This window comes from Panthera leo, chromosome A3 (assembly GCF_018350215.1).
Source record: "Panthera leo isolate Ple1 chromosome A3, P.leo_Ple1_pat1.1, whole genome shotgun sequence".
Classification (NCBI taxonomy): domain Eukaryota; kingdom Metazoa; phylum Chordata; class Mammalia; order Carnivora; family Felidae; genus Panthera; species Panthera leo.
In genome coordinates this window covers 89,420,536-89,556,070 of record NC_056681.1, presented here as the reverse complement: position 1 = coordinate 89,556,070, position 135,535 = coordinate 89,420,536, and the positions used below count along the sequence as shown (strand labels likewise).

Here is a 135,535-nt window from a genome sequence, read left to right as displayed (position 1 = left end):
CTACGGGTCAAAATATTCTGATTATCACTCTAGCCCTGCTGCCTTTTATGGTAGCCATACTCACCTTTCTCTGTTGGGTAAGTGCCATTCCATGGCCTCTACCACTCTGGGATATGATTATCACCATTGAAATCAAGGAGTACATTTCAATAGCGAATATCCACCCCTGCCCCCATCCTCAGTCTACAGAAGACAGTGTCTTGTTCCTTGTGAAAACACAAGCCTCTTCTCACCATTTTATTTTTCTACGCCATAATGAAGGGGAAGTTCTCTGAGCCTTCTCAACTCAGGAAAGGGGTGAGTGAATGATAAATCCACATTTAATAAATCTACTCAAAGCTTTCAAACTACTAAAGTCTTTGGATTTTTCTATATCGTATCAAAGAGTTTCTGGTATCTCAACTTCATACAGCATACGCCACATCAGGTTTCAATCAGCTGATAAGGCAGTTAGATCCTCTAAAACTAAGCAAATTTAGGCCAAAGTAAAATTGTGTCCCTTATCTCTTGAACTTCATGACCACATATATTATCCATGTCTTATTTAAATAAATTAGCAAAATGTTACAATTTTTTTTGCTCAGTGCCATCTGACTTTAATTGGTCCCCTGGGACATGGGACAATATGACTCTTCTCATATGTCCGGATGTAATGAAAGGGGGTAGGAGGGGTATGAGAATTGGCTTCTGCTTGCAAGGAAACTATCTCAGGCGAGGTCATTCATTAGACGGGCTTCAAGTAGAGGAAGAATAAGTACAGCAGACAAAGGCAAGGAGAAGGTATTCTTTTGCTATCAAGATAGGCTCAGTGAGGTTCCAGACACCTGGTATCAACCAGATCCCAAATTTCCCCATTCGGATTTTCATGTTGCCACTGTTTCCTAATCTATGCCCTAACTTGTACCTAAAAGATTAGACAAGGCTATGGGTTCAATTAATGTTAATCCAGCAACCCAGTTAACCTCAGCCACGTGGGACTACAGGAAGAGATTCTTTTAGGGCAGTCACGGGAACTCCCTGGTTCTCTAACCGTGCCTTGAAGCAAGACTTTAAAACCCTAAGACTTTCATTTTCTTTCTTTAAGCACATTTGAAAATAGCCAGACTAAGCCACAGCCTTTGTATTCCGTAGGCCCTTCACATGGCCTATCACAGTAGCCACTTTGATCACTAAGGCATTGTCTTCAATATAGACTTCACTCCAGGTACCACAGATGATATTTAAAGTCATTGCTCACCACTGGGCACCATGTACCCATGACAGCAAACCATCTTCTGATAGTAAACAGATTGTCACAGCTTTCAACTACAACCGGGTCAGGTAACCAATCCCACCTTTTCATTTCATTAAGGTAGTATTGCCTGCAATCACAGCTGGTATTGGTCAGAGTTATTTGTTTTAGCCAACAGAATATATTCTAGCATGTTTCAATGGAGAGAGATCTATTGTAGAATATCATCGATAAGAATAGACAAGGAATTTGGGGTGATAATGCAGCCAGGAGAAACACCCGACCTCATCATGGAAGGTCCCAATGGAAATTCTACAGCTATCGCTACAGCTTTTAGAGACATATATGAGGCTACGGACAAGATAGCAGGAAGAATCTCTAATACAGCTTCTCCCAAAAGAAACAAATGCTTCTACCACCTGCTTTGTATGGCTACTTCCCATATAGCTCACTCCTAGCATCTAATTCTGCACAAGTATGTTTACTTGAATGAACTAACCAAAGCCTGGGGTTTTGTTTTTTTAATTTTCCGTCTTCTCTTTTATGGGAAAGCATGCTGGAAGTGGGATGCAATGAATATTGGATGACCCAATCTTCGTTCCTGCAACAATCAGGAACACTTATTGCCCAGTAAATATATTCCTGGAAGTCCCTCTCACAGACACAAAAGCACTCCTATGTAAAGACCTGTGTAAGAATGTTTATTACAGATGCATTTATAACCAACAAAAATCCATAAACAAGGTGAAGGCCCAACACTAAGAACATGGTAGAGTTCATTACAGTCCATATATATCTCTAAGTATTGTCATTATAATAATATTACATATTATTATAATAATTTATAATACTATAAATTATATTATTATATTATAAATATTGTATTAATATAATAATATATTATTATAAAGAAGAAAATAGAGTTCTATAAGGTGACTAGGAGGGATTTCCTCAGGATGATGTTGACTGAGAAAAGCAAGATAAAGACAAATGTATATTATGTGATCTTGTTTATGTTTAGAAAATTAAAAGAAAAAAGTATATATAATGCATATATGTATATTATTATATGAATATAATAAAAACTATAGAAGAAATATACACTAGGTTTGGAACATGAGTTATCTGAGTAGATATGAAATAACATATGTGTAGGGGAAAGGGAAATGTAGAAGACTACATTTGAAAATTACAGGATGGATTCTGGGAAGGTGGCAACAGCAGCACGAACATGATTATTCAGTCTCTACAAATCTCCAGATAAAATAGAGGATAGCAAAACCAAAGCACATGGAAAATATTCATAACTAAGGTTGCCAGATTTAGCAAATAAATGCAGAATGCCCAGTTAAATTTGAATTTCAGATACACGTTGAATAATTTTTCGGTATAAGTATGTCCCAAATATTGCATAAAAATAGAAAGACGAGACCTAAATGGGGGAGGGTAACCGTGCCAGAAAAAATCCCAGAAAGCAAGCCACCATATTTTTCAACACTACACAAAAACAACAGAAGAGGGAGCTCTATGAAATCAGAAAAGCTTTCCTGAACTCCATCTTTTTTTTTAAGTCCAGGAAAACTAATTTCACACACAAAAAAAGAAACAGAGGGGTATCAAGGTGAAACCCCACACAAAATTACTATAAGAAAAAAGAGAATAAAGAGGACAATAACATCCCCAAAGACAATGAAAGCATGCCAAAAAGACCTGCCCACAAAACAGGTAAAAATCGTAACCTACTACTTCAGAATGGATATCATTAAGAAAATGATAGAAAACACACACACAGAAAGCCTGGTTCAAATCAGAATTAGAAAAACTCAGATATGTTAAGAAAAAAAGAAAAAAAAGGAAAAACTCAGAAATGAGGGTTGCCTGGGTGCTCAGTCGGTTGAGCATCTGACTCTTAATTTCGGCTCAGGTCACGATCCCGGGGTCATGGGATTGAACCCTGCATTGGGCTCCACACTGAGCATGGAGCCTGCTTAAGATTCTCTCTATCGCTCCCTCTGCCCCTCTCCCTTGCTCGCTCGCTCCCTCTAAAAGAAAGAAAGAAAGAAAGAAAGAAAGAAAGAAAGAAAGAAAGAGAGAGAGAAAGGAAAATCTCAGAAGTGAGGTAACAGAGAGGCACCTGGGTGGTTCAGTCTGTTAAGCATCCGACTTCGGCTCAAGTCATGATCTTGAGGTTTGAGAGTTCAAGCCCCCTAAGCCCCCTATTGGGTTCTGTGCTGACAGCTCAAAGCCTGGAGCCTGCTTCAGATTATCTGTTTCCCTCTCTCTCTGCCTTTCCCCCGGCTCACATTCTGTCTCTCTCTCTCTCAAAAATAAATAAGTTTTAGAAAAAAATTTTTTTAAAGAAATGAGGTGACAGAATTCAATAAAGAACATGAATCAAAAGGAAAAATCATTTCAGAAATGAAGGCTGGACTAGAAAGAACACACAAGAAAGTTAATGCTGCTGAAGAAAAATAGCAAATAAAAAAGAAGTAAAAATTTTAAATTAACAAAAAATGAAGAGAAATAAAAAGAACAAAAGAAAGGTAAAGGAGATCAAACACACAGGTAGTAGGAATCCTTAAAGGAGAAAACCAAAGCAAAGACAAAGAACAAATGCTACACCCTGCAGATTAAAAATGAAACAAAACAAACAGCAACAACAAAAATTTTCAATAAAAAAAGATTTAAAACTTCATATTGAAAGAGCATACCACATGGGGCGTCTGGGTGGTTCAGTCAGTTGGGTGTCCGACTTCGGCTCAGGTCATGATCTCGCGGTCCGTGAGTTCAAGCCCCGCGTTGGGCTCTGTGCTGACAGCTCAGAGCCTGGAGCCTGTTTCAGATTCTGTGTCTCCCTCTCTCTCTGACCCTCCCCCGTTCATGCTCTGTCTCTCTCTGTCTCAAAAATAAATAAACGTTTAAAAAAAATTAAAAAAAAAAAAAAAGAAAGAGCATACCACATAGCTGAGATTACTGACCCAGAACAACAAATATTCCAACATATTCTAGTAAAATTATTGGACTTTAAAGAAAAATTAAAATTCTCTGACATCTAGAAAAAAAAAAGAATATGTGACTTTTTTAAGGAAAAGAAAATTAGATTTGCATCAGGATTTTTTACAATAATGCTTTAGGCCAGGAAAAAGAGAGAAAAGGAATAACATAAGAGACACTCAAGGAAAAACAAGTATGAAAGGATTTTTATATCCAGAAAGATAACTTTCATATATAAAGGACACTGACAAACTATTAACAACATATAAAAACTGGGGACTATTGTTCTCATGAGCCCTTACTGAAAAATCTATCAGAGATATATCAGTGTCAGGCCACCAAAATAATTAGAGAGGCATTGATATAAGGACAGAAGTTGAGGATTCAATATATAATTACCTGTAAAACTACAAATAAATGAGAGCTAGGAGATAGAACATTAACATATAACAGATGTGTACTCTGGCAATGTAAACGTGATACAACTATCTTCTTTATTTTTATTTTTCAAAAACAGCTTAGTTGAGATATAATTCACAGGCCATATAGTTCACCCACTTAAAGTGTACAATTCAGTGCCTTTTGGTGTATTTACAGAGCTGTGCGTCTCTCACTACCCTCAATTTTGGAACAGTTTCATTACCCCCAAGGAAAATCCCATACTTTTTAGTTGTCATTTCCAACCTCCCCACCCCCAGCCCTACGTATCCAAGGATCTGCTTTCTGACCCTATAGATTTGCCTATTCTATATTTCACATAAATGGAATTACACAATATGTGATCCCACCAGCATATATGAGGGTTCTGATTTGTCCACTTCCTCTTTGGTAACAGCCATCCTAATGGCACAATCTCACTGTGATTTTCATTTATATTTCTCTGACAGCTAACAATGTTGAACATTTTTCAGGTGCTTATTCTTCATTTATAGATCTTCTATGGAGAAATGTCTATTCATATCTTTTGTCTATCTTTAAATTGGATTATTTGTCTTTTTACCATTGAGTTATAATTGCACTTCATATATTCTAGAATCAAGTCCCTTATCAAATATTTGATTTGCATATATTTTCTCCCATCCTGTGGGTTGTCTTTTTACTTTTTTGATGGTATTCTTTGAAACGCAGACATTTTCAATTTTTATGACCTCCAGTTTATACATTTTTTTCTTTTGTTGCTTGTGCTCTCGATGGCATATCTAAGAAATTATTGCCCAATCCAAGGTCACAAAGATTTGTACCTATATTTCCTTCTAAGAATTTTAGTATTTTAGCTTTTATGCTTTGGTCTTTGATTCATGTTGAGTTCATTTGTATCTATGGTGTCAAGAAAGGGCCCAACTTCATTTTTTTGTATGTGGTATCCAGTTGTCCTGGTACTACAACTCTTTTTTTAGATGGTAAGAGAGAACAGAGAAAACATGGGCAAATTTTTACATGTTCTCAGCAATCATATTGGTGGTAGTATTAGAAGAGCTATTCTGACACTCTTGATGTGTAATATGGGATAAAACAAATGAGTCATTTTCATCCCCTGTATCCTTGAGAATCAGAATTCTCAGCATAAAATAAAGAAGGCAGTCTTAATAGAAAAGAGGTTAAGTAAATGTGCTATAGTCCTGGATTAGAGTTATAAATATTAGTATGAATTCATGAATTAGTTAGCTCTAGCCACTGAGAAAAATCTAAAGACAATGACCAACTACATAGCACTGAGTATCCCTTAACACCCAGAGTGTAGTCTTGAAATATCCTTTCTCGCTGAAAAAAACAAAACAAAACAAAACAAAACAAAAAAAACCACAGTACTTTTGAAGAAATGGCTGATCCCAAATCTGGGGCAAAAAATGTACAAGACGGACCCAGAGCATCTCATAATACCAGATTGCAAGGAAGCTACTGAAGACTGCTAGGATTCTGTCAAAAGGACGAACTTTTGGAGCTAACTTGTGGAGGTTCACCACTGGCCATAGGATGATTTGAGCTTCAATAATAATAGTTATTACAAGGATTTGAAACTCGTCAAATATGTCTAAATCTAGGAGTTCATAATGATACTTTAAAAAAAAAAAAAGAGTCGGTTGGGGCGCCTGGGTGGCTCAGCCGGTTAAGTGTCTGACTTCGGCTCAGGTCATGATCTCACGGTTTGTGAGTTCGAGCCCCACATCGGGCTCTGTGCTGACAGCTCAGAGCCTGGAGCCTGCTTCAGATTCTGTGTCTCCCTCCCTCTCTCTCTGCCTCTCCCCCATTCACACTCTGTCTCTCTCTCTCTCTCTCTCTCAAAAATAAATCAACATTAAAAAAGAATTAAAAAAAAAAAGAATTGGTCACCTTCAGAGGATGATAGGGAACCAATTTATTATCTTGAAATTAATAAATAAAAGAAATAAATATAACATTTATCCTGCTTTTTATATGAACTTCACTACAGGATAACAAAACAGTGGATGAGGGAAAATGTGTTTTTATAAATGCATTCCCACTAAAAAATGAAAGAGGAATGGTAGAATATCAACTTTGGTAGCCCCTCCCAGTGAATAATACAGTGTCAGGCAGCTGTTAAGATCACAAAAAATGACAACCAGACAATGCACACTTCCTGTAGTCTTGCCATGTAATACTTAGAGTTTTGCCAAGGAGATTATACCTGTTATTTATTTTGTTTTGCTTTTTAAGTTTATTTATTTATTTTTTGAGTGAGAGAGACAGAAAGCAAGGGAGGGGCAAGGAGAGGGGGAGAGAGAGAGAGAGAATCCCAGGCAGGCTCTGCACTATGAACACAGAGCCTGACACGGGGCTCAAACTCACAAACTGTGAGAACGTGACCTGAGCCGAAACAAAGAGCCAGACACTTAACCTACTGAGCCTCCCAGGCACCCCTGAACCTGTTATTTGATCCATCACCGGGATCAGCTGTCTGTTTGTAAGAACTACAGAAAAGAGAGGAACACACTGAACTGCACCAATAATATTTAAGTAACAAAATCCAAACTCTGGGTCAAAAAGCCTGCAAGCAAAAGGAAGGTTGGAGGAGGAGTTCACAGATTAAAAGATACTTACATGATATATGTTTAAATGGGCAAGAGTAAACTACAGTGTCTAGGAAAGCATATTTGGGTAATAAAACTATAAAAAAGAAAAATGCAAGGAAGTGGTCACTATCAAAGTCAGGTCTAACAAGTGGTTACTTATGTTGGTTACTTAGGAGAGGAGGGTTGTGTGCCTGTGATGGGGTACATGGAAAGGGCTTCTAGAATGACTGGAAAAGTTCTATTTTTGTTTATCTGGATGGTGCTTACCTTTAAATAATTCATTAAGTTATGCATCTTATTTGTGTGGTGTTCTGCAGTGATGTTTTATTTTACAATAAAAATATATATTTTAAAAGTTTCCTATATCCCAGTCACACCTCAGACCAATTAAATCAAGTTCTCTGGAGGTGAGACCTAGGCATCAGTTTTCTTTAAAGCTCCCTGGTGATTCCAGGGGTGCCTGGGTAGCTCAGGTTGTTAAGCGTCCGACTTTGGCTCAGGTCATGATCACACTGTTTGTGGGTTCGAGACCCCTGTCAGGCTCTGTGCTGACAGCTCAGAGCCTGAAGCCTGCTTCAGATTCTGTATCTCCCTCTCTCTGCCCCTCCCCTGCTAATGCTCTTGCTCTCTCTCTCTCTCTTTCTCAAAAATAAAATAAACGTTTAAAAATTTTTTTTAAAAATAAAGCTCCTTGGTGATTCTAAAGTGCTCCCAAGTTTGAGAACCAGTATGTAAGAGGAATGGCATTTCGCTGTGCTCAGTACCAGGGACCAGGGTTCCAGTCTTCACATAGTCACACTTCATAGCAGTGGAGCAGGCGTTTTAACCTGAAACCACAAGAGCTGACCTATGTGTTACATGGTGAAAACAGTTTACTTACCAGACCTATGTGTTATATGGTGAAAACAGTTTACTTACCAGAAATCAGGATTGGACAGGCTGATTTTTTAAGTCCCTCCGAGTTCTAGAGCCTGATAATCTAAATAAAAAGAAACAAATCGTATATAAACAATATAATTGTATAAAACTTTTAACAGTTGCATACATGATAGGATCTCAGTTATGCATCTATATGAAAAATTTGTGTATGTGTATGCTGTTTAGAGTCCCAGCATGAAAAAGAATTCAATATATATGGTTTAAAGAAGAGATTTAATGAACGAGCGATACACAGAGGTGTGGGCAGGATTACTGTATTCACAGATTTGCAACAGTGAAAAGCTGTTACTCCAACGCTCCAAACCTGAAGAACAAGAAGAATAAATGTTTACTGGAGCCCAGTAAGAGCTGGAGCTGTGGAGGAGCCATCTGACAGGAGCTGTAGTTGTCAGAGGATATAGCCATTTACACTGGATCCATTCTCTTGTACAGCTGTGTAGATGACTAGACCACAATGCATGTGTCCATTCTATTGTTATTGGCAAGTTTTTGTTCTCATAAATAATGTTGCTAAGAATATTCTCAGACACGCTTCTTGATGAACATATACACACATTTCTGTTTGATATATACGTATGAGTGAAATTTCTGGGTCATAACATATATCAATCTTCAGCATGGGCTGCCAAACGGTTTTTCAAAGCACATGTACCAATTTAGATTCTTACTAACAGTACATAAGAATTCCTTTTGTTCATGAATATCTGCTGAAGAAGAAAGACAAAATGGGAGTATCTACACAATCAGATATAAACATTTATTATAAAATTGGTAATTGAGACAGTGTGGTCTGGGTGAATAGAGAGATAAATAAACCAATAAGAAGAATAGAAACTCCAGAAACAGTCCCATACATGTATTAAAGACACTGAATTAATGATTAAGATGGCATCATAGAGCAGTAGAAAAGAGGCCATCTTTTCAGGAGATAATGTTGAACCAGTTGAATATACTTACCCAAGAAAAGAAACTTTACCCTACCTCTCACCATACCCGGAGAGAATCATTTCCGGGTGGATTGCAGATGGAAATGTGAAAGGTGAAACAATAAAGATTGAGAAGACAGCCTGGGAGAATATCTTCATGACCTTGGGCAAATTCTTAAATAGAATACAAAAAGCACTTTAGCTAAGAAGGAAAAGATTAATAAATTGGATCCCATTAAAATTAAGACTATTGTTCATTAAAAGACATCATAAAAATACAATAGTATAAGGCACATATTGGCAACGATATTTGTAACACATTTTCTTAGTTCAGACTGCTAGAACAAAAGTACCATAGCCCGGATGGCATAAATAATAAACACTTATTTCTCACAGTTTTGGAGAATGGGGAGTCCAAGATCAAGGTACCTGCAGATCTGCTGTCTGGGGAGACTCTGCTTCCTGCTTAACACACGGTGCTGAGGGAAACAAACGCAAGAGAAATGAAGCTTAAATTAAATCTCCTTACAGCTAGCAGCCCACTGATAAACACCTGGAACATGCAGACTGTGACTCACGGCTCAAGCAACTCATGGCTGCCTTCGTGTTTTTGTTTTATTGAAGACTAAAAGTAACCTTATCTTAACAGGAGTTAGCCCCTCAAGGTCCTGAAAGCCTTGCTTTAAAATTCCTTAGAGACTTATACTATCCCTAACCCCCACTAACTTAAAAGTGTATAATCAGTTACTCCTCACAACCTCAGTCCACTCCTCTGCCCACAGGTCCTGTTCCCGTGCCTTAATAAAATCATCTTTTTTGCACCAAAGACGTCCCAAGAATTCTTTCTTAGCCATTTGCTAAGAATCCCATCACACGGCATGTCTTCTTGCTGTGTCCTCACGTGCATGGCAGAAATGTGGAGAGAGCTCCCTGGGGCCTCTTTCATAAGTAGTTTACTCCTATTCATGACAGCTCCCCACTCATGACCTAATCACCTCCAGAGGCCCCACGATCACATTGGCGATCACATGGGCGGTTAGGATTTCAACATACAAAGGACACAAACCTTCAGGCCATAACACACATTAAACTGACAAAGGACACTTATCCAGATTACAGAAAGAACTCTTAGAATGGAAAAGATAGCAACCTAGAGGGACATTGATCAAGAGACTTGAATAAGCACTTCACAAAAGAAAACATCCAAATGTTAAAAAGGGCACAATCTCATGCAAAATATAACAATGAGATACTACCTCACACCCACTAACATGGATAAAATTAAAATGACTGACAATATAGTGTTGGAGAGAATATGGAGCAATGAGAACTCTCATGCATATAAATTGATACAATCCCTTTGGAAGTGAAAATAAATCGAAAATCGAAAATACACCATGACTCAACAATTTTACTCCTATGCCTGTATTCCAGAAATGTATACATATGTGCTCCAAAAGACATGTAGAAGAATGTTCATGAGCAATGATATTTTTCTTAATAGACAAGAATGGAAACAGCTATATGACCACTAATAAAGTCAATAAATAAGTTATGGTATACTCATACAATGGAATAGTACACTGCAATTAATATGAGCAAACCAATGCTACAACAACATGAATCAGTCTCATAATGTTGAATGAAAGAAGTCATACACAAAATAATACATACTGTAGGATTCCATGTATATAAAGTGCAAAAACAGGCAATAATAATCTATGGTGCCAGATATTAGAACAGCTGTTAAGAAAGGGGAAGGGGGGAGGGGCGCCTGGGTGGCTCAGTCAGTTAAGTGTCTGACTTCGGCTCAAGTCATGATCTCGCAGTTCGTGGGTTCGAGCCCCACATCGGGCTCTGTGCTGACAGCTCAGAGCCTGCAGCCTGCTTCGGATTCTGTGTCTCCCTCTCTCTCTGCCCTCCCCTCTCATGCTCTGTCTATCTCTCTCTCAAAAATGAATAAATATTAATTTTTTTTTTTAAAAAAGAATGGGGAAGAGGGAAAGGGTAGTGATTGGAGGGACAAAAAGGGCTTCTGGGATGCTAGTTTTGTTCTATTTCTTGAGGTAGGAGATATTTCCTGGGTATGTCAATTTTTTGATGTTTTATCAAGCTACACATTTATAATTTCTGCATTTTGTATCTATGTTATACCTCAATTACAATTTTATTAATGAAAAATATGTAAGTACAACAATGTTAATCATTGCATTGTCAATAACGTTATTGGATTAATCAGTTATGGCATTAGTTAAATACATTGTGGTACATCCATGAAATAAAATACTTTGTTGTCATTTAAAATAATTTCTATGGGCGGGGCGCCTGGGTGGCTCAGTCGGTTGAGCATCCGACTTCGCTCAGGTCATCATCTCGTGGTTTGTGAGTTTAAGCCCCGCATTGGGCTCTGTGCTGACAGCTCAAAGCCTGGAGCCTGCTTCAGATTCTGTGCCCCTCCCTCTCTCCGCCCCACCCCTGCTTGTGCTCTGTCTCTCTCTGTCTTTCAAAAATGAATAAACATAAAAAAAAGAAATTTTAAAAAACAATAATAATTTCTATGGGCGTGTCTGAATGGCTCAGTCAGTTAAGCATCCAACTCTTGATTTTGGCTCAGGTCATGGTCTCATGGTTCGTGCGTTCAAGCCCTGAGTCCTGCTCTGTGCTAACAGTGTAGAGCCTGCTTGGGATTCTCATTCTCTCCTTCTCTCTGCCCCTCCTGCTCTCTCTCTCCCTCAAAAATAAATAAACTTTAAAAAATTAATAAAGTAATGTCTATGGAAAACTTGCAGAACATTTTGCCAAGTGGAAAAAGCAGTTTACAAAAAAAGTATATTAAGTACATATCTATTTGTTTTTTAAAAAACGTATGTGTATGTGTTTCTGGTGTGTGTGTGTGTGTGTGTGTGTGTGTGTGTGTATGCACTCACATAAACCAGATCCTGAAAGGATTCACTCCAAAATATTAATAACAGTTGTTTCTGAGTGGTATTATAGGTTGTTTTTTTTAACTTTCTGAATTCTTTGACTTTTCTACAATAAACATGCTCTACTTATGTTTTAAAAATGCTTTTTTAAAAAAGAAAAAATCTATTCAGAGCTTTGTTTGCATTTCATTAAATATTCTTTTATACATTCCCTGATTCTATCAAAGTAATCTTTTATTCTCCCCATGGTATCTGAATCAGGCAGAATGGCAAAATCAATCTGCTATGTAAAACATTAAACTAAAAATCTGAAATGGCTTTGGTTAGAGCCTTCCTGTTGTGTGGTCCTGTTTCTCCCACCTAATCTTTCTGAACTTGATATTCTCTTCCCCCATGTACTGCTGAAACTTGGATTTAAAATTGTTCTGTTTCTCCATATATTTTCTCGGTGCTTGGATTTTTGCTTTTATTTTTCTGTCTACTAAAGACACAGCCACAAAATCTCCAGACATAAACCAAGGTAGGTGGCCTATTTTTAAAAGGTAACAATAGGGGTGCCTGGATGGCTCAGTCAGTTAAGCATCCGACTTCAGCTCAGGTCATGATCTCATGGTTTGTGAGTTCAAGCCCCACCCCAGGCTCTGTGCTCAGAGCCTGGAGCCTGCTTTGGATTCTGTGTCTCCCTCTCTCTCTCCCTACCCCTCCCCCACTCATGCTCTGTCTCTCTCTCAAAAATAAATAAACATTAAAAAAAATTTTTTTAAGGTAACAATAATCATACTAGACCTCATATATGAAGTACCTACTATTTGTCAGACACAGTGCTGAATGCTTAACATTAATGAATCAATGACTCCTCACAACCCTAAGAAGTGGGTGTCTTTACATCTGTTTTACAGACAAAGAAACTGAAGCTCAAAAACGTTAGGTAATTTGGCCAAGGTCACCTGTTTAGCAAGGGGCAAAGCCAAGATCCAAAAGGGTAAGGGGCCATGGAGAAGGGTCGACCTGTAAAACTATCCAGGATAGAGACTCATATAGTGAGGACCTTGGCTGTACAAATCTTTTGCACCTACCTGATTGTCCCTTCCCATGGAAATCCAACATTGGGACAATGAGGCTAAAAATGTCACGAAAGAATCATGGGGACAATCTGGAATCTCCAGGAGTCTTTGGTTGTCTTTGACACCAGAGGCCTCACTCCACATCAAAGGCCTCTTTTTTTGTAAGTGTGCCCACCTCTTGGTTGGACAGAATGAGACCTGGAAAACTCTGCCTTGAACTACCAGATCTCCCCCTCCCCCCCCACTCTGTGTTGGTCCAGAGGAAGCATTTAGCAGGCAGTGAGGGCTGCCTGAAATATACGACTATTGAGATGTCAGTTTAGATGACTGCATTGGGCTATCATCCAGAGTAGCAAGGACATTGAAGATCCTGACCAGTAAGTGCCAGGAACTTTCCAAGACTTTGCTGAAACATTTAGGCACCATGGCAGAGTCATCCAAATATGAGTTGGAAGTACCCTCAGAGATGTAACCACATATTAACTGGTTACTGTAATTGGAAAGCTAGAAGTCAGAGGCCTAAGGTAATGGTTCTCAAACTCGAGCTTGCACCAGAAGCATCTGGAGAACTTGTTAGAACACAGTTTGCTGAACTCCATCCCCACAGTTTCTGATTCAGTAGGTCTGAGGTGGGACCCAGTGTTGTGCTTTTTAAATAAGTTCCCAGCTTATACCAAGGCAGCCAGTCCAGGACCTCGCTTTGAGAACCATTGGCCTAAGGAATTAGTACAATAGTCACAGCTGTATGGATTTCTTAGACTGTACTGGCAGCCCTTTCCTTCATGGCCAGAGTGAAGAGGGAGATTTTAGGAGTGCTAAACTGGTTCAGACAGGGCAGAGGAAAGCCAGGACAGTTCTACCAGGAGGTGGACATCATGGGAGCCACCTTACAGTCTGTCCACCACACAGAGTAGGTGATAGCTATTCCTTTCCATCTTCCTGATGTCCAACAGATAACTACTGATCAAACACACACACACACACACACACACACACACACACACACACACACACATTTACCAAGGATAAATGCTAATTTCTTAGAAATAGCACAGTCTGAATTTATATTGCAGAAGGAAAAATTTTTCCATACTGCCACATACATTTAATGACAGCCATTTGCTTGAGAGTACCTGAAATTACACAGAACAGTGTGAGTTTCCCTTATTCATCTTACTCCCTCAACCTTTCCTCACTCCCTGCAAACTGCTGGTGTTCTGGGCCCAGGATTAGGGCCCATTATTAAACTATACGCCTCCTCCTAACCACTGATTAGCTACACAAAGAACTGTCTTTGGACTTGCCCTTTCTCTTAACCTTCAACCAAATCAAATTATTAGCCAAAGCCTATCTTCCCTCTCTCTCTGACAGTGAAAGACGGTGAGAGAGTGTGTTTTCTCTTCACATTACATAACCAATTTCTTCTTGATTGACGTTTTAAATAATTTTTGTTTCCTTTACTAAATCTGTACCCTGTTCTGTGATAAGTGTTTTGCTATTTCAATCCATCTCAAACTGGTTTTGAAGTAGGTGAACTGTTAGGAAACAATTAAAAATAAATAAACATCTAGATGCATAACCTCCTGTGTCTTATATGCTTATAGACTGGGTAAGAACTACAGTGAGGTCATGAAGGGGATGATCAATAGTAAGACTCACTGGATTCAGTCTCAGTGTGGTTAAGAAGTGCGGCAATGGGTTACTAGAGAGGACACACTGGAAGGATAAGAGGCAGTAGTCAAAGAAAGGGGTGCTTGAAATCGAGATATTGGAGGGACACAGAAGCCAACGATAACTGGTATTTAGACCTTTGTACTTCAACCTGCCATTGGTTACTGACCTTGATCATTCTTGTAACAAAGGAAGTTTCCCAAGGCCTGCTCAGTTCACCTTTGATTTTACTGATTACCAGTCCTCTTTATGGATACTCTGGTGACTAAGGCAAACGTTCTCCAGGATGGGCGCTTCAAAGGAAAATGTCTTCGAAGAAAGTGTTCCTGGGTGATCTGTGGGTCTCCCCAGCTAACCTTTCCAAGAGGGGAGAATTTGGATGCAAGCCTTATGGTCATGCAGTTACTTTTCTACTATAGCATAATGCAACTCCCAACTTCCCACGCATCGGCTCTGTAGTGGTGCGGGCACCGAAAATGTTTAGAACCATTATCATACTTTCATAGGCACCTCTCCTTGGGTCCATTGGACAATTCAGGAGAAAGTGCCTGGTGGAAAATTAGAGCTCTAATTACGGATTGGCCTGCTGAGATAATGTTTGTAGGCACACTTTTCCATGCTTAAATCAGAGGCACTCCGTGGAAAGGATATATTTCTGTTCTTGCCTCTTTGAAAGTGCCTTTTCTGTCTGTAAATTATCTGTCCCAAGAGATTCTCTGTGAGTTCAGTAAAATTGTATCATGAGGAGTTGTTGTGTTTTTTTTATCTGAAAATTACTCAGCTTAAGAGAACATAAAAGTGAAGTCGTGTTAGTAATTGTAATCACGCTAAGGAAGTTTGCATTTCTGCAGCAAGCGTAGGCACAGCAGATAAGAGCCACTGGAAACAAGATTTTTCCAAAACTGCTCCTCTTACTGCTGAACTTCCATTAGTTTTGAGATCGCTACAGTCTGGATTCATTTATCCCATAATTTCTTTGAAAGCAATGATTTATTTTTATAAAAATGAATTAATGTTCCTTATTTCTAAATCCAATATGTAAAAGCAACAAATCACCCTAAATTGCACACATTTGGTGAACACCATTTGATGCATTTCTATGCATATATGCAGGTTTCATATTTAATTCACAGGCCATACAAGTCAATTCACCCTTTCAAAGTGCACACATTGTTATTTTTAGTATTTTGACAGAATTGTGCACTCATCACTGTTATCTAATTTGAGAACATTTTCATCACCCCAAAAAGAAACCTAATACCCATTAGCAGTCACTCCCCATTTCCTTCCACCTCCACCCCCTGGAAACCATAAATCTACTTTCTGTCTCTATGAATTTGCTTCTTCTGGACATATATACATGGAATCAATTGTTAGATTCTTACACCACCACTTACTAGCTATGAGACCTTGGCCAAATTACTTGGTTTATCTGAACCTTAGTTTCTCCATCTGTAAAATGGGATTATACTGCCTACTTTAAAGACTTGTAAGGATTACTTGAAATAACACATATATATTGAACACTGGGTGAAGTATAGAATTGTTGAACCCCTATATTGTACACCTGGAACTAATATAACACTGTATGTTAAGTGTACTTAAAATAAAAACTTTAAAAACAAAGGACTTGTATAGGACTTATCTTATGGTATTTGCCCTATAAACATGATATCCCTTCCCTGAGACTGGAATAGCTAGTAAGTTCAACTCTCGAGCCAAACCTATTTTTAAAGAATTCTCAAGAACAATTTTATTTGCTACAAATGGATTTCAAGGTCTTTAATAGGAGCTTATGTATTTTTAGTCATCAAGTACATCAAAAGCAAACAAGTACAATAAGTTTTAAAAGTAGAATTCAAGAGGGGCACCTGGGTGGCTTAGTCAGTTAAGTGTCCGACTTCAGCTCAGGTCATGATCTCACACTCTATGAGTTCAAGCCCTGCATCAGGCTCTGTGCTGACAGCTCAGAGCCTGGATTCTGCTTTGGATTCTGTGTCTCCCTCTCTCTGCCCCTCCCCTGCTCATGCTCTGCCTCTCTCTGCCTCAAAAATAAAAAATAAAAATAAAAATAAAGAATTCAAGATTGATGATAAGACTTTATCAAGTCTTTTTTTTCAGATTTATTGAGGTATATTTGACAAAATTTTAACATATTTAAAGTGTGAATCCAAGTTTTAAAATTTGAACATTTTTGTGTCATATTGTTCATTGGGTTTATGCGTATTTGGGCAAAATTTTCTTGATTGCAATGTAACATGAGCAGCCATTCACTTAGATCAACTGATTATGTAGTTCTACCCAGATACCATTCCTAGACAAAAAACTAGCTATACCAAAAAATTATCAAAAGATAAATCACAATATTAGAAACTGTTTAAACTGTGATGATCAAACTATAATTGGTGAATGGGCAGAGAGTGAAACATCAATGTACTCATAAAGACATGAGTTCCTGTATACACTCTACAGGAACTGGTCTGCAACATCCTGGACCTCAGATGCAGAATTAATCGTTTTCATCACTTCATGTCTATTTGCTTGTCCAGACAAGGCTTTTCTCTAGTTTGTTCTTTTTTATCTTCATTCCCCAAAGCCTATCTATCCCCTACACCCCAGACACACACATATAGAGGCAATTATTCTAATGAATTTGTATCATATCCTTTATATATATATAGGAATATACATACATATCATACATATATGTATTATAGCACATGTATAACATGTTTAATATATACATATATAACATATATATGTCTCGCAAAACATGTATTTTTTTGCGTGTTTTAAAAATTATTACTATTATGCTTTAGACCTTATCCTATTTCTCATGTTTTATCATATTTCTCAATATTACTCAGCATATTGATAACTAATAATAATAATATTTGTATTGCTTGGGCACATCTAGTTTCTTGCTTCTATATGCTCCATAGTCTTCCCTGGCATTTATCCAGTGCATTTTACTATACAATCCCCAGAGATCAACACGTAGATTGCCCCCCAAATCCCTCAAGAGCATTGAAATCTTATTCTTGTCAAGGAATTTATTTCATCAGATAGAAAGATTGCTACTCAACTTTCTTTTTGTTCATATCTTTTTCTATTGTTTAATGTTCAACCTATGATTTTACTTTGCTTTCAGTGTGTCTCATGTACTTACACATTGTTGGATCTTGTTTTATTTTGTTTTTTTATCCTAGTTGAGAGCTTCTAGATTTTATTTTTTATTTTTTTAATTTATTTGGGAGGGTAAGAGTGGGGGAGAGGGGCTTAGGGAGAGAGAGAGAGAGAGAGAGAGAGAGAGAGAGAGTATCCCAAGTAGGCTCCACACTCAGCAGACAGCCAGATGCAGGGCTTGATCCCACAACCCTGGGATCATGACCTGAGCTGACATCAAGAGTTGTGTGTTCAAGTGACTGAGCCACCCAGGTGACCCAAGAGCTTCTAGATTTTAATTGATAAATTTTACTCATTTATATTTATTGAACTTTCTGGGGCTTTTCTTATATTTTCTTTTTAAACATTTTTTTCTTTATTTTTTATTTAATTATCTTTTATTTTCTTTGTACTACATTTTAATCCTTTGCTCATTTCTAATGGAGGGATAAAATTTAATGCTTTTTTTTGTTATATGATTACCCTTAAGTTTGATATATTTATTTACTCCTATTTATTTAACTTATTAACACATTATCCTCCAAATAAAACAATGACTTTAACATACTCCTTTAAAAAAAAAAAAGTTTATTCGTTTTTGAGAGAGAGAGAGAGAGCACACAAGTCAAGGAGGGGCAGAGAGAGAGGGAGACAGAGGATCTGAAGCAGGCTCTGCATTGACAGCAGACAGCCCAACGTGGGGCTCAAACTCAGAAACTGTGAGATCATGACCTGAGCCAAAGTCAGACACTTTACCAACTGAGCCACAAGGTGCCCTGGCTTTAACATACTTTTATGTCCCTTAGGACCATGAGCAATTTGATATTGTCCAGAAAATTTGTTCCAGGTTGTTATAGATATACTTTTTCTCTTTTTTTCCTTTGGTCATTTAGGTTTCAGACAAAGATAACACTTGCTAAGTTATTTAACTGCCCTTGTATGTCCCATACACCTGGTAGCATTCTCTTGGTTTATTTCTCTTATTTTAAAACTTCTCCTAAGAGCATTTCCAGTGGTCTTTATGTGTAACCTCTAAGGCCTTTTGTGCCAGAGAATATCTTATTATAGTCTCACACTTAGATTATAACATGGATCCATAAAAAATTCTGGAATTGAAGTTCTTTTTATTTAATACTCTAAAATTATTATCCCATTGACTTGGATCCACTTTTTCTGTGGGAAAAAATGATGTCAATATTATTCTTCTTCCTTTGTAGCTCATTTACTCTGGAGATTCTTTGTCTTTATTTTTTTATGTTTATTTATTTATTGGGGGTGGGGGGCAGGAAGAGAGGGAGAGAGAGAATCCCAACCAGGTTTGGAGCCTGATGGGGGGGGGGGGGGGGGTTGATCTCACAAATGCTGAGATCATGACCTGAGCTGAAATCATGTGATCATGAACTGAAATCAAGAATCAGATGCTTAACCGATTGAGCCACCCAGGCACCCCTGGATATTGTTTGTCTTTCATGTTTTGGGGAAGATTTTAGAATTTTGTCTTTTTCTTTGATGTTCTTATATTTCACTATAAAGTGTATAAATGTGATTTTGTTTTTCTCACCTACCCAGCTTGATATATAATAAAACTTTTCAATCCCAGGAACTTTATCATCATTATTATTTCAAACATAACTTAACAATAATGTTATTCTTCTATGGGGCTCCTGGGTGGCTCAGTTGGTTGGGCGTCCGACTTCGGCCCAGGTCATGATCTCACGGTTTGTGGTTTTGAGCCTCATGTTGGGCTCTGTGCTGAACAGCTCAGAGCCTGGAGCCTGCTTTGAATTCTGTGTCTCCCTCTCTCTCTGCCCCTTCCCTACTCACGCTCTGTCTCTCTCTGTCTCTCAAAAATAAATAAACATTGAAAAAATTTTTAAAAAAACAATAATTTTATTCTTCTCTTATTCTGGGACTCCCGCGATCTGGATGTTAACATTTCTACTTCAATGCTTCACATCTTTTTAGCTTGCATTTTATATGTTACATTTTCTGCTACCTCCTGGGAGTTTTTAATGTGATCTTCTGACTCACTAATTTGTTCTTTGGGTGAATCCATCTATTTTAATATATAAATATGCACATATAAAATCCAACTATAAATTATATACATTATATCCCATCTGTTATATCAACTATGCTTTTATAGTTTTTTCATTGTATTCTTTTTAATGAATCTTTTTTCTTTATTCATATTATTAAATAATCTCTTCTATTTTTCTTAGTCTTTCTTTCCTCATCTCTTCTCCCTCTCTCCTTGAAAATAATAACTTTATTGCCATCAAAAAATAATTACTTCACAGCAACTTTATAAGTGCTCTAGGATACTGAAGAAAGAATCACAAAAACCTCCAGGAAAATAAACGTGACATTTTATTCCAAGCCAAACTGTCACTCAAATCCATAGCCAACAGACAAGCAGCTTTGAACATAAAATATTTCTGAGAGTTCCTGTGAGTTCAAACGGAGGATTCTATTAGAAGATAAATTTAGGTCTACCTGAAGAATTGGCAAGAGAGTATTGGATGTATGTTACTGTGGACCAGGACGGGACACATGCAGCGACTATGGTGGAAGAACAGATTAGAAATGATCTAGAAATGATATAACTGACAAAACTTCAGAGGGGAAGGGGGCACAAAGATAGGATAAGGTATAAACACATTGTGGCATAAATGTGTTTCTTCATCTTTAATAGCTTGGACTACATAGCTGCCAAATCAAGTGAAAGAAGTATACTTAATAATACCAAGGTTAGGGGCGCCCTAGCGGCTCAGTCGGTTAAAAGTCTGACTCTTGGTTTCAGCTCAGGCCATGATCTCACGGTTTGTGAGTTTGAGCCCCTTGTCGGGCTCTGCGTTGACACTGAGGAACAGGCTTAGGATTCTCTCTCTCCCTCTCTCTCTGCCCTTCCTTCCCTCTCTCTCTCCTAAAATAAATAAATAAACCGTTTTCAAAAAAAGTACAAAGTTTAACTCTAAGAAAATGAAAGTATCAATTAAAATTAAGTGGGGGTAAAGGAAAGGGGAAAGAAGTAGAAATATTCCAATTTTACCATTGCTCATAGTGGAAAATTAATAGACTCTACCTAAAGAAATACAAGATTAAGATAGTTACATAAATATAAAAAAAGACAAGAAATAACAACTGTTAGCCTGGATATGGAGAAAAGGAAACCCTTTTGTGTTGTCGGTGGCAATGTAAACTGATATAATCATTACGGAAAACAGTATGAGAGACAGAGTGTGAGCAGGGGAGGGCAGAGAGAGAAGGAGACACAGAATCTGAAGCAGGCTCTGAGCTCTCAGTTATCAGCGCAGAGCCCAATGCAGGGCTCAAACTCATAAACCGTGAACTGTGAGATCATGACCTGAGCCCAAGTCGGAGGCTTAACCGACTGAGCTACCCAGGTCCCCCAGTGCAAAAATATTTTAAAGCTAAAAAACAATAAAAAAACAAAATATTACAGGGGCGTTCGTGAGTTTGAGCCCCACATTGGGCTCTGTGCTAACAACTCAGAGCCTGGAGCTTGCTTGGGATTCTGTGTCTCCCTCTCTCTCTGCCCCTCCTTCCCGCCCCTCTCTTTCAAAAATAAATAAACATTAAAAAATTATTAAAAAACAAAAACAAAATATTATAAAAACAGAGCTAAAGCCTCCTATTAATTAATGTAAATGAGCCAGATTTCAATTTTCAGACAAAAAGACTTTCAGATTGGCTCACAAAACAAAAGCCAACTGTGTTATAGTCTTGAGACAAACCTAAAACAAATTAGCACTGTTATACTTCCTCCAATTTCCTGACTTTTTAGTAGATGCTATTTTATTTTCCATTGTGAAGGTTTATAACATAGACATTTCATTCTATAACCTGAGTTTCTTTAGTGTTTATTCCTAGCTCTATGTTTAAATTGGTATTGCAAAAAACTTCCAAACATCATTTCTAGTTCTTTATTTTGATTCTCTTCTTGATTCTATTTCTATCATTAAAATATTTTTTTCAAGAAAGGCTTATATAACAACAGCAACAACAACAACAAAAATGACAGCAGTACAAAACATTTTAACATTGGTTCAGCCCTCGCTATGTGCTGAGAACTGTGCCCAGGTACTTTACATTATCTCGTTTAGCCCTCAAAACAACCCTGTCTTGAAACTATTATTATCTCTATTTTATGGTTACTCACTCCTTAAACACAGTAATTTTGCTCTCTTCTAGCTTCTGTATCTAAAACTGCTTATCAGTCACCCCTCCCCCCCCCCCATTTCAATTTTATCTTCAAGAATGTAGAAGGTTTGGGACACCTGGGGGGCTCAGTCAGTTAAGCGTCTGACTTTGGCTCAGGTCATGATCTCGCGGTTTGTGGAGTCGAGCCCCACGTCAGGCTCCGTGCTGACAGCTCAGAGCCTGGAGCCTGCTTCGAATTCTGTATCTCTCTCTCTCTCTCTCTCTCTCTCTCTCTCTCTCTGCTCCTCCCCTGCTCATGCTCGGTCTGTCTTTCTCTCAAAAAATAAATAATAAGACATTTAAAAAATTTAAAAAAAGAATGTAGAAGCCTATTGTATGAAGGGCAATGTCTTCATTTGAACTTAGCCAACAAAAGGTCCCACCATCCTTAGAGGGCAGTGGGAGATTAAAGATAATAGCAATTTTTTTTCATAACAGCAAAATTTTGTTCTAGCACATTTGAGAGTTGCACCAAATAAGCCTTGAAAAATTGACTTTAGAGACCCTCCATTTACTGAAGCATGAAAGAGGGCTGAAAGCAAGGTGTTTTCTTTCATGGGTAGGATATAAGTGTAGCGAAAGGAAGATCATACCAGAACTTTAAAGTACTCAAGTCTGTGTGAGCCATGAACAAGGAATGCTTTATCTGAAGTCACAATTCTGAAGGCAAATGCTGAAAACATATTGCTTTACAAATTATCGGTAATTGGAATCATCCCCCAATCCTGGAGCTTACATACTTCCCGAGTTGTGGTAGTAAAGAAAAAGGCACAAAATTCATTTGTATGGATTACCATATTCTTAACTGTATCTTTCTCTACTGCTCCTGGGGTATATGAAGAGTGAATCATTACTTCTCCTTTTTACTTTTCTTTAAAATACTAGTTACGGCAAAGTTCTTCCTCCTACTCATTCCTGCCTCTCACTATTGTAAGTGGGTGTGGAGGTGGTAGTTAAATTTATCATTCACTCCATAGGTCAAAGAATACTGGAATTATGATAGACTAGATGAGGAATGGCCAATCTCCAGGATTAACGATTCTAAAATGAAAACAGCAGAGAATAAGAACAATGGATTTGGGAGCCACAAGCTTGGGTTCAAATGCCGTCTCTGCCATACAACCTATGCGCCCCTGTGAGGATGAAAGTACTTAGAAAAATGCCTGCCACACAGTAGGTGCTAAAGAAAAAACATAATGGTCCCAAGATTTTATCTCAAGGGGCTGAAGATGACTTTATATTGGTTCCTGGGAAGCATTTCGTGTTTTCCAGTTAGTGGCATGGAGCAGACCCTCAAATAGAAGCATTGTAAGACTGCCTCCAACATTCACAGGTGTCCTTGAAACATTGGTTTTCTTCTTAGTGATGAGGCACCAGGTGAAACAACTTGCCTTTCATTCTGGATGGAGTATCCCAACATATCCCAGATCTTTTCACACTCCATCCATCCAAGAATTTCTGTAAAGTGGCAGACTCCTGTATTTCACAGGACAACCTCTTTGCTTTGCTCCCTTCCCATGAAATTTCACAAAGTACCCTATGTACTTGTGGCTTTTAGTTCTCCAGAGCCTTTGGTATGATGCCACCATTCTTGCAAAGTAGCATGCTGTCCTTTGGAATGGAGATAGAGTCAGGGACACTGCAGAGTTCCGGAGCCCCATTTGGTGGTGGGGGCTCCCAGGCTCTGTTCCTGATTCATCAGTCACCTGACTTACTAGCCTCTGGTTTAGTTTTTTTCTGTTCGTGAAGTTGCTCAAGTCTGGTTTGTGGAAGGGGCCAGGAAAAAGGTGGGGAAAAGACCCAGAATGGGATATCCAGTGGTGGCAAAGAATGACAAAAGTCTTGGGTGACAGGTGCAGCACAATCAGGGTCCACGCTGTACATAAAACCCGGCGTTCCTGGAAGATTGGATCTGCTTATATTCAGTTTTAAAAAGTGGCAATGGGGGTGGGGGTGGTAAGGAACAAGCAAACAGACGAGAAACAAAACCATCTTATTCCCTTTTTTATGCAGCTTCTGGAACCCACTTAAGTGGTAAGACATCCTATTCCGAGGAAGAGAAATGCTTTTCATTACTTGGCAATAAGCTGGATTGGCGATTTATTAGCATCTATTTCAACATCCCAGGCATCTCATGTAATGAGAGGAGAGGTTGATCAACATTTATGGAAAAACATTTAGGAACTTCCATAAATTTGTGTTTCCTGTACAGAGCACTGACAATCCGGAGATGTAATGACGATTTTGAAATCTGGGTTTAGGAATTCCTTTGAAATCGGTCCAGGCTTGTCAGTGCCTTTGAAAAGCATATGGCTAAAGGCAGCAATGATAATAAAAACCCAAGGAGGCACAGCTCAATCACTCGGTTGCTTTTTCCCCCCCAGCTGCCTTTGCAATCCGTCCATTATATGCTCTCCGGGCCATTGGCAGGAAATCTGTAAATGTCAATGTGAGGAGTTTCTGGTGCATTATTATAGCAGGCAACATTATTGTTTTTTTCTCCTTTAAAAAATATTTTGGCAAGATACCTGAGACTCTGGAATGGGCCGCCAAATCACAGTAGGATTCCAGATGGTTGAGATTCCGGCTCCTGATGCCCTGATGTCTCCCCCTCCCTCCCCTCTTAGATATTTTCATTTGTGTTCTCCTCAGAGATAAATATTTTTATGTCAAGCAGCCTCAATAGTGGTCATTATTGAACATTTCTGGGTTAACCTGGAGGTGAATGAGTTCAATCATGTACACTCGTGAGGTTCAGCTTTCATCTCTCCCCTTTCCAGGCTCCTCTTGCCCCTTTCAGCAGCCTCCCCCACTCTCTCTCCCACTGAGGTGTCCTGTGAGGACCTGACCTACTAATGCTCCCTCTTTCTTCCCCCATTTATCTGGCTGGCCCCTAATATGTGCTCAAGCATTGGCAGAGTGGTGTGTGAGCTTCTTTGTGATCCTGCCCTGACCTCTACAGTGTGGGTGACTGCCCTTCTCGAGGCTTGTGTGGCAAACCATGCTGTACTCCACTGCAGGAATAGAATGTAGTGATCACTTATGGAGGCTTCAGTCAGACTTGGTGCAGCTCCGGGCTCTGCCTCTTGCTCTGTGTGACCTTGGGCCAGGCACTTAACCTCTCTAAGCCTCAGTCCCCTCATCTGAAAACTAATAATACTAAAGTTATCTTAGATTGGCTGTTGGAAGGACTAAAGATAAAACTTGTAACATGGTTGGGATAACACCTGTGCACAGTAATTGTTCTGTGGACATTTAGCCATTGTCATTGCTATTCTGACAGAACTTTATTTCAACCATCGGGTGGATGTCTGACTCCCATTCTGGATGGTAAGCTCCTTGAAAGCAGGGACTACAGCTTTGACATCTCTGACTCCCAGTTCCTAACTCAGTAGGTATTAATACATCCTGCTCAAAGGGTATTTGTATGTTTCAGTGAGGCTGTTGGAAGGACTGTGCCCTAAACAAAAGGTATGACTTAAATCAGGGATACCTCAGTTATATGGAAGGCAGGGATATTTCCACTACTTTGCTCCTATGTCCATTTTTGCCCCCAAGGAAGGAAATACCACATTATTAGTCCTTTCTGAGAGTGTACGAGTTGCTCAAAGCCTAGGACATTCCTGAGCCATGTTTCACTGGTGGACAAAACTTGCAACAGGTGAGAGTTTGAGTTCCACTCTGTTACTCCCTGCCTCCATGCAGTGAGCAGAGCAGGCTTGGCTGTCCTTCTGGTCAACCCCCCTGTCCTATATTCTCTACCCGGACCTGTGGGAGGGAGGGGTGTGTGTAGACTCTGCAGTGTAGACTCTCAGTTATCCTCACTTCAGAAGAGACAGTATAGGAAGCACCTCCCAGGCTTTCAGAACTAAGCCACACACTCCAGCCCAGAGAAGCCCTGCTTTTGGTAGGTGACTTCTATTCGTGCACTATTAATAATGTGATGCTCTATTAACATAGATGCCCACCTCTATGTATAGCTGAGGGAACCCCAAAATAGATAAGAGACACATGGTATAATCCAGACACCAAAATCCCACCCCAAATTGAAATAGGGGATATGTGGGACAGAACTTGTTATGCTCATGAGAATTTTAAGAGTACATGACCCCTCCCAGGGACTACAGAAAGGATGGCAACACTAATCCAGGCACTTCTGAGACATTCAGAGAAAGTTTTGAGATGGGCCAGAGCAGGGGAGTTTTGCATGTAACTATCCTTCTGTTCCGATTAAATCATTCATGATGAGCCTATGTGGCTTCGACAGTAAAAAGGAGGTGATTGAAAGAAAGGAGGCATTTTCTGGTTGGGCAGCAGTGAATAGGAGCCAGCACAGGGAAATCACCTCTTCTCTCCTTCTGAGTTGTACTTCAAAAGTCCTTCCTTCCACATTCTGCTTCTTTCTTTGAATCACACTACCTTCTCTCCCAAAACCCTCTCCGTTTGTAAATAAATAGCCCTTGACTGGAAGTCAAGTGCCTGGACTCTTGCCCAGCTCTGCTACTAATTCACCAGCCAGGGGGCCTTGAATCATTAACTTCTTTCAGAGTCAATTTCTCATCTGGAAATCAGATATAAATACTTAGCTCTCCGGGCGCCTGGGTGGCTCAGTCAGTTAAGCATCTGACTTTCGATTTCAGCTCAGGTCATGATCTCACGTTTCTCACATTGGGCTCTGTGCTGACGGCATGGAGCCTGCTCGGGATTCTCTCTCACCCTCTCTCTCTACTGCTCCCCTGCTCACTCGCTCTCTCTCTCTCTTTTTTTTTTTTTAATTTTTTTTAATGTTTATTTATTTTTTGCAAGACAAAGTGTGAGAGGGGAAGGGGCAGAGGGAGAGGGAGACACAGAATCCGAAGCAGGCTCCAGGCTCTGAGCTGTCAGCACAGAGCCCGACGCGGGGCTCGAACCCACAAACTGCGAGATCGTGACCTGGGCCGAAGTTGGACGCTCAACCGACTAAGCCACCCAGGCGCCCCTCGCTCTCTCTCTTAAATTAAATAAACATATATAAAAAAATACTTAGCTCTTAGGAGACTGTCAGGTCATCAGTGTGAGCCTTAATCCAATTTGACTGTTGTCCTTATAAAAAGGGAAAATTTGGACAGACACATGTACAGAGGTAAGACAATATGAAGAGACACAGGGAGAATACAGCCACCTACAAGCCAAGGGATGCCTGAGGCTACCAGAAGCGAGGAGAGACACCTGGACAGATTCTTCCCTACTTCCTTCAGAAGGAGCATGGCCCTGCTGACACCTTGTTTTCAGACTCTGGCTTTTGTTATGGCAGCTCTAGGAAGCTAATATGGCATTAAATGTCCTCAAGATTTGCCACTGTGGCCGGGTGTTCTGTTACTGCCAGACACATTGCTAATTGATACACACGAGATACATATACATTAGGGTAATTTACTGCTGTATAAGAAAAAAAAACTCCCAAAACATGCAACTTAAAACAACAACAAAAAAACATTTATCTCATACAGTTTCTATGGATCAGGAATTCAGGCTCTGGTGAAAATTTCATGAGGTTAAAGTCAAGATGTTGCCCTGAAAGCCTGACTGAGCTTAGAGGATCCACTTCCCTCTAGAACATCATCATTGATTTGACTCCACTCTAGGGACTCCCAGTCCATTGTCTTTTGGTTCCATCTTCTAGATCCTCCTAGAAGACAGGATACAACTGGCCCAACCTGGGCCAGGTCTCCTCCTCTAGACTTAATCAGTCTTAGTTGAAAAGCCCGAAGACCTTCTTCCTCTGGCTCCCTTCTTCTCATCTTTTCTACTCTTCTGCTCACACTTACCCGCCCCCCCCCCCATCCATGCCCTCACCCTACCCCAGGCTTCAGACTCTGGGTTCCATTGTGACAGAGGCCCTGGTGGTCATTATCTTAGAGAATATGTTGTCTTGGCGGCCAGTGGAGCCTTCTTATAGCACCTGAAGTGTAAATAACTTTAGGTCTTCCAGATTCTTCAAAGTAAAATACTTACAAGACAAACAGACCTTTGTTCTACCAATTCATATCACCTCCCACAAGTCATTTTGATTCTAAGGACCCACTCCCCAACAAGGGTAAAGATGTACTAAGGGGTTTCCACAGCACATATCACTCTTTTTATCCCCAAGGCTGGGCGAGTGTCTTATGACTCCGACTTGGTATCTATAACTGGGAAACACAGGTATAAACTCTTCTGAGAGGAGGGACTAATGGCAGCATGTGTCACTCCATGAAGCAGTCTCTAAATTGTGAGCCTAGAAGGAGAATGTCACTCAGCAGCCATTCTGCCCCATGGCAAAGGCTGAGGGAAAAACACTAATCAGTATTGGAGAGGAAGTGGGTCGGGAGTGTGGGGTGGGGATCTCTTAGTCAGCTGCCCTGATCCTATCCTAGAAGAAAGAATTTCTGGAATGTGACAAAGGAAGTTATATCCAAATTGGTGGGTGATGGCTTCAAGATGAATAATATCTCAGCTATATTTGAGCTCCTCTCAAACATAGAAAATTATGCCGCAAGAAATAGCATTTAATCTGAGCTTTAGTCCCTGCCAAGTGAGGCCATTTAAGGATTTTTTAAAAAATGTTAAGCCCGCCAGAGCAGATTTGTCCTATCAGTGACAATGAGGGCAGAGGAGAAAGTGAAATAACACGATGGGCTTCTAACGCCAAACCTGATTTGGGTACAGCATGGAAAGTCACCTTGGGTGTGGCAAGATGAGGAGGTGAGGCGGAGGACCACATAATTAGATTTGGGTTATTGCCAAGGGCCTCGTTTGATTTGAGTTCTGAGTTTGTGGGTGTTTATGACACTACTAAAAGCAACTAAATAAAAGTAAGTTATAAATGAGGATGAGGAATGGGACGGAAGAGTCACTAAGCCCTCAGCAACTCCGTGTCCCTGTCTTTTAAATGGGATTGTCTTTCATGCCTAGAAAATACTAGACTTACAAAAGAGTAAATATCTCCATAATGCCATCATGTTTTGGGCATGGAGATTATAAATGTCTCCCTGCTATCCCTGCAAGTCTGGGAGGTCTCAGTTTGGGACAGGCACTTCCTCAATTATAAAATAGCAATATAACAGGGAAACCTTCAGCTTCCTCAACTCTATTGATCCACTTGGTAAAAATATCCCTTTAAAATCTTTTTTGTTTTTAAGATTTTATTTTTTAAGTAATCCCTGTACCCAACGTGGGGCTCAAACCCTCAACCCTGAGATCAAGAGTTGCACACTCCACTGACTGAGCCAGCCAGGTGCCCTCCCTCTAAAGTCTTCAAAAATGTTTACACATATGTAGTTGCCATGGTATGAGTTTAAGTGATGATCAAAGTGAGGTGAATCTGGAACTCCCATGAGCTTGCAATTTAGGAATGATTGGGAAAGACTGGACCCCAGTTATCAAATAAATACACAAAGAAGTTCACTTTCATTTGGTTCAAGCAAAAAACAAAACAAAACACAAACAGGTAAAGGACATTTAATGGGTGGTGAGTAAACTGTGGAGCCAGACATAATCTGTACCCCACTGGCAGGTCATCTGGACAGACGTGGATTGTGTCTGATGTGCACCGAGCCCCAGACTGGGTGCTGAAATGGCTGCAGAGTGAGTAAGTGTCAGCGCCTGCCCTCAAGGAGATTGAGTCTCATAGGGGAGACAGATGTCTACGCCAATAGCTATTTTATGCAAAAACACAAAATCTGACTTAGACATCAAAAAAGGCAGGGGAAAGGGGTGGGTCAAGAACATAGATTAGAAAGGGAGGATTTGAATAGTTTGAGAATTTGTATCACCTTGTGCTGGGGCCTTGAGGAAGAGCCAGGCAGAGTGTCACTGGAGAAGTCGCTGAGTGACCCGCTTAGAGAAGACACAGGGACCCTGTAGGCTTGAAGGCTTAGGAAGGGTGGGTGAGAAGGAGCAAGGACAAGGGGCATGAGGAAGGGCAGACTCTACATCTGAGTCACACTCCTGGGCTTTCCAGAAAGATGAAGCTCACGTGGCCAAAGTGATAGAAAGACCGGGCATGGACGCTCAGTCAGATGCTCCTAAGGAGAAAAGGAAAGGCTGCAGCAGCCCTGGGACCCGCCACCCGGAGAGGCTGTGTCTGGAGAGGCAGGTCTGGTGTAGGCAGGAGATTCTCTGGTTTGAGAACCAAGTCGGGGGCTGGGTCGGGAAACCGTAGGAAGGCGCTGCACGGGATGTGAGAAAGTATAGACAGTAGTGTGCGGTGCTTAGGGACAAAGATCTGGAACCCAACTTTTGCATTCACGTCCCAGATTTCCCACTTCCTATCTCTCTGATCTTGGATGAAAATGCAAACTCTGTTCCTCAGATTGCTCATCTTTAAAGTGTGCAGAGTAAAATCACCCACCGCTTAGAACTGTGATGGGCAGGAAATGAGCTGACAAGTATAAAAGAATAGCACACAGCTGGTAGTCATCGGTGTTAGCTAGGATTATTCCCTAGTCATTTGATGTGAGTGCCCAGCCTATCTTCTCTATCCCCACTGATATTTTCAAAAATCCATTCCATTTTTTTAAAGTGTTTTTGTTTGTTGTATTTTGAGAGAGCACGTGAGCAGGGAAGGGGCAGAGAGAGGGGGTGGAGAGAGAATCCCAAGCAGGCTCCACGCTGACAGTGTGGAGCCCGATGTGGGGCTAGAACTCACGAAACTGTGAGATCATGACCTGAGCCGGAACCAAGAGTCAGACACTTAACTGATTGAGCCATCTGGGCGCCTCCAAAAATCCATTCCATTTTAATTCAGGGTCAAGTCATTCGATTGGTCAATATGTGGACTCCTGGGATGCCATGGTGGCTCAGTTAAGTGTCTGACTATTGATTTTGGCTCAGGTCATGATCTCACGGTCATGGGATCAAGCTCTGCATTGGGCCCCGTGCTGACAGTGTGAAACTTGCTTGGGATTCTCTCTCTCAACCTCTCTCTCTGCCCCTCCTCCAATTGCGTGTGCATGCTCTCTCTCTCTCTCTCTCTCAAAATAAATAAATAAACATTAAAAAAAAAAAAGTGGACTCCTGAGGCCAGTGGACTGGGGCTCAGTCTCTCCATGGATCCATTACTGCTTCTTTGTTCTACATCAAAGATGAAGCACACCACAGGACAGACCCTTGGGGGGGGGGGGGCGGTCAGCTATTGGAAAGCAGGTGCCACCCTTGGTCACGAGAGGCCCTGTAGGAAAAGCAGGAGCAGGCAGGGACCTTATCGCCCCATTGAACAATCACTTTGGACCCCACCACTCCCACCATTCTTAAGTTCTCTAAAATAGGAAGAGTCATGAAATACGTTCAATCACAGGTTTGAGTCCCTCTTCTTCCCACCCACCTTCCCATCTCCTCCAGCCCCTCCCTCAAAGCTGACACTCCAAAGAAGAGAGTCTTGACACTCCTACTGCTCTGGAGAAGGCTCGGCCTCTGATAACACAAGAGACACGTGGCTCTTTTTGAAGGCAGCAGACCCACCAGGCAGCTCGGGAGCTCCGAGGCGAAGGGGCTGGCAGCAGGCAGCGCACAGCCTATATATGGAGCTGCCAGGGAAGTGACTGTTTCCAGGGTGAACTGACACAGCCGTTCAGGAAACGAGCAACTCAGAACTTAGCAACGTAATTGAAGCCTGCCAGGCTCACCTCTCACACCTCCACCCCCAGCTCCTGCTCTGCGTGGGGCTGCTTTGGAGGATTTGCTGCCGGCACCCAATAGCTGGGTGAATTCTGCTCACATGTGTTTCCCAAACAGCCCTGGGGGAAGCCTGGGTCTTGCACAGGGGTGGGACTTGGGGGCTCAACAAGAGGGCTTCCGTGGTAGAAGTAAAAGCCGCCAAGCGAAGACAGGGACATACGAGCAGAAGGAGACAGCACAAAGGCACCGTCCAGGGAAGGGAATCGGCCCAGACTGTCCCATTTAGAAATGGAAAATGTGTGGTTGGGGTGATGACTGGTTCTTCTCTTAATCACTGTCATTAAAACAAAGCAACCATAAGAGAAATGGCAGATTCAACAAGGGAAATGAAGGAAGAGAAATGAACTAACAGCATACATTTATGAAGATACAGTGGACTCCTGGGTCCTCATGAAAACTTGCCCACATCAATTCCCAGAATACTTTCTACCTTAATCCGCCTGATGGCAAAATGGCCCCCACATGAGGTAGCTCAATGGGGCTCTGTTCTCTTCTCTCCAGGATGATGACCCAGTGGCGATGGCCACAAGAACCAGGAAAGATCTGGATATAGGCAGCCAAGTCGAAAAAGATTTGCTTGGACAGAAGTCTAAAATTAGCATGGAGAAGAAATGGTCAAGAGAGGCCTATCAAGAGAGAAAGAGAGAGAGAGGGAGAGAGAGAGAGAGAGAGAGAGAGAGAGAGAGAGAGAGATTGGCCAAAGAGATGGGACCTCCAAAGCCAGGATGTATGGCAGAGTTCCCAGCACCAGCCCTGAAAGCCAATCCTGGCCACTCAGGGCCTTTGAAGAGAGACCCCTTCTGTCTAGGGCCAGAAGCCACACTGAACTGACCTCTAGTCCACCCCTTTCTTCTCTCCTTGTTGTAACAAAGATATATTTGATTTAGTAGACTTTTGTGTCAGTGCTATTTAAACATTTCGTTGTCTTGATGTGGCCTATTTTAATTCTTCTTTTTCTATCCTTATCCTTAGTTTATTGCTTCTTTTTCTAATTTTCAGTCTTCTCATTCTACCTTCTATTATTTTCCCTCAACTTCACACCTTAGGTATTAATTTTTTTTTAACGTTTATTTATTTTTGAGACAGAGAGAGTCAGAGCATGAACAGGGGAGGGGCAGAGAGAGAGGGAGACACAGAATCTGAAACACGCTCCAGGCTCTGGGCGGTCAGCACAGAGCCCGACGCGGGGCTCGAACTCACGGACCGTGAGATCATGACCTGAGCCGAAGTCAGACGCTTAACCGACCGAGCCACCCAGGCGCCCCAAGTATTAAACTTTATTCTTTAGAAAACTATTTGCTTCTATATGGTAGCCTTTCTATTTACACTTTTAAATCTTTTAAAAATCTGCCTTTTCTTTAATTTTCCTGTACATTCCTTTAAAAGATTACTTGTTTAGATATTTACAGATTTAATTTCTATTGCATTTAGTTTTAGCTCAATGTTTTATTCTTAAAGGGTTTTTTTTTTTTTTTTACAAAAAGTTATTATTAACTGTATCAATTATGTTTCAGAGAAGGAATGTGGCAGATTGTACTTCCTAAAAAAGGCCACAATATTTTCATCCCACATGCTCTTCCAGAACTTTGCTGCTCCTCCATCAAGAGGAGGCATCTAAGTCCCCTTGCCTTGAACCTGGGTGAGTCTTTGTGACTGTCGCAACTACTACAGTATGGTAGAAGTAATGCTATGGCACTCCTGAAGGTAAATGATAAAGATGATCATACACACACACACACACACACACACACACACTCCACCTTGGATCGCAGCCACTATGCAGTGAGGAGAGGCCCACGTGACTAGGAAGCAAGCAACTCAGCTGACAGCCAGCACCACTTTGCCCTCCTGGAAGTAGATGGTCCAGCCTTCAGGAGAGCCCCTTCAATTTACAAGGTATGGAACAGAGCTGAGCTTTCCCCGACAAGCAAGCCCTGCCCAAGTCACAGGTTTGTGAGCAAAAGAAATAATTGTGGCCGTTAAAAAAATTTTTTTTAATGTTTATTTATTTTTGAGAGACAAAGAGAGATAGAGCACGAGTAGGGGAGGGAGACACAGAATCCAAAGCAGGCTCCAGGCTCTGGGATGTCAGCACAGAGCCCAGTGCAGAGCTCAAACTCACAAACCTCGAGATCATGACCTGAGACAAAGTCTAACGCTTAACCAACTGAGCCACTCAGGGGCCTCACTTGTTGCCGTTTTAAATCACTAAGTGTTGGGTGCTGTATTATGTAGCAATAAAATAACCAAAACAAAGAAATAGAAACTACCTTAGGTATTTTAAAGAGGAAGAGGTTTACTAGAGGAGATTGGGTACTTACAAAATGTTTGGAAGGACTGGAATGAACCCCAGAATGTAAATCATTGAGCTCAAAAACACTACAGAAGATATAATCTAGGAGTGAACTAGAAAGTTCCTACTGGCCAACACAACCACCTTTCAATGACTAAGAAGCCAGGGATTGGACACTGGACACTGTTGTGGGAAAACCTTGTGTCTCCTTGACGTGACTTGGCAGCAGAAAAACAACCCAAAGAGGCACGAAGATGACTTCGGCCCCACGCCCGCCTTCCGAATCTCACAACACTACTTGGCATTACCTAATTTGCATTCTGAATTCTAGCTGCAAAGGAGTCTGAGACCCATCGATTTCAGCTTCCTGGCCTCTGCAATACAGGGAAGCCCTTAAAGGCAGGGTGAAATAGAGATTGAGCGATCAGCCGAAAGCAGCCACAAACATAAAAACTATGCTTTTATTTAATTTTACATCTCCTTTTCTTCTCTTCTCCATGTCTATTACTTTGCTCTTCATGATTTGTTTTTATACGGGGCAGCAGCATTAATAGATGTAATCACGATCGCGCTGAGGAGAGTGAATCCTCCACACAGGGGCGATCAGAGTCTTCTGCACCCAGGGGCACCTGTAGGACCCATCTGGTCTCTCCTAATTAATAACATCAATATTTTTATACTCACAAAAATTTAATAGGCTGGACATCCATACCGTTCTGCAATTTTGTTATGATGTATCAAAACACCTTTCTAACAGTATATATGAGATACGTATTACATGTAACAGTATATATATGAGATATACTATCTCATTTTTAACAGCTACAAGTTTCTCAATGCCAAGAATTACTGTAATTATGTAATCTTCTGGTTGATATATAGCTTGCTTCAAATGTTTTTCTGCTACAATCAATGCTATCAGGAATCTTCATTCACATCTACATTGCGGGAAGTTTGGTTTGGAATAGATTCTGGAAGTGTAGCTATGTTTTTCTTTATGTTTAAATGCCCTCTTATTGTTTAAAAATTCTAACAAGGAGTTACATAAAGTGAAATACAGAAATCCCTCCATATATACTTCCCCAGAATTATACACTCAACAGTTTAATGTATGTCCTTCAAGATCTTGGTCTGTACATAGACAAACACACACTCCAGAAACATGTAAATATAATTGTTTGTTTTTCAAAAAATGGGATCATTTTATGTTTATTTCTAGGTTGCCTTTAAACCTAACAATATAATAAAATTAAATGTATAATAATAAATATTATCATAAATAACTTTCTGTTTAGATACACCTCACTCTTTTAATGCCAAATGCTGATTATTATTAACCTTTTCAACTCTTGCTTATCTGAAGGGTAAAAATCTTTATCTTGTATATCTTGTTGTTTGATTTGCATTTATTTTATCAGTAATGAGGTTGAACATCATTTTATCTCTTTATTATTTGTATTTTTCCTTCTTTAAGTTGCCTATCATAACTTCTGGCTATCTCTCTATGATTTGCCTTTTTTTTTTTTAACGTTTATTTATTTTTGAGACAGAGAGAGACAGAGCATGAACAGGGGAGGGGGCAGAGAGAGAGGGAGACACAGAATCTGAAATGGGCTCCAGGCTCTGAGCTGTCAGCACAGAGCCCGATGCGGGGCTCGAACTCACGGACCGTGAGATCATGACCTGAGCCGAAGTCGGACGCTTAACTGACCAAGCCACCCAGGCGCCCCTGATTTGCCTTTTTAAGTTATTTGTAAGCACTCTTTCAATATTAAGCCATGTCTACTATATGCAGAGAGATTTTTTTTCCTCCAAAAGTGTACTTTGTTTTAGATTTTATTATGGCTTTTGTCAAAAAACATTAAAAATTTTCACATAGACAAAGTTGCCAGTCTTTCTAATGTGGCTTCTGAGTCTTATGCTTGCTAAGACCTTCCTCATGCCAAGATTATAAAAATATTCTCCTATACATATTATTACATTTTTATTCTTATTTTATTTTTATTTTTTAAAATGTTTATTTTTGTGAGACAGAAAGCGAGAGAGCGTGTGCACACACAAGCTGGAAAGGGGCAGAGAGAGGGACAGAGGATCCGAAGCGGGCTCCGTGCTGACAGCAGAGAGCCCGATGTGGAGCTTGAACTCATGAACCGGGAGATCATGACCTGAACCGAAGTTGGATGCTTAATCAACTGACCCACCCAGGTGCCCTTATTTTTATTTATTTAATGTTTATTATTTATTTTTGAGATAGAGAGAGGTGGGGAGGGAGGGGCAGAAAGAGAGGGAGACAGAGAATCTGAAGCAGGCTTGGAGCAGTCAGCACAGAGCCCAACACAGGGCATGAACCCACAAACCATGAGATCATGACCTCAGCCAAAGTCAGACAGTCAACCCACCGAGCCACCCAAGTGCACCTGTTGTTACATTTTTAATACATCTTGAATTTACTTTTGAATATCTTACAAAATATGTACTCAACTTTTTCTTACAGGTCTACCCATTCTCTCAATGCCACTCATTCAATAATCAAAATTTTGCCATTCATGTGAAATTCTACTTTTATCACACTCTAAATTCCTTATATATGTGGGTTGGTTTCTTGACTATTCCATTAATCTGAGTATCCCTCGCTCTAGCACTACATTATTTTAATAGATTTTTATGTTTAAAAAGCATTAGTCATAATAATAAAAATTATCTTATTATTCTTTCGTGTTCTTCCAAACATACTTCAGAACTAATTTGTCAAATTGCACCCCAATTCCTAAAAAATCCCACACCTTATTGGTTTTTTTCTTACATTCATGGGTACACTTTCAGACTCCCTGTTCTATTTCTCTAATACTTGTGATAATACACTATTTACCCTACATTTATAAGTTGTCTTGATATTTAACAGCATGATTCCCTCCCCAACCTTATTCTTTTCAAAAAGCATATTAACTGCTCTTTGTTCTTTGCACTTTCATAAATATCTCATAATCAACTTGTCAAGAACCACCATTAATTTGTTTACACTATCAATAAATATGCGTGGGTCAGTTCTCACAATTTCTTAATTTTCAGTACATGAAAATGATAGATCTCTCCATTTAATTAAAGCTTCATATAGTATCTTTCAATAAAATGTTATCAATTTATTTTTTAAAAATATTTTTTTTATTTGAGAGAGAGAGAGAGAGAGTGCTAGTAGAGGAGGGGGCGGAAGGAGAAAGAGAGAAATTCTCAAGCAGACTCCATGCTCAGCACGGAGCCCCATAATGGGGCTTCGATCCCACGACCCAGGGATCATGACCTGAGCCAGAATTAAGAGTTGGATACTCAACCGACTGAGCCACTCAGGCGCCCCAGATATCAATTTCTTTATACAGATATTACATTTTTGTTATGTTATATGTCAGTATTTCATATTTTTGTTGTTCTTATGATAGAATTTTAAAATTCTGCTTCATTTTCTTTTCCTTTTACATTTCAATTTCTGGTTCATTGCTGCTGATATATAGAAAGAATAGATCTAAAAAAATTTTTTTTTAATGTTTATATTTGAAAGAGAGACAGACAGAGCATGAACCGGGGAGGGGCAGAGAGAGAGGGAGACGCAGAATCTGAAGCAGGCTCCGGGCTCTGAGCTATCAGCACAGAGCCTGGCTTGGGGCTCGAACCCACAAACTGTGAGATCATGACCTGAGCCAAAGTCAGATGCTTCACCTACTGAGCCACCCAGATGCCCCAGAAAGAATAGATTTTTGCATGTTGACTTCGCACCAAGAGAGTTATAAACTCTCATATGATTTCTCATAATTCATCTGTTTGTTCCTTTAGATTGTTTGCTGTATATAATCATATCATATGTGTGTTGTTACTGAAGTTGCAGTAAATGTACAGATTACTCTGGAGAAACCTGACTAGCAGCTGTGGAGTCCCCCTTCAGGAAAGGACATGGGACCCAGCTGCAAGGAGCAGAGGTGTAGCTGAGCTCCCAGCTGTTAGCACCTTTCAGGTTCACCTCAGCTTTCAAGCCAAGGCCATGCTTTTTCCAGGAAGGCCCTCCCCACTGACTGAGTACAGAGGGCGAACTACGGGAACAGGCCGATTCTTCTCAGTGCGAGGTTTTACTAACGGGCAAGTTTTGCTCTGAAATTCATCACTCGGTTTCCTGAGACTTTGTCAGATATGCAATGCGGGCTGAGGCTCTCCTCCCTGTGTATCACTCCCAAATAAGCCCCTTGTACTCCTGACTCCATCTCATTGTCTGCTTCACAGAGAACCCACTGACTTTGACACATTGACATATTTATAATGAGTCTTTCCATCCAAGAAAATATATCTCCCCACTTATTCTATTCTTAAATGCCCTTCAGGAAGATTTTATAGTTTTCTTCTTATTCATCTTGCACATTCTTCAGTTCATTACTAAATTTTTAATTTTTTTTTTTTTGCTTAAGTAAATGCTATCTCTCATTCATACCTTTTATTTACGTATTTTACTTTATTTGAAGTTTATTTATTATGAAAGAGCATGCACACATGTGTGAGTGGGGGGAGGAGCAGAGAGAAAGGGAGAGAGAATCCCAAGCAGGCTAGTGTGGGGCTCAACCCCACAAATCATGAGACTATGACCGAAGCCAAAATCAAGAGTCGATTGCTTAACTGACTGAGCCACCCAGGCATCCCTTATTTATATATTTTAAAACTACATTGTAGGTCATAAGGGTTTAAAACTGTTATATCTTTTCATTATCATTCATTTCTAAATCATTTTTCTTTTGGTTTCTTCAAACAAACAAACAAACAAACAAACAAACATAAAGGCCAAAAACAGCAACAACAAAAACCTGCCTCCATCGGTAGGAGAATGGATAAGCAAACTGTGATATATTCAAACAATAGAATATTAGTCTGTGATTTATTTTTTTTTAATTTTTTTACCATTTATTTATTTTTGAGACAGAGAGAGACAGAGCATGAACGGGGGAGGGTCAGAGAGAGGGAGACACAGAATCCGAAACGGGCTCCAGGCTCTGAGCTGTCAGCACAGAGCCCGATGCGGGGCTTGAACTCACGGACCGCGAGATCATGACCTGGGCCGAAGTCGGCCGTTTAACCGACTGAGCCACCCAGGCGCCCAAGTCTGTGATTTAAAAACAAAAACAACAAAGCACAAACTACTGATACATGCAAAACATGGAATGGATAAACTTACAGACTTTGTGTTGCGCAAAAGAAGCCAGATGCAAAACAACACATACTAAATTATTCCATGTATATGAAGTTCAAAAACAGGCAAAACTAATCAATAGGGATAGCATGGAAAAAAGCAGTTACCTCAGAGAGGGATGTCTGTTAACTTGAAAAGGGCACAAGGGAACTTTCTGGGGCAAGTCACTGTTCTGTATCTTGATTTGGGTAAAAGGTCCTCAAACTGTACACTTAAGATTTGCTCCTTTCACTGTATGTAAGTTATAATTCCATAAATAAAACACAGTGCGATTGGTTGGAGGACTCTGCTTTTCCTGTTGGTTCTCCACCTAAATAAATGACTACCCCACTGTCAATTCCAGAACCTGAGACTCCCTCCTCTCCCTTCTGCCCCATGGAGTGGCTAATCACACATGTATGTCCATTATATCCTAGCTCCTAAATGACCATTGACGCTTCTCCTTTCCTGTTACTATCACCATGGCTCAGGTCTCAAGACCTCTGTCACCTGATTTGCTGCAGTGTCCTCTTAAGTGATTTCCCCTCCAGATCACCTTCCATACAGTAGGCAGACTGGTCTTTCTAAAATAAAAACTACATGTCCTACACAGCTTAACCCCCTTCAAAGGCATCTTATTGCCCCAAGGATACAGTCTTGATGCATAAATATGCTTTAAAAGATCCTCCGTGACCCTGAGCTTGCCCCTGTCTCCCACCTGGCCACACTTCTCCTTTCTGGCTTTTTTGACTCCTTGTGGTCCAGCCATTACAGACTTCCTTCAGTTCCCTGAATCCTCTCTCTGTCCTTCAATCCTCTCTCTCTCTCTCTCTCTCTCTCTCTCTCCCTCTCTCTCTCTCACTCACTTTTTGATCTTTTGCTTGGAACATTCTCCCCACTCAACCTGTCCTTTTCCCATGGCTAACTTTTACTCAACCTTCTGGTCTCAAATGAAATGTTGCTTCCTCAAGGGAAGCCTCCCCTGAAAGTCTTAACTAGATTATTATCTCCTGCCTCATGGTATGATCCCAAACCACCTTGTCACATGCATCACACCTGTCTGTAATAGTTTGTTAAAGCAGCTGATACAGTAACTCCTCAATAAGTATTTAGATGAATGAATAAGTGAATGAATGAGAGCAAGGATTGGGTTGGGGGGAAGTTAGTCACAAAATCCTGGTCACGGTGACCAATCCCACCCCCATATGAGATGGTACCCAGGAAACCGGAAGCACATTTGGGGTGAGCAGGGTTATCTACTGTTTCTTAACTGGATATATTGCATCTCATCGCCTCTCAATTTTATAGCATGTGCTTGTCCTTCAACTGCCTGATTGGTTGATTCTTAATCGTCAGACTGTAGGTGAGCAAATAACACATATTCCCATTACGCAGGTGAGAAAAATGCAAGCGCAGAAAGCACTGGTAATTTGTTCAAAGCCACAGAACAAGTTAGCAGTAGAGCTGGTTTGGAATGAGTTCCCTAGGCTCCAAGGCTGGGGGTCACTACTCCATAATGGGGTTCTCTGTGACCCTGTATGCCATGTGTCCCTAGACTGGCCTTTATGGGAACTGGTGTTTAGAAATCCTATTGAAGCTCCTTTCATTCCCTACGTACCCTGTACCAGAAACCCGCTGTACATCATTGACAAAGCCAGTTCTGTTCTGGGCCCCTGCTTGCTGCTGCCCGGGCAGGGGACCCCGGCAGCCCTGCCCCTCATACCCTGACTGAGTATAAGCCTCTGCTGGAGTCTTCACATGGCACCCCGCATGAATGTGTGGGACCCACTGGTTGCCAAGCTGAATATGGCTCCAGATTATTCTAGGAAATAAATACATTGTTTTGCTCTGGATTGCAGGAATTGCTAATTAGGGATTTTTATTTTGGGCAGTGTTCCTTGGAGCTGGCAGACAGAAGGAGTAGGCGACTTGCTCCAGGGGCACTGTTAAAGCAAAAGGAACTATCCATTTCTGCCCCTGTTATGAGAACATGCCAGAGCCATTGCTGCCTAGCTCCTGCCCGCAGAGCCCAAGGCAGAGGCCTCTTGGAAGTTTTCCTGGCTCCCAGTGGTTTCCTTTTCTTTGGGAAGGCCTTGAAACACAAGCACAAGCCCCTCGTGGTCTCATCAGCTGTATATTACCCTCCCCCTAGCCAGATAATTGTCCTCAGGAGGATAGCACAGGTCTTTCTTGGTATTTCCTACCTGGAACTGAGAATGAGAATCCATTTATCACAGCAGGCTGATATGGAGAGCATCAGCCAGGTTTTCAGTCATCAGTGAGAGAAAAGAGGAAGAGCTGAGAGCATTTGAAAAACTCTTAGCCCCTGGTTCCACTAGCTCACGACACGCAGCTGTGTCCCTCCCCTCCCCTGTAGGTTGGTTGACACGCCTTTGGATTCTGTGAGCTGCTAAATTCCGTTTTGGGTGGCGGGGTGTGGGGGGAGGCGTAATTAATTTGTTTGGCCTAAACTAGTTCAGGCTGCATTTCTGCCACTTTCAACCAGAAGCCTAACCTTCTGATGGTTGTCAGGGTTTGAGGACACACAGAGGACTCAGGCTACGGCTCAGTGGCCCATCTGTGGATAAGCTGCCTGGGTATTTTGGAGTTACGCTGTCTGGTTCTAGTACATTGGCCAATCTACTTTAAAGCAGTAGGGCACCTGGACGGCTTGCACTGACTTCTCTGTCTCCCCCTCTCACTGCCCCTCCCCTGCTAGTGCTCTCTCCCTCTCTCAAAAATAAATAAACATTTAAAGCAGTTTAAAGAGAACTATTGTGAGACAGGGCGGGGGAGGAGAGAGGATAGAAGACAGTGAGATGAAGTCAGGTCAGTGGAAGCGGGAGAGGCCGGGGGGGGGGAGAGAAATACACCGGGGAGGAGAGGCGTAGCAGGCTTGTTTCTGATTCTAATTCTGTTCCAAAGCTAAAACCTCTCAGGCCACTCTGTCAGCCTCTTTTTCACCTTCTCAACTCAAGAACTGAAACGCAATGCTCTGAACACCATTACCTAATCAAATAAAAACATCTATCAAGGTTCAAGTCCATTATTGCCCACAAAGGAGGAACCAGACTTAGACACAAAGGGGTGGAAGAAGGTTGATTCCAAATCCCAGGGTGGGTAGCAGTGTGGAGAAGTCACTAAGTCCATCCCCCCAACACTGCCTCTGACCCTTCTGGAACCCATCCCAGTCACAGCTCTCCTGTGATCATCTACCTCTCAGTTCTGTCCAGTGTTGACTTTGCCCACGGGAGTAGAATGGAAGACGGGAGAAGGAATAACCTCCCTCTGTCCTGTGAGAGAACAACTAGAAGCTGCCTTGGAAGAGTCTAGGAAGCTTTTCCTAAATGGTTCACAGCCACCTTGTTCTCTTCTCTGCCTCCCCCATTACCCGGAACTAAAAATCACAAAAGGAAGAAGGGTACAGAAGCCCCCCACACCCCACAACCCACTCTAGTCAATGCCAGAACAGCCTGATCTCCAGTGCCCCTTGTGGGAATGTGAAGAGCATTAGGAAGCTTCCCCTGGATCACAGAAAAGGAAATACTAAGGCCCTGTGGAGAGATTCCTATAATGTTTACAATGCAAATTAACTTTACAATGCAAATTAAAATATCACCAGGATACCTCTTGGTGCTTACCAGTTGACTCTCATATGCTGCTGTCTGGCTCCAAAATTGTAACAATTTTCTTAGAGGAACATTTGACATTATATATTGTAATTCTGAATGTTTGCACCTTTGACCTAGGAATTCTACTCCTTGGACTCTAGCCTATAGTTTTACTGTAGGTTCAGATGCTGGCACCATCGTTTACTAACCCCGTAAGCTTGGGCAAGCTTCTTAACCTCCCCATGCCTCGATTTCCCCTTCTATGAAATAGAGATAATAATAGTACTCAACACATTGTGAGAATTAAATGGTGAGTGTATGTAAAACTCTCAATACCTGGTGAATAGTGCCCATAGTAAGTGGTATACAAATGTTAACTAGCATACTTAGTATTATTACCTCCATCAGTGAACCAAGTACACAAAAAAGACTATGCACAGCCAGATTCATTATATAATACTGAAAAACAGAAAACAATTGAGTTAAAAACTTATGTACATCTGCATGATGGAATACGCTGGAGCAGTTGTTAACAGCACTATCGATTAATCTGTATCACGATGGGGAAAAGAAAAACCATTTAAGGTACCATGTCTTGTAACTGACAAGAGTATGTATAGTGTGACACCATTGGTATAAATAATGATGATGATGGTAGTGTTACAGTTGGATAGAGGAATGTTGAATGAATATGCATGAAGAAAAGGCTATAGGAATCAACTTGAAACTATTTAAATGTATTTATCTGGGTATAGAATTGGGGAAGATATTTTCATTTTAACATGTTTATCTTGGGGTGCCTGGGCGGCTCAGCTGGTTAAGAGTCTCTTGGTTTTGGCTCAGGTCATGATCTCATGGTTTGTGAGTTCGAGTCCCACATCGGCTCTGTGCTGACAATGCAGAGCCTGCTTGGGATTCTCTCTCTCCTTCTCTCTTCCCCTCCCCCACTCACTCCCTCTGTGTCTTTCTTTAAAATAAATAAACTTAAACATAAAAAAATATTTAAAAAAACATGTTTATCATTTTCCAATGAGCATTAAAAATGGTAAAGACAGAAATTATAAACCAATGCCTGGCCATGGCCAGGGGAGGGGACAGAGAAGGACCCTGGCAGTGGGTCCCTTGCCTCGGGACAGATGATCAGACTGCATCCATCACAGTGGTCAGTGCAGCCTAAGGGGCGCTGCAGGGGTCTCCGGGATGGGACTTGTGTTCTGCAGAGGTGGCAGTTGGAGACATACTTCATCCCTGCTGTAGTCTCACTGGCCTTGTTCCTTGTTAGGCTGATGGCTGGATCCTGCCTCTGTCCCTGCTTTTAACTAAATCTTTTAAGAAGGGAAAAGAGAGGAAGTGGAGAGGGAAGGTGAGGAGAGAAGAAAGGAGAGGAAGGAGGGAGAGAGGAGGGGCAGAGAGGAAAGAGAAGGGTGAGAGATGCTGTGTTCCTGCATCTCCATGGCCCCAGGAAGTGGGCCGAGAAGCTGCTCCTCAGCTCTGTCAGGAGTCGCCATGGAGACTGAGTGCTGGCCTCTTCATGATTAATACTCTGAGGCAGCTGTCTTCTTGGAGTCTTTTTAAATATATACACTATTATTTGAACACAATGATATTTAGAGCAGAAAGATCAAGGTGGGGGGTGGAGGAGGGGGCAGTAGCATTACCAGAATGATGACAGGGGCTGGGCCCTTCTTAGAAGAGAGAAGAGGGAGGCTCACTCCTCCCCATTCTCCTCCTCCTCCCTCCTCCCACCCTGGATCCAGAACTTCCAGTCTTATCCACCGCAGCATCAGTAACAGTGTCCCAGGAGCCTGCGCAGTGCCTGGCACAAGGCTGTACTCAATGAACATTTGATGAATGAATTTTTTCATTCATTAATTCATTCAGTAATTGTCTGTTCCATGCTTGTCCAGAAGGTAAACTCTGCTTCCCCAACCTTTTCCCATGGAAATCCCATGGAAATTTCCTCTCACCCTCCCCAAGGCCACACACACACACACACACACACACACACACACACACACACTACCACCAATGACAACTTCCACACTGGTTCCCAAGGACCTTGCGTTGCTTCTCCTCAGCACATGTCTGATGTGACCCACAGTGCTCCTATCCATCCTATCCATGGCAGTCACTCCATGGAAACTTTGCAGGGATGGACACCAGCCAGATCAAGTTTGTACATCATACCCTACTTGAAAAGCTAGAGGGATGTCATCCATCTAGGCAATCCTAGAGTGAATCCTTTTGTAAAATGAATAATCTTTTCCTAAATTATCTTGTGGAGTAGGCTAGCTTGTCCATCCTATCACTGAATAGAAGTGTGGTCTTGAGCAAGTTATTTAACCTTATCTAGTCTGTTCCTTTTTTAAAAAAAAAATGTTTATTTATTTATTTTGAGAGAGAGAGAGAGAAAGAGAAAGCACACCCAGGAGAGAGTGGGGGAGGGGCAGAGAGAAAGAGAGAGAGAGAGAGAGAGAGAGAGAGAGAGAGAGAGAGAGAGGGAGAGAGAATCTCAAGCAGGTTCCGGACTGTCAGTGCAGAGCCCACACAGGGCTCGATCTCATGAACCATGAGATCATGACCTGAGCTGAAATCAAGAGTCAGATGCTTAACCAACTGAGCCACCCAGGCACGCCTAGTCTGTTTCTTCATCTGTGAAATAGGTCTCCAATTCCTTATTCCATAGAGCTTTGGGATGATTAAATGATATAAGATGCTCAAAGTGTGTGATTTCCCTTTTTCCCTTCCAGTTTGTGTTTTTATATTTAAAGTGGTGAATTAAAATAGAACTCATAGGTCTAAGCTCCTCTTTCTTCTCCTCTCAAAGACCTTTATTCTATCTAGGCCCCGAATCTCTTTTAGAGCTGTTAAAATTTAGAGGTAAGAGGGGCTGAGCTGGGAAGGGCTATAAAATGCCCATTCTCTTTATAGTCCCCCCTTCTTCTCCTCAAGGAACCAAATGCAGAGGCAATTACCCTCCAGAGGTAACCATCCCATATGTGAGAGTGTGTGTATGTGTGTCCACTGAAGGTGAGTGGGTCAGAGATGGGTTTGTGGGCCAGCCCACACCCAGAGTGCAAGCTGTGTTCCTCATTTCCTCTCCTATTCAGTCTTCCCTCTGCAGCCCTACTCCCAGGCCTGGCCTGTAACAAGAAGTTGGGGTGACTTGGACCCTTATCAACACAGACCTAGCCCAACAGCCCTTGGCAGAGAGCAGCAAAGGTCTGAAAACTTGCCAAAGGAGTAGGGGAATTATCCATGACTAAGAAGGAGGAGGAATGCTGTGGCAGAGGGAAGAACAACAGAAGGGACGGGGAACCTGGGGCTGGCCAATCTGGCCCGACGGGGCAGCCTGGGGAGCCCTGGACACCGGCCTAGCCAAACCCCTCCATTCCTCCTCCCTCCCAGGCAGTAAGATGCCAGAATGGATTTGAGACATGTGTGCCCTGTGTGTCTGGTGTGGGCTCACCTGGCCTTGGCAATGCATTTGGATTACAATCAATCCCCTGGTCTGAAATAGTGTATAATGGAAGTAGTGATCTGTGTGTTTCATCCTTACAGATATGTGCTGGGTTTCTGCATTTCCGACATGCAAACATGTGTGTAGCTAACACAGAATTATATCTGTGGCATTTGTTAGGACATGCTGCTCATACATGACTCTTGAAAACCTTTGTATGATTTCCAGACATGGGGAGAAGATGAGTGCAAGTGTGTCAGCATAGATTTTGCAAGTGATTATGTGATGACATATTCTGTGACCATACTTGTGGGGTCATAGTAGAGTGGGGTTGGGGCAGTTAGGGATGGAGAAGGGTCTCAGGGTCCTGGTGGACTCAAAACCAAAATCTACCTCTGGCCCTTAGTAAGCACTTAAGGAAGGAATACTGTGTGAATTGAACATTGAGAAAAAATGAACGCATGAATGAATGTTTGGATGATGGACATAGGGTGAAAGGCCTGAGAATTTGGTGAGGTTGGGGCATTTTTGGCATTCTCTCAAAAATGAGAATACCAGTGGGTGCGAGAGGCTGGGAGATACACTGCAAATCATTCTGTAGCCCATCACCCCTGAATGGCTTTGTTCCTATTCCTAGGAAAGCAGAGAAAGAAGAGGGAACCCCAGCCCTGCCCTCCCCACTTCCAACTCCTAGAGTCCCAAGAACAGATGCTCTTTGTAAAGAAAAACATGCTATCCTGTGTATTGATTTAATCTCCTAATTTGGTTCCAGAAAGGAGTTAAGTGAACTATACAACAAAATAAAACCACAACTATTTAAAGAAAATAAGACAGAGGGAAAACCACAGCGGAAGACAGAAGAGATCAGGAGAGTAGGCAGGCTTCTTTGCTGGAACTGACTGACCTTCTGCAGCCAAGATTCACAGCTACCTTAAGATGAGGGTTTTTGGTTTTTTTGTTTGTTTGTTTGTTTGTTTGTTTGTTTTCCCAGAAGAAAAAAATTCTTCTGGGGAAAAAAAAATTTTCCAATTAGTCCAGGTGCTGATTTCAGGGAAATATATCCTGTGGATTATCGGCGTATTGCTGGGAACAGCATCTTAGAGTAAAAGTCAAGGCAGAAAAAAAGTCTACAAAAGCATTTCATACCCCGTAGGTGAAGGAGGAGGGAGCAGGAATAGGCCCTACTTCTTTGGAGGACAATTTGCCAATTGTCTATCAAAATTCCACATACCCTTGACCCAGAATTACATTCATTGGAATTTATCCCACAGATATATTCGCATTTATATAGTCAAGAACGTTGGGTACAACAAGGTTGGTAAAAACCAAAGGTTGTAAGCTTCTACGTGCTCATGGATAGGGGACAAACTGACCTCCCTCATAATGGAGTACTAAGCAGCCCTAAGAATGACGAAGCTCTTTATGTTCAGACATGGAGCAATCTCTCAACTATTATAAATGGAAAAAAATTATATTGCAAGACAGTGAGTATGCCAGCATATGCATATTTTTTTCTGAAAGAATACACAAGACACTTAGATGTTGCTACCTCAGGAGGTATATGGGGAGGGAAGAGACTTTTACTTTTCAATTTAGAATATACCCTTTTGTACTAATTGATTTTTCCTCTCATCGGTAGCAAGCGTTATGGTCCTTTTTAATTGAATTGTTATTTTTCCTAGAACAAACTAAAGGGAAAAAAAACTATTAAGAAAATGAAAAAACACACAGGTGGAAGCAAATAATGAATACTGGCAAGCATCTCTGAAGTTTACTGTGTGCCCATGCGTAGCATTTAATATGCTCTAACCTAATTACTGTTTACAGTAAATTTATGAAGTAGGTACACATAGCTCCATTTCACAGGTGAGGAAACTGACATTCAGGGAGATTAAGTGACACAGGTTGTACGTAGCAGAGAGTGGATTCAAATCCCCAACTGTGGAATCCAAAGCCCACGCAGCTTTTCCTCGCCGACCCCCGGCCTCTGCCTGCAGGCGGGAAGTGCACTAACTGAACGCCGGGCCCCACGTGGCGCAGCGCCCCAGTCAGGCGTACCCGCGGCCCCGGCGCGCACGGGGCTCCACGCTCGGGGAGCGCGCGCGCACGCAGCGGCGCGGGCTCGGCGGCGGCGGCGGCGGCGACGTCACAGCCCGAGCTTTCCTTTTCGGGAGTCCCCGGCACACATCCTGTGTCCATGTTTGGGCATTTACGTCACGGCGGCAGGGCCGGGGCCTCCCGAAATGGCAGTGGCCCGGGGAGTCGGAAGCCCGGAGCCAGCGCGGCCGCTGCTATATAAGTGGGGGGGCCGCGGATCGGGGGAGCCCGGCTGCGCTTTGGAGAGGCGAGGAGCCGCCGCCCGAGGCGGGTCCCGGCGAGCAAGGGAGCCTCGACCCCGGGACCTCTTTCCCAGAGGTGAGCGCCTGGAGCCAGGAGCCCGGCCGCCTGGGTCTGTGAGGCGCAGGGCACCCCAACTACTGGCCTCCCCGTCACCCGCGCGCCAAGCCCAGCGGGCGAGGCCCCCGGCGCCCCGCAGCCGCTGCCGCGCCATGCTCCACCTTAGCGAGTTTTCCGGCCCCGACGCGCTCCTGGTCAAGTCCACCGAGGGCTGTTGCGCGGAACCCAGTACCGACTTGTCCCGGTTGCCCGGCAGAGACGCGCCGGCGGCAGCCGGCTACCCCGGAGGTAAGGAGAACGGCCGAGGGTGCTCAGACGGCGGCGCAGCGCGGGGGCGCATGGTGCCTGAAAACGGGCAGGGACGGAAACGCTAGAGCTGTGGGGGTAGGGGTGCTAGGAGGCTCGGGGGTCCTGGGGTGCTCACCCCCATTCCCTGCCCCACTGTGCCTCCAGCGCCTCCGCAGGAACCTGTGGGTGTATCAAGGCGTCCTTTTGCCCGTGCACGTGTGTTTTGCGTGTGCATGTTTGTGTGTGCGTCTTGGGGCGTATGCGGGCTCAGGCTGGATCACAATGTGGAAAAGGCACCTTTTATGTGTCAGTGCGCCCCAAGGGCCTAGTGGGTGGGGGCTTGCAGACTCCGGAGGCGCACCCTTTGATGTGCCCGGAGCTGATTCCTGCTCCCTCCTCAGCAGGCGACTTCTTGAGCTGGGCTTTGAGCAGCTGCGGCGCCGGGGGGGACTTAGCCGATTCCTGCTTCCTGGAGGGGCCTGCACCCACGCCCCCTCCTGGACTCAGCTACAGCGGTAGCTTCTTCATCCAAGCAGTACCCGAACACCCGCACGACCCGGAGGCACTCTTCAACCTCATGTCGGGCATCCTAGGTCTGGCACCTTTCCCCGGCCCTGAGGCGGCAGCATCTCGGTCTCCGCTGGACGCCTCTTTTCCCGCAGGCCCCGACGCCTTGCTGCCGGGTCCAGCGGACCTTTACTCCCCGGATCTGGGCGCTGCCACCTTCCCAGAGGCGTTCTGGGAGGTCTCTCCCTCAGCAGGCGCCCCCTCACAGTGCCTGTATGAGCCTCAGCTCTCCCCACCCGACGTCAAGCCAGGCCTTCGGGCGCCTCCGGCCTCTCCAGCGCTGGACACTGCCTCGGCCTTCAAAGGCCCCTATGCTCCCTGGGAGCTACTTTCAGCTGGAGCCCCAGGGAGCTGTGGGTCACAAGGAGGTTACCAGGCGGCCCCCGACGCCCGCTTCCCCTCGATGGGGGCCAAGATTGAAGACCTGCTATCGATCAGCTGCCCGGCGGAGCTGCCAGCTGGCCCCGCCAACAGACTCTACCCCACGGGGGCTTACGACGCTTTCCCGCTGGCCCCGGGTGACTTAGGGGAGGTGGCCGAAGGCCTCCCAGGTCTCCTGACCCCTCCTAGCGGGGAGGGAGGGAGTAGCGGTGACAGTGGAGAGTTTCTGACCGCTACTCAGCCTCAGGTTTCCCCCCTAGGCCTCCGCAGCGCCGCGGCGGACTTCCCGAAACCTCTGGTGGCAGACATCCCCGGGAGCAGTGGGGTGCCTGAGCCTCCTGGGCCACCGCCGTCGGTCCCATTCCCCCCTACCAAGGCGCGGCGTAAGGGGCGCAGGGGCGGCAAGTGCAGCGCGCGCTGCTTCTGCCCGCGGCCGCATGCCAAGGCCTTTGCTTGCCCAGTGGAGAGCTGTGTGCGCAGCTTTGCGCGCTCCGACGAGCTCAACCGCCACCTGCGCATCCACACGGGCCACAAGCCCTTCCAGTGCCGCATCTGCCTACGCAACTTCAGCAGAAGCGACCACCTTACCACACACGTGCGCACTCACACGGGTGAGAAGCCTTTCGCCTGCGACGTGTGCGGCCGCCGCTTCGCGCGCAGTGATGAGAAGAAACGGCACAGCAAGGTGCACCTCAAGCAGAAGGCGCGCGCCGAGGAACGGCTCAAGGGCCTTGGCTTTTACTCTTTGGGCCTCTCTTTCGCCGCCCTGTGAGGGAGAAATGGGTTTGTAGATTGGGGCGCCGCCTCCTGGCACGAAAGAGGCGACCTGGTCTGCCCCCCTCCCCTCTCCTCTTTCCGGCACGTCCCGGGGCCGGCCTCTGGTCCCCCTTCCAGTTCCCTTGAAGCGCCAGTCGTTCACGCCTCGTTCAGCACCAGCTCTGTGGACAGCTCCCGCGGTCCGGGCTCCAACTCCCGCGTTAGCCGCGCTAGGAGGGAAGCCCTCTCGTGCACTGAGCGGGCACTTCCTTGGGACTTAAGACAGTGTTTTGTAACTGGCTTGGCGCACGCCCCACGCCCCCTATTAGACACCCCCCCACCAGAGGCAGGCTGGGGCAGCGCCGAGCCGGTCTCGCGCGGGATTTTGTACAGCAATGTCGTTTCCAGCAGCCATTGGATGTAACGTTTTGCTTTGGGGTTATTTCCTTTTGTTGTTGTTAATTTTTGTAAAGCAGACGCTACTCTCGAGCAGTTGACAAAACTGTTTATTTTTGCAATTAAAATTATTGTGCTAAAAGCTTACTGAATCTGCCATCCAAGCTTCTGACCCATTCCCCAACCACTCCCCCAGGAGAATATGTGCCAGAAGAGAAGGGAGATATGACGCCAATGGAATCATTATGCAGCTTCTGTCAGGCACTGTGGAACACAGTAGGCATTCAATAAATATGTACTGAATTAACAGATGGATTTAATTACAACTGACCTAAGGGCTCAAGGTGTTTCTGAAACTTGAGAGTGATTGAGAGGCTTAGGTGTTAAACATTGATCATATATTATCCTTAATCCTCACAATCCTGAAATTCCATTTCAAAGATGAGGCAGGAAAGTAGGTAACTTTCTGGGTAACCCAGCTAGGAACAAACAAGGTCAAACTCAGATCTATCTGGCTCCAGAGCCAGTGCTTTTTTACCAACCCCAGAATGGTGGCACCTCAGCTTAAGAGCACTGTTTGGGAAAGGCTTCCTGCCAAGGAGTGAAATAGGTTCCGCAACTAGAGGGAGCCCCAAGCAGTAGCGACAGCAAGAGAAGACTGCAATATGTCAGTGCTGTTTGTGAACACCCAGAGTCTTGGGTATCACAGAGGCTCCAGCCAGTGCCTGTGCCTCTGTATGAGAAGCACATGCTGTCATGGCCAAAAGGGATTCAGCGTTCAGCTAGACCATGGATGGGCAGAGCCAAGCCCAGCAAGGAGAGGGTGCTTTCCAGATTCTCACAGGCTAGTTGCTCACAAAGGATCTTTTCCAGGTGGCAGCAGCCCATTTACCATCCAGCCATGCACCTGCCACAGTCCCTTTTCCCTAGCTCTTCTTCCAGGTGAATCCTTCATGGCTTGAGGAGGGGGTTTGGAGCAAGAAGAGAGGAAAACATGATTTTGTGATGGAGAAGATGGGGAATGGATGCAACTTGCTCCCCCTTTACTCCTTGAGCTTACAACTCAAAAGCTTTTATACTCTTTCTGGCCACCTTGGGCACAACCTGGAACATTAAAAGCCTGCTCTGCCACCCTATCTCTCCTCCCCAGTAACTCCTCTCTGCTAAGGAAAGGATAGGGCCTGTCTTCAGGCTTTATTCTTTTCTCTTTTGCACTGAGCTATTCCTGAGTCAAGAATGCCTTACAGCCCTCTGATGCCAGATCAAGCCGGCTTCTGATCCTTTGGCTTCTTTGTCTCTTCACTGTCAGACGTGCTCACCCTCCACCCCACAGTCAAGTGGACCAGAGACAAAATGATCAAGTCCGAGAATTCCACCCATTTGTTTCCCCAGGTATTAAGTACTTCCACATGGTTGAATATCTTGTATCTAATAGACCAATTTGTGGTAAAGGACTCCACTCCACATTACCTCTTCTAGAAGAGTTAGCATTTTTAAAAGTAGCCTGCAGAGGGCAATGTTTAACCCTGTAGAGAGGCTCAAATGGTGGACCATCAGGTATTGTAATAGGTAAGTGGCAGATTCGCAAAGACGTAAGATGATGATTTTCATTAGCTTACTATTGAAGTGACCATACCTTTCACTTATAGGTATGGACCACCTGACTTCATTTCCCACGCAATGTAAGGAAGAGCACAGAGGCTCAGATTTCAAGTAACTGATTGCAAACCATACAACCTAAGCAAAGAGAGAAGGGCAGACAGACTGTGGGTGGGTAGTGTCTAACCACCCCACCCTTACCCCCTTCGTAGCATTCTGCCAGGTACTGTCAGCTCTATTGTGCCCCTCTCTTGTCCTCACGCACACCTAGGCCTAAATATCACGGATGAGAAAATTGAACCCCCACAGAAGTGACTTGGTAGTGGTGCTGGTATCAGAGCCCTGCCTGACTCTAGAACTCCCAGCTGAAAAGCCCCTCCTGTCACTCCCAAGAGAAATTGTTCCATTTACTGGACCTTCCTCTAGGGATTCTGAGGGAAGAGAACATTAGGCCAGGCCCACACAGAACTAGGGACTAACAGAGAGCTCTTTCCTTACTTGAGCCTCTTTTTCATCTGGCCCTCAAAATATGGGTGTTTTTCCAGACTTGGTTCCTAGCTCTCACCTTCCCTATTTCAACACTGTTTTTGGAAAGCACATTCACTTCAAGGCCTTTAGCTATCACTGCTGCATAAATGACTTCTAAGCCAGCCAGCCCTGGTCTCTACCCCAGCTGTAGCCACTTGGTTGGACTAATGAACACCTCCATATGGGTGTCCCACTGCCATTTCAAATACTATCTGTCTAAAACCAAATCATTCTTCCATATACCCAATTTCTGCTAATGGTGACTATCATTTGTTTGGGTCCCTGGTCTCATCCAAATAACTTAACAGTTCTGTGGGATTCACCTTTGATCCCTCCTCCTGTATCCAGGCTGTCACTCGGACCTGTTGGACCTTCCTGGAGTTCTTCAGGGTCTTATCTACTTTCATTTATCGTACATATTTCCTTTTGTCTATTGTAATTTTTAGCTTGTGAGTTCATCTTCAGTGGGGATTTACCTGGGCAAAAATACTCCGTGGCCTGGCTTGAGGGTATGTTTTTCCTGAGCAGTTTTGTGTGTGCTTGTGCCATGCATCCTAAGAGTACCAACTGATGGACATCAGTCTTTATGTTAATTTTCAGCCCACGGTTCCTATATCACACAGGAGTTGTGAGTTCAAAGTCTAACCCATATTGTTATACATTCTCATAGGCAACTCCCCCAGTCAGAGCCCAGGTCAGAGCACATAAGCAATAAGCCTCCCTCCCCATATCTCCTGGGGTTAGTCATAGCACATCCCTTGCTTACATTTCTTGGTCTCATTTCTCTTCCCAGTTTTGGTCCATATAGATTTTCTTTCCTTTACTACAATCTTGGTTAAGCGTTTCAGAGGTCTGTTATGTCTTGTGAATCAGTCCACATATTCTGTAGCAGGAGGGTCTTTGGCTTATCCATTCGACAATATTGATTAACACTGAAGCCAGAACATATTGGTTCCTCTATTAAAATGTTTCCCATGTTTATCTTCTTTTTGCCTGTTGCCAGTACCTCAGTCCATGCCACTCCCTGCACATACACAAACACTGTGGCTATGACAAGCACATAGAAGCACATGATAATAACATGTAGTTGGACGGAACTTAGAAGAACAGAATTTCTGACCTCTCAATGTGTAGAGAAAGAAACTGAGGCCCAAGAGATTTAGCGATTTTCTTCAGGGCACACAGATGGTGGGAGACTGAAATGGGCCTTGAACCTGGGCCATCCAGTTCCAAGACCAGTGTATATCCCTGTATCTACTCGTTCCACAAGTATTATTGAGTGCCTACCATAGGCCAGGCCAGTGGCCCCTAACTTGTTTCCTTTCCAGTATACTTGAAGAACTCAACACAGACATTAGTAACAGTGGTCACTCTAATCCCCATTTTCACCGTGGAGATACAGGGAAGAGTAATGAGAATCTTGATGAGGTGGGATATGGGGAAAGAGAGTGACAAAGCAACCTAGAATGCCTGCTATTTCTTCCCTCATCCCCCCACCCCCTGTGCCCTGTTTGAGACAAGCCTGCACTGTACCAAACTGCTCCCTGTGGTCTCTCTTCCTCCATTCCACATTGCACATCACTACTGATGTAATTTCCCTAAACCATTGTTCATGGTGTTTTATCCCAACTGACCACAACTTCCTCCTTCCTACAAAAAATACACTGCAGTTAAAGCCTTACATGTCTGATCCAAATTCATCTTCTACCCTCCTCTGTCATCCCTACTTTTGCTCTTTCCTCCCCCCACCCCCCACCGACCATGAATTATCCAAATCCTCCCACCCTGAGCTCCTTCAAGAGCAGAGACCATGTCTGATCCACATGTGTGGGCTCCATATCACCATGCCTACCACCCAGCACATTCAAGGGCCTAATTATTGTGTGGATTGGTTGGCCAAAAAAAGGCCTAAAGTGCTAAAAGGGGAAAGGAAAAGAGAAGGGGGAAAGAGCAAGGAAGGAAGGTGGTTGGAGAGCATGAAGCTGAGAAAAGATCAGGAGGGAGAGTTGGGCAGAAGCAGGACTGAGGTCCTGATCCAAGTCATGGGGGTCTTATGAGTGGGACCACACTTTTGGCTGCTCTGTGCCTGTCCAGGTCTTGCTAAGCCCATGATTCTCTACCTTAGCTCTGGGCCCCCAGATATGTCTGTCACTCAGCTCTTTCTCTTTTGGTTTTTCTGGCCCACATGGAGTGGGATTCAGTTTAACATTTTTAGAACTGTGGTTCCCATAACAACCAAGCAGGAATTGTTGTCTGTGAAATGTAGCACGAGCACACATGCGCACATGCACACATGCATACACACATACGCGCATGTGCACATACACGTGCACAGCCCCCCCATATATTCAAATGCATGCACACCCACATACATCCACATGAGCATTCACTAATAGATACATTCACAACATGCAATGTACACCCACATGTATGCACATGCACACACCTGTGCACGTACACACATGCACACATGTGCATATGCACAGATATATACCTGCATGCATACATATATGCACAAAAGTGCATGCATACATACACAAGCATGTCCTGTATTATTTTTGCATATTCATAAGAAACATAGAATGAGGACGAACAAACATTATGAGAACAAAGATAGAACCAGACAATATATGGACATTTTTGGTTCTCTGCAAAAGCAGGTGGATTTAGGGAATCTGTATTTTAGAAGAGGAGGGTTCAGTAAGCGTAATACAGCAAAAGGGTTGCAGGAGGGCACTGTGTTTAAGCACAGACATTGGAGTTTATTGACTTGAGTTCAAATCCTGACTGTGCCATTCGTTGGGCTCTGAATTTTAGCTCCCCTGTCTGTAAAGTAGGAATAATAATATGCACTTGATAGATTTGTTAGGACAATTGAATGATATGCATAAAAATGCTTAGTATGATGCTTGGCACTTGGCCAAGAGGAGCTGTTATCATTTAGGTCTTAGAGGAAGTGATTTCCCACTCACACTAAGAAGACTTTCTGAAGGAGGAAAAAAATTCAGCTAGGGGAAGGAAAAGTGGGGTGGGGGGGGTGGTAGTTTGACCTGATTGGCCACTATTCAGCCTGTCTTTCTTAAATTTGCCTATCCCCAAAAGCCACCAGACAAGTTTACAAATTATCTTTCCTGATACTAAATGCCCAATGCCTTTGCCAGAGCAGGAGTAGGAGGGGGTCAAGGAAAGTCCCCATCAGCCTCTATTGGAGAATCCTGGGGCTATGCTGGATTCCTGCTGGCTGTTGCAGCCAGACTGCCCCTCTTAGCCCTGGTGCTCAACCCTGCCCAAGCTCGGCTCTGTGCCTTTGCCCAAGTACTGCCCCTAGCCTGAAATTCCATCTGTCCTTCTCCTCTTCTAAAGCCCAGCTCGCCCTGGGCTTGATAGCCCCAACACCATGTCTGATTTCTCAGGCCCCACTGCAGCCCTGTGGACTTCCTCCAAGCCTGGAACAGCCAGATTGTTTCTACTTCGGCTGGATAGGCCTTAAGCCAAGGGCCAGGCCCTCCAGATGCTCCAGGCCTAGGGAGTCGGGCTTCTCTCCTAACCAAGTTCCAAGCGGGGGTGGGAGGTGGGGGGTTAGGGGGATGGGGTGGAGTGGGTGGGAAGGAACCAGGGCTACAGACCACCGCCTCTTTTTTCCTCCTCTAGGTCCGGGATGGGATTTGTGATGGGGACAGGTGCTCCTCGATGGCATCCTCAAGGGCAAAATTGGGTCCTGGGAAAGCAGCCACTCGAAGCTTTCCTGGTTCCCTAGGGATGCCCAGAGGAGATTGGCTCAAGCAATCGCCGCCGAGACCACGCATCTGGCCGGAGGTCGCCGGGTGCACAACCTAGGGCGCGGCCCACGAGGCTGCTTAGTGACCGTGGCGCATATCCTAGGAGCATTGCAGCGTACCCGCCCTCTTCCTGACCCACAGAACCGCCCCCCTACGCCCGGGATCTGCCCCGGGTGGGAGCAGGCCCAAGCCGGAGTGGTAGGGCTAGGGCGGAGCGGTTTGAATTAAAGGTGGGCAGAAGAGGTGCCTGGGGCAGGGAGAGTGCACTGGGCGGTGCCGGGAGCCTGGAAGACCGGGACCAAGGAAGGGCTCGGCCAAGCGATCCCTGCACCCCCAGGGCGGCGCCGCGGACCCCTCCCCCATCGAAGCCACCTTCAGCGGAAAACGTGGGGTCCCGGCGCAGCCGCTTCTGGCGGCATCTGCCGCTCCCCATCTCGCAGGAGAGCCCGCCCCGAAGGAGGGGCCGACTCCGCCCCACCTCCTCGCTGCCTCCCTCCCCCTTCTGTTCCTTTCCTCCGGCCGCGAGCCCCCTCCTCCTCCCACCTCCTCCTCCATCCTTCCCCCACCCGGTTTGTGTGCCCCTCCCGCTGCGACTGGCTGGGAGGCTCGGCCGCCCCCGCCCCGGGAGGGAGGCGGGGGCGCAAGCCGCGGCGGCCACCCGAGGCTGCGGAGGGGAACGAGATCCGAGGCCCCGGGGCGGCCCTGCATCTGGACACGGCACGCGGGGGCTGCCTGTGCACCCCCAGCCGAGGGCCGCGGGGCCTGGCCTCGCCGCGGGGTGGAGGAGGTAAGGGCGAGTCATGGGCGCGCTGCGGGACCGCTCCTGGAGAGAGAAGGCAGGGAGGACCCCAGCCGCTGCCTCCTCCTCCTCTTCCTTCTCCCCCACAGCCCTCGGGAGGCCCCCGAGGCTGCCGGACAGGGAGGGATTCTGGGCAGGCCAGGCCAGAGGCAAGGAAGGGGTTAATTTAAGGAATTAAAATCAGAACGTTTTGAGACCAGCCTTCCCATCCCCCCGGCTTCTCGCCAGTTGCTCCCCGCGCCAGGTTGGGGGGCGGGGGCGGGCTCCAGACCCCTCTGGGACTCTGGACCTTGGAGAGCAGGGCCAGAGGGAGGGAGGAAGGGGAGCGCCCTCAAACCCAGCCCTCTTCACCTGATTCTGAAAAAGGGTGGGGGAGGGGCTTGGTGTTGAGGCCTGGCTGGGCACCTGTGCGGGTGTCTGAGGGTGGGAGGCTTTGGGTGTCTGTGTGCGTGCCGGCGTGCACGTGTGATAGTCAGGATGATCTGGAGGTGTGCATGTGTGTGCACGCATGTTTCTGTCTCCTCATATCCCAGTGCCTCCGCTGGTGACTACCCACAGTGATCTGGATGTGCGCGCCCCACTGCATTGCTTTGCATGTGAGTGTGTGGCACGGCGCCTGTATGCACTTGCCATGGTGTGCCTGGGAGCGGGAGTGGGGCCTGCTCTCCTTAGGTCGAGTGTGCTGTGAGGGGCCCCGATGGTTTTCCGGGTGTGGGATCCAGGTGCTGGAGCCATGTGTGTGTGACCTTGGGAGGTGTGTGCATGTTTGCAGGAGCACAAGAGGGAAGGGGAGCTTAGAACAGAAAAGGCAGTGTCAGGGCTGCCGGGAAGCAGGGGACTGGATGCATTGACCCCTGTGGGTCTTCACTAGACTATAGTGATTGCCCTGGGAGGTACACAAGTGGGGACCACAGCCCCAGGTGTGGAGAGCCACAACCCCCTCCTTCTTGGGGATTTGGAGGGATTTGGAGGGGGGGGGGCATTCCTTTATTCTCCATTCACAGGGACACTTCCAGCTGCCTCCCCATCCTTAGAACACCTCCTCCACCTGCTGGCAGATGTCTCCTGAAAGCACTGAACTTAAGGCTTCATTTCTTTGGCCTGTAAAGCCATCTATTAACATCCAAATCCTCTTCCCCTCCTCTGCATGTGGATTTTAGATGGAAAGAGGGAGAAAGAGCTCTTGGGCCTAGAGGGCCAAGTGAGAGGGTAGAGGAGGTGCCAGAGACATGTTGGGGGAGTCGAGGGCAGGGTGGGTGACCATCAAAAATCAAACTCTGCTAACTTCTCAATTTTGCCTGATCTGAATTTAACAGAAAAAGAGACAGAGAGGAAGTTTGGTGATGTCCACACAAATGTTTCTAGATTTAGGGATGCCTAGTATATTTTTGTTTTTGGAATATTTGTAGCTGGCAGGGGGTGGTAGTTGTTGAAAGGTAATTGCCATCCTGCCTTTGAATTCCCTGGACTTTCCTGCCTCTATGGAAGTGCCCCCACTCCCTTCATTCAATCAACAAATATTTACTGTGAATATTGTAGAGTTGGTGCAACATTCCCCTCCCAATTAGAAGTAACATATGTTGCTATACTCTTAGTACGGGTTTTGAAATCAGGTAGTACTTGATCAGGTAGACTTACAAGTCAGATCCTGACTTGTAACTGTTTCAGTTATTCAGTGGTGCAACAAACCACCTCAAAATGTAGGGGCTTAAAACAATAATGCTTTATTATTTTTCATGGTCTGTGTGTTGGCCATGACTATGGCCGTGGCTGTGGGTTCACTTGGCACCTCTCAGCAGCGTTCAGTTGAGGGACTGGCTGGAAAGGAACATCAAGGTGGTCTTTCATCCTTCAGGGTCTCTCTACATACGATATCTAATCATTCAGTAATTCTTCAGCCAGAGTTTTTTTTTGTTTGTTTGTTTGTTTGTTTGTTTGTTTGTTTTTTATGGCAGCTGTATCCCTAGAGGAAATACTGTAAGAGGTTATAAGCTCTAAGGTACAATTGCTTATCAAACCTCTGCTACTACATGGCCAACTTTTGAGTCAGTGTGGGAGGGCACAACATAAGGGCAAGAATCCTGGAAGCATGGTTCCAGGGAGGCCATCAGAGCAAAGTCTATTACAGTCACTTCCCGGCCTTGGGCAAGTGATTTGGCCACTCTGAGCCTCATTTTCCTCCTAAAATAGAGACAATACCACCTATGTGGCAGCACTGTCATGAAGACTAAATGAGAAGCATGGTATCTGATCAGAATAGTTAGTAGGTAAATGTTCACTGTTTAGATTATTAGACTGTAAGCATCTTGAGGGCTTGACTGTCTTATTCATCCCTGTGTCTCCCAGTGGCTGGCATGGCCCTTGTGTTTGATATCTTTTTGTCGGGTGGATAAAACAGAATGAAGCACAGAAGCCCTAAGCCTTGGAGCTCTGTTAGAGTGACAGAGGCAAGAAGACACAGCAAGTTCTTACTTCCCAGTGGGTGGGACATAAGCTGAACCAGGGAAGCACTTGTAATTCCAGGTGATTCTTAGATGGACTTAATTATAACCAGATTCATCCAGTTCCATGATAATGAGTGATAGAAATCACTTTGGTTACATGAAATCAATCAGTTCATCCATTATTCAGTGTGATTCCTCCAAGAATGATATACTGATGTCTGCTGTGGGTGAGAAAGGTGTGAGAGTGAATCATTTGCATTGTCCTTGCCTTCCAGTGTACGAATAGGGTGGGATCTGATGTGCAAACAAGTCCATGACCATCCAGCATGTGACACCTGTTACCGTATGTGAAGAGCTGTGGTAAGGAGTGATTCACGCTGTGATGTGATTTGAGCTGAAGGAGGGGGTCAAGGAAGGCTTCATGGAAAGGGTAGCATTTGAGGTGGCCCTGCAGAATTCACCATTTGGTGCAGGGAGTCCCAGGAAGAGGGACCAGCATGAGCCAAGATTTGAGGGTGTGACAGCACATGGCACTTCTCAGTGAAACTGAGCCCTGCAGGGCTCATTAAGGATGCACATGGGAAGCAGGACACAAAAGCTAGGCTGGCAAGGCTGTCTGGTGGTCTGGTCCTGGCCAGGCTTGAGGGCAGTCAAAGCAGGGTGGACTTTACCTCCCAGAAAGTGGCCTGCCCTCAGAGATTTATTTTGGAAGAGTGACACGACTGGATTGGTATTTTCAGAAAAAGCAGGAGGAGTTAGAGACTTCAGTTAGAAACAGTATCAACAGACCAGATAGAAGCGGATAATTATGGTCTGGGGGAGGGACTAGAGGAAATAAGAATCAAATATCTAGAAGGCAGTAGGACAAAAACCGGTGACTGATGAGGTCTGAAGAGGACTTTGAGAATGCAGAGGTGCCTTGGGGGTTGCATCCAGGGTGCTGAGTAGATAATGAAGATGTTGGTCAAGATGGGAAACAGGAGAAAGATGCGGGCTTGAAGGAATCATGTATTGTGAGTACACTATTAGCCACATTAAGCTCTGAGCCACCTACATTAAAATACCACCCTTTCATCGTCTCCCTCTCTACAGGCTGCTTCTAAGGAGCACTTAAAAAAAAAAAGATTGCTATAAATGTCAGGTCTAAGGCATGGGTTATGTATGCCTCATGCTAGTGGAAGTGATAGTAGAGATTAGAATTAGGTTATCTCTAAGAAGCATTTAAATATGTTCTGGTGTCTCTCATCTTAAAAATTTCTTCTGGAATCTCCCCTGCTGCCTCTTCCCCTTCATAGTTGAGCTTCCTGTATGTACTCACTGTCTCCACCTCACTCTCCCCTCAGCCCCCATCAGCTGGGCTCATCAAAGAGGTCTTCCCTGAAGTCCCCAGTGGACCCTTGCCACCTCTGCTCTGACTTGTGTCATCAACTCCTGTTGTTTACACTGTCATTTACACTACTGCCCACTTCTTCCCTCCTTGACATCCTCTCTTCCAAAAGGTTTCCTACCAGAATTCCCATTGCTGCTTCTGGTTCTTAGAAACTTCTTGGTTCTTCTCCCTCCCCTGCTTTTCTGAGGGTCCACCTTTATTACCCTGCTCTCCTCTCTCTGCACCCTCTCCCTGGTCCGACACTCATCCACTTTTATGCTTAAGTTGCCAGACCTATATTTTTGGCTCCATATCGCAAACTGTGTATCAACGACTATCTCTATTTCCAAGGCCTTCTGGAACCTCAAACTCATGGAATTTACAACCAGGCTCGTCTCTCCCCCAAACCTGCTTTCCTTCACTTTCCCTCCTACCTTAACCACAGCCCCATTTATCTACATGCTCAAAACCCAAACCTGAGCTTGATCTTTGACTCTTCCCTTTAGTATGAGCCACAATCATTCTGTCACCAAGCCTTCTTGACTCTCCTTCCTATGTTGCTCCCGTATCCATCCTTGTCCTCATTGCACTCCTGCTACCTTGGCTAACAATTTCTGCCTCCAACAGCCTTCTGCTTGACCTTGGCCCTCAGTAGTCCATTTTCTAAACTGTATATCTGATTAAGTCCTTGCCCTTCCTTCATTCCACAAACACTTACCCAAGCACCTGCCCCATGCCAGGCAGTGTTGGAAGTGCTGGGGAAGTAGCAGTGATTGAGACAGAGCTTAGGGTTTAGTTCCCAGAGAGAGATGTTCTTTTTTGCCTTTGCGCATCCTGTTTCCACTGCTCAGAATGCCTTCCTTCTCCTCCCCCAATCTCATAATTACACTTCCTCACCTGACTCGACTCTTCCAGTCATTTCGATGCTACTGCCTCTGGGGGTTCCCCAATTCCTCAAGCTAAGTTGAGTGTAGAATCCCATGCTAGCCTCTTGCACAGCATTTATTTTATTGCTGTATCATCTAATACCTTACTTAGTCTGTCCCAGGGAACCCCAAGCTGTTTGAAGGCAAGATCTCAAGATGTCCTCAGCATACCTAGCACAGCACCTGATAAAATTCATGGCCCAGAGCAGGTATTCAGTAAACATACACTGAATGAATTCATGTTTTAATAGAACTCAGGAGAGAATGCCAGGCTAGAAATACAGATTTGCGAGATTATTAGGACTTTTGATTACAAGTGACAGAAATCCCACTCAAATTATTTTTTTGCAAAAAGGGATATGTACCAACTCATGTAACTGGAAAGAAGGGGGATGGGTGTGTTTGGGGTATGACTGTACCTGGGTTCTCAAAAATGTGGTGAGGACTCTTTCTAGCTTTTAGCTCAGCTGCGCTCTGAGTGTGGCCATATTTTTCCCCCGCCATGCATGGGCTTTCTCCATGTAGTAGGTGGGGGTTACACAAGGCCATAGATAGCTTTAGCATCCTAATATGTAATTCCAGAGGAATAAGAGACTCCTCAGTCTTTCATTTATATTCCCAGTGAATGGCTCTGTTGGCTCAGCTTGAGGAATGTGTCCATTCCTGGGTCGTTCATTGTGGCCAAGGAGATGGGGGCACCATGGTTGACATGATTGGCTAGGCCTGGGTCATGCAGCCCTGTCAGAACCACATGGAATGGGGAGGGCCAGCTTACCAAAGAAAGAATGAGATGTATTACCGGAAGGTGAAGAAGACTTGCTGAGCAGATAAAAATACTAATATCCACTGCAAGAATTCTCAATGATTACATGGTAGTGGAAGCCATGAAAATGCAAGATAATCTGTGTTTCTGTCAGAGTCAGTGAGAATGTGACAGTAGACAGGAGCCAGAGAAGACACACATCTTGAAATGGTTGGTCTTGTTTGAGGAGATGAGATTCACACACCTGAAAGCCTTAAAAAAAAAAAAAAGATCCTGTGGTTCATCCTGTAGAATCCTTCTACCTAATGCAAACCTTCAGCTGGATTTGAAAGAAAGTAGACTTGAGATAGGCATTTCAGAAAGATGGCAGGAGCATAACAGGTCCTGGGGATGGGGGCAAGGGGCAGGGCCAGGCTGAAAAAGGAGGCAGGTCTTAGGAACGCAGAGGTTGCTGATTTGAGGAGACTAGAATGCAAAGGAAAATCTCCAACTGTTCTGTCATGATACTCCTAATACAGGACTGTGATACAATTTGAACAGGCAACACTTCTATTTTTCTTTTTCTTCCTCTTCTACCTCCCCCTGCCTCCATCACCTTCTTGCCTGCATCCAGGCAAAGCTTATGCTCATGCTGAGGGAGTACATACATCTAGGCAAAAATATTCCTAAGAATGATTCATAGTCCTTCCTCAGCTCCAGCATATGGAGGGAAACTGTGGGGCAGGCTGGCCTCAGGGGAAGAGCCACCTGGACCCAAGAAGTCCCTTCCTACTTCTACCTTGCACGTCCACACATAGGCCTGCACCCCCAGACTTTCCCCTTTGTCAGAGCCTGGCTAGCAGGGTGCTGTGTAGGAAAAGGATGCTTCAAAAGTATATGGGGAGGGGACGGAACAGGTTGGCCAGTTCTGATCTCTGAAAGTGCCCCCACTGGAGGGCTCAGCACTTAGTTGGGATGGGCAGGTACCCACGGGTGCCCTGATACCAAGCTGACCATACATCACAGAATAACCCTGTTCCTGAACAGTTGTGTGTGTGTGTGTGAACTGAATTCTATTTATAACATCTCTGGTCACTTTGCCAACTTCTTCAATTTTATCTATAGTTATTAATCCATTCAGGTTTTCTACTTCTTCTTGAGTCAATTTTGATAATTTATATTTTCCTAGAAAAATATTCAGTTCATCCAGATTTTCAACAATTTGGGCCAAGAATTGTACCTGGTGGCATTTTAGTAATTGAAAAAAAACCTCTGTGTCAGTGGTTATATCCCTTTTCTCATTCACAGTGTTATGTATTTGTTTTCTTTCTTTCTTTTTTGCACTTTGAATAGATTTGCCACAAGACTATTTATTTTGTTGGTCTGTTCAGAGAACTCTCTTCTGGATTTCCCTCTCAAGGCTACTTTTTTGGTGTTAATATACCTAATGATAACGGTGATGGATGATAATGATTTTGATGTTAATATACCTAAACGATGGTGATGTTAGAACAGTGACTAAGTATTTAAAAAATTTTTTTTTAATGTTTATTTATTTTTAAGAGAGAGAGAGAGAGAGAGAGACAGAGCGTGAGTGGGGGAGGGGCAGAGAGAGAGAGGGAGACACAGAATCTGAAGCAGGCTCCAGGCTTTGAGCCATCAGCACAGAGCCTGATGCAGGGCTCGAACCTGTGAACCATAAGATCATGACCTGAGCCGAAGTAGGATGCTTAACTAACTGAGCCACCCAGGCACCTGCTAAGTTGTTTGTTTTTTTTTTTTTTTTTTTAATTTAAGTCCTTGGCTTATAGATAACTAAGTTGTTTTTGGGTAAAATAAAATTTGGATTTGCTCAAAATTATCTAGTGGTGGGGGTGGGGGAAGTACAAAGCAGGGGAGCAGGTATACAGATAAAACAGAAGCGTCATGAGTTGGTAACTGTTGAAGTTGGTTGATGGGTATATAACATAGTTTATCTTCATATTGTATTTTTGAATATATGTGAAGATGTCCATAACAAAAAGTTGTGTCTTTTTAAAATTTTTTAATGTTTTATTTATTTTTTGAGAGAAAGACAGAGTACAAGCTGGGGAGGGGCAGAGGGAGAGGGAGTGTTTTGTTTTGTTTTGTTTTAATCCTTGTCTCACCATGCATACCGAAAATTTTTAGATGGATTTAAAACTCCATTGTATAAAAGGAAACCATACAGCCTGAAGTATGTGTATGCTACCAAGTCGTTGTCAGTTTATGGATGATTATTTGTTTAAGGCCCTTAATTAAAAACAATTTTTTTTAACATTTTTTATTTATTTTTGAGAGAGACAGAGACAGAGTGTGAGCGGGGGAGGGGCAGAGAGTGAGGGAGTCACAGAATCTGAAGCAGGCTCCAGGTTCCAAGCTGTCAGCACAGAGCCCGATGTGGGGCTCGAACTCACGAGCCGTGAGATCGTGACCTGAGCTGAAGTCGGACGCTTAACCGACAGAGCCACCCAGGTGCCCCTAAGGCCCTTAATTTTAAAAAATTGTTCTAGACTTTAAAAAAAAAGGTAATTACACAAAGTATGAAAGGAAAACATATATAACTGTTTATAAAATCTTCAGTAAGGCTGGACTTCCTAAGCATGATAACAAAATCAGAAATGCTAAGGATTTTTACTGAAGCCAACTATAAGCTTTATTATATCAGTAAAGACTGTAAACGAGCCAATTGACAGACTTGAGTAAAACATTCGTAGTATATAAATGACAAGGGATCAACATTATAAAAAGCCTTTGCAAATCAGTAAGAAAATATGAACGTTCTGTATAAAAATGAGCAAAGAATAGTACATAAGCAAGTCACCAAAGAAATATAAATGACTGCTCAATATGTGGGAAAAAAAATATCCAGCCATAATAATCAGAGAAATGCAAGCAAAACAGCCAGGCCACTTTTCGCTCTCAAATTGGCAAGAGTAAAGTGAGGCCAGGGGGCGCCTGGGTGGCTCAGTAGGTTAAACCTCTGACTCTTGATTTCTGCTCAGGTCACGATCTCGTGGTTCGTGAGTTCAAACCCCATATCGGGCTCCGCAGTGCGGAGCCTGCTTTGGATTCTCTCTCTCCCCCTCTCTCCCTCAAAATGAATAAATAAACTTAAAAAAGAGAGAGTACAGCGAGGCCAAAGGTGAAGCTGAGTTTGGCTGCAGTTGGTAGATGCTGGGAGCCATTGAAGGAGCATGAGTTCTCGGTAGACAGAGGAATCTGGTGCCTAATATGGGACGAGATAGAGCTCTGAGCTGAAGCCTGGGCCAGCAGTCTGGGTGTGAGGAAGAGCACAGGGCAGAAGAGAACTGATGGAGAAAATGAGCAGGTCTTGATGGTTAGCAGAGAGCAAAGTCAAGATGGCCAGTGGTGTGGTATGACTGGGAGGACAGTGGCACTGTTGAAGAGAACAGGGATGGACGCTGGGGAGTGGGTGAGGGGAAGTCCAAGGTTTGCTTTTTACACTGTGGGTCACTGTGTTAATCTAGAGCTTCATTACTAGTGACTGGCCACTGACTCAGATGATTTAGGCTACAAAAAAATTTGTTGCCTCACACAATTGACAAGTCCCGGATTAAAGTTTTAGGCAGATCTGGATCTGGATGCTCAAGGGAGGTCATCAGGAGCCTTGTTGTTCTTCTTGCCCAAGGAGGATAGAAGTGGCCACAAGCAGGGGCACCTGGGTGGTTCAGTCAGTTAAGCATCCAAGTTCGGCTCAGGTCATGATCTCACAGTGTGTGGGTTTGAGCCTCGTGTCAGGCCCTGTGCTGACAGCTCAGCACAGCTTTGAATTCTGTGTGTGTCTCTCTCTCTGCCCCTTCCCCCGCTCACACTCTGTCTCTCTCTAAAAATAAATAAACATTAAAAAATTAAAAAAAAAAAAAAAAAAAAAAGAAGTGGCCACTAGCAGCTCCAGGCTCACATTCTACCAGCTGAGCACAGGTCCTGGAGTGGCTATATTGGCCTGAAGTTGGGCACTGTGCCCAGGATGAATAATCGCTGTGACTGATGAACAGGCTAAGGTCATATGTGCTCCCCCTGAGCCCCACCCAAAGTGGGGGCAATGGTTCTCAAGGGAAAACTGGGGGTCCATCCACAAAGCAGGGCTGGAGCTGAACCGCAAAAACAATAAATGTCCTCTACATTCCACGTCTGAACAAGATCTACACAGACCCCCCCTACTTGTACAATTTTTTAAAATGTTTCTGTTTATGATAATGCAACTATCCCTCACAAAACGTCAAACACACTTGTCCCATCTCCAGAAGGAGATGTTCCAAGTTCTCATCCACTTACCACATCTAGACCCAATTCAAGATCTTGGTGATGGGCTGTTTGGCAAGGTACTGAGCTAGCCACTCATGGTCTTTCAATTTATGGCCAGACTATGATGGAGGAAAGATCGGATAGCTGAAAGAACAAAACCCTCCCAGCTCAAGAGGGGAGATGAGGAAAAAATGCTCAGTGGTCACAGACCCATAGCATGGTCCACATGCTTGACCAGTTGGCAAGGATGAGGTTCCCTGACTCATCTATTTGGCTGCTATGGTTCTGCCATCTCGAGGAGGCTTCATTGTTCTTCATGCTCTGTGCCACACACAAAAAGGGGCATTGCGGCGGGGTGGGGTGGGGGGGAGTCACCTCCCACTGACGGCAAGTTTAAGGGGTGAGGAACATTAGTAGCTGAGTAATCCCTGGCCTTTGTTTTCCAGGTTTGTGGGTTTTTCTGGCAATACAATCCCCTTAATCATTAGGAAGCTTTCAGTCAGTTTGCATTCAGTTGTCCCCAGAGCCATTAACCAAACTAGAGACCTCATTGGAAGTTGTAATTCTTGAATCAAGTCCCTGGTGATAGTGTTGGGGGAGGAGCAGGAGTTGTCTCTTAGCAACAGTTCTTGGTGCTCTGCCCATCCCAGGAGCCATGGCTCTGTTGCCTCTAGCTAGGCCTCTGCAAAGGGCAATGCAAACCCCTAGTCTAGAGTTCATTTGTCCTCTCTCACTCAAGCTGTATCCCAGTGGAAGGCTCTTTTGATGAAAGCAACGATAACCTCTGTTGAGCTGGGAGGGCACAGCAGGAGGGGTTCTTGGAGAGCCTGAGGAGTCAAGAGCCTGTGAGGGCCCAGGTTTGTCTCTGTCTGTGTGTCCAGCCTCCCTGTCTTTGCTTGAGTTGACTTTAGCTGGAAGCAGAGAACTGGCTCTTAATTATCTGACTCTCAGCCATATTGGATTACTGGCCTCAGGCAGAAAGGGCCTCTCTAGGCAAAGCGGCATTTTCTTCCTGTCTGCTTTCAGATGTGCCCCTTTCAGCCAGAGTGTGTCTCTTTCTTGTCGGACCTTACTGAGGCCATGGGAAAGGCCACACCCCATATGGTGACATTTTTCTACAGGTCCCCTAAAGTTCCAGGTAGGAACATCAGCTGAGCTCGGGAGATAGTGCAAGAGTTTAATTAGCTGCTTTGCTGCTATGTAGCAGGGTTCACCAACTTCTGAGGAGGGATCTGGTACTATCTTACTTCCCCACTTAATTCAGCTAATTCTTCCTTAGGGCCTATTCCTTTAAAACATTCAATTTCTCACTCTAATTTCTGGCTTCGGACTTCTTTCTAGTGCAAGTGCCACAGACCCAACTCCAAATGGTCAAGAAAAAAGGGGAACTGATTGGCTCACCCAACTGAACAGACCAGAATCTCAAACAGTATCTGTGAGAAACCTGTCCATCTCAGCTCTGCTTCTCTGTATTGGCTTCATTCCCAGGAGGTTCCTCCCCAAAGAGACAAAGATAGCCCTTGCAGCTCTAGCCTTCCCCATCAGCTTAGAAACCTGAATGCAAAGAGGATGCTTTTCCCCAGTAGTTCCAGAAAAGTCCTGGAGGAATGACTCATTGACTCAACTTGGGCGATCTCTGCCCATCCCAGGACTCTGTTTGGCCAGGTCTATATTACTTTCTTACCCCTGGAGTCGGGGGTGGACCATCAACCCCCACTCAGACCACAGGGACTGAGAAAGTGGGGAAGGAAGGATGGTTCCCCAAGGGCAAAGCAGAATGATTTTACCAGGAGGACTGGGTTCTGGGCTGGTAAAGGGAATAGATGTTCACCCATATATCCATGTGGAAATGCCTGAAGGCAAAGGGAAGTCAAGAGCAAGTCAGGATAGAGAGGCAGAGCTGAGAGTTAGTGGCTTAAAGCTGGGAGTGAATGGGAGCAAACCAGACTGCTGGGGAGAGGGTAGATATGAAGGTGGACCTCCCATCATGAGACAGGAAGATTCAGAAGGCAGTAGGAAGAGGAGGTCAGAGAACCTTCATGGCAGCCTGTAAAGACAGACTGGTCATTAGTATGAGCGGTGGGACTAGTGGGGGAAGATCCTTGATGACAACTGGATTGATAAGCAGTGGTCTGTGACCCGGAGGAGCACAGGGACAGCAGAGGGTGGTTGAAGGCAGTTAGGAAGAGGAGAGCAGTGACGAATAGGGTAGAGATTCCACAAGGCAGGAGTGGTGTGACCAGAAGCCAGAGATGAGGGAGGATGGGCAGCAGGAGTTGAGAGTGAGCAGGGTTAGAATGCCAGGAAGGGTGGTGTCTTGTGCTAGAAGCCTGAAGAGGACAAATACGGTGGCCCTTGGAGTAAAGGGCAGGGCAGGGGCGCTTACTGGAGACCAACCTAGCAAAGAAATTTGAAAAAGGAGCTACGTGCCTAGCATGGCAGGGATGGGAGTATGTGGTACAGAAACAGGACAGGAACAAACAGGGACACACACACACAGGTATCATCAGGTGAGGTGACAATTTGGTCACTGCAACATGGTACCAATAGTTTGTCTTGATGGGTATTTCCATCAAGGTGGAAATAACACCTTCTTTTAAGGATTCCTTAAAGTATATTTATTTATTTGGAGAGACAGAGAGCGAGAGAGCAGTGTGTGTGCGTGAGCAGGGGAGGAACAGAGAGAGAGAGGGAAGGGAGAGAGAGAATCCCAAGCAAGCTGTGTGCTGTCAGCACTGAGCCCGATGTGGGGTTTGATCTCAAGAACCAGGAGATCATGACCTGAGCCGAAATCAAGAGTTGGGATGCTCAACCAACTGAGCCACCCAGATGCCCCAAAGATTTGTTTTCAGAGGTAACATACATACAGCCACAAATACATATAGTACACTAACCTTACGTATACAGCTTGATTGTTTACGTACACACGTACTCACATGTAAAACCACCACTCATATCAAGATCTAGAGCATTTTCAGCATCACATGTGGTTCCCTCCTGCCCCTTCTCAGTTTATCGTCCCCAGGAGTAACTTCTATTCTGACTTCTGTCATGATCAATATAGTCTGTTCTTGAATTCCATATGTATGGAATCCTCCAGTATGCACGCCCTCTGGCTCCTTTCATGCAACATAATATTGAATGGATTCATCCACGTTGTTGAATGTACCAGTGCTTCCTTTTCTTATTGCTGGATAAAATTCCATTATGCATATATTACAATTTATCCATTCTACCGGTGTTGGGCATTTGGGTTGTTTAAGTTGGAATACAGCTTGGAAGTGTTATACATAATATTAATGCCTTTCTCCCCCCGCCCCCCCCCCCCCCCTTAAAGAATCCTCATTCTTCTTCACTCTCATACATGTACAGGCCCTCCCACCAGTACCAGAGCAGGCCAGCCTCCTCCGGGAGGTCAAGCCATTGGTATCCCCTCGCCCCTCCATTATGGGCATGGGTTTCCTGGGGAAGTACGTTTCCTTACGGGTGGGGATACCACCCTCCTAAGTCTTACTCCCTCTCTTCTAGCCTCCTCTCCCCTGGCCGTGAGCGCCCTGGGCCTTCCTGACCCCGCAGGGGGGCTCGCCCGCAGCCCCCCATGAGCGCGCCCGGCTGACCGGCGGGCCGGCCGCGGTGGAGCCCAGGCGCCGCGGGGGCGGCGGGGCCATGGCCTCGCTGGACCTGCCGTACCGCTGCCCCCGCTGCGGGGAGCACAAGCGCTTCCGGAGCCTGTCGTCGCTGCGCGCGCACCTGGAGTACAGCCACACGTACGAGACGCTCTACATCCTCTCCAAGACCAACAGCATCTGCGACGGCGCCGCGGCCGCTGCAGCCGCCGCTGCCGCCGCCTCGGGCTTCCCGCTGACGCCCGAGCCCGCCGCCCTGCTGGCGGTGCCCGGCGCCCGACGCGAGGTCTTCGAGAGCACGTCCTTCCAGGGCAAGGAGCAGGCGGCCGGGCCGTCGCCCGCTACGCCGCACCTGCTGCACCACCATCACCACCACGCGCCCCTCGCCCACTTCGCCGGCGACCTGGTTCCCGCCAGCCTGCCCTGCGAGGAGCTGGCTGAGCCCGGCCTCGTGCCCGCAGCCGCCGCGCGCTACGCACTGCGCGAGATCGAAATCCCGCTGGGGGAGCTGTTCGCCCGCAAGTCCGTGGCCTCCTCGGCTTGCTCGACGCCGCCGCCCGGGCCGGGACCCGGGCCCGCCTCCGCCTCCCCCGCGTCCCCCTCCCCCGCTGATGTGGCTTACGAGGAGGGCCTGGCGCGCCTCAAGATCCGTGCGCTGGAGAAGCTGGAGGTCGACCGGCGGCTGGAGCGGCTGAGCGAAGAGGTGGAGCAGAAGATCGCAGGCCAGGTGGGTCGGCTGCAAGCCGAGCTGGAACGCAAGGCGGCAGAGCTGGAGACGGCGCGACAGGAGAGTGCGCGGCTGGGGCGCGAGAAGGAGGAGCTGGAGGAGCGTGCTTCCGAGCTCTCGCGCCAGGTGGACGTGAGTGTGGAGCTGCTCGCCTCACTCAAGCAGGACCTGGTGCACAAGGAACAGGAGCTGAGCCGCAAGCAGCAGTGAGTGGCCCGCGGGGCCCTGTGGGCGGGTGTGCCCGTGTGTGTCACTGCCGCTGCCACCACCGTGACTGGGCCTGAGTGTGTCTGTGTTTGTGTCTGTGTGGCCATGGCTTTGTAATATGGCATCTATGGCCACAAGCCTGTAATGATGGTGTGGGTGGGGCCAAGAGTGTCATGAAGGTATGTGTTTGGGACTGTGAGTACATGCAAGTGTGACCACGGGCATCACATAGCTAGGCACACAGCAGTGAAAATTGTTTCTCTCCCTTTCTCTCTCTCTAGCAAAGGCCAGCTCCTACATTGTGGCACCAGACCCTCTTCCTACTTTTGCCTACTCAAAGACATAGCGCAGTTCTGCTCTCCCCCTTTGCCATCACCAGACTTTCCTCGTCAACTGTATCATTCCTAAAAGCATCCAGACATAAGATCATTACTCCCATCTGCCCTAACCCCACTGCCCCCCGTAGGCTACAGCCACTTTTCTCTCCTTCCAGAACAACTCCTTGAAAGTATTGTTTATATTCCTTGTCTCCAGTTTCCTTCCCCACTTTCCGTCTTCAATGCACTCTGATCAGATGTCCACCTCCACCACTGTCCTCTGTGTCACCAACGACCTTCACGTTGCCAAGGCCACTAGTCATCATCTCAGCGTCTCAGCCGCATTGACACAGTGATAACCTTGAAACCCCTTTTTCACTTGGCATCCAGGACACTCTCCTGGAATGTCCTTCTTTTTTCCTGTCTGCTCCTCCTCGGTTTTCTTTGCTGGCTTCTCCTTATTTCCCTGGTCTTTAAATGTAGAATTTCGAAGTAGATGGATGTTATTTATCTATCCCCATTGTGACGTAAGCTCCACAGGGGCAGGGATTTTTCTCAGGCTTGTCCACTGCTGTGTCCCTAATACAGTGCCAGACACCTAGAAGGTGCCCAGTAAATGTTGAGTGGATGCATGACCAACTGTGAATCCTGAAGTCACTCTGAAGCATGCTGTGTGTACATGCACTTCCCGGAGGCTTCTGCGTCCGAGAATGGTTCTGAAAATGTGTGTGCGTGTGTGTTGGAATGTGTCGTTGGGACTGTGCCTGCCTCAGACTGTGTGTGTGCCTGCAAGTGAACTTGACACGAGCGGATGTACATGAGTGTGTGTGGCTGTGTGCCCGTGAGCATTGCTGGAGGGAGGGGGTGGCTCTGAGTGTCACTGAGTGTGACTGACTGTTTCAGTGGGGAGGAGGGGTGTCTGGCAGGAGTGTTGGGGCTGGGTCAGCGGGGTGTGAGTGTGTGACTCGGGGTGGATGTTCGCATTTCTGTGTGTGCTGTCCTATGGGGCATTGTGCCTGGGCCTGTTCCACGTGCACCCGCGTGACCACAGGCAGCTGTGCCCGTGTCTCTCCCCACTGCTCAGGGTCCCCTCCGGAGGGTGGGTGGGCGGCCAGGCCGAGGCACGGGGGTAAGAGACTGCTCCGGGCCCAGGGAGGTGGTACAGATCGACCAGTTCCTGAAGGAGACGGCGGCGCGGGAGGCCAGCGCCAAGCTGCGGCTGCAGCAGTTCATCGAGGAGCTGCTCGAGCGGGCTGACCGGGCCGAGCGGCAGCTGCAGGTCATCAGCAGCAGCTGTGGCAGCACGCCCAGCGCCAGCCTGGGCCGCGGAGCGGGGGGAAGCGGTGCCGGGCCCGGGCCCCGGGGTCCAGGCAGAATGGTGAGTGCCTGCCTGCCTTCCCCCCTCCGCTTGCGCCCCTGCCCCGTGCAGCCTCACCTCACACACTGCCTGGCATCACCCCCCACCCCCCGCCCCCGTCATGCCCCATGCTTCCCTTCTTTGGCTCTTCCCCACGAGCAGACTCGAGGCCTGAAGTAGGGGCCCCTCTGATTGGGCAGACGTGCCGGCCCCTGAGGCTGCGATCCAGTGAGGTGTGATCCAGCCGCTCCGGTTCTCAGGGGCCCGTCTCCACTCAAATGAGAGCCCGGGAGCCACAAGTCGGGGTCTGGGGTGCTGGGTGGGTGTGGGGAGGGGGCCGGGGAGCCTGCCTCTCTGGGCTGTCTGTCTGTCTATTTGTCCATCTTTCCCAACTTTTTTCCTTCTCTCTCCTCTCCCTCCTCTCTTCTCTCCATCTTGTGCCCTGTTTCTCCCGTTCCTTCTCACCCTTTTGCCTCCTCTGCCCCCTGCCTCTCCCTCCCGCTCTGGGGGCCCACAGCGAGAACACCACGCGGGCCCGGCCATGCCTAGCACATACGCCGTGTCAAGGCATGGCTCCTCTCCCAGCACAGGGTAAGCCTCGGGCCTGGCCCGCCCCACAGCCCACCCTCACCCTGGAAAGATCCACTGGCCCACTGGATGGCTGGCCCATCTGAGGCCTTGGCTCCTTGTCCTTTCCCCATATTCCTTGGGTCACCTATGTCTGCCTTTGCACACTGTTGGAAGGGGGCTCTTGGAAAGTAGGGGGAGTGGGTTGCCCTTGGCCGGTGGTAGGGGTGGCATGGGGAGTTCGGGCAGTCCTGGTGCCCCTCGCTCCTCACCGTCTGGTCCACCCCACCCCAGGGCCTCCAGCCGTGTCCCTGCTGCATCCCAGAGCTCAGGCTGCTATGACAGTGACAGTCTGGAGCTACCCCGGCCAGAAGAGGGGGCCCCCGAGGACAGTGGCCCTGGGGGCTTGAGCACACGGGCCCAGGCTGCCAACGGCGGCTCGGAGCGTACCCAGCCCCCTCGCAGCTCAGGCCTGCGGCGCCAGGCCATCCAGAACTGGCAGCGCAGACCCCGCCGACACAGCACGGAGGGGGAGGAGGGTGATGTCTCGGACGTGGGCTCCCGAACCACGGAGTCAGAGGCTGAGGGCCCCTCAGATGCCCCCCGCTCTGGGCCTGCTATGGCCGGGCCACTGAGCAGCTGCCGGCTCTCAGGTGAGTCCTGGGGAGGGTAGGCCAGAGAGGCCAGTCTTTCCTTGGTGCTGGGCCCTCTCAGGGGACACAGGGCTGAGGCGGTAAATCCCTTGGGCTCCCACACCTGTTTTCCCCCCTGTCCCAGACTCCCCACAGTGAGAATGACAAACTTCCCTACAAGTGCCCTGTGAGCTTGGGCAAGGAACTCACGTGACAGAGCAGGGCTGCAGCACAGGGGCGCTCAGGTTGGGTATTGCACAAGGATGCCACATCTCAGGGGTCCATTCACGTGGTGGGCTTGTTGACATTTACAGGAGAGTAGTTGAGTGTTAACTGCAGGCTGAAGTCCTGGAGCAGCAGGGAGAGCCCCCTTCTGTATACGGACAAGGCCATGTGCATATGTGGGTGGGTCAGGGTCAGGAGGTTAGAGGGCTTAGTGATCAGGTGCGTGACTGCTGTGTAGAGGGAGTGCTCTGGGCAGCCTCACCCTGGCCTTCTGTTCACAGAGGCTGGGTTTCTAACCATCTGTACCCTCACCCTCCAAACCCTTCCCCACTCTTGACTCAGTTGATTCATCTAAGGGGTGAGTTTGGACTCTGTGATGATATATGATCTTAAAAAGACAGTTTGCTTGAGGAAGGGTCACCTTTTTCTAATTTGTACAGAGATAGGGTGTGGCAGAGGAGGGGGAAGCAGAGGCCCCTTGTCCTTCCTCCAAGTCACTGGCCCTCCAGCATGAGTCTTTCGTGACTATTCCTTCGGCAGCTCCTAGCCCCCCCATCTCCCCACCCGCACCTCCACACTGGCCTTTGACCCTCCACACTGACTTTTGACCCTCTGGTACTGTGCAGCCCGCCCCGAGGGAGGCAGTGGGCGGGGTCGGCGAGCTGAGAGGGGCAGCCCCTCACGCTCCAACGAGGTCATCAGCCCAGAGATCCTCAAGATGCGAGCCGCCCTGTTCTGCATCTTCACCTATCTGGACACACGCACGCTGCTGCACGCTGCCGAGGTCTGCCGGGACTGGCGCTTTGTGGCTCGTCACCCCGCGGTCTGGACACGGGTGCTGCTGGAGAATGCCCGCGTCTGTTCCAAGGTGCCTGTCCCTGTCCACTGCCCCTGCCGTGAACCCACCTTTCCTCCAGCAGAATCTGGTCCCTCAAGGTCAGGTCCTTGCAACGCTTACAATACCCCGGCGTCAGCCTGACTCCCCACAATGCTCTCATGGGGCCTCCTGTCTTGGGGCTGGTCTGCCTCTAGGCAGGCAAGCACAGACCCCTTCATCCCCAGGTAACCCTTGTCTCCCTGCAGTTCCTGGCGATGCTGGCTCAGTGGTGCACCCAGGCCCACTCGCTGACGCTGCAGAACCTGAAGCCCCGGCAGCGGGGCAAGAAGGAGAGCAAGGAAGAATACGCCCGGAGCACCCGGTGAGGCCATGGCGGGTGGGCGGGTGGGTGTTGCAGGCTGCAGACCCAGAATTCCATTGGGGGTTGCTTCCCAGAGGGGGAGGTGGCCACAGGCAGTGCCCTGACCTCTTGGCCATCCCCAGAGGCTGCCTGGAAGCAGGGCTGGAGTCCCTGTTGAAGGCCGCTGGGGGGAACCTGTTGATCCTGCGCATCTCCCACTGTCCCAACATCCTCACTGACCGCTCACTCTGGCTGGCCAGCTGCTACTGCCGTGCCCTGCAGGCCGTCACCTACAGGTAGGTGCACACCACTAGACTCAAGGTCCACACCCTCTTGGCCTCGGGCCAAAGGGATCCCTGGGGTCTGCATACTCTTTCCCCAAGGGTCTTAGGCAAAGGGACTCAAGAGTTCTATGGTCCAAGGGAAGGGAGCAAAGGCCACTAGGGTGGGTGGTCTCACCTTTGTCTTTTAAACAGGAGTGCCACAGACCCCGTGGGCCACGAGGTCATTTGGGCTCTGGGTGCAGGCTGCAGAGAGATTGTCTCCCTCCAGGTGGCGCCACTTCACCCTTGGTGAGCCCTGGCAGGGGTCAGGTGGGGACAGGGTGGGGCTGGGGCTGGGGCTGAGGACTGAGCAGATCTGAGCCATTCCAAAAGCTGACTGGGGAGACAGATTCACATTCATTAGTCGGTGTAAGTAAGTGTTGGGAGCAGGGCTTCCAAATCAGACATGGGGTGATGCCCTGGCTTACTGGCAGTGAGACTTTGGGCAATCCAGTCATGTCTTAGTTTCTCAAGTGCAGAGTGAAGACGGTATTAGAGATCTTTCAGTTTTGGGAGGACTGTAGCTGGCTCCAGTGAGATGTCTACATAAGGCCTGCAGGGGCCACAGTAGGTGTTCAGGCAACGCTAGCTAGAAATAGCCACATTTGTTTGAGCTGGTTTTTAGAGAATCCAGATCATTCACCGCTCTACTTGGAGTTCCTCAGACCAGGCGTTTTTGTCCCTGCGCTTTGTCCCCCAAGCCCTCTCTCCACAGAACTCCTCCCAGGGCATCCAGTGTCCTTCGTGAACACCTGGCAGAACTTGGCACTGCTCCCCCGCCTCCAGTCCTACTGCACCCTGTCCCAACCCCTGCTGTCATTTGCTTTGCAATAATTTCTCTATGTTTCAGTCCACGCTGTACTCGCAGTTCTGAGTAGGGGCTATGAATGCCCATTTCCATATCTCTGGTTCCAAGTGCAAGCAGACGCCAGAGAACCTGCTGCCAGGGCGAATATTGAGGGATGAAGTGTTCAGGGAAATAGAGAGTTTGATGTGGGTGGTGGGCAGAGGGGAGCAATGAGTGTGGAAAGGAAGGTTGGGGCAAGGTTAGGCAGGTCTGGCCTAAGGGGTTTAGATTTTTGCATTTCATCTAGAAAGTGCTTGGGAAGCCATTGGGGTATCTTAGATCTTAAAAACAGGATTATATCAGATTGGTTACCTTCTGTGTCCCTCCCTCCCCCAACTCCTTGAGGGAAGGGACCATGTTTATATTGTCACTGATGTATCCCCAGGGGCTAGTTCAGTTGTTGGCTGTAGTGGACACTTGAGGCCCATTTGTTGAATGACTGAGAGAATGTAGGAATGAATGACTCACTGTCAGCAGTGTGTAGGATTCTTCTAGATGAATCCAGATGAATATGGATGGTGGCCTGAATTGAGAGGTCAAAGAGTTATCCAGGAATCAAAATTTGTAGGTCTTGGCAGGAGGTGAGGGAGGAAGAGTCAGGGATGATTCCAGGTTTCTAACTGGAGCAGCTGGGTGGTTTGCGGGGGCCCCAGCCTAAGGCAGGGCATGAAAGAGGAGCCGGCTTGGGGTGTCATGCAACCAGAAACTTCCTTGACAGCCTTCTCTCCGCCCCATTCTCCAGCCAGCAGCCCACGCGCTTCAGTAACCGCTGCCTGCAGATGATCGGCCGCTGTTGGCCCCACCTTCGGGCCCTGGGGGTTGGGGGCGCTGGCTGTGGGGTACAGGGCCTGGCATCACTCGGTGAGTCCTTCCTCGGGACTGGGGTGGAGGGTGGTGGGAAGCAGGTGTGGGTGCAACACTGAAATCCCAGGGGGTTTGGGGCTGCAGCCGGGGTGGTGGCAGGAACACCAAGGCACGGGGCGGGAGGCAGCCTGGGGAGTTTGTCAGCAGGACCTCCCCTCTTCCTCCCCCTTCCTAGCAAGAAACTGCATGCGGCTGCAGGTCCTGGAGCTGGACCACGTGTCAGAGATCACCCAGGAGGTGGCAGCTGAGGTCTGCCGGGAAGGCCTGAAGGGACTGGAGATGTTGGTGCTCACAGCCACCCCCGTCACCCCCAAGGCCCTGCTGCATTTCAACAGTGAGCGATGGGGATGCAGGAGGGGGGCTACCACTGTCACCACTTACTGTGCCACGTCAGCAAGTAGCATAGCCAGCTCCCTGTCTGTCGCTCCTAGTCAGCAAGCCAGCACTGGGGGCAGACCAACCAGGACGCTAATCCTGGCTTTGCCACAAGTGTCTTCTGCGGGCAGTGTGGCGTTCAAGTCTTGCCAGCATCTGGTCCAAATGGTTCGGTTCAACATTTATTACCCTATGCTCTACGTACGTTGGAGACACGAGCTGTACAATGCCATCTGCCCCACATGAGCCTCTGGCCAAGGGCAGAGGCAGAACAGACAGGTTAGGAGCACAGGTTCTGGAGCTGAACTGACCTAGGTCTCAATTTTGGCTCTACTGCTTATTAGCTGTGTGACTGGGCAAGTTACTGTACTTCTCTGGATTCTGTATCCCCTTCTTCTAAGCTGACCCTCTGGAGTGGGTGGGAGGGTGAGGACCATTCTCAGGGTGAAGACTCCTTTCTCCATGGTGTAGACTCCATGCCTCCTCTGAGCCCACCTCCCTCTAGCCACCTACTTCACTCCTGGCCACTCCTCCACCTTCACTGAGGACATGGGTGTCCAGCTCAGGCTGCTCACACTCCTTCAGGGCAATGTCTTGGACAGGAGCTGCCCTCCGACCCCCACTCCCCCCCACAACTGGAGCAGCCTTCTGGGCACAGCCAGCACAATTGAGTCACCACCGGCACCCAGTGTCATCGCCCCGAGGATCTGCAGTAACCACCGAGTGGCTCCTCAGCTCCTCAGGCTGCTGGGGCAGGCCTCCCCTTCCTGAGGCCCTGGTCACACCTACATCGTCAGCACTGAAGGCTCCCTGACTTTCTTATTATTTCTAGGATCCTCTTCTTCTTTCCCCATCAGCCTCATGGCCTGGCCCTGGACTGACCACCAGAACTGCTCAACCTCTAAAATCATGACCTCCAGAACCTTCTCAGCCACCTGATTTTCTTCTTCCTCCTCCACTGACTTCATGGCAACATCTAGTCCCTTAAGCCCTCTGCTCCCAACTTGTTTGCTGCCTGTCTCCTCCTCCATGCTCCAGAGAAGAGCCACCAGCCTCACCTCAGCCACTCTGTCCTTTTAATTCATTTCCAGATGCCCAGGCCATGGCACAGCTGTCCCCTCTGCCAGGGAAGTTCCTAGAGCCCCTGCACAATTGGCTGCTTCCCACTCATCATCCCAGAGTTCACTGCAGCCTCTGCTCTGTGACCTTGCCCTCCTCCTCCCCTGCATTCCGTGTGGTTGATCCCCTGGGTGCCACCAGTGTGCTCTCCTCTAGGTGGTTCCCAATGCCTGGCACGTGACCATCTCCGTAGGGTTCTGATTTCATGAATTAGCGATAGAAGAGCAGCCCCATTGTCCAAGCCAAACATGAGCCAGCACCTTATTACCCACCTTTTCCCAGGCATTTGCCGGAACCTCAAGTCCATCGTGGTCCAGATTGGGATTGCTGATTATTTCAAAGAGCCCAGCAGTCCTGAGGCCCAGAAGCTGTTTGAGGACATGGTGACAAAACTCCAGGTAAGGAGTTGGCTCTTAGGCCAACCAAAACCCCAGGTGGCATCCCTGGGCTGGGGTTGGTGACCTGGGTGTGTGATGGGAGGGCCCCACTTGCCTCAACCTGAGGGGAACTAACCAGGGTTCGGTCTACAGGCCCTACGACGGAGGCCCGGCTTCTCTAAGATCCTGCACATCAAGGTGGACGGCGGCTGCTAACCCGGGGTGGGGGGCGGCAGGGCCCCTGCCGGCCCCACACCAGGGCACTCTCTTTGGACCTCCAGAGGGACCCTGATTTGGACTAGACCTTCGGAGGCCTTGTGTTTTCCCTAGCTTCCAGGGAGGGGTTGACAGTTTCCTGTCCTCCTCTTGGGACAGCGGAGCAACGGGCCTGACGTCAGGCACTGGCTCTTCAGGGCAGGGGCTTGGACAGAAGCTGCCCTCCGACCCCCACTCCACCCCCAACTGGAGCAGCCTTCTGGGCACAGCCAGGAAGGAGCTGAGTCACCACCAGCACCCGGTGTCATCGCCTCGAGGACGTGCCATAATCACTGAGTGGCTCCTCGGCTGCTTGGGTTGCTGGGGCAGGCCTCCCCTTGTCAGGGGCCTCTGCTAGTCCCCAGGCCAGACGGGGCTCCCCAAAGCAGCTCAGACTTGGCAAGAAGGGCTCTTTTCCTCCCCCTGCCCTGTTCCAGCCCTCTGTGGGGCATCCCCATCAGACAGCCTGCCAAGGCTCTGGGTCCACATTCTCCAGGGATAACAGACAGGCCTTGGGCGTCTGGGAATGTGGTCAGCCAAAAGTGGGGGGCAGGGGGCAGTGAGGTAGCGGAATGGGCTTGGAATGGCAAAACATTCATCTAGAACTTTTCCCCAGGATACTGAAACTACCACTCCCAAAGTGGGGAAATTGCCAAGTAGAGAAAACTTAGTTTTTATTGCTGTAGAAACAAGACCCCTCCTCCCAACAACCACATACCCCCATGGCACACCAGAGCTAAATTCAGAGCTAAAAGGTGCATGTTTCTATACCTTCCACCAATCCTGAGCCTCTGGCGAGGCAAGGAACCAGCTCTGGAAATTTTATCAGCAGTGAGAAGCAGTTCCTGTCCTCAAGAAACAACTTCTATTCCAGGTGCTTGGGCAGCAATGTAATGGCCTCTGGGTCTCCAGTGCTGTGGTGGGAGGGAGTCACTGGGCTGCCTTCTGTGCTGGGGTCTGGAGGAGGCCAGGAGGGTGGTTTGGGCTGCTTCCTTGTCTGGCTAGCTTGCTTGAAGATGTAGCCTTGGTAGGGAACCAGACGCATGAGGCCAAGAATGAGGAAGAGCACCCTCATCAGACTTGCCTCCCTCCCCAGTCTCCACTGGCCCTATGGACTGTGGGCTATGCTGGAGTTCTTTAGCCTAGGGGCAGTGCTGGGGCCTGAGCCACAGCCGTTTGGCTTAGAAGTCACAGAACGCAAGTAGGTTTTCACAGACTTGCACGGTTCCAGCAAGACCAGGTTCTGGCACTAAGGCTCCAAAGACTCAGGTCTCCCCAGTTCCTACTCTCAGAACCCTCACGGTGGTGTAGAGGCTATGGGTCCTGCCAACATTCATTTGGAAAGTTCTTTCAAACATTAACCTCAATCCATCTTAGGGTTTCCTTCTCCTATACAGGATCAGCTTTGCCCTAACCATTAGGTTGCTGGTCCTGGCTGGGGCTGGACTCTAGTTTCTCAGCCCTTTGCAGTGACCCAACTTTCTGCCACAGCCTGGCTTAGACATCAAGACCCAGCCTGGGTTACCCTGTAATGAGTCCTCCAGAGCAGGGACCCCACAGGCTCAGCGTCCAGCTCCCCTGGCTCCACACCCAGCTCTGTCCCAGCTCTTGTTGATGACTTTTCCTCCCGTGGCTTATTCTGGCCTTGCCCTTTGAAGACCCCAAATACCAAGGGTGTCATGTTGGCAATTCCCTGTCCAGTCGTGCACAAAGCCTTGGCTGTGTGGCATCCCCCACTCCAGAGCGGCTGGCTCCACTGGCTCCCACCTCCCCGGCCTTGTCCCCCGGAGTCACAGGAAGAAGCACAACTTTTCTCTGTCCTCCAGGGACCTGGAAAAGATATGAGGGTACCCTGGGTGCATCTGTCCTGCCTTGCCAACTGCACCCTTTACAGCTCCCGCTTGAGACCTTAGGACCGGAGGTGCTGCCCACCCCTGCCCCCGTCCCCCCACCCCCCCCATCTCCTGGACAAAGCACAAAGGGATGCCCTGCTTGGCCTGAGCCTGCCTTACTGAGGGATTTTTCTGCCCCAGGAAGCTTCCATCTCTGAATAGAAGGCTTTGGGTAATTTCTCCCTGGGTGGGCACCCACTGGGATGTCAGGAAAGGAGGTCAGGGTGCATGGGCAGTGAGCTAGAGTGGGAGAAAGTGCTGAAAGAACTGATCCCTGGAGTAGGTTCATTCACCCACTCCACCCACCCATCCACACATCCTTGCAACAGCCCTGACCACCACCAGCACTGGGGGCAGAAGAGTGAACAGGGCCTCCCCTCTCCTGGCTGGCAGGAAGTTTGGCCAGCAAGTCCCCACCTTGTATTTGCCAGCTTAGTGTGTGTGTAAAGGATGTGTGGGAGTACATATTGCACAGGCCCCTGCCGACGGGAACGATGGGTCACAGCGTGTTCTACCGCACAGCTGCCCCTGGGGCTGACAGACTCCTGCACCCTGGACTTCACGTGTGCTGAGAACTGGAAAGCTGCAGGCCCCCTGTCCCCCAACTCAAAGCTATTCAAAGCACAGCCTGCTGCTGTGCGGGGAGCTCGTCTGCAGGCCTGTTCCATTTGTTCACTTCTTTGGCAACCACACAGCAGGCTGAGGATGGAAAACAGGGACGGAGGGCCTGGCCATCCCTGAGGCACCTTATCCCTCACTCAAAGGAGAATCCTCCTCCTCCATCTCACACCTAATAAGATGCAAGGGAGAGGAGTACCTGAGAGACCCAATCAAGGCAGGCCCTGCTCGGGGGTCCTGGGCACATGCAGAGGTCCCATGGGCCCCAGCACTTGGGTGTCCCTACCACCTCTCCCTGTTATATAGCCTGCAATGGTAGGCTGATTCATCAGGCTTTGCTTGGGCTTCCTCCCCATGGCACCAGCAGGGAACAAAGGAGATGCTGTGTATGTCTGACCCCCCCGGGGAGAGGAAATGTGCTGCCCAGAACCATGGCTTTTCACTGGCTGAGAAACCACCTAAGGAGCAAGGCAGTCCAGGATTTCCTGGTTCTGTGAGTGGTTTGAGCTGGCCTCTTATGGGAAGTCCTTCAACAACGAAAAAGCCACCTCCTTCCCAACGCCTGCTGCTCCAAGGTTTGGCTCCATCCTTTCCCTTTGGGTTCTACTTGTTCCCCTGGTCCTTTGGGCCATGGGTGGGAAGCTGCCCAGTCCCTAAGTCCCTCTAAGGCACTAAGCTGAAGACCTCTCCAGAGTGACTATTGGTGCCAAAGACCCAATTCCTGGTGGACTTGGGTTGAAGACGGGAGATGGTGAGCGGGTGCAGGGCCCACGTGCCCAGAGGAGTTAACTCAAACTGATGGGATCTGTCTAGCCCATCAGTCCTTGAGGAGTAGAATTCCCTCCCCCAGGGGCCTGGCGGCACTTCTCCTTAACCCTGGTGGTCATGCTTTCTCACCCAGCCTTGTTCCAGGCCTGCATTTCTGTATATACTGCTGTGTATCGTGTGTATGTATTTATTCCTGGACAAGTGTATTCATCTGCAGCCTTTGCCTGAGGATAAGGTTTAGGACTGGGTGAAGACCAGAATACCAGGGCCGACTAAGGCAACCAGCTCCTATTTCTTCCCCAACCCCCCGGGACCCTGGCCAGTCCCAAGACTGCCCTGACAATCAGGCAGGCTTCCCCACCATGAGCCCAAGCCTTGTCTGCCATTGCTGGCATGGCTCTAGGAGGCTTGGCCTCGGGCTTCCTGGCCTCAGCCCTGCCCTAGCAGGGGTCCTGCATTTAGGCGCAGAGGCCTGAGGTGACCTAGGCTTGCCTCATGACTGGCACCGGTAGGCCTGGCTCTAGTGGGCACCGCTAGCGGGGACCTCCACAAGTGGCCCCCGGGCCTGCCTTCCCCGCACAGCCAGGCTGCAATGCGCCTGAGCCGTGAGAGGGTAGCTCCCCCCACCCCCAGCAAATGAGGTGGAGGGGTGGAGAGCATTTTTTGGTTTTGTTTCTGAAGTGGTGCCTGTACCTCCAGCCCCCAGGGGGCCTTCCCTGGCCCCACTTCTCTGCCCCACCCAGGCATCACCATCCCAGCACTTTGCTCCACATTATCCACAGATGCCCTGTGCCGAATGTACCTGAGTGTATGTATTTAAAAGGACTCACATGGGCATCAGAGAATTTATGACTTTGTATCCAATAAAAAGGTGGTGAAACTGGAATATCTGCCAGGGAAGTAAATGGTAGGTGGCCGTATTTGTCCATCTGCGTCACCAAGCCTTTCTGCAGCTAAACTGCACTGAGGCAGGAAGTGGTTGGATGACCTGAATGGCATCAACAGAGTGAATAAAAGCATTAGGAAGACCTGTCAGGACTGCAGACGTCGCTGAAAGCCATGCAGGTCACTATCCATCCCTGTCCCAGTTCACTCTTTCAGCGTCTGCATGCAGACAAAAAACCTTGGGGTGTCGTTTCTGATTCAGCTGGGAGACGCCATCTTTAAGGACAACCCCTGCACAAGGACGAAGGAGCAGTGGGCACTGTCCAGTCCTCCTCAATGGCTTGGCCACCTCTGCCGGAAGTTATAGCCAGCCAATAAGGCTTTTAGCCTGGGAGAGACCAAACTGTCCGTCACTGGCCTCGACTACCCCAGTTTGCAAAATGAAGTCGCGCCACTGATTATTACTCAGGTCTTGAAAGATTTAAAGCCAGTAAAAAGACCAGGTGCTTAGGCTTAAATTGTGAGTGGCTCTAGCATCAAACAGGTAGATGAGCATAACTCTGAGCCAGCTACTTTTATGTTCATAACAAAGGTAGAGCAGCTGAGGCTCAGAAAAATTAGTTTACCCAGAGACTATCAAGTTAGAAGGGATGGGGGGGGGGGGGAGGGTTCAAAAAAAGAAAAAAAAAAAAAAAAAAAAAAAAAAGAAGGGAGGTCAGACTCCACAGTCGGGACCTGATCACCACCCCATCCCTGCTTTTGAGTCCATCTAACCAAGAGGGGATCAGACTCAAGAGACTTTCTTTCTAATCACCTCCCAGTTGCAGGCAGCAAAAGCTTCCATGGCTCAAAGTGACATAGTTACTCACCTCTACCTTCAACAGTTACTAACTACAGCTAGCTGCAGGCCAGCTCTGAGGACTAGTATAAACGAGAACGCAGTCAAACCCTGCTGGTTTCTAGTTGATCTGTGGTGGCCACTGCAAACCTCCATTGGTCAGAAGAAAGCAAAAGGAACCCCCAAGACCACTGGTGGTCAAACAGAGAAGACCACGTGGGTGCTCCTTCAGCCACCTCTCCTCAATGGACTTTTAAGATAATCACTACAGAATTTAAAGGGAATGTGGCCTCTTTACACATTCCTCCGAGAGATCTTGAGTAAGAGAGACCAGGACACTGAGCCAAAAAGAATATACAAGTGGAAGGAGCAAGCAAGGTAATAGAATGCATTGACTCAAACCCACAGAAGTCCTTGGAGCACTGCCTGGCAAGGCCAGGGCTAAACAAGATGACGTCAGAAGAAAAGGAAGGGACTCCACATCTCCTAACTACTTCTGGGACTAAGAGAGCGCTCCGAGTGAAACTTCTGGACGGAGGCCCCTCAGGTGGAGCTCTCTGCTGGCAGAGTGGACCCTCTGCCTTAAAAACCAGACGCTGTTGAGGACTCAGTCCGATAGGAGAGAAGAAAACTTTTCCGTCTGTCAGGTGAGTACATACGAAAGTAAAATCCTGAGCTGGAGTCAAGACATTTATCAGTAAAAGTCCGGTGCCCAAATAATTTGCAAAGTGAATTCTAAGTCTTAGCTTTATTTAAATAACCTCAGTGAGAACAGAGTGGGCCAATTACGACCCCTTCCTTGTAATACCAACTAACCAAGACGGGGAGAGTAAGCATACCCTGCAGCCAGCCCGCCGGCCACTCATGAGGGACGGGGTGCCTCTCAGTGGGGGCGGCCCCGGCCCCGGCCCCGGCCCGCAGCTGGGGGAGCGTCCACCGTTGAGCGAGGGTTTTTGATGGTTTCATCTACCGACACGATAAGGCAGGCAGCCTCAGAGGCTGCGGTCAGGGCATTGATGCGCACCATAGCTGGCTCCCACACGAAGGCCTCAAAGTTGTCAGCAATGTCCTCGTTGTTGATGTCCACTCCATACCACATGCCCCCCTGAAAGAGCAGGAGGTAGGGGAGGTTAATAAGGAACTGCTCTCAAGTTTCTTCTTGCAAATCCTCCCAAAGACAAGGTCGTTAGGAAACCTCATACTCTGAACTTGCCAGCATTTCCCTAAGAAAGACGGCATCTGTCTGGCATCACACAAAGAACCTGAAAGTGCAGGTCTTCTCTTCCCACTCGTGCCCCCAACGACCACCCCCTTCAAACCCTAGACATGCTGCTCACACAAGAGCTCTGGGCCCTCCTCTAGGCAACGTGCCGTGTTTTGGGGAGGTCCAGTCCTCAGGTCACCCGAGGACTGTGTATATCACACCACAGTTCTCAAGAGGAACACTTTCCAATCCCTTATCTCGCTGCTTCCACCAGTCCCTACTTCGGATGAGGGAATGGAGATGCAAAGAAGTGAAGGGACTCTCTTAAAATCCTAACAAAGGCAGAAGCAAGGTCACGGAGCGCTGCTGTCACAGTACTGAGCACTTAACAAATATCTCTAAACAAATGTTTGCTAAATACCAAACGAACACATTTAAGTTCTCACAGAGATCACAACTTAAGAGATGGTAGCACCATGGCTGGACTGCCCAGCAGCAGGGCTCTGGCATGTCTCGCCACCACTGGGAAACCCAGTAACGTGCTCAGCGTGTGCTTCCAGGGAGGAGGCTGCAGGGTGCCCCTGGTTCCTTTGATGGCACCACAAGGAGCTATGATTATACTCTTGGTAGAAGCACTGAAGAAACTCTGGAGGCTCCAGTCCTGGCACTGTGGCTTTCCCTCTGCCCTCAGAGGAGACACAGTTGAGTCGGTACTGGGTTTAGTTCCAGCCCTGTCATGGGCCTGAACACTCTATGGAGCTTGAGTAAGCATAGCACACACTCAAAATTTAGCCCCATGCACCCAATCCCTGGACTCAAGGAGACGGACCCACCTGGGCATGCCGAGCTCGCAGCTTGTTGAGGATGTTTGTGGCATCAAAGCCAGCATTGTCACACAGCTGGCGTGGGATAATTTCCAAGGCCTTGGCATATGCCCCAATTAACAGCTGCTGTTTTCCTGGAACGGTCCTTGAGTAATCCCGCAGGTACTTGGAGAGCTCCATCTCAATGGCCCCGCCACCAGCCACCACTGAATCGTTCTGCAGAGACCAGACCCACCTCTTAATGCTAACAGGCCCCTGGCTCAAGGTCCAGCCACAGCGGAGTTGGACCAGCTAGTCAAAAGGTCCTCCCAGTACAGAAAGGGAGTAGTTCCTCATTCCTCCCTCATCCCAAACCCCAGGAAGCCTAAATGTGGCTCTTGTCTAGCACATTCCAACCTCCATCTGGTGGACCTTATGGTTTCTGACCATCTCCAAGGTCACTTTGGACCTCGAGGGCATTGGTGCAATCACTGGGATGGCTAAGGACAGTAGCTCCACTGTTTGTTTACGAGAACAAGTCTTAGCCTTTAAGGCAGCATGACCTATTTTGAGAGACTGAAGCTGTTTGTCTATGATTTGTGAGGCAATCAGGGCTAACAGGCCACCCAGGGAAGAATAAGTTATATATGGTAGAAATCACCACAAAGATCCAGGAAACCCCCAGTCTAGTACCTTGATGGCCCTCCTGACAATCATGATGGCGTCGTGCAGGGACCGCTCTGTCTCCTCCATGAACTGCTCAGCACCACCACGGAGGATGATAGTACAAGTCTTGGCCTTGGGGCAGCCAGTGAAGAAATTATACCTACACCCAGGATCAAATCATACATGTAAACTTCTTTCTGCTGCCAACCTGTTGTGTATGACCTCACCACGTTCGCCCAACACTCAACAGCTGCTCTTTTGTTCCTCACTAGGGTTTCCAATCCTACTCTTGAAGAGTTTTGGGGAAGGTCTGGGGCTGTAACCCTAGGGGAGAAGATACTGTAGAGTCAGACTTTAGACCCAACTTGATCTTCTGCTCTCCTGAAATACTTTATATCTGAGTTCTTTATGTCCCAAAAGGTGAGACCTCAAAAAAGAGCGGCACATGTTGTATACCACACCCAAAAGATGGCAGAAGGCCAGACCCAGGCAGGTCTCATGAGCTCTGCCAGCAGGCAGCCCAGGCCTATGGCTTGCTTACCTCTCGCCCCCAATCTGGGTCTCTTCAAAGACCTGGCAGCGGCCCAGCACATCTGCTGACAGAGCATTCACACTGGTCTGGATGGAGCCTCCACAGGCCTGAGAAGCACAAGAGATCAGATCACCTTCACATGAAGCCAGAAGAGAGCTTCCTGCCACCTAGTCTCAAAAGCCAATTCCCATGCTAGACCCTGCCACGGTGCCCAGGACTCCCTGCACTGGACAACCTCCCATTTACCTCCCTAAAAGAGGAGAAAACAAAACAGAACAAAGACCTACGAAGGACAAGCAGGCCTGGTCAAAAGGAGATGGAGACCTTTTACTTCACCCAACACCCACGCCTCCAAACTAGTGTGCCTTGGGCCCAACAACTAAAGTTAGGATCAGTGCTTTATTTATTTTTTTTTTATTTTTTTTTTTCAACGTTTTTTTTTTTTTTTTTTTTTTTTTATTTTTGGGACAGAGAGAGACAGAGCATGAATGGGGGAGGGGCAGAGAGAGAGGGAGACACAGAATCGGAAACAAGCTCCAGGCTCCGAGCCATCAGCCCAGAGCCTGACGCGGGGCTCGAACTCACAGACCGCGAGATCGTGACCTGGCTGAAGTCGGACGCTTAACCGACTGCGCCACCCAGGCGCCCCAGGATCAGTGCTTTAGACCTAACATATCTTGTGGAGATGCTCAAAAAGAAAAAGGAGAAATGTGGCTGAAAACATCAGTACTTGAACTGATCTAGCTGATCAGAGCATCACTGCTAGGTTCCCTCACCAATCAGATTTCCTGACTTGCTCTGGTTACACCGAGCACATGCACATGGGATTGGAGTGCTTCACGGCAAAAAAAAAAAAAAAAAAAAAAGAAAAGAACAAGGTTTAGACAGGCCTAGTCACAGGCCAACACTCCAGTATACCCGTAGTAAATTAAAACCCCTCCAGGGCCACAAAAGCCAAGAAGCAGTCTGTGAATGTTTAGTTACCATCATTGTCCTCTTCAGATCCTCCTCTGGCACACGGCCAGCACAGAACATGTCCCTGTCGGCAAAGTACTGGGTGGCCACATCCCCGATGGGGAGTTTGGACAAGACGACTTTGGCTCCGGAGTGATGGATCCTCTCTAACTTGTCATAGAGAATGTTCCACTCAGCATCAACAATTGCCTGATAATCCTGAAGAGAGACCCAGAAAAGGATAAGGATGCTTGGGGAGGGGAGGGGCATGAAGGGCAGGGGGGAGATTAGCATATATGGTAGGCTAAAATATACTCCCCAAAATAAAACGTGCTGATGTATTTGGGAATTAAAAAGGGTAAACAAAATAGCCTCTCCTCAGTCCAAGTAACAAGAACCCTACATGAGAAATCAGGAAGCACCTAAAACTTTCAGACACCAAAGTAGAAAGAAACCCCAGGACTGGGAGTTACTCCACAGCTGGTATGCCAAGGTGTGAGAAATAGTTTAGCTTGGCAGAGTTGTAGATTCCTCTAAGATGCTGTACCCATGGAGTTCCCAATAACAAGATCCCTTCCCTCCAGAGGCCACTGTGTTTTGGCGACACATTACCCAACAGCACCTACTTATAGCTGGATGACACTGCTACTCGAGATAGCCTTGGTATTATCAGTGATGGGAGCACACCTGTCCCTACAGTGTGGGACCCAGTATAGGAGGTGAGGGGCCCTCAACTGCCCAGGTAAGAGGAATCAAAACACTGGGCTCAGTGTATGGGTGGAGGGCAGCTGCCAGCCCCTTCCCTGGGGCCAGAGAATATTTCAGTAGGTCTCCCCTATCCAAGTCTCCTCAGGTCCCTATCCAAGTCTCTTTACTCACAGAGAGAAGAGTGAGGAAAGAAGTGGGCCTAGTATTTGGACATCAACATATTCAGGGGGACAAGAGGAGAATGGGGCTCATAAGGAGCCTGAGAAACAGCTGGACCCAAGAGAGCCACAAAGACCCAAGACTTTGGCCCAGAACGCTGACAACTCCATGCCTCTAGCCAGCTGGTAGGGCCTACCTCAACTGTGTGGACTCTGATTTCAGCATTATCTTTCTCAGCTTTCAGCTCAAGCTCAACATTTAAAAGGGCAATCATTGGATTATTGTACTTTTTGGGTTGCATTTCAAACCCAGCGTAAGAGAAAGTCTTCTTGAACGCGACGCCGGCTACTAGCTGGGACTCCTGTTTAAAAAAACAAACAGTTAACAGTTCAGTCACTACTGGCATGAAATGAAATCAAGCTAGTGCTGTGCTAGACTAACATGTGTCCATTTCTGCAAACATGAAAGAGTTAACCACGTCTTTATTTCACTGTTACAACAAAGCCTTTCCACTTTCATAAAAGCTAGGAAAAATACAAAACATATTTTGGTTATCCCTTCAGTATAAAGAAAATCAATCATTCAGCTTACAGGGACTAAGCATGGGAAAGGCCTGTTTGGGCTATTTTCTAAGACTGGCCTTCAAAGCAGGAGCCAAGGGCTAACACTGAATGTATTTACCGACAGTGCCAGGCAAGGAACCAGGCATTTATGAATAAGGCACAGGCCTCTTCAATCCCAACTCACCCCCCAGTCTTCTACTGGACACACCTACACACGCTCCTACTGCACGCGCACACACATACTCCTGTGTACAGCATCCTAGGTCCTTCCTCTTCCCAGGAGATGAAGCCAAAAGATCTTAAGAGTCAGAAATTCCCTGTACAGTTCCCAAGCCACCATTGTGGCTTCCCATGGGTTGGATTTAACAGCAGGGCATACATAGTAAGAAAGCATGTTGCACTTGGGACTGACTTTAGGACTATCTAAAGACCTGGGTTCAAATCTCAGATCTCTTTCTTGCTAAATGACCAAGTCATTTCCCACACGATAAAAAAGGGTATTTCCGTTCAATACCTCTATGTTCTCTGGCCTTCTCACTAGATAAATTAGTTTTATTTATGAGAGAAAGGGAGAGGGAAGGGGGTGGGAGAGACAGCGCACGCGAGCCCATGCGTGAATGAAAGGGGCAGAGTGCAAGAGAATGTTAAAAAGCCTCCATGCTCAGTGCAGAGCCTGACACGGGATTTGATCCGATGACCCTGGGATCATGACCTGACTGAAATCAAGAGTCAGATGTTCTACTGACTGAGCCACCCAGATGCCCCAAATTATTGTTATTTAAAAAAAAAATTTTTTTAATTCATTTTTGAGAAACAGAGAGCGCAAGTGGGAGAGGGGCAGAGAGAGAGAGACAGAGACAGAGACAGAGAGACAGAATCTGAAGCCAGGCTCCAGGCTCTGAGCTGTCAGCACAGAGCCCGATGCAGGGCTTGAACTCATGAACCTCAAGATTATGACCTGAGCCGAAGTCGGATGCTTAACCAACTCAGCCACCCAGGCGCCCCCACCAAATTATTATTTTTGATCCCTAGTTGAGTGAATTGGCCAATCTAATCTCAAGAGTCCAGGGAAATAGGAAGGCCCAGGAGAAGATGGATGACTGCTACCAAAGTAGTGGGTAAAGACAAAGTCAGTAAGCCATGATGGGCCAAGAAAGCACTGGTACCTGGGGCCAAAGACAGGGAAGTAACTCAGATGACCTCCAAATTCCTCATAAGTTTTATTACAGAAAGAGAACCTGAGTCCACTGACATGTGCCATGACAGGAGGAAGGACAACAGAGTGGGAGTGCAACTCAGAAGGGTAAAAGTCAAAGAACAGAAAAGTGAAGGGCCACGCCAGGCTATAATATTTGAAGCAGGTCTCGCCCCATCCAAATCCCTTCAAGCTGGGTCACCAAGATAGAGAAAATTAAGAAGTAGGGCAGGCCAGAGTGGAGAAAGGCCAAAGCAGCATAGAGATACCAACAGGATGCTTCCAGACAGATACTACTGTGTTAAAAAAAGAACAAGTTACAGTTAGGTTGTGCAATGCACTAGCCATGAACCACATGTTGCTATTTAAATTTAAATAAATAAAAATTAAATTAAAAATTTAGTTCTTCAGTTGTATTAACTGCATTTCAAGTGCTTGGTAGCCACACATGGCCAGTGGCTGCCATAAAATGGACAGCACAGACATGTAACAGTTCTACCGTGACAGGAAGTTCCATTGGACAGCAATGAATTAAAAGCCCCACATGCTGATATGGATCAAATTCTAAAATAAGTTGTTAGTGGCGCCTGGGTGGCTCTGTCAGCTGAGTGTCCAATATTGGCTAAGGTCATGATCTCATGGTTCACGAGTTTGAGCCCCATGTGGGCTCTGTGCTGTCAGCTCAGAGCCTGGAGCCTGTTTCAGATTTTGTGTGTGTCTCTCTCTCTGGCCCTCCACTGCTTATCCTCTGTCTTAAATAAACATTAAAAAAATTAAGTTGTTAAACGGACAAAAGTTGAGTTATAGGACACTATGTATTATAAATAAGCACTTGTGTTTAGGAAAGCAGTATTTACATATGTATTTACAGATGCATAAAACAATTCTGGAGGCACCTGCTCTCTCTCTCACACACACACACACACACACACACACACACACACACACACACACACACTCACACACTCACTCACTCACTTATTAGTGGTTGTATCTGGGGCAGGAGTGGTGAATGGGACGTTTACTTTTTTCCTTTAGGATTCTTTTTACGTTTAGAACTATGTATCATCTATCCAAAATAAATGAATAAAAGAAGGGAGAGCTTGGGCATGTCACTTGGAGAATGGACTGAGAAGTACTTCTCAGGCTTATTAACTGAGAGGGTCATAGGTAATTTATTAGATGGAGCTAGTCCCATCCCCTCCCACATTACACTAAGATTCTAACAATCAACTAGTTCGATCTGCTGTTCTGCTGACAAGTAAATATAGGTCCACAGAAATTACAAAATATATCTACAGTCACAGCCCGCAGTGACAGTATGGGGAATACAACTCCAGTCTGACTTCTAGCTCAACACGCATTCTATTCCTGTAACATGTGTTCATCTCCTGTACCAACCTATGTGAAGGGTCAATATGAAAGCAGAAGCCTCCCAGGGAGGCTGTAGCAGGCTTACCTCTAGGGCACCACCCTGCACCTTTTTGATTCCAATCATTTTAAGCTGCAACAGATCATCGAGCATCATCACCGCATCCACCACCATCTTAGCGAAGAAGGCTTTCTGCTGGGAAATCAGCTTGGAGCTCAGAGCGGTCATGGCACACTTCTCCAGCAGCTTCCTCTGCTCCCTGGGACACAAGGATAGGTGGGGCTTGTGTCAGGTCTGGAAAGCCCCTTGTCTGAGTCTATTGCAATGTGTAGGGGGCTTCTGTTCTAGCCTCTAAACTCAGCCCACATCAACTTCATCTTGTACAATCTTTAGGGCAAATTATCATTGACAGGTGGTGACTGCAGTCAAAGACCTCGTATGTGACAGCTTTAAAATTACAGTCTACAGCCTCTTTTGTGCTGTGAGCTGGGGCACAGCCAAGGGTCTAGCAAGAGCCAAATAGCCCCAGGCCCATATAGGGTGGCAACACGCTTCTACATCCAATTTGGCCACAAAAAGTCAAGACTCTGACAAAGCCCACTGCAAACTTACACTTTGTCTTCCTTCTTCACCGTCACAGCAATCTCTTTGATCTTGTTAACTGCCTGCCAAGAACAGAAGCCGAGTGAGTCCCTGGTGCCAAAGGCAAACTGGAGAGGTGGGTCCCAGTCTCTCTTGCCACTCTCCAATCTGTTTACTCCCAAATTGTAAGCATTTCCACTCTGCAGCTGAAACACACTTCTGAGTCTTGGTGCTGCCCGGAAACACACAGCTCTATGGTATAGAAAACTCCCAGTGACAAATATACAGTAGGTATAGTTCTGAAGAATCATCAGGGTATTTCCAAGACTTAATTCTGAATATGCAAGGAACACTAAAACAGATGAGTGGAAACAAGCTAGGACACTTGATTGGGCCAAACCTTCTGGCTTAAGAAAAACACTCATCGGGGCGCCTGGGTGGCTCGGTCGGTTAAGTATCCGACTTCGGCTCAGGTCATGATCTCGCGGTCCGTGAGTTCGAGCCCCGTGTCGGGCTCTGTGCTGACAGCTCAGAGCCTGGAGCCTGTTTCAGATTCTGTGTCTCCCTCTCTCTGACCCTCCCCCGTTCATGCTCTGTCTCTCTCTGTCTCAAAAATAAAATTAAAAAACGTTAAAAAAAAAAATTAAAAAAAAAAAAAAAGAAAAAGAAAAACACTCATGACAACTGCTAGCACTTTATATATTATTAGACACGTTACGTATGGCATACATATCTGTATGTTAAACTTAGTATCTTTTCTTTTTTTTAACGTTTTATTTATTTTTGAGACAGGGAGAGACAGAGCATGAACAGGGGACGGTCAGAGAGAGGGAGACAGAATCTGAAACAGGCTCCAGGCTCTGAGCTGTCAGCACAGAGCCCGACGCGGGGCTCGAACTCACAGACCGCGAGATCATGACCTGAGCCGAAGTCGTCCGCCCAACCGACTGAGCCACCCAGGTGCCCCAAACTTAGTATCTTTTCAAAAGCACTTCTCATATGTGATCTCATGTTACCACCCTGAACCAGAGATATTTAAGGGAGAAAGTAAAGAAAGCCTAGAGGGACCGACTTGCCTAAGATCACACAATGAAGGTCAAAGGTCAATAAAAGCAGGGTCTCAAGATACGTGTCATGAGGAACTTTAAACAAAAAACCTCTCACTTACTGAGTCAGTCAGGAAACCTGAGGCTTAAAGAGATTAAGGAAATATCTAGTCAAATAGCTACTGGATGGCAGAACAGAGATTCATAGGGAGAATTGAGAAAATGTCCAGGGAACCCTGTTACCTCTCTCTATACTCCGCTAAAGGTATTATCCTGAGAAACACAAGGCTAAGGTAGCCAGTATTCCCATACCAACTGGGTGGCAGTGCGGAAAGCTCGGATGATGATCTGTGGGTGCAAACCTTCCTCCACATAGGGTTTCACCTGCTTCAGAAACTCTGCAGCCAGCAGGGTCACTGAGGTGGTGCCGTCACCGACCTGGAAGAGGATGACAGGAAATTCACACTTCTCACAGTGAGGAATAAGGCCTGAGACTCCATTTTTAGGCAACCTACCCATTTAAACTAGGGACTGTTTAAATGGGTGTGAAATGTTTTTTCTGGAAGCGTAGGTGATTGCAATGAGTACAAGGAAGGTGACGATAGTTAGGTATCCATCCCATCAAATGGCTCTGGGCTACAAAATGAATTCCTCAGCCAGGCCCATTCTCCAAAGAGGGCTGATTTTGCAAAGTTCTTCAGGATATGAAATCATATACACAGACTAACCAACAATTTATTTATTACATACAGGCACTATGATGATTAAGACAATCCCAGTCATGCTTATAATACGATACTTATGTGTCTGGTAACAAGAGGCATGAGACAAATATTCTTCAAGGAGCACAAAGTACTATAGGAGTTTACATAAAGATAATTTACAGCCAAATCCTACTAAAACAAACCTTCCAGGACCAGCCAAAGTCCTTTATATTTTAAATACTGTTTGGAATTGACAGATCACTAGTCTGCTAACCTTTCTAATGTAGTAATATTCCACAATGGGATCTAAACCCTTTATTTATTTATTTAAGCATTTTATTTATTTCTGAGAAAGGGAGACAGAATGCGAACTGGGGAGAGGCAGAGAGAGAGAGGCACAGAATCCAAAGGAGGCTTCAGGCTCCGAGCTGTTAGCATAGAGCCGGATGCGGGGCTCGAACTCACAAACCGTGAGATCAGGACCTGAGCCAGAGTCCGACACTTAACCGACTAAACCAATCAGGCGCCCCTCTAAACCCTATTTTTAATGAGGGAGAAGAAGAACTAAAACTAGTTTACCTCTGATTTGGCAGAAATTTATGTTCAGCTCACTTATGTCCACTGTGTAATGTGAGGGACTCTCAAAGGGGGTTAAAAGTGTTACTGCGGTAAAGGGTATAAGCTGCCAAATTCCTGGCCAGAAAGGTTTTAGTCAGTAACAGGTCAAATTCAGACTCTTCCCACTTTAATTTCATATAAGCCATACTGTTTTGTAGGCTACTGGGTCCTAATACACCTTTTTATATAACTTCAGAACCTATCTATAATACTATAAAATGCAAATCTGTTTCTGTCAACATTTAGTATCAAGACTCCAGTGTTAGAAATGTTTTAAAAGATAGACTGGTCAATGCCACAGTATTGTACACTTAAAAATGGCTAAAGTGAGGGACGCCTGGGTGGCTCAGAAGATTAAGCAGCCGACTCTTGATCTCAGCTCAGGTCTTGGTATCAGGGTTGTGAGTTCAAGCCCTGCATTGGGTTCCATGCTGGATGTGAAGCCTACTAAAAAAAAAACAAAACAAAAAAACCTGAAGTGGTAAATTTTGTTATCTATATTTTACCAATATTAAAAAAAAAAAAAAAAGATAAACTGGAAACCTTAAAGTTTCCAGCCCCATCTTAAATGGTGACTAACACATGAGAGCTTAAACTATTTACCAGGTAACTGAAAGGAGCCTGGTTCTAAGATCTCAGCTACATGTAGTAAAAGAGTATGAATTAAAAAAAAATTTTTTTTAACATTTATTTATTTTTGAGAGACAGAGTATGAGCAGGGGAGGGGCAGAGAGAGAGGGAGACACAGAACTCAAAGCAGGCTACAGACCCCGACTGTCAGCACAGAGCCCAACGTGGGGCCCAAACTCACAAACCGCGAGATCGTGATCTGAGCCAAAGTCGGATGCTTAACCAACTGAGCCACCCAGGCGCCCCAAGAGTATGAATTTAGAAGATTAACTTCATCTAAATACTTTACAATTTATAAGCACGTACTACTTATGACATCATAACTTTAGATATATAATCAAAAAACTTTTAAGACAGAAGAGCAAAGGAGCAAGCAGGCATGTGTTTCAACCTTCACTTAAACACATATGCTTGATCTTCCCACCTCAGCATCTTGGGACTTGGCAATGTCCACTAACGTCTTTGCTGCAGGATGGACAACATCAAGGAGTTTCAGAATTGTGGCCCCATCATTAGAAATCGTTGCTTTGCCTTAAAAGGAACAAACACAAAGTAAAAATTTAAAGACCTTTTCTCCAGTTGGACTTGGAGCCCAAGCACACTTTACTGGGATGGGACAGAGGAGATCATGGCATAAATAAACTGATCTTTTTATAGATTTAGCTCTGTGCACAAAGGGCCACCTAAAATCACAAACTTCTGAAGACCATGAGCTCCCGATTTTCTCTGAACAGCATTTAGCATACATTGGACTGGATGTAGAAAATACTAAATGGGAATGAGAAACCATTTAGATATTCTTAACATAGCTGATGCCTACTATTGTCTCACGTCAGTTAATATACTAAAACACGAGGGGGAATTCTGTCTTGGTAATATGATACAATGGGAATGACCAAAGTTAACTTAGATAGTTCTCTTTCATGTTTCCAGGCTGCATCTCTCTATGAGGCAACATGTTCCTGAGCCCAACTTCTTCCATATATCCCTGTAGGGTTCAGCATTCAGGACAATGTATGAAATGGAACCATCTCCTAGCAAGCAATCCTTCAGAGACCTTAAAAGCAGTAGAATTTCTGATACCAACTTCTGCTAGCCCCAGCACTCCCCAGGAGTCTCCTCTTCTGCACACTGGCCTGAGGAACCCTGCAGACTTACCTCGGCCGTCTACGATCAGCTTGTCCATGCCACGAGGGCCCAGGGTGGTTCTTACAGCTTCTGCAATCACCTGGCAGGCACTGATGTTACTTACAAGCTGGGGGATGCCTTGGGAGCTATCAGTCCCCTCTTTCAACAGGATAACTGGTGTGGGCTACAGAAGAAAGCAATTGACTGCTTTTAATAATCATCTACTACAATGAAATTCAAGGAGGGAGGGGAAAAGAAAAATGTTTTCATCTCTCTCATAACAGAAATACCTGGAGACCTTTTGTTATTTTTTTATTTGACAGAGAAAGCACATGCGCGCACAAGTGCAGGAGCAGGCTCCACGCTCAGCACAGAGCTTGACTCAGGATTTGATCCCACAGCCTTGGGACCATGACCTGAGCCGAAATCGAGAGTCGGACGCTCAACCAACTGAGCCACCCAGGCACCCCTCTGGAGGCCTTTAAAACCATATTCCCACTGTCCACCACATAGATTTCTTAACCAGCCTCTACATCCAGAGATACTGCCAGGACTACAACATACCCTACAGGCGTGCTAGAAAATGGTCATGGCAAGCACGATTTGGTCTAAAAGAACAAATCAAATACTGTGTTCTCCAGCGCTCGGCTGGACGAGCACAGCCTTTTCAACTTCTGACACTATTCCCTGTGTTGAAGAATTAGGTCAGAGCACAGGAGGAAGAAGCCCAGTGTTCACCCTCTGGCAAAGCAACCACTTATCTGCATTACAGCTTAATCCTAGGGAAGTTGATGGGGCACTGATGCAAAACACGAGGCGCCAGCAGCTTCAGGTGGTGTCCTGGAGATGCCCAGGCAGGCAGCTTTACCACGACGCTCAGCTGGAGAGCAGGGAAGCAGCATGTTGTCCCGCCTCACAAAACAAGTCTAATTCATACAGCAGTGTTTCCATTCTCATGCTGGTACCACAGAGCTTCCTTGTGACCAATCTCCAACCAAATGTCCCACAGAAGTTTTTCTCTATTCTGCATGCCAGTCTTTTTTTGTTTTGTTTATTTTTGAGACAGAGAGAGACAGAACATGAACGGGGGGAGGGTCAGAGAGAGGGAGGGAGACACAGAATCTGAAACAGGCTCCAGGCTCTGAGCTGTCAGCACAGAGCCCGACGCGGGGCTTGAACTCACGAACTGCAAGATCACGACCTGCGCCGAAGTCGGACGCCTAACCGACTGAGCCACCCAGGCGCCCCTGCATGCCAGTCTTGAGAACAATCACTATCCCCAAAGGGGCTTAATTGGCAGACCTGCAGAAACTCTGGGAAGACAGGGATACCCGCGTAAAGGCCTGCTTAGCTACCTCTGCTCCAGTGACCATTAGCACTGACAGTAATTCCTCAGCTTAGCAAACTAGAGTCTGTATCAAAACCTGTGCCTTCAGAGATGAGCTCATAAACCAGACTCAGTCTTCCCTGTGTTTGTGACTAATTTTGTATGCGTGAAACAAAACAGTAAAGATAAAAACTGTTTTAAAACTTGTTATGCTATGTGTGTGCTATTAGGCTGCAAGTTAAAATTTACTTCTTACCACAAATTGCCATAACAAGTTTGAAAGCCACTGCCCAGGCCCACCCCTGTGGGTGCTTCAGGTATCTGAGCAGGAAAGGAAAGCACAAGGTTGTGTCAACTCAACAATAAGAAGTCAGGGATTCACACACCAGAAAGTCTAGTGACCCATGAGGCTGACTCCATATTCACTGGCCAATTCCTGAAAAAGTTCAACTCCTCTGGCTAGTGTAGCAGGAGGGCAGTGGGTAGACAGAAGACTGGAAAAGGGCTGAAGAGGCAGGTGAGAACCAGATGGCATACTCAATTGTAGATCATGGTAAGGAGTGTAGATTTTATTCCTACAAAAGGAAGGCCTGGAAAACCTTTTAGCAGAGGAATGGCATGTTCTTTTTTTAATGTTAATTTTGAGACAGAAAAGAAAGCGGAAGCACATGCGCCTGAGTGAGCAGGGTAGGGGCAGAGAAAGAGAGAGAGAGATTCCCAAGCAGGCTCAGCTCTGTTAGCGAAGAGCCCCTGTGCTGATGCGGGGATTCACCTCACATACAGAGAGATCATGACCTGAGCCAAAACCAAGAATAGGACACTTAACCAACCAAGCCACCCAAGGCGCCCCACGAATGGCATGTTCTGATTTACATTTATCTACATAAAACACAAAGAGAGAGAAAGCAGGAGGCAAGATGTAATATGTAAGTGCATAAAAGGGGGCTGGAAAGATGTGCATCGAATGCTAATGAGTAAGAGTGGAGGTAAAGAGGGTTCTGACACTTTGTATTATATGTTTTGTTTTAATTTTTTTCTAATGAACAAACTTTTTTTTTTTTAAGAAACGCCTGAGACAGGATGCCTAGGTGGCTTGGTTGGTTAAGTGTCCAACTCTAGATTTTGGCTCACTCAGGTCATGATCTCACAGTTTGTGAGATAAAGCCCCACATCAGGCTCCACTCTGACAGCACAGAGCCTGCCTGCTTGGGATTCTCTCTCTCTGCCCCTCCCCTGCTAACAGGCACGTTCTCTCTCTCAAAATACTAAACTTAAAAAAAAACCAAAACAAAACAAACAAACAAAAAAAAACAATAAACAACTTTAGTAAGAATGCCTGTCAGATAACCCCTAAATCTGGGGTCAGGCATGGGCTGGAGGTAAAATTCCTTCCCTTTCACCAGTGTCCCAGGTCTGGAGGCAAGAAATGGCTTTTTTGGCCAAACTTCTTTCAAGCCTCTTCCACCTTTTGTAAGGAAAAAGGTGTCCCCACCTTCTCCTAGTCCTGCTAAATTATGCCTCATGGCAGCCCCCAAGCTTCCTTGCTTCATCCTTGCCCCAGATAGTCTTACATTTCAAAACAAAAACTAACTTGGATCTCAAGTTCATCTTATTGCCTTCAACAAATTTTCACCTCTCCAACAGGCTAACATCAATGCATGTAAAGATTTTTTTCTCAACACCCCCCCCAAACTGTACCCCTATTTACAAGAGCTACCCTGGCACCTTCTGCCAAAACCACTTTCTTGGGGCACCTGGCTGGCTTGGTTGGTAGAGCATGTGACTCTTGATCTCGAGGTCATGAGTTTGAGCCCCATGTTGGCTGTAGAGTTTACTTACTTAAAAAAAAAAAAAAAAAAAAAAAAAAAAAAATATATATATATATATATATATATATATATCTACACACACACACACACACACGTATGTATACACGTATATATACATATGTGTGTGTACATACATATGCGTGTGTATGTATATGTACACACACATATATATATAAAGACATTAAAAAAAAAAAAGTTTCTCATCAACAGGCAAGTGATTCACCAGAGCCCCAATTCTTCTAACATATTTTCTCAACAGCAGCCAATAGGGGCACCCCGAACAGAGGATCCCATAATTCCCTCTTTGCTTCCTCTTGGCGTAATTTTTACATCACCATCAATCTTAAAGCATGACCTTCCCAAAGGTAAGGACTGTAGGAATCTCAATTTGTGGAGCGCCTAGATTTGGCCACATAGAAAGCAATATACAGCAGCTTATGGTGTTAAAAATTCAACTTTACATATACTTGCACATGTTTCATTCAAACCATGAACTAAGATAGCACCAGCTTCTAATTTTTGGAAAAGCACTGGCAGTGTGGTGACACCAAATCCACAGAGAGTTCTTAAATACAAAGCAAGGAGCAGCTGCCCACAGTCCCTTTGTTCCCTATGCTTTGTAGGCCCTACAGAAGTCTCACATTCCAAAAGGAGAAATATAAACAGCTAATACCACAAGGAAAAAGAGCAGGGGTCAGTTCAGGAAAAACCCAAGTGTGGTGGAGCATCCCAGTAAAGGGTTTTATCACCAGACTGAAGAACCTTGGTTCTGATCCTCAGTTCTTTCAATGCCAACCAAAACTCTTACGGTAGCCTTGTCAGCAGGATAGATTACAGGGAGGAAAGGAAGCAAACCACTACCTAGCAGAATAGCTAACATTTGCCAATTGCTTATTGATGCTGGGCACTTCATATGTATTAGCTCAATGAATCCCTTCTAACACACCGAAGGCCACAAATTTAACATGCTCAAAGTCACACACATGGTAGGTGGCCCAGCTTAAGTTACAAAACTAGGCATTCAGTGCGGCTCCAGAGCCCTTACTCTCAAGGGCTCTGCTGACTCTGCACAGAAGATGAAGCCGACTTCAAAAAAGGTAATGCTGAAGAGGGACTGAAAAAGGGCAGTACTGGAGGTATAAAGGGGAGAAACTACAGATAAATCCTAGGTTCCTTCTCTCTGTGGGTACAACTGGATTCACAGGGCATTCCCTAACAGAACACTTCATATGTATCAGCTTGACATCTACCAGGACAGGAAAAAGCAGCAGAAGCCCAGAAAAGAACAGAGAACTTCCTCTGACTGATAGAAATGAGTTAATTGCCAAGTGCACTACAGGGAGCAGTAAGTATCCCAGTCATCGTTTTGCCTCAAACACCTTCTTAAACGCTGGCCGTGTTCAACAGCAACTCAAGAGATAGCAGGAGGCTTGGGAATCCATGGAAGTTATCCACAACTGAGATGGCACAAAAAAATGATGCAGAAGTGGGGCGGGGGGGGGGGGGGCCTGCAGGATTCATCAAGACCCCCAACTCAAGAAAACGAAACCCAGAGTTAGATGGCCAACTAAGAAAAGCCTAGCCCGATGCCAAATCCGGAAGGGCAAGAGAGGGTTGGAGTCAGAGCCCGGGTCCTTCCACCTCTGATGTGCTGTCCCCATCTGCCCTCTCCATTCTCCCGGCTGAGGAGCTGCACCCGCAACAACCAGCTGGGTACGGTATATTCAGCAGGCGCTCAATAGGCGTTTACTTAAGCAATGAACGAGTGTTAAAGTACAAACCAAGTCTGTTTCCATTTATGTGGCAGCAGGCGGGCTGACCGACCGGCAAGCAACCCTAGTTGAGCCCTTCCGCTCAGCCCAACACAAGGTCCCCACGCTGCCTCTGCCCTGTCCTAGGAAGCACACGTTTTTACATCCTACATTTCCCCAGGTACCAGTGCTTCCCAGTCGGCCCGCCGACCGCGTATGCACGCTCAAGTCGGGACTCATTTAACACAGGTTACAATTGCGGGGGGCTCCAAAAACCGGTCCCCTCAGCCGGCTTGCGGCCCCGAAGCAGCTTGGGACTTGTAGTCCCCAGTCGGCCACACCAGAACCTTCCCTCCAGCCCCACGAAGTCCTCGCCCAGGGCCCATGCTCCGTGCTCCGGCCGAAACAGGCCGCGGAGAGCCGGGGTCGCCCACAGACAAGGGGTGGGGGCAAAGACAGAGTTAGTAGGCAGCGGAGGGCTCTATGGAACTGACCCCGGCCGGGCGGTGCCACCCAGGGGCCAGATGGCAGCGGATGGCGACAGATAGGCGAAACGCCACTCACCATCATTTTGGAAGCTCGTTTAGTGGCCCGCTACACCCTCTCTCTTCTCCGCGTCGGGGCCGCCCAGCAACCCCACAATCCCCCGCGCCAGAGAAATCCCCAGAAGCTTCGCCGAGCCGTTGGCTCGGGAGAGGAAGGGGACGGGCCACTTCCGCTACTCTATGGTTTGCTACCACAGAGTCAGTACGGCTAGAAAGGCCAGAGGCTGGGCCTCGGGGGGAGAGGCGTTGGTTACCGAAGGGTCGCAGGATTGTGGTTATGCATTTCTCTTTGAGTATGTAGACTCCTTGCTCGGCTCGCATTACCCACTAAACCCTCATTCCTTCCCCCACCTCCGAAAGCCAGACCAAGGAACACAGTAAGCACATTTATTGAACGCTATGGGCCAGGCTTATGGTAAATAAGCAAATAAGCACCTGGTGAGAGATCTCATAAGCCCTTCCAATCCTATGATGTTGGTACTGTTATGTCTATTTTTTAGATGAAGGAACTGAAGCTGAGAAGTTATGAAAGGTGTCCACGGTTACAGTTGTACACTAAATGGTAGAGAAGCAGGCGTGGGCACCAGGCACCTGGCCCCAAATCCCGTTTTCTGGCTCTTCACTGACCAGAGCCTCCTCGAGGGTGGGGATCATCAAGCCGCGACCCCAGCGCGCAAGCGCTGGTGGAACTTGTCAGAGGACGAGCGGAGGGGAGGTCGCGGAAGACCACCTGGGCGCTAGACGAATGCCTTCCCAAGGAGGGAGGTGAGGAGGAGGAAAGCACAGCTGGGAGACGCAAATCGTCATCTTGCGAGGCGGCCGCAGGGAGGATCCAGCCAAGACCGCAAAGCTGACGGCCACGACTTTCCTGGGCTGAAGTGAGTCCAGCGGGGCGCCCACCTCCAGTGCTCTTTCCTCCCCGCCCGCCCGCCAGCCCGCGCAATCCTGCAGTCGAATCCAAACTAAGAAACGCTGGGGAGCGGGTTGGGAGGGGTGGCAGTTGCTGTTAAGAGTTTAGACCAATCAGTCCTAGGCCCCACTTCTCTCGACCAATAGGAAGTGGGCTAAGGCGCAGAGGCGGAAAGTGTAGCTACAGGAACAGGCATCAGAGCCAATCAGCCGTCGGCCTCGTTCCTGTCCGCCAACCAGCGGCAAGAGCGGGTCTGGGGGCGGGAGGCCGGAGCAGCTGTCAGGCTGAAGTCCAGCGAGCTAGCACGGTGGGGCGGCTGGAAGAAGCGCGGCGCCGGGCCGGGCCCTGGAGATGGTCCCCGGCGCCGCGGGCTGGTGTTGTCTCGTGCTCTGGCTCCCCGCATACGTCGCGGCCCACGGTGAGCGGCAACGGGCGGGGCTGCGGGGCGGGGCTGGCCGTCTAGCTTGCTCGCGTCTCGGGCCGGGAGTCACGGGTCACCTTGGGACCCCGCGAGTTCGAGGCAGGGCAGGTCTAGGGACGGGCGACTGGAGTGGTGGGTGCTGGCCCCCAGGGACGTGAGCAGGGCGCGGCCTGAGGCTGGGTTCTGAGTCCTCAGCTCCCCACGTCGAAGCAAGACTCCTCTCCACGCCCCCAGTAGTGCCGGCCCAGATGGCTGAAGGGGCGACCAGGAGAAGGAACAAGGGACAGTTAGAGATATTCCAAGCTGGAGATAGTATGTGAGCCCTCACATACATATACAGGAACACACATTCTTACACGTGGGCCCCCACGTACAAGCACACACGTACACACACAACCTGTTTGCACCTAAAGGAGCACATAACTATATACACCCATACACTACGTGAGCACATACATATACCACACTTGATTTACACAGATCAGCAGATGCAAAGGCCAGGCAAGATGTGTGTGGTAAGGAGGAGGGGTTTAGTGTTAAAGAAGGCTCATTGGAAATATATCTGTATCTCATGGGAAGTCCCCACCCTCAGGATGAAAGGCTGTAAAGCCCAATGCCAAGCCAATGGAACTCTATCTGGTCTCTGTGATTTGGGCAGTAGAGGACAGCTAAAGCCACAGTCAGTCCTAACCCCCTGACACACAGTAGTGGGTTCATAGTTTGTTGACTATTTGACCAGCTTCCACACTTCCACATTCCTCTATCTCTCTGGGCTAAGGCAACCAAGGATTCAAGTCCAGGCAACACATCAAACTTTAGTGCTGTAGAGAGGATCCCACACCCCAGAAAAATCTGGTTGTTCTGGAAATTCTCTCCCTCAGTGCGACTGAGCTGAAAATAGTTGTTCACTCCTTCAACAACCTTTATTGAGCACCCACATATCCTAGCCACTGTTACATAATGTGGATACAGCATTGAACTAAGCTACAAAACTGTGGGTTTTGCCTTAGTGGAAGAGACAGACATTAAACAATTCTGAATAGTGTATAATTACAAATTATGTTGAAAGTGTCAATGGAGAAAAAGTACATTTTGAATGGGCATAGGGAAAGGGCAGTGATAGGGCAGAGGGGTTTCTCTAGAAAGTGACATTTAAGCTATGCCCTAACCAAAGAGCAGAAGTGAGCCAGGTGAAGAGGTAGAGCTGGGTTGGGGGCAAGGGTAGGAAGGCTCCAGATAGAGGGAACAGTTGCAAGAAGACGCAGAGGTGAAGAAATTGAAAGGAGGCCAGAAAGGAGTAGATAAGGTTGTAGTAGTAGCCAAGGGCAGATGGAACAGGACCCTGCAAAGGGTAGTCGTTGAAGGGTACTGAAGCCATAAGAGTGGTGACTTGATCATATTTGCTTTAAGATATTTCAAGAAGACCCCTGGCTGTTGTTTGGGGAATGGATGGTAGAGAGCAAGAATGGAGGCAGATAAACCAATTAAGAAGCTGGACCAGTCAGGACAAGAAATGATAGTGGCTGGACTAAGAGGATGGCAATGGGACCAGAATCAACTTTTAAGTTTTAGTACAAATTGTTTTATACCTAGGCTACCACATCGCCACCTTGAAACTCTCAGGTCCACTTCAGAACAAAGAGGGATAGATCCTCGGAACACAAGAGCTCTCACTCTTCCTGGCTCATCAGTGCAGCAGCAGCAGCTGTTATCTCTGGGGTTACTAACACTATCTGCATCAGTTCTATCCTCCCCAGGACAGAGATCATCTATCTCACCCACCTGGAGGACTCACTTGGCTGAAGCTGGGTCCCTGAGCCCAGATTATAGCCAGCCCAGTTGTACACAAGTGTTCCATGACCTGAACCTGAACCAGCTTGTTCCCTGGAAGTTTCTTACCTGTACTCTATCTTTCAGGCTTACGCATCCATGATTATTTGTACTTCCAAGTGCTGAGTCCTGGAGACATTCGATACATCTTCACGGCCACACCTGCCAAGGACTTTGGTGGTATCTTTGTAAGTTCAGGGAGACCCTTTTGTCTCTGCTCCTGTCTCCACCCCACTAAGTCAAGGTGACCGTCTCATCCCTTCAACCAATACCTGACTGCTAGGACAGGGAAGGGTGCACAATCCAGGCCTGCCCTCCAGGGGCTGCTGTGCAGGAGGGAAGGGCTTCCAGCTAGCTATTCCCCGGGGTGTAACACAGACTTGGGCACCAGACAGGGAGAAGCTGTCTTCTCTGGGGACATGAAATAGTGAAAAACCAAGGGCTCTGCTAGCTGTCTCTGCACTATGTGGCTTACGGCAAATTACTTCCCGTTTCTGGATCCTACCAACTCCCCTACATATCTCATGAAAAGGCACCGTGGAGTAGGACAACTAGATAAGCCTTTGTGAGAATTTAGTAAAAATACTTCAGTGCCCAGCACACAGAAACCACTCCATGTTTCCTTCAACTTTGTGAGGAACCGATAGAATGGGATGGTCAGCCTGGTCCTACAACAGGCATGTCTCCTCACGCTCTGACCTGTCTAAATGTCTTTCAGCACACAAGGTATGAGCAGATTCATCTTGTCCCTGCGGAACCTTCAGAGGCCTGTGGAGAACTCAGTAACGGTTTCTTCATCCAGGACCAGATCGCTCTGGTGGAGAGAGGGTAAGGAGCGGACAGACACAGGCACAAGAGGAGGCCAGGTGTAGGTTAGATTCTGAGATCAGTGTTGGGAGTGGTGCTTTGAAATAGCGGTTCTTAAATAATTCATGTTTTTAATGGTCTTTAAGAGATGTCTTAAGATTACCCATGCCTTTTGGCCATTTACGTATGAGCCTTTACAAAAAATTCTCCACGGTCCTTCTCTCATCCTTCCGGTGTGACAGTCTGGAGGAGGGGTAGCTAGGACCCTGCCTTTCCTTTGGTCTCATCACCACCTCTTCCAGGGGCTGCTCCTTCCTCTCCAAGACACGGGTGGTGCAGGAGCACGGCGGGCGGGCAGTGATCATCTCTGACAACGCGGTTGACAATGACAGCTTCTATGTGGAGATGATCCAGGACAGTACCCAGCGCACAGCTGACATCCCTGCCCTCTTCCTGCTCGGCCGAGATGGGTGAGGGCTCCTTGTCTCTGGCTGTGTCAGCACCAGGCTGGGTGCCATGACTTGGGGAGGTCAAGGGCAATCACCAGTCCCTTCCCACAAGCCTCTGTTGGAGGGCCGAGTCCTTGGGCCAAAAATGTTGGAGGGCCCCAGTTGAAGGGCCAAGTCCTTGGGCTCTGGAACTCCCAGAGTGATGGGGACAATGGGGCATGATGGGGTGCTGAGAAAGTGACCATCGCCACCTTTCTTCATGCCCTCCCAGCTACATGATCCGCCGTTCCCTGGAACAGCATGGGCTGCCATGGGCCATCATTTCCATCCCAGTCAATGTCACCAGCATCCCCACCTTTGAGCTGCTGCAACCGCCCTGGACCTTCTGGTAGAAGAGTTGGTCCCACACACCAGCCATAAACAACTCTGGGCTGGGAAGGGGAAATCCAGGAATTCTGCTATTTGGGATTTGGGGATAGCATTTGAGGACAGGTGGAGCCGGGTAGGGGAAAAAGGCTTTGGCCTTGGCTATGCTAAGAAAAGCTGTGTCACTGGCCTTCCCTTCCTCGGGGTCCCCAAATGTCTCATGCTATGGGAATAGACAAGAGCCAGGCCCCAGAGCTTCTGGACTAGAATCTGGAACACAGGGGCTAAGGGTAGGTGGCCTGAGAGCCATCTGTGACCTGTCACATCCCACCTGGCTCTTGCCTCCCCTTCCCAGGGTCTCTTCAGTGTACTTCACAGCAGCTGCTGGAGTGGTGTTTGAGGAATTAATAAACCCTCACTGACTTTTTAGCAATAAAGCCTCTCATCAGGGTTGCAACTGTGTCCTAGAATAAGAGCATACAGGGGTGGGAGGGGCCTTCACTCTCTCATCTGGTCCCATGCCCCTGCTTTGAAGGGAGGAAACTGAGGCTCACAGAGGGTAAATGACTCACTCAAGGTCCTTTAGAACCAGTGCTTAGGCTGCTAATCTTGGATCCCAGCACACTCTACCTCCTGCTCAAGAACTCAGGAAGCTGTAGTTCAGTTCCCTGAGAAGACTCCTCTGATAGCCTGGTCCTGGGGACCCACTCTGGACCTCAGAGGAGGTCCTTGCTCTTGGCGTTTAGAAACCTTTGCACAGCATTGTAGATGTGACCAGGGAGGAGCCTGCTGGGGGCTGCAGCTCCCATCTCCTGCCATTGCCTGGTCTAAACCTATGTGCCTCTGTGCCACCTATGTGATTGCTGCATGCCTCAGACAGCTTGTCAAGTCATTCTACACAAAGCATTCCTGCAGAGGCCTGTCACCACTCACACTTTATTGAGAACAGTGGGCAGGTGGGGGCATGAGGGGTGCTGGCTGCTGTGAAGAACCCAGTAGGCCAGACAGGTGAGCTCCACCTGGCTCATGATATAGGATAGAGCCTATGGGGTGGGCACCTGCCCTCTCAGAGATCCCTCAGCAGGGGGTTGTGGCAGCCCCCGCCCAGGGAAAGTAGGCAAAGAAATCGCAAGTGATAGGCTATAGTTCCCACAGCATCCGACCCAAGAGTGAGGGGTAGTACTAATCTGGGGGTGGAGGGGCAGGTGACACAGACAGGGCTTATCTCAGAATATCTAGCCTAGCTCCTGTAGTTTTCTGGAAGACTTCAGTGTTCCTCTGTGGAGACCCTAACGATGGAGATTGAGGCCGGGAGAGCTCCTCACTGACCCATGTTAAACTGATCCCAGGGAAGCCTCTTGAGCATCTGAAATTAAGGAGCACAGGCCTGTCATCACTCAGTCTCAGCCATGCTGCTAGAGTCCTCAGTGGGAAAGGAGTGTGAGGAAGGGGTGATCTCCCCACATACCCCTCTTGAGAGAGGCAGAGGCCTCTTACACACCCACGTGGCCAGCTACTGTGCCAGGGCCTGAGAGGCAAGGCACAAGGTACAGAGATTCTGGAATCTGGGGAAGGGGTTATACTCTCCACTCTCTTGGATGTCCAAATAGTGGGGGTGGGGAGAGGAAGGTATCCCCCTGGTTCAGTGTCCCCAGCACAGAGCCTTAGGGAAGGTGCTCTGGAGGCCCAGTTGCTCCTTCCTGCCTCTCCTAGCTGTGCCAGCAGGAGGCAGTTGCCTTAGCAGCCAGAAAGGTGGGAGTGGGGAAGAAGGTGAAGGCATCTCACCACTCCCCTTTCTTCTTCAGTGCCGTCAGGCCGATCTCTTGTTACCCCCGTCTGTAGTAGGTAGAAAGCGGTGAAGCCTCAGGTGGACAGGGAAGCATGGCCATAGGGCCAAGTGGAAGAAACACTGTTTCTGACCTCTGTTGGAGTTGCTCGCCGACTGGAGTGGATACCTCAGTGTGTGTGTGTTTTGAGGGGGCAGCACTGAGAGGCTCAGTGACCACGCAGAGCCTGAGCCACTCAGCAGCAGTGTCCAGGGCATGAGGTCTAGTGGGGGGTGGCGTGCCTAAGGTCCAGCTTCTGTACTACTCTCTGGCAGAAACAGAGCTGGAATGGAGGGGGGGAAGCAGGCAATGGGAGTGGGGGAGTTCCTTCCAAGTCTCCTCTCTGGAGGAAGTCCCCCTTTTCCTGCAGGGTCTGGGGCAGGCCCCTTCCAGGCAGGGTGACATCACACATCGGTCATCTCATCCCCCAGCTCTGCATCCTCTGGCTCTCCTTCCTCCTCTTCATCCTCCTCCTCCTCCGAGGTCACGTTGGGTTCATCAGCCTCTGCCAGGCATTTGGGGCAGGAACAGACAAACAGATAGTTCTCCCTGCAGGAGATGGGGGATGATGGTGAGGGTGAAGTCAGGCAGTAACCAGGATGGAGCCTCCCAGAGCCCAGCCACCCACCACATCCCAGCTGGCACCTGAGGATCTTGTGGCGGCTGTGGCGGCTGCGCTCCCGCTGACAGCAGTCTAAGTAGCTGATACAGATTTCCTGGAGGGCAGAGAAGAGGTGGAGTCTGACAGTCTGTGCTGTCTCTTAGATGGGATCAGGGCCTCCCCAACCACTGTCCCATCTCCCAGGAGCTAGGCCCTCATTCACTTCCCTGTGCTCTCAGAAGGCCACCAAGAGGCTCAAACAACCTGTGTCTGAGACAGAGAGGGGACAGTGGTTAGCCTCAGGCCACGACTATAGGCAGCCAATGGCTAAGGTCTGTGGCCATTGTCAGAGGTTATCTTGACATGGTGCTACTAGCTCTGGAAGAAGATTCAACCAGGCTCTGCGCACTGTGCTAACAGCCAGGACTCCAAACCCCAAACCCACACATGCACCCATAGCCCACGCGACGAAGAGCCATCTCTTGTTTTCTTGGAAGCTGTGGATTTGTTGATCAAAAGGTGGCTGGGGACAAGAATCTGGGCATACACTTGTCTCTGAATCACTGCCCTGAGGTTTTCTGGTTATTTTTTTGAAGAATTGGGGGTACTGTGGGTTTGAGCATAACCATGGGTAAAAAGACTCCTGCCCTGGGTCATGTGGGGATCAGCTGAACAGCCTGAACTTGGGGCTCTAGCCACTGTTGCTTCCAATCCCTGGAGAGAACTTGCAAGGCCCACCCCCCACAGCTCCTAGCCCTCTCACCTCTCCTGGCTTGATATCCTCCAAGGCCGTGACATGCAAAAGGAAGTTGTTTTCTGGGAAGGAGGTCTCTGCATTGGGGACACAGCTGTGGTTACCTGGGTCACAAGAGGCAAGAAATAAGGACTGCTGACTAATAAAAATAACAGCCTCAACTTGCAAAGCACTGGGTCCCATCCTTCCTTGTTTTCTGATCCCTGCTAGGGCTACATAGGTCCTGGAACCCAAATTTCCGGACTCCCTCTGTCCAGTGCTCTTTCCTAAAGACCACAGAGCACAGGCACAAATGCACTTCCTCTTGCCACCCCCTCCCACCTGCCATCACTGCCCTTGCTGTCCTCAGCACTGGGCAACTTGTTCTCAATTGTGTTCCTAGTGTCCCACAAAGGGAAGGACAGGGCCATGAAAGGGACCCCATGCCAGACACTTAACTCAGTCGGCAACTGGATGTCTGGTAACAGCTGAGCCAGTCCCCCTGCGAGCCTAGTTTGGGAGGGGTAGCATGCCCCAAACATTGGGAGGGCTGACAGTGAGGAAACCAGAGTGGGGAGGCTGAGATCTGGAAAAGACAGTTGTGTGATTGGCTCTGCTCCTCCCTGTTAGGTGCTGATGAGACCAGCCTTCTAGCCTAAACTCCCTCCTCCCAGGAGCCTGATGGCAGTGGTTGTGCAAGGCCAATGCTTCTCTTTGCAAGGAACAGAGCTCTGCGTCCTGCCTTAGCACAGGACCTGGCCCACTGGAAGGTTTTATATATAAACATATATTAAGGCACAAGCAATCCAATGAATGAATGAATGAATGAATGAATGAATGAAAAACTGATGCAACAAAAAGTCCCGGGAGAATCCCCAAGGAAGCCCAGACCTAATCCTGCTCCCAGACTCTTCCCCACGAGCCTAAAAGGGGCTGAGAGAGATGTACCCCTCCTCAATGCCAGGACTCACAGCAGCTCTGAAGCACAAAGAGGCCAGATCCTTCACAGTTAAGAAACTCTCCAGTTGCTGTAAGACAGTAACATTGTAGATGTTATTCTATCCATTTTACAGGTGGAAAAAGAAAACTAGACTTACAAGGATAGGCACTGGTTCCACTGTCTTGCCACCCAGTTGCTACCATTTCATCTAAACTTGCTTCCAGGAGGCATAAACCTTGCTTTTCTATAAATGACATCACCTTACTTGTCCAGCACCCCCCTCCCCCAGCATCCAGACTCTATATGGATCTCAGGGTCATGTCTTATCTTATTTGTCCTGTGGATAGATGTAAAGCTTCCTATAGGCACATAGGGATTACCTTCCCCAACCATTAGCTCAGAACCCCCTCGGGGAAAGACTGTGTGTCTGGCTAGGGGGGCATTCAAGGTTGGGTGAGACCAAGGCTCCATCTCACCAACCTGCCTCGATGTCCTTGTACAGCTGGTCAATGAAGGCGTCCAGCTGCTCTCGGTCCTGAGGCTTCAACTCCAGAGCGTCACAGGCATGGACCCACTGGCTCAGGGAGCTGGGGGTCCCAGGCATCCATGGTTGGAGAGAAGGAGGCCCAGCTCCCAGGGCTCTCCACCTCCAGACAGGTTAAGCCCATTTCTTTCTCCAGGGCAGGGGCCCATCTTCCCCAAAAGACCAAGGCTCCCAGGAGCAAACTACCACCTCAGTCTTTCTGACTCCCACCACTGCATCCAGTCCAGCTCTCCTGCCACAGAATCAAACCCTAATCTTGAAAGGAAGTGTGGCTACCTTCCTCTGTCAATCTCCCGCCCAAGCCCTGACAGACAAGTGCAATAGCTTTGGAACATTCTCTCCTAACCTGGTCCCAATTCCTTGGCCATTGGTCCCAACAAGAGCAAAGAGAGACCGGAATCCATCTGGTGTGAACCACTGTGGGGAGAAAGAAAAATGAGTGCTCAGATTACAGCCACTCGCTTTTCCTCCTGAAACAACTCTCTGTTCAGGAAGTCTTCTGTGAGTCAATCCCATCCCAACTTCACACCAAGTCAGTCTTGGCTTAACTCTCTGAGTAGGAGATGCTGACCCGGTTGCTCCTGGAGAGCTGGAATGACTAGGAGGTCACTGGTCCCACCTTCCCCATGCTCACCTGGCTGAGCGCCTCTTCATAAAGGGCCTCTGTGAAGAGTCTCCGCAGAAGTTCCAGCTGGCCCTGGTTTAGGGGAAGCAGGGAGAGACCTGTATCCTGGGGATTTCCCACTAGCACCCAGGCAGGGCTCAGAAGACCAGGTAAGGAAAAGAAAAGGGGCCAGCTCTGTAGAATGAACTTGCCCTGAAGGCAAAGGAAGGCCACAACCTTGGCAGTCTGTTGGCCTGTTCCAAGCCAGAGTGGGGAACCCCAAATTCCTATTTTCCAGGAGGGCCGAGGCAACCTGGCTTCAGATGACTGTCCTCGCGACCACCTTCCAGGCTCCCTGACCTGGCCTCCAGACAAGCTTGACGACCCCCTCCTCTCCTCAGAATAAATGCAGGAAGGCCCACCCCAGCTGCCCTTGAAACCCTGCCTGCACCTTCGGGCAGCTCCTGCGTGGAAGTCTGCTGTCCTCAGTGAGAATGTGTAATCTTTGGGTGGGAGTGGGCACTCAGCACATTGGCAGCTAAAATGCTATTTCACGCCTGCTCCCTGACCCTCCACTTTCCATTATACTGACTTACTCACCATTATCCTATCATGAGATTCTGCCTTACCATGTCAGGGCACCCGACCCTTCCTTCCTGTTCACCCCACTTCTCAACTTTCGGTCCCTGTTAGGTCACAAAGTTAAATAGTGGCAAGAAGATAGGTTCTCTGAATAGATTTTTGGCTCCAGGCTCTGTGGCTGGCAAAGGACCAAATGTGGAGCTCCCCTCAGGTAGCCACAGAACATCCAAGGCTATTGGGATGAGGGGATCATGGGGGAAGACTAACCTTGAATTTGTCCCCCAGGAGTTTGTGGACAATCTCCTCCTCCTCATTGGCTGTTTTATTACAGAACTGGGAAAAGAGCCTGATCCAACGATCTTTATCCTTAGCCTGCAGGGGACAAATATACTTCAGGGTCACATTCACATATGCCCGGGCGTGCACGCGTGTGCACGCACGGACTCAGGGACAACCATCTCCTTGCTGTCCCTCATACCCAGGCGGGAGAGTAGACTGTGATTCTAAAGCCTCTGCCATCAGCGAAACACCATCACACATGAGATTCTAGGTAGACCCTTCCTTGGCCTGGGGACTTCCTTCCCATCCTGCCCACACCCAACCATCTCCCCAACTGGGCCAGGCTGGCCAGTTCAACAATACTTGGAAAAAGAGGAGAATGGGGTTGTGGAGCTCCAATACTAACAGAATGGGTTGGAGTGGCTTCTCTCACTTTACATATGAGGCAATCCTGAGAAAGTGGCACCTGTAAATTGAATGCGTGAACTGTTGCTGCACAGGAGGTCCTCTCCTAGATCAGAGGCTGCAGGAAAGATGAGTCTCCTGCCAGATTTATGGTTAGCTGCTCCTGAGTTTACACAGCAAGCAGCTCTCCTTTGGAAAGCGCAGAGGGAACTCTGCATCCAAGCCAGGGACTTGAGGTGAGGAGGAGACTGAGGCCAAGGGGCACATGAGGCCAGAAGGGGCTTCCATGGGAGGTCTGGGTGGGCTTACCTGCTTCACTGTGGCCACCATCCGGGCCATCAACATGATGCTTGCAGTCTCGGGGGGGTAGTGAACACTCCTGGGGAGAAAGAAAAAGATTTGGCCTGGAAATCCCCTCCCCAGTAGCTGTGTTCAGGGAAGCCCAGTCTGATCACTACAGAGAATCCTTCCTATCAACTCTATTTATAACCAAAGAGAGATGTCATTGGCAAGGATGAGGGCAGGCCTTTACCACCCCATGGGCTTAATGGGGCTCTTCCTGGGAGTGTGTAAAATGCTGAGGGTAGTGGGACTGGCGGCTCACACTGAAGGCAGGGGGTTGGGTGATGTGACTTCTGTTTAACCCTAAGACTGGAGGAAAGATCTGGGGGATGGCAGTTTAAGAAAGATGACTGCATCTGCTGATCTCAGGCGGGCAGGCAGGTCGAGAGGGAGGATAAAGGGAAGAAGAGATGAAATGCTACCCACCTCCAGGCCTCCTGTAGCTTATTGAGAGGATGCAGGGGGTCGTCCTGGGAAGGCCCTGGGCACAGGACCTGATGGTACTGCTCGGCGGCCGCCAGCCGACACTCCGCACTGCAGTACATCACCTGGTGGAATGGGTGGAGGTCAACACCCTAGGATCTGGCCATGGGGTGAGGCACAGACCTTCCTTAGTGGTACTCACCTCCTCTGACTGCACTCCTTCTACGAACAGCCCCTGAGCAGTAGCTCAGTGACATCGTCAGATGAGAAAGCACACACCGCCCGGGGGCATGTGAGAGGGGCACCCAGGCTTGTCGAACTATGGGAAGGAGAGAGCTTTCAAGTAGAGGGAAGAGCCCCTGCCAGGCTCCTGGGAAGAGGGCAAGTTCCCACTGAACCAGTTTTCTAGATAGCGGGACCGGGACAGGGAGAACACAACTGGAATAGTTACAGTCTTTTGAATGTCTTACCCTACGTTATGGCTCTCAGGGCCCACGAGCAGGTCTGTTGTCATTCCTGTCTCCCCAAAGAGGACTTCGGCTAAGGCTTCTCCCACCAGCTCCCTTTCAGGTGCACTCCCCAGGGATGCTCACCTGGCAGTGGGGACAGTGCTGGTGGAGGTCCTTGCGCACGGCACACAGCTCAGGGTGAGGCAGAACCTGGCCCGGTTTCCCAGTCAGCCTCTGGGCATTCTCCTCTGCCTTCTCCAGTGCCCGAAGGCAGTGGTCACAGGCTGAGGGAGAGAGCCCCATGTGACAATGTAAGTGTCTTTAGAGCAGGGGCCACATTTTGTCTTTTTCACAGAAGCATCCCTAGGGCTAAAGATAGTGCCTGACACTTGATAGGTGCTCAACAAATGTTTGGGAAGTAAGTGAATGAACAACTGTGTTAAAGAACAGAATGGGTGCATGATTTCACATGCATTCAAAAGCAGATTGGGATTTAGTCTATAGGGCTCCCCTCCTAACCCCCAGACTGAGCTTTCCCCACATTCTGGAGCCAACTGACCCTCCTTTCATGTTTGTCTCTAGCCTAAGAAAAGTGTGAAAAAAGCACGTGTCTGGAAAAGCTAAGGGCATCCTACTTGCTTCTGACCCCTAACTCAGCCTGTTTTGACCAAGGGGCGAGTGGCCTCCTCTTGGTGGAGAGCTGCCCTTTGGCACGGAGCCCTTCCACATGATATCCAGTCCCTGATACTGCAGGTCACACTGAGTTCTGCCTGCCTGACAGTCCTCCCCCAGGAAGCAGGCTGGAAGAGCCCGTCCCTCGCTCACTCCCAGCCCCAAATGGCCTAAGACTAGAGACAAGCATGATTCTCAGGCACGGTTCTCCAGGATGAGCTTTTCTCCCAACACCTGAATTCCCAGAGACATCAGCTAGTGGGAATGTATGTAGCTCTCTTCCATGCGTACAGGCAGCTGGCCCAGCAGCCATGAGGAGTGGACGAGATGTGCTCACCTCGGTAGCGATAAAGTGCATTCCAGAGAAACTGTGCAGCTACCAGGGGCTGTTCTACAAAGATGGTCTCCCCTTTCCGGATCAGCTGTGTGGCAAATAGGCCCTTTCCCTAACAGGGAGAGAAGGAATAGGATGGCCATAAGGAGAGAAAGAGGGCATAGCTCCCAGAGGGCTTCCCAGCATCACCCCCCGCCACGCCTCCCTCTCAGGAGAGGCCTCTGCCTTGGGAGGGTTCATGGAGCATGGTCACCCCCCCCCCACCCCCAACTGCCAACCAACTGCCTCCTCTGGAAATGTAGCTCTGACCTACTTTCAGTCACACCTCTTTCAGCCTGCTCAGAGCAGAGGGCCTGGGATGGGGAGGGAGCCACACTGTCAGCCAGAGGAGAATTTTTGGAATGGCCAGAGCAGGGCCAACTCTCATGGCAGGCTGGAGACTCCTGTACTAGCAGCCGGTAACGACAGGGCAGTTTTCTTCGAGTCACCCATGTGTCCCTCCAGGATCCTGGCGGTGACACCGCTGCTCAGGGTTACAAAGGACTCCTATGCCACAGGAGAGAGGGAGGCCTCGCCTGGGGGAGAATGTGCCCTATTTCCCTGGTCGGTGGGGAACTCACCAAGTTCTCAGAGTTATGCTGAAAGGAAGGGTGAATCCTAGCACCAACTAACACTACTTGCTGTGAACCTCGGAGCCAACTGCTTCACTTCTTTTTCTTTCTTTTTTTTTTTTTAAGTTCATTTATTTAAGTAACCTCTACACCCAACGTGGAAGCTCAAACCCATGACCCCGAGACCATGAGCCACACACTCCACCGACTGAGCCAGCCAGGCACCCCAGGTGCTTCACTTCTTGGCAACGGTTTCACATATGAAAAGCATCACAATGATACCTCCCAGGTAGTTTCCAGGATGCCATGATATAGCACAAGTGAATGCACCTTATGAGCTTTAGCTCCTTACTACTCTAAGTGAGATGATAAGTGGGCAGCATGGGCATCATTTGGACACCTGTTAGAAATCCAGAATCTCAGGCCATGCCCTAGACCTGCTGCATGAGAATGTGCATTTTAACAAGATGCCCAGGTGATTCAAATGCACGTTAAAGTCTGAGGAACTCTGGTCTAAAGCACCGTAAACATCATGTAAGGCATGAAGGATGAGAAAACAACTGCTGAATTGCTATTTCTCAGATGTGCAAAGGGACTCAGGAGACAGCTTCAGAACCCTGGCAGTTGCTGGCTCTGCCGGGCACTTGTTCCCACTGTTCACTTAGAGAAGAGGGGTGGTGCCCCTGCCAGCACTGAACTGTCACAAGAAGAGAAAGAAATTAAAAAAAAGATTTGACATAGCAGTAAAACGTCCTGTCATGTGGCCTCTCAGGTAGCTCCCTGTTTCCTTCTAGCATTGGCACTGTGGCTAGATAGCAGCACCTCCCAAAGTTAGAGAGGCAGGGATGTGTAGACCAGGAGAGCCCTGAGCAGAGGGGGACAGCTGGAACAAAACCTCTGGCTAAAGCTGTTGATGCACCCTTGGTTGTCTTCTTAGAATCCCACCTCCATGCCTTTTAGCCCTGGACCCAATCTGGCAAAATGAAAACATGGCCTTATTTTATGGGACAAAGGAGTATGAACATGGACCCACATTATCGCTGACAATCTCAAATCTCAACATTGGGCAAATACCAATGTCTTTCTCTCTCTTTCTGGAGGATCAAATGCAGAAAATATTTGGTAATCAAAATAAAGGGAACAGAATCAGAGCTGTTCCTTTATGAAACCACTCATCCCCCAAACATAAGACAGGGTTCCAAGAAAGCCACTCTCATTAAATATTAATTACCAAGAGGCTTGGAGAAAGCTTATGCCTTGAGTGGAAAGGGCATAAACTTGCAAAGATATTTCCAATTTGAAAAATAAATTTTAGAAAAAAGATTGTGCAAAACTCTAAGACCATGTAGTAAACTTTAAGAGTTTTACTAAATGGATACTTTTCTAGAAAAACACAAATTACCAGAACTGAATTCAAAAGGAAGGAAAGCTAGAGAAAGAAGCAGTGCTGGTATCTGGCTGACCCACACCAGTATGGCATTCTGGTTGGCATCCACTGTCTTTGGTCAGACACTATCATGTTCTGATTGGTTCTGTCCCTGGCAGAGTAGTTGGTAAATCTTTGAAAGGTCATTCCTGCCAATATCGATAGAAGCAATACAGAAAATAGTCAAAAACAACCCCCATGTGAAGCCCCTAGTCCATATGGTTCATGAGCCAGCTCCCTCAAACCAAAGAATAAGTAACTCTCATGCTATTTAAAAACTATTTAGTAACAGAGAAAAAATGGAAAGCTTCTCCATTTTACCAAAAAACAAGCATAACTGTGATGCAGTAACCTGAGGAAGATAGCACAAAGAAAAAAACGTCACAAACCAATCTGGCTTGATGAACATAGATGCAAAAAGCCTGGAGTAAACCATCTTGTCAGCATGTCTGGGGTGTGTATGTGATTTTCTCCAGCAGAAGATCGTGTGTGGGAATAGAGAGCAGCCAGCTCATTCTTCCAGAGGTGGGGTTTGACAGAAGGCTGGGACAGGACAGCTGGGCAAGCAAAGTGGCTGAAGTGATGAGGTCAGAGGAAGAAATAGAGAAGAGAGGGGCTGAGAGATAGGGGACTTAGTGAAGGGAAAGGTCAGTATCTCTGCCTGCAAGGAGTGATGGAACTGGGATACCATCAAACTGAGCCAATCAAGAACAGAGGTGGAGACAGAGATGTGAGCAGCTGAAGAGGCCAAGGATATTGGGGAGCTGCTTTACCACAGAAGGAAAGAAATGCTCCAGATGCACCGGAGAGGAAAGAAGGCAATGGAAGGTTGGGGTGGGGAGAGCAGGAAGCAGATGACTAGAAGGCTGACATCTTGGGCAGGGACCAGGTATATGCACTGCTGGTATACATGATAAATTATTCAACCTCATCAGTAAACACAGACTTGTAAATTAAAACAAAGTGATACCATTTTGCACGTATCAACTGGCAAAGTTAACTAGTAAAGAAAATACTCTGATGAAGAGAACAAAAGGATGTGTGCACAGAAACTGAGCTCCAGGACCTTTGCCCTCAGGGATGAAAAAATACAACGCAAAAGTGCATAAATAAGTAGGTGGCTGAATGAACTGTGGCAATCCCTTGAAACAGACTATTACTCAGCTCTTAAAAATATGTAGAAATAGGTTTATTGATGTTGATTTACTGCTGCATCAAACAGAGATTCCTAAAATTGTGACTTTGGTATCCGTATATTTGCACAAGTATAGGATTACGAGTGATTTTTATCTTCTCTTTCCTTACATGCATTTAGAGTATTTTTCTACAATTAACTTTTAAGACACGATAATATAACCACAAAACCATATTGCTTTCCTGTTTCAATGCTTCAAATGCTCCCACGGGCTTCGAGCTCTAGTCCAAATTCCTTAGCATCCCAAGGCCTTTGTGAAGGGTCCTGGCCTCTCTCCCCACCCCATTCCCAAATCTCACTCAGAAAGTTCCCCGAGGGCCCACTCTTTTTCATACCTCAGTACCCTCTGCTCAGCCAGTCCCCGCCCACCACCCCCACGGCCCAGCAGCAGAGTACTCCAGCCTGGACCAAAAGGCCCGGCGCCCACCCGGCCCCGCCTGGAGCAGCAGGAGCAGGGCAGCCGGAGGGCGCACCGGGTCCCGAAGGGAGGGGGCGCGCACGGAGACTACGGAGACTTCGGGGCCCCCGATTCACCGCGTGACCGCCCCGGAAGCCTGCGCGCGGGGACAGACGGGGAGCCCCCGGGCCGCGAGGAGGGGCTGAGCCGCAGAGTCGGAACGGCTCAGGAGCTTCTAGGCTCCGGGCCTAGGGTCCCGCGGGGCTCTCTCCAAGGCCGGACACGGTAGGTGCCCGTGGCGGGTCTGTCTCGGCCTCACCTTAGCGCTGCTTACGAATCGGACTTCCACGGCGACCGGAGCCCGACCCGACACGCCCACGCAGAAGGAGAACACGTCGCACATGGAGGCCGCCATCTTGGGCGCGCCTCCGCCTTCTGACCCTTGACCTCGCCTCGACCCGGGGGGGCCCCGCCCCTCTCTGGCCCCGCCCCCGACGAGTGAGTCTCCAGGCTGCTAGGGTTTGCGCGCTAGGAAGTCCGAATTGGGAAATTGGGATCCCTTTAATCTGTGTGTTTAGGTCGATTGGTTCGATGGCTGGATGTCGCTGGGTCCGCGTTTTTTACATCTGTGCAGTTTTGCGTCTGTGTCTTCGTACGTACCTATGTATCATAGCCGGTGTGTGTGTGTATAGTTTTGATGTATCTGTGTCCAGTTCGTGTTTTGGTGTCTGTTGTCTCTGTCCACCCAGTGCCCCGTCGAGAGTCAGGCACTCTGGATCCAGCCATGGGGTGGGACAGCGGCCGGCCAACTTATACCCTCTCTGACCTTCTACCTGAAAGGAAGGACTACCTTGGGGGGCTTGTAGATGGGGAGCTTGCCCTACCTCCCCATCTACAAAGTCGGGCGCAAGAATTCCCTTCTCCTTGGGCCTTCTGGCAGCGGGCAGACAGCCCTTCGACAGATCAAGCTGGACTTGTGCTTCTCTCAGACCCTTCAGGGGCTTAAGGGACTTTGCAGCCTAGGGGTGGTAGAAGGGGGTAGATGGTGGAGCTCAGGTCTGAGGACCCCTGAAATTGTGTGAAGTGAGTGTACATATACATATTGTCCTGGGAACAGCAGAAGGCCCTGTTCTCATTCAGGACCCCAAAAAGCTGGAACCACTGACTTACAGCATCTGTCCCCACAGCCAAGTCTGACAACGATGCGTCGTTTCCTTGTCCTCCAATTGATTCTGTGCTCCTTGAAAAAGGATGTGTCTGCTTCTGTTATGGTCTCATGGTCATATTGGGGGATTGGGTAGGCCCTAGTAACTGTTGAATAGGTTAACTGTTGATTTTTTTTTAAATTATTTTTAAAAGGTGAGTCAATTGAGGAGGCAGGTGGTGGAAGTGGTAGATGCAGGTAGATTCCTTTGATTAACAGAGTGGACTTTGGGTCCAGCATTAGGAAGGATTTCCCTGAAGACAGGGGGAGAGAAGAGTTCTTGAAGCTGGACCCTGGCCTCAAGCCTGTGGCCTAGTGTCTAGAAGATGGTCTACCACCACTTGGAGGGATGTGGTTTTTCACCTCTGCTCCCTGCCCTTCCTGTCTCCCTCAGAACGCTGCAGACAGCAGTGGGGACCGTGCCTTCTGTCACCGGCAGGTGGCAGGCAGGCCTCCTTTCACCAGCTCCCCTCTACCCAGAAGCCATTGGAGATTCTAAATCAATACTCTGAACAGAGGCCTGCCCAGGAATGTAGAGCACTAGAGAAATGAGCTCTGGAATTGCTGGTGGCTGGCCTCACAGGGGTAGGCTATCAGCAGGCTTCTTAGAAACGGAGCAGATTCCTGGGAAGGAAAGGGAACCATGAGTTAGGGGCTTGAAGGGGAAAAATTATAACTGTCTCATGGAAATACAGCAGAGTTTGTGAAAAAATGCCTGCTTTGGCAAAGGCAGAGCCAAATTTCTCTGTACAATGATGGAGAGGGGTCAAAGTGGGTAGCTAGAGGGAAAAAGATGGGGTCAGGGAAGCATGTCTGTGCCTAAGCAGACAATTGGGGCTGAGCTCCTAAAAGTGGTAGCAGTTCAGACAAAACAAGAAAACTTTGGGAAACTCTGAAGTAGGCTAAATGGTTTACCTTTCCCTCCTCTTTACTCTCATATCCATCATCTCTGGTGGGGAAGAGGCTTCTAGGCCCAAATACTGATTCAAGGAAGCCCCTTCTCCACAGGCAAGCCAGGAAAAGATTAATCCCTGGAGGGGCCAGTTCTGGTGCAAGCACCACACCCCCAGGTGGAGGGAACTTATAAACCTTAACACTTGCTGAACACTTAGCACTGGGCCTAGCACCCCATAACAGCTTTACAGACATCCTGTCAGCTCTGGGAAGAGTAAATTGTCAATGCACCCATTATACAGATGAAGAAGAAAGGCTCAGAAGTTCCCGTGGGTATCCCCAGGAAGAACTAGCCCAGACAGCCTGGGTTGAGCCTTTGTCCCAGTCCTCAGCTGTCCACTCCTGACTCAGTGTCTTCTCTCTGGATGCTGGTGTCAGAGCTGCTGGAGGGCTCATCCTGGGAGGCAGCCATGGCAGACACAGCTGGTAGCTTCAGCCTTTGCTGCTTCTGATACTTGACCCTGCGGTTTTGGAACCAGACCCTCACCTATAATTGGAGGCAATGGTCAGAAATTAGAATGTGACCAGCAGTTCCCACTGCTTCCCCCATTCCCACAGTGGCCCTGATCTCTGGTCCACATTTGATCTTCCTTCTAAAGGAAGCATCTCCTTCAAAACACCCTTCCCTATAATTTTAGACACATTCATTCATCCAACAAGTATTTATGGAGCTCCTACTATGTACTAGGCACCATCCTAGGTGATGGTGATACAGTGGTGAGCAAGAGAGGTATGGTCCCTGACCTCATGGAACTCACAGTCCAGAGAGAGAGAGAGAGAGAGAGAGAGAGAGAGAGAGAGAGAGAGAAATAAATATGGAAACAAATCCATAAACACAAATGCGAGTATGAACAGGGGTCTGGCCCTCCCTGAGGAAGCAGCACTTAAGCTAAGGTTCACCAGATCAGAGGCCAGTTTAATGGGAACAGAGAAAAGCAGGCTGGGGCAGGGGACAACCTGTAGGAAGGCTCCGTGGTAGAACCAAGCTTGGTGTATTGGAGGACCAAAAAGAAAGAGTGTGGCTGAAATAGCTGAGAGTGAGATGGGGAAGTGAAGGAAGGGAAAATGGAGAGGTCAGCAGAGCCCAGATCACCTAGGACTATGGAGGCTATGGATAAGGAGTGTCAGCTTTCAGGCTACTAAATGGGATGTGATATAGTCCTGTTTGCATCTCAAGTGAATTGCACATCTGGCTGCTCTGTGAAGAAAGGATGAAAGGAGATGCAGGGAGACAGCTGGGGGCTATTGCAATGATCCAGAAAGAGCTGGGACTGGTGTGAACTACGGGCAATGGAAAAAAATGAAGCGATTCCAGCTGTACTTTGGGGGTAGAGGTGACAAGGCTTGCCGATGCAATGGAAGTGGGAGAGAAGGAAGAATGTAGGATGACTTGGTATTTTGAGCAACTGGATGGATGGTGGGACCATGAGTAGGGAAAGGAACAGATCTGGAGAGAAAAAGGTCACAAATTGAAGTTTAGACTTAAGTTGAAATGCATACCCAGGAAACATCCAAGTGGAGACCTCAAGAGGGTAGATAGAGGGATGCCTGGGTGGCTCAGTTGGTTAAGCGTCTGACTCTTGATCTCACCTCGGGTCATGATCTCACGGTTGGTGGGATCAAACCTGCGTATGCTGTATACTGACAGGGTGGAGCCTGCTTGGGAGTCTCTGTCTCCGCCCCTCCCCCACAAACGTGTCTGTGTGCTCTCTCAAAATAAACAAACTTAAAAAAAAAAGAAGGTAGGGGTGCCTGGCTGACTCAGTCAGAAGAGCATGCAACTCATGATCTTGGGGTTGTGAGTTTGAGCCCCATGTTGGGTGTAGAGATTACTTAAATAAAACAAATAAAATTTAAAAAAAGAAGGTAGATAAATGTACAAGTTAGGAAAAAAAGGAGTGAGCTAAGATACAAATCTGGGAGTTGTTGGCTTATAGATGGTATTTAAAAGCATGGGAATAAATGATGGGGCACCTAGGTGGCTCAGTTGGTTGAGCATCCAACTTCAGCTCAGGTCATGATCTCACCGTTGGTGAGTTCGAGCCCCGCGTCCGGCTCAGCCTGGAGTCTGCTTTGGATTCTGTGTCTCCCTCTCTCTGCCCCTCCCCTGCTCATGCTCAGTTTCTCTCTCTCTCTCTCAAAAATGAATAAACATTAAAAAAATAAAATAAAATAAAATAAAATCATGGGAATAAATGAGATCAGCTACAGAGACAATTTGAGGTCACAAAGAGTACCCTACAAAGTTGACACAGAGGAAGTGGCCAGAGAGCTGGAAAACCAAGAATGTGGTGTCCAAAAGCCAAGAGAAGAATGTGTTCACATAAGAGGAGAGGTCAACTGTACTGAGTGGGGAGTAAGACGAGGAAAGCATCTGTTGACTTTGGCAACATGGAGGTCATTAAGAGACCTGGAGGAGAAGTTTTGATGGAATGGTAGGGAAAGAATTCATATCAGAATGAGTTAAGTAGATGGGAAGTGAGGACATGGAGTGACTATAACAAATTCATGGGAAGTTTGCCTATGAAAAGAGCAGAAAAGTGGTGTAGTAGCTCAAGTGAAGTATAGGGTTCTAGTGAATATTTATTATTATTTTTAATATTTAGTCCCTTGAACACACTTAACTTCATGGTCAGCTCCCTTTTTAACATGGAAACATAAGTTCTAGGTTAATATCTAGATTAACATAGTTGTTCCCATTATGTGATTTCAAACGGGACTACTTCCTCATTCATGTAGGAAGTGTGCCAGTGATTAGGGCCTGTCTCCCTCAGTGACCTGGCACAGAGGAAGAAGGCCCATGTCTTCCCCTCAACCTCACCCAGGGCCTTCTGGAGAGCAGTGTCTGCCCCCAGGCACAGCCCTGACCCCACAGGGGTCCCTGCTCCCACCTGGTTCTCCGTAAGGTTGAGCTGGGCTGCCAGCTGGGCTCTCTTCTTCCCCACTAGATTGTGCTGTTTTGTAAACACTTTCTCCAACTCTTCCAGCTGCTTCAAGTTAAACATGGTCCGAACCCTCTTTTGAGGTCTTTCAGTGTCCTGAAGTTCCTCGGCTGGAGCCCAGTCTGGAGTGCCCCAGAGGCCTGAGCAGTGAGCCAGCTCTAAGCCTAAAAAGCAAACACACACACAGACACACACACACACGTATTTAGGTATTAAATATGCATAAAATACCCCTGGAAGAATAAAGAGACTGGTGTCATTGGCTGCTTGTGGGGTGGAGTTAACCAGCTGACTGGGGGACAGGAATATAAGGGGAAACTCTTCTCCATCTGTCTTAGGAAACATTGTGGAGTTTGAACTGTAGGAATGGATTACCTATGCAAAAACTAACTTGAAAATGAGGGGCACCTGGGTGGCTCAGTCAGTTGAGCATCCAACTCTTGGTTTTGGCTCAGGTCACGATCTCACGGTTTGTGGGATTTGTGCCGAGTCAGGCTCTGCGCTGACAGCCTGGAACCTGCTTGGGATTCTCTCCTTCCCTCCCTCTCTCTCTCTCTCTCTCTCTCTCTCTCTGCCCCATACCTGCTCAAGCACACACTCTCAAACAAACAAACATACATTAAAAAAAAAAAACTAATTTGAAAATGAGATTAACTAATACAAAGCAGTAAGCTGCAATTCAGACCTCAGCTGTGTGAGGCAGTTAGGGAAAGTTGTTTTGGAAACTTGGGCATGTCGCTCAGATGCAGTGGCACGAATCTGGATGGGGTTGAGAGCCTAGGCTTTCTCTGAAGGGAAGGGTGGAGAAATGCCCAGCTGAAAGGGGTGGAAATGCAGAATGGAGAGAACCCAGGGAATAGGCACCAGGTAAGATTGTGTTACATGGATCTTGGTATGGGTTGACAAGGCTTGCGTTAATCTTGCTCCTGTTTTCCTCAAGGGGAGGTGGGGAACCGTGAATCAGATTGCCAAAAATGGCAAAAGCTCCTGTGGGTGGATGTAAATGCTAGAGGAGAACGTTAGGTACACAGTTAAATTCTCGTTGGGGTTTAAGTGCCTGAGCCCCAGAGCCCGAGGTTCCTCTTTTAAGAGCGCGATACACAAGCAGGCTCAGAGAGCAGTTAAGTGTGGGGCTTTATGCTCACCCGGACTGGGCGTGAGCGGTGGAGGCGGTACTGGGGTCCCGGCATTTGCCAGCTAACAGCTCCTCCATGAACCTCACCACCGCAGCAGCCGCTTCTCCCAGCTAACTGGGCCGCGCGTTCCAGAAGAGAGCTACTTTGGGGAAGAGTCTAAGCTAACAGTCGTTATTCAAAGGGGCTGTGGAAGGAGCGAGAGACTAATTCTCCAGAAGGGACGCTCTGCAGCCCCAGGGCTGGCCTTGTCCCAGTCTTCCGAGGCCCCCTCTGACCTTCCCCGCACCTTCTGCTCTGCACCCGCGCGCTCACACACACCTCCTCCCACCTCAGCAGCGTGCGTGCGGGGGAAGCCTCGTGCAGTGGTCTGTTCTCGGCCAGTCCCTCTCTTGGGCTTCGGGTTCAAGGCAAGGTGAAGGGTCATTGGGCCCCTTCCCACCGACCGTGCGTGGTTCTCAAAACTCAGGGACGTCTCTATCCTGTGCCCGCTGTCGCGGCTGCCACGCTTCGGCCGCCCGCCCGGTTCCCAGGCGCCCGAGCAGCTCGTACCTGTGACGCCGAGGCCCTGGAGGCCGTAGAGGTGAGCCACGCGGAGCCCCGTCCGGGGCAGCTGGGGGCACGGCTGGTAGAGACTCACGCTCAGGTAGGCCGGCAGCCACGTCGCGGGAAACCGGGAGGGAGCCGAGCCGAGGTCCGCGGCGACGCCGGACATTGGGGCGTTGGCGGGGGGCGCGCGGCGGGCAGGCCTGGCCAGGATGGCCTCGACGGAGAAGGAAGACTCGAGGCGCCCGGGAGCGCGGGGCCTGCCTGGACCCGCGGGGCGGCGCTGGAGCTCCGAGGTCTCGTCTCCTGCGCCCGGGGGAGCGGGCGGCCGGCTGCCTCGCGGCACTGGGCTGGGCATGGCGCGGCCCCTGCCCTGTCGGGCACAGGGAGTGAAGCCACGGCCTGTGGGCAGCCGTGCAGGGAGCGCGAGGGACGAGGGGGAGCACCACGCAAAAGGGAGAGAGCCTTGTTGGCCAGGAGCATTCCGGGCGGTGGACGAGGGTTCTTAAATTTGGCGAGGCGGGGCGGGGCCGGGGTCGGCCTTTTCTTCCAGCCGCCTAGGCGGGGCCACCAGCGCGCTGCGAAGCCCCCACCCTCCAAAGCCGGTCAAACCGCTAAGTCAAGGTGGGCACTCCCTCCCTTACTCCGTATTTAAAAATGCCCTCCTTGGTGCGGTCGGAAAAGGGCCCTAGCTCGCTGCAGCTTCACCTGGGGCTAAGCAGACTTTAAATACATACATACATACATACATACATACATACATACATACATACATAAAATCTAATTTAAATATATTGATAAATACAGTGAAAAGTAAATTTCCCATCCTGTCCCCCAGCCACTCAGTTTCCTTGAGTGGAGACACCTCCATGGTTACCAGTTTCTTTTGGATTTTTCCAGGAACTTTCCTCTGTCTAAAAAGGTGGAAGGGGAAAAAACTGTAACAGTTCCAGGTTAAGAAATACTCTTTATTACCAATACATAGGAGTTACTACAAAACTCCTTGAGTTCTGTAGGTGTAGGGCCGGCATTTGTATCCCTGGTTTACAGATGAATAATGAGTACTTCTAGCTGTTGTCCTTGGGCAAATTACAAGTTACTGTTTGTGTTTCCTTACCTGTAACGTGGATGGTAATAGTAGCTATCTCACGGAGTTGCTGTGCGGATTACCTGAGCTAATGCATGTAAAGCATTTAGAACTGGCCTGGTGCTTGGTGATCGTTGTGCTGGGATTGTGGAGCTCCGAGGACTTCTTGCTTCCCGGGCTCCTACTGCATTCTGCCTCCTCAAATCAATGCCTAACATTGAAACTACTCAATCGAAGGCAGTTCCATGTCATTGTCAACAGGCATCAGCTATTTAGGACACAAATATGCCTCTGTCTGCTCTGCCAGGTGGGGGACCAGGGGAACGTTGCTGGAGTGAGCAGCTACCTGTCCTCTGTCGTTTCCACTCAGCAAATACCGGCCCCACCTTCTGGACAGTACCCCAAGCAGCCTGGAAGCTGAGACTGTGGGTGAAATCATCAGTGGGTGGTCCAGATAGTCCCAGTGTAGCCTTACTGTGGTGGGTGGGTGGGGGGGCTAAGTCAGAGATGAGGGAACACAGTGACAGCTCTGGGGAAGGATGGGTGAGATGCAAACTCAGAAGACAGGGTCTAACTTACCTGAGGTCAGACTTACTGGGGCAATCAAGTGAAAGTTCTGGAGGACCCCTTCCCCCCATAACTCCCAAATCCTACACACACCACTCCATTTCTCAACATATTTGTTTTTAAGGAGATTTTTCTCTAAGAGGGAGGGGCTATGTCACCCCCTCAGGACTCCCCCCCCCCCACGCCAATGGCAGTATCAAGGTACCAACAGCATGCCTATGAGGAGGGACATGGGCACCCACTTCTTCAGACCCATAAAGACAATAACAGCTCATGCTGTTAGGGGTCAGTGGAGCACAGGGATAGAAAATGTGGATTTGGGGGGGGCACCTGGGGGGCTCAGTTGGTTGGGCATCTGACTCTTGATTTTGGCTCAGGTCATGATCTCATGGTCTGTAGGATCAAGTTCCACGTCGGGCTCTGTGCTGACAATAGAGCCTGCTTGGGATTTGGGGCTTCTTTCTCTCCTGCGTGTGCACACTCTCTCTCTCTCTTTTAAATAGATAAACTTAAAAAAAAATGTGGATTTTGGAGTTGGATAAACCTATATTTACATCTCCATCATTTCTGTTATTGGCATAGTGGAGACTGGTTTCTAGCAAATCTTTGTTTTGATCCATACTCTCAAGTCACCTCCTAAATTTCCTCACCTGGGAGACTAGAGTGATGATTTAGGGCAGTGCTTCTCATGCATCAGGATCACCCCCAACATTCATAACACAGATTACTGGGCACCATCCTGAGAGTTTCTGATTCAGTAACGTAGGTGCTGCTTAAAAATATTAATTTTAAACAGTTTCTTAGGTGATGCTGATGCTGTTGATCTCGGAACTGTACATTGAGAACCAATGACCAAGGTGATGGTATTTATGAAGTCTTATCTTGGTATCTTTGGTAGCTGGCATAGTGACTGAAAAATAATAAGTGAAAAATTGCATTTTTTTTAAATATTAAAAAAATCTATCTAATGTTCAGTAAATCTTAGCTTTTCTCTAGGTCTAGATTACAATTATAAATTCCATTCTTCATCCTAATTAAAAATTTACTGTTGTCTACATCCCCTGATTGCGTATATACTAAAAAATAATGTAACATTAATTTTTTAAAAATCTGTCATTTCTGTGACTTTGGATAAGTGGATTATTCACTCCAAGCCTCTAATTTCTTGTAAAATGGGACCGATTTATTAAGTGAGAAAATAATACTCACCTGATGGGATTGGTACACGAATTAAACGAGATGGTGTTTTTAGTTAAATGGTAACTATTATGGGGAGGAGAGAGGCTATTTACATTGGTAGATGTGTTGGGCTAAACTTCTTAAAAGTGTTCAGTGAGAGATAGGATGAGGACAGATTTATAGGGCCAAGGGTCTGGTTTGTGTCACTTTATGCACTGAGACTCTCAATGGCAGACTCTCTGCGGCAGCAGGCATCCTGGAATTAGGGGGAGTTGACAAAGAACAAGAAAAAACTTGTTGGAAAAAGATGGAAGGCTTAAGAACATTTTAAGTCTATTTGTGCTGATTTTTTGGTAAATAATGTACTCACTGTGTCTCTAGCTCTGGAGTTAGTACACAATTCACTGTTCAGTACATAGTTCTGTTTTCTGTTATTTCACTTAGGCTATAAATTCCTCTAAGGACAGGTATTAATATTCTCAATTTAAATATTAGTAAAAAGAGCAAGAGAGGTTAACAGACTGTCTACATTTAAATCTCTTAGCTATGTGTCATTTAGCAAAATGTGGTTTTAATTTGCAATTATTTCCCTGAAGATGTTTATGTTCAGCATCTTTTCATAAGTTTACCAACCACTTGGATATCCTTTTTTGTGTGAAGTGCCTGTTAAGTGCTTTGCTTATTTTTACATTGGGTTACTATCTTTTCTTTATTAATTTGTAAGATGGTTTACATATAGATAGATATTTTGGGATCAAGTTCTTTGTTGCACTGTAAAGAGAAGAAAATATCTTCTCCCGTTCTGGGGTCTGCCTTTTCATTCTTTTATTGTTGGTCTTTTTATGAACAAAAATTACCAATTTTAATAAAGTTTAATTATCTGCTTTTGTGTCCTTTAAATTTTTTTTTTTTAACGTTTATTTATTTTTGAGACAGAGAGAGACAGAGCATGAGCAGGGGAGGGGCAGAGAGAGAGGGAGACACAGAAGCTGAAACAGGCTCCAGGCTCTGAGCTGTCAGCACAGAGCCTGACGCAGGGCTCGAACTCACGGACCGTGAGATCATGACCTGAGCCGAAGTCGGATGCTCAACCGACCGAGCCACCCAGGCGCCCCTTTTTTTTTCTTTTTTTCTTTTTTTTTTAAATTTTTTTTTTTTAACGTTTATTTATTTTTGAGACTGAGAGAGACAGAGCATAAGCAGGGGAGGGGCAGAGAGAGAGTTGTGTCCTTTAAAAGAAACCTTTCCCTGCCCCTAGTCATGAAGATACTCTCCTGTTATTTTTTTTTTTCCTTGTTATTTTAGCTTTTACATTTAGGTCTGAATTTTTTTTTTAACGTTTTATTTATTTTTGAGACAGGGAGAGACAGAGCATGAACAGGGGAGGGTCAGAGAGAGGGAGACACAGAATCTGAAACAGGCTCCAGGCTCTGAGCTGTCAGCACAGAGCCTGACGCGGGGCTCGAACTCACGGACCGCGAGATCATGACCTGAGTCGAAGTCGGCCGCTTAACCGACTGAGCCACCCAGGCGCCCCAAGATTCACAAATTCCCTTTATATAATGGTCTATCAATGTGTTGTACTTCGTGTATGAACATAAAAATATCAAAGGTGAACTCTGGAATTAATCTAGTTATGTCCTCCAGAGAGAACAGAAATAGGTTAAAGAGAGATAATTACATAGAAGTGGTTTAATAAACAGTTTAGTATCATACCTGATTCACTCTTACTCAGGTCACAGAAGTGACTTTCTGAAGATGGGGCTGAATGAAATATGGCCAATCAATTTATTCACAAAGATCAGACCTTGACCTTGGTTTAGTTGAAGTCATATGCATATGTCCATCCATATTGTATACCAATGGAGTTGAATCTTAGTTTTAACATGACTTAAATGTAAGCCTTGAAACAGTGCAGCCTTGGAAAGGGCAGTACATCAACCAATAGTCAAGACACCTGGGTTCCAGTACCAGCTCTGCCAACAGGTTTTGTGACTTTGGGTAAGATCATAATAATTATTGAGCAGTTGTTAGGCTTCGAGAAACTGAACTAGGTATTTTATCATATTAAATCTTAATAGCCACTTTGTAAATCAAATAATACCTTTACTTTGTACAGGTGAGGAAATTAAAACTCTGAGAAGCTGATTAACAATAGCCAAGATCACTCAGCTGGTAAATGACAAAACTAGGGTTTGACACAAGCTTTTCTCTACACTAAAGTATTTCCATCATTTAATCTTTTGAGTCTTAGTTTATTTCTTTGTAGATGTGAAGCTCTGTATCCTTTGTAAATTTGATGTTTTTTGATTTCAGTGTAAATATTTAAATGTAATATTCTGTTCTTCTTTTATTAGTAGTATCCATTTTATGACTGTTGGTAGATCTTTTTCTTAGTTTGTATTATCTCTATTGAAAATTTATTTCAGTCAGATTTATCAAATTATGAAATCCTTATTTGGGTTGGCTTAACATTCCATAGCATCATGGTTTAATTTTACATTTGTTATATTTGTAAAAGAAAGTTAAATATTACAGAATTTGACTCCTGCAGTCAAAAACTACAAGTACCTTTTGCTGAAAGTAGAGATGAAAGCAACTTCTATCCCCTCCAGCGGGAGATACCTAGTTATGTCCTCCAGAGAGGATGTTCCTCAGAAGGATGTTCCTCATATTTGTTTGCCCAAAGGGTAGGGGAATAGAAGCACCTACAATCATTTGCCAAACTCCTCCTCACTTTCGCTATCACTTTTGTCTGGTGCCTAAAGATAAAATTGTTATTGTGTATATGGGGACAAAAAGGGCATATTTATAGATAGATAAAAACAAATGATCCAAATCTATTATATCAACACTGTATCTCACTGGAGATCCAAAGACACAAGGAAATTGAAAGTGGGACAATAGAATAAGATATTATATGCAAATAGTAACCAAAAAAGAGCAGGTGTGGATATACTAATATCAGGCAAAATAGATTATAAACCAAAAAAGGTTATAAGAGACAAATAAGGACATTATATATTACACAAAGTTCAACATAGCAAGAAGTTTAATGCAAATAGTTATGTACTTTGTGACGGACCAAAATATATGAAGCAAAAACTGATAGAATTGAAGGGAGAAATGCACAGTTTTACAGTAAAAGCTGGAGTCTTCTATAACCTACTCACAATAACGTATAGAACAACCAGACAGAAGATAAGCAGGGAAATAGAAGACTTAACACAATAAAACTATTAAATCTAACAGACATATATAGACCACTCTACCTAACAACAGAATTCACATTTTTTTTCTCAAGTGCACATGGAACATTTTCTAGGATAGACTATATATTAGGTCACAAATTAAGTCTCAATAGATTTTAAAATATAGATTTTAAAAGTATCTCCTCCAACAGCAATGAGATGAAGTTAGAAGTGAATAAAAAAAGGAAAGCTGGAAAATTCACAAAAAAACTAAGCCACACACTTTTAAACAAACAATAAATAAAAACAAAAATCACGAGGGATATGAGAAAATCTTAGAGATGAACAAAAATGAAACATAACATACCAAAACTCATAGGATTCAATGAAAGTGCTACCAAGGGGGGAATTTATAATTATAAATGCTTACATTCAAAAGAGAGATCTCAGATCAACAACATAATTTTCAACTAAGGAAATATAAAAAGAAGAATAAACTAAAACCAAAGATAACAGAAGGAAGGAAATAATAAAGATTAAAACAGATAAATGAAATAGAGGATAGAAAAGCAATAGAGAAGATTAATGAAACCAAAAGTTGGTTCTTCAAAAGATCAACAAAATTGCCAAACCTTTAGCTAGATGGACTAAGAAGAAAAGTCAAGACTCAAATTACTAAATGAGAAATGAAGATGGGACATTATTACCAATTTTATAGAAATAAAAGGATTATGAGACAATACTCTGAACAATTGTATGCCAAAGTTGGATAACCTATATGAAATGGACAAGTTCCTAGAAACACACAACCTACTAAGACTAAATCACAAAGAAATAGAAAATTGGAATAGACCTATAACTAGTAAGAAGATTGAATCAGTATTCAGAGATCTTCAAACAAAGAAAACCTGTGGACCCGATGGCTTCACAGGGGAATTCTACCAAGAAGTACTAATACAATCCTTCTCAAACTTTTCTAAAAAACTGAAAAGGAGGGAACACTTCCTCATTTTTGTGATGTCAGCATTACCTGATACAGGATAGCCAAACAAAGACACTACAAGAAAACTACAGTCTAATATCCCTGATGAACATAGGTGCAAAAACCTCAACAAAATATTAGCAAACAGAATTCTGTAGCATATTAAAAGGTTACACACCATGACTAAGTGGGATTTATTACTGGAATGCAAGGATGGTTCAACATATGAAAATTGATGAATATAATTCACCACATCAACATGCAGGGGGTAAAACACATTATCATCTCAACTGATGCAGAAAAAGTATTTGATAAAATTTAGCACATTTCACACTTTCATGATAAACACTCAACAAACTAGGGATAGAAGGAAACTATCTCAACCTAGTAAGAATCATAGAATAAAAATGCATAGTAAACATTATATTCAATGATGAAAGACTTTTCCTCTAAAATCAGGATCAAGGCTTTCACCACTTGTATTCAGAACACGACTGGAAGGGGCGCCTGGGTGGCTCTGTCAGTTAAGTGTTGGACTTGGGCTCAGGTTATGATCTCACGGTATATGGGTTCGAGCCCTGTGTCTAGCTCTGTGCTGACAAC

General features: G+C 47.0%; 6 protein-coding genes across 7 annotated transcripts; 3 read left to right on the top strand and 3 right to left on the bottom strand.

Moving 5' to 3' along the window:
• Positions 1–48,590: 48,590 nt before the first annotated feature.
• EGR4 (early growth response 4) lies at positions 48,591–51,490 on the top strand. The gene is made up of 2 exons (XM_042930231.1): positions 48,591–49,115; positions 49,517–51,490. Exons 1-2 carry the CDS (start codon positions 48,674–48,676, stop codon positions 50,833–50,835), a joined length of 1,761 nt encoding a protein of 586 aa, XP_042786165.1. The 5' UTR covers positions 48,591–48,673; the 3' UTR covers positions 50,836–51,490.
• A 19,864-nt stretch (positions 51,491–71,354) lies between these two features.
• On the top strand, positions 71,355–81,464 carry FBXO41 (F-box protein 41). Its single transcript, XM_042932700.1, has 12 exons — positions 71,355–72,247; positions 73,718–73,943; positions 74,440–74,513; positions 74,784–75,142; positions 75,973–76,214; positions 76,430–76,545; positions 76,668–76,820; positions 77,001–77,096; positions 78,437–78,555; positions 78,734–78,892; positions 80,335–80,450; positions 80,583–81,464. The coding sequence occupies exons 1-12, from the start codon at positions 71,355–71,357 to the stop codon at positions 80,643–80,645; spliced, it is 2,616 nt and encodes an 871-aa protein (XP_042788634.1). The 3' UTR covers positions 80,646–81,464.
• A 4,954-nt stretch (positions 81,465–86,418) lies between these two features.
• Positions 86,419–104,157, bottom strand: CCT7 (chaperonin containing TCP1 subunit 7). 2 transcript variants are annotated; one of them, XM_042932698.1, is made up of 12 exons: positions 104,021–104,157; positions 98,580–98,733; positions 97,846–97,952; positions 95,782–95,907; positions 94,454–94,506; positions 93,929–94,100; positions 90,908–91,072; positions 89,875–90,063; positions 88,900–88,997; positions 88,386–88,518; positions 87,723–87,929; positions 86,419–86,790 (listed from the first exon to the last, which is right to left on the bottom strand). In XM_042932698.1, exons 1-12 carry the CDS (start codon positions 104,024–104,026, stop codon positions 86,569–86,571), a joined length of 1,632 nt encoding a protein of 543 aa, XP_042788632.1. In that variant the 5' UTR covers positions 104,027–104,157; the 3' UTR covers positions 86,419–86,568. The 2 variants fall into 2 exon arrangements, with proteins under 2 accessions (XP_042788632.1, XP_042788633.1); XM_042932699.1 differs by lacking the exon at positions 95,782–95,907.
• Positions 104,158–105,064: 907 nt separating this feature from the next.
• Positions 105,065–109,237, top strand: PRADC1 (protease associated domain containing 1). Its single transcript, XM_042932697.1, has 5 exons — positions 105,065–105,329; positions 107,250–107,350; positions 107,881–107,990; positions 108,272–108,439; positions 108,690–109,237. Exons 1-5 carry the CDS (start codon positions 105,263–105,265, stop codon positions 108,808–108,810), a joined length of 567 nt encoding a protein of 188 aa, XP_042788631.1. The 5' UTR covers positions 105,065–105,262; the 3' UTR covers positions 108,811–109,237.
• Positions 109,238–109,701: 464 nt separating this feature from the next.
• SMYD5 (SMYD family member 5) lies at positions 109,702–121,574 on the bottom strand. Its single transcript, XM_042932696.1, has 13 exons — positions 121,467–121,574; positions 117,522–117,630; positions 116,657–116,796; positions 116,067–116,188; positions 115,608–115,677; positions 114,882–114,986; positions 114,063–114,125; positions 113,775–113,845; positions 113,365–113,471; positions 112,916–112,972; positions 111,975–112,069; positions 111,256–111,326; positions 109,702–111,159 (listed from the first exon to the last, which is right to left on the bottom strand). The coding sequence occupies exons 1-13, from the start codon at positions 121,560–121,562 to the stop codon at positions 111,015–111,017; spliced, it is 1,251 nt and encodes a 416-aa protein (XP_042788630.1). The 5' UTR covers positions 121,563–121,574; the 3' UTR covers positions 109,702–111,014.
• Positions 121,575–123,313: 1,739 nt separating this feature from the next.
• On the bottom strand, positions 123,314–128,284 carry NOTO (notochord homeobox). Its single transcript, XM_042930230.1, has 3 exons — positions 127,933–128,284; positions 126,197–126,411; positions 123,314–123,792 (listed from the first exon to the last, which is right to left on the bottom strand). The coding sequence occupies exons 1-3, from the start codon at positions 128,282–128,284 to the stop codon at positions 123,634–123,636; spliced, it is 726 nt and encodes a 241-aa protein (XP_042786164.1). The 3' UTR covers positions 123,314–123,633.
• Positions 128,285–135,535: the final 7,251 nt, after the last annotated feature.

Excerpts from the sequence above, each read along its gene's own strand:
- EGR4 (XM_042930231.1), top strand. The coding sequence starts at position 48,674 with ATGGCAGTGGCCCGGGGAGTCGGAAGCCCGGAGCCAGCGCGGCCGCTG. Across the intron at positions 49,116-49,516 it reads GGCAGCCGGCTACCCCGGAG|CAGGCGACTTCTTGAGCTGG; the intron begins GTAAGGAGAACG and ends CTCCCTCCTCAG.
- FBXO41 (XM_042932700.1), top strand. The coding sequence starts at position 71,355 with ATGGCCTCGCTGGACCTGCCGTACCGCTGCCCCCGCTGCGGGGAGCAC. Across the intron at positions 75,143-75,972 it reads GAGCAGCTGCCGGCTCTCAG|CCCGCCCCGAGGGAGGCAGT; the intron begins GTGAGTCCTGGG and ends GGTACTGTGCAG. Across the intron at positions 76,215-76,429 it reads ATGCCCGCGTCTGTTCCAAG|TTCCTGGCGATGCTGGCTCA; the intron begins GTGCCTGTCCCT and ends GTCTCCCTGCAG.
- CCT7 (XM_042932698.1), bottom strand. Across the intron at positions 95,908-97,845 it reads CCAAGTCCCAAGATGCTGAG|GTCGGTGACGGCACCACCTC; the intron begins GTGGGAAGATCA and ends ATCCTCTTCCAG. Across the intron at positions 87,930-88,385 it reads TTGTCAGGAGGGCCATCAAG|AACGATTCAGTGGTGGCTGG; the intron begins GTACTAGACTGG and ends TGGTCTCTGCAG.
- PRADC1 (XM_042932697.1), top strand. The coding sequence starts at position 105,263 with ATGGTCCCCGGCGCCGCGGGCTGGTGTTGTCTCGTGCTCTGGCTCCCC. Across the intron at positions 105,330-107,249 it reads CGCATACGTCGCGGCCCACG|GCTTACGCATCCATGATTAT; the intron begins GTGAGCGGCAAC and ends TCTATCTTTCAG. Across the intron at positions 107,991-108,271 it reads ATCGCTCTGGTGGAGAGAGG|GGGCTGCTCCTTCCTCTCCA; the intron begins GTAAGGAGCGGA and ends CACCTCTTCCAG.
- SMYD5 (XM_042932696.1), bottom strand. The coding sequence starts at position 121,562 with ATGGCGGCCTCCATGTGCGACGTGTTCTCCTTCTGCGTGGGCGTGTCG. Across the intron at positions 115,678-116,066 it reads AAGCTACAGGAGGCCTGGAG|GAGTGTTCACTACCCCCCCG; the intron begins GTGGGTAGCATT and ends CTTTCTCCCCAG. Across the intron at positions 114,126-114,881 it reads TCCTGGGGGACAAATTCAAG|GGCCAGCTGGAACTTCTGCG; the intron begins GTTAGTCTTCCC and ends CCCCTAAACCAG.
- NOTO (XM_042930230.1), bottom strand. The coding sequence starts at position 128,284 with ATGCCCAGCCCAGTGCCGCGAGGCAGCCGGCCGCCCGCTCCCCCGGGC. Across the intron at positions 126,412-127,932 it reads CCAGGGCCTCGGCGTCACAG|GCTTAGAGCTGGCTCACTGC; the intron begins GTACGAGCTGCT and ends TTTGCTTTTTAG. Across the intron at positions 123,793-126,196 it reads TCAACCTTACGGAGAACCAG|GTGAGGGTCTGGTTCCAAAA; the intron begins GTGGGAGCAGGG and ends CTCCAATTATAG.